The 143669-nt window shown below is 48.0% G+C and overlaps 7 long non-coding RNA genes across 23 annotated transcripts; 3 read left to right on the top strand and 4 right to left on the bottom strand.

The window, feature by feature from the left end:
- Positions 1-23894: 23894 nt before the first annotated feature.
- LOC144289433 (uncharacterized) lies at positions 23895-43641 on the bottom strand. 5 transcript variants are annotated; one of them, XR_013357323.1, is made up of 3 exons: positions 43506-43641; positions 41467-41699; positions 23895-24232 (listed from the first exon to the last, which is right to left on the bottom strand). It is a non-coding gene; the product is annotated as an uncharacterized LOC144289433 (long non-coding RNA). The 5 variants fall into 5 exon arrangements; XR_013357321.1 differs by lacking the exons at positions 41467-41699; positions 43506-43641 and adding exons at positions 25124-25223; positions 27278-27664; XR_013357322.1 differs by lacking the exons at positions 41467-41699; positions 43506-43641 and adding exons at positions 25124-25223; positions 26811-27183.
- A 5400-nt stretch (positions 43642-49041) lies between these two features.
- Positions 49042-73817, top strand: LOC144291153 (uncharacterized). The gene is made up of 3 exons (XR_013358494.1): positions 49042-49182; positions 70037-70184; positions 72005-73817. It is a non-coding gene; the product is annotated as an uncharacterized LOC144291153 (long non-coding RNA).
- A 1861-nt stretch (positions 73818-75678) lies between these two features.
- On the top strand, positions 75679-81545 carry LOC144289435 (uncharacterized). The gene is made up of 2 exons (XR_013357326.1): positions 75679-76041; positions 81095-81545. It is a non-coding gene; the product is annotated as an uncharacterized LOC144289435 (long non-coding RNA).
- A 6616-nt stretch (positions 81546-88161) lies between these two features.
- LOC144289431 (uncharacterized) lies at positions 88162-93966 on the bottom strand. Its single transcript, XR_013357319.1, has 2 exons — positions 93500-93966; positions 88162-90818 (listed from the first exon to the last, which is right to left on the bottom strand). It is a non-coding gene; the product is annotated as an uncharacterized LOC144289431 (long non-coding RNA).
- Positions 93755-97604, top strand: LOC144289430 (uncharacterized). Of its 2 annotated transcripts, XR_013357318.1 has the most exons (3): positions 93755-94186; positions 94301-94549; positions 96786-97604. It is a non-coding gene; the product is annotated as an uncharacterized LOC144289430 (long non-coding RNA). The 2 variants fall into 2 exon arrangements; XR_013357317.1 differs by lacking the exon at positions 96786-97604 and having other exon boundaries at positions 94301-94683.
- A 7729-nt stretch (positions 97605-105333) lies between these two features.
- On the bottom strand, positions 105334-106420 carry LOC144289427 (uncharacterized). 2 transcript variants are annotated; one of them, XR_013357305.1, is made up of 3 exons: positions 106380-106420; positions 106118-106239; positions 105334-105638 (listed from the first exon to the last, which is right to left on the bottom strand). It is a non-coding gene; the product is annotated as an uncharacterized LOC144289427 (long non-coding RNA). The 2 variants fall into 2 exon arrangements; XR_013357304.1 differs by lacking the exon at positions 105334-105638 and adding an exon at positions 105648-105959.
- Positions 106421-106511: 91 nt separating this feature from the next.
- LOC144289428 (uncharacterized) lies at positions 106512-111767 on the bottom strand. Of its 11 annotated transcripts, none has more exons than XR_013357312.1 (5): positions 111472-111766; positions 109991-110531; positions 107815-109489; positions 106686-107385; positions 106512-106571 (listed from the first exon to the last, which is right to left on the bottom strand). It is a non-coding gene; the product is annotated as an uncharacterized LOC144289428 (long non-coding RNA). The 11 variants fall into 11 exon arrangements; XR_013357310.1 differs by having other exon boundaries at positions 106518-107385; positions 109991-110143; positions 110261-110531; XR_013357314.1 differs by having other exon boundaries at positions 106518-106694; positions 107246-107385; positions 111472-111765.
- Positions 111768-143669: the final 31902 nt, after the last annotated feature.

The raw sequence follows: 143669 nt of genomic DNA on the forward strand, positions 1-143669 counted from the left end.
ATCACATTACCTAGGGGCAGGTAAAGGTGGCTCGGACAATTATACAGGAAAGCTTCCAACATAAAGAGCATAACTGGCAACTTGGATTACATTAAAATAGAGACTTTCTGTCCATCAGAAGGCCACATCAGGACACAGAAAATGCAAGCCACAGAGTGAGAGAGGATATCCATAATATGCACATCTGTCAAATGACCCACATTCAAAATAGAAAAAGTTCCTATAAAGCAATAACAGACACACCACTCAATGCAAAAAATAGGCAAGACTTGGACAGAATTTCAAATGCAGGATAGCTCAATGGCCAGTAAACACATGAAAAGGTGCTTGACTTCATTAATTATCAGAGAAATACAAGTTAAAACCTTAATGAGTTGCTACCACACACTTTTCCTAATGATTATAATGAAAATGACAGAAATACACCATGCATCAAAAATTCTGACACATTCTTATACTCTTGAGGGGTGTAGATTGGCACAACCACTTTGGAATGTAGATTTGCAACTTTAATAGGGTTAAACACATGGCCACCCTATGACCAAGCAATTCCATCCCTAGGTTTATTCCTGATTAAAAGACAATCCACATGTTGACCAAAGGAAGTATACAAGAATGTCCACAGCAGAATTATTCATAAGCACCAAAAAGAGACTACTAAATGTTTAGTAATGTTAGAATAGGTGGATGTAAAATAGGAAAGATTAAGACAAGCAGTAAACCACAGGAAGACTGCATCCTGCATTCATCTCTCACTACCTCCCAGCATCCGAATTTATTGATGGGGTAGGCTAGCCAAAGAGTTGGAGTAGCTGATAAACTTGACTGATATACTAGCTAATGGAGAGGGGCAAGAGTTATTAAAATCAAGAGTGACTAGAGCAACTTCTGCTTTTCAAGCTATGTGGCACAATCCAAAATGGTGAGGAAGTACATCTTTTTTTCTGTGCCCTGAAAAATTTATTAAAGAATGAGGGTCTGGAATAGGTAGCCCCTGTTTAGCATAGCACATAATGGGTCTCTGAATATGCAAATGTAGGTCTGTACTGAGAAGAGAGGGAAACCAAATTCACCTACCTAATTTAGGGAAATGAAGTTGGGGGAGGCTGAGGGAAAGGGTCCCAGAAAAGAAAGATGTGGTCATCTTTATGAGGACGAGAGAGTGTAGGCAACATTGTGGGGGCCCTCCAAGGGGAGGCCAAAAGCGTCTTGAGGACAGAGGATGTCTCCTGTTTACTTTTGCATTATTTGCTGGGAGATGCTGTGACATCTCTCCCTTCAATCTTCTTAAATCTTCAGCCAATTTTGTAACACATCCATCTGCCTGGTGTACAGAAAAGAGAATGTGTCATACATCAGAAGCAATAGAAAGCAGAACAGAGACAGCCCATATGGGGGAGAGAGACAATCCAAAAATGGAACCATTTCGGCTGCAACAGAAGTCAGAGTTAAGAGTGAAGTGGGAAAGTATACACCACCTCCTCCAGAACACTCAGAGAGTCTGGGAGGGAACCATGCTACCTAAACTATTTCAGGAAACAGGAGTCAAGGGAATTTGCCCAACCTCATTCTGTAACACTTGACAAAACACACACCTGCAACTCATGTTTACTTATTTTTAAAAATACAAAAATCCTGAATAACCTCTTAGCAGAATGAATCTAGTAGGCTAGGAAGAGAATTATACACCAAAACAATGCAAGAATACAGGAATGCAAGGCTGGTTCAATATTAGTAGATCTAATGGTATTATTTACTACATTAATAGGCTGAAAGAGAGAAGTTTGGGTTCTGGATACTAACAAGGAATTTAACAATGTTCAATATCTATTCTTGATTTTTTAAAAAAGCTTTCAATAAACAAAGTATAAAAGGAAATTTTCTTTTCTTTAATAGTGTGTTTATCAGAAACCAAATAGCAAATATCAGATTTCATGATGAAAGACAAAGAGTGTTGTATTGGGGAAGTTCTTCAGGTAAGACTTATCTTGCTCTTCAGAGCACAGCCACATTCAGTTTCTTTAGTATACACTTTCACTCCTTCCTTATTTCTCTTCAAAACTTTCTGATGCACTTGGTCACATCTGCATTTCCAGAGCCCAGAGCAATTTCTGACACACAGGAAATGTTGAAAAAAATAATGAGCAAATGAAAAACAGAAATCAAAGATGACCACTATTAATAGTATTTTTCAACATTATCCTGGGGATTATGAGACATGGCAATAAAATAGAAAAAAGACATGAGGTATAAATATTGGAAAGAAAAAGATAAAGCTACAAGTCTTTGCATCTGTTATAAAAATTTTCTCAAAAAAATGCTAAGAAAAAAACTCAGAAAGATATTCAGAGGATGTGATGTAAAACTACTATATGATGAGAAATGGTCCATGATAGTGGAGTAAAAAGACCCTCAACTCACCTCTTTCAATGGACACACCAAATCAGCAGCCACATATAATATAATTGCACCTGAAAAGATAACTAAAAACTGACTGAACAGCTCCCTCCACAACAGGAAATAAAAGGACCACATTGAGATGGCTAGGAGACATAGAGACACAGTCTTACCAAAAACTCCACCTTGGTACAGCAACCACAGATAAGAAGGAATCCCATAGATCTAGAGCTTCTTCCTAAGGAGTGAGGGGTTTGAACCCCACATGGAGCATACCAACCCTTGGGACTTACACCACAGAAATGAAACTCCAAAAATGTCTGGCTTCAAAAGACAATAGGGCATGTATCCAAGGGCTGTGGGGAGCAACGGGGGCCTGAGATATTCTTTTCAAGGGGTTTGTATATGAACTCTCTTGTCCTAGAACCCAGTATAAAAGTATCAATTTGAGAGGTTACTGGATTATATGTGAGAGGGATTCTTATGTTAATATTAAAGTGTCTGCTAGAGGTGCAGGAGCCAGTAGGGACTTTCTTCAGGGATGGAGGCACTGGTGAGCTCCGTTTTTGCACTTTCCATCTACCTTGCTAACACAAGTGGATACATATGGACACAGCCTCACTAAGCCATGGGCATGTCCTTCCACCTGCACTCTTCCCCTGATGTCCTGAAGCTGTGGACATGCCCTACCCTCAACACTCTTTTGCATATTGGCTAAAACTAGTGGGTGAGAGTAGTCTACACAGGGAATGTCTTTTGATCACTTGGCTCTGGTGTCCAAGGGGGCTTACATTTCTGGGCTCCATAGGGCTGTAATAGTCAGACAGTCATGGGCAGACTACCACACCATATGCACTACATAAATAGAAGACTGAAACACACCTCAGTCTGCCTGTGATAAAGGCCTTTTCCTGGTCCTGGAGTTTCAACATGAAAGACAGGCTTCAGCTTTGCCAAATGTCTAGAGACTACAGAGGCTCTCTGGGGGATGCATGCAGAGAGACACCATCTTTGTTTCCTCTCTTGGCCTCATCAAAACTCATTGCTGTGTCCCATAAAAGGGTTTATACACTTGCCTGAATCCTTAATTCTTGCAACTGTCCCCTAGGGGAAATGTCCAGATCTCCTGATCTGGAGGTTGGCAGGATCTACAGTTGTGGCCTCACAGGAATATATATATATATATATATATATATATATATATATATATATATATATATATATAATATATATATATATAGTCCTACAATTGTAGATTGTACAGTTTGAAGAATATATATATATATATATATATATATATATATATATATATATAAAGCTGCTGTTGGAGAACCTGGCTTGCAGTCAGCCTTAAACCAGGTGTTGAATGAGATCATTCCTTTGGGAATAGACATGTCTTGGCATACCCTCAACAAGAATAAATCAGGCTACTTAGATAATCACAAAGGTTCAAGAGACAACTAAGAGCTGAGGCAAGGTTGAACAATAAGGTTCATCTCCTACACAAGGCCATTTCTTCAAGATTGGGAAAAATAGCTCTTTCACATAATACATGGAAAAAACAGAGTATCAGGCATAATGAGGAAACAGAGCAATATGTTACAAATGAAAGAACAAAATAAAACCTCAGAAAAAGACCTTAATGAATCAGAATGTAAGTGATAACTAGTGTACCTGATAAAAAGTTGAAAGTAATGGTCATAAAGATGCTCACCAAACTCTGGAGAAGAATGGATCAACACAGTAGAATTCCAATAGAGATTAAAAAGATATAAGCAAGTATCAAACAAAAGTCACAGAGCTGAAGAATACAATAACTGAACTTAAAAATACAATAAAGGGGCTCAACAGTAGATAGATGAAATAGAATGAATCAGTAACCTGGGCTACAGGGCAGTGGAACTCACCCAAACAAAACAACAAAAAGAAAAAAAATTAAAAATGAAAATAGCTTAAGAGACCTATTGGATATTAAGCATACTAACACTCACATTATAGGGCTCCCAGAAGGAGAAGATAGAGAAAAGGGGTCAGAAAACTTCCCAAACCTGGAGAAGGAAACAGACATCCAAGACCAAAAAACAGAAAGCTCCAAATAAGATGAACTCAGAAAGACTCACATCAAGATTATAAATCAAATGTCAAAAGTTAAAAACAGCAGGAGAAAAGCAACTTGTGTACAAAGGAAACCCCATAAGGCTATGGGATGATTTTTCAGCAGAAACTTTGCAGACCAGAAGGCATTGGCATGATATATTTAAAGTCCTGAAAGGGAAAACCTTTAGACCCAAAATACCCCATCCAACAAGGCTGTCATTCAGAATTGAAGGGGAGATTGTCTGCTTTCCCTGGGAAGCAAGAGCTAAAGGAATTCATTGCCTTACAAGACATGTTAAAGGGACTTGTTTAAACTAAAAAAAAAAAAGGCACTAATAACATGAAAACATATGAAAGTAAATAAAAATCTCGCTGGCAAAGGCAAATGTATGTGCCACTAAAAGTAGTGGATTAACCATTTATAAAGCTAATATGATAGTTTAAAGACAAAAGCAGTAAAATTAACTATAATTACAACAACTAGTTAAGGGATACACAAGATAAAAAGATGTAATAAATGACATCAAAAATGTAAAATGTACAAGTTTTAGAATGCATTCAAAGTTAAGTTATTATCAACCTAAAATAAACCATTATATATATGTGAACTTCATAGTAACTACAGAGCAAAACCCTGTAGCAGATACACAAAGGATAACAAGAATAGAATCTAGACAAAACACTAAAGAAAATCATCAAACCACAAAGGAAGAAAGCAAGAGAAGAAGAAACAACAGAGAGAAACTATAATAACAGCCAGAAAACAATTAACAAAATGGCATGAAGTACATACCTATCAACAATTAGTCTAATTGCAAATGAACTAAATTTTCCAGTTAAAAGTACAGAGTGGCTGAATGGATTAAGAAACAAGATTCACTTATATATTGCCTGCAGGAGATTCACTTCAGATCTAAGAACACTCAGAGACTGAAAATGAAGGTATGGAAAGAGATAACTCATGCAAATGGAAGTGGAAAGAAAGCCAGGGTAGCAATACTTACATTAGACAAAATATACTTTAAAACAAAGATGATAATGAAAGAAAAGGAAGGCACAACATAATGTAAAAGGGGTCAATTCCAGCAAGAAGATATAACATTCGTAAATATTTGCACACCCATAGGAGCACCTAAATACATAAAGCAAATATGAACAGATCTAAAGGAAGAAGCTGACAGCAATACAATAACGTTGGGGACTTTAATGCCCCACTTAAATCAATAAACAGATCACATAGACAGAAAATCAATAAACATTGCTTTAAATGACACATTAGACTAGATGGACTTAATAGATATGTACAGAACATTCCATCCAGAAAAAGCAGAATACACATTCTTCTCAAGTGCACATGCAACATTCTCCAGGACAGATCATACATGCGGCTAACAAAACAAATCTCAATAAATTAAAAGAAGTTTGAAAATCATATTAAGCACCTTTTCTGACCATATCAGTAAGAAACTAGAAATCAATTACAATAAGAAAACTGGAAAAAGCAAAAATATGTGGAGACTAAACAATATGCTACTAAACAAACAATAGGTCAACAAAGAAATCAAAGGGAAAATTTAAAAAGTTCCTGGAGACAAATGCAAATGCAAATATAAAAGCCCAAAATCTATTGGATGCAGCAAAAGCGGTTCTAAGAGGAAAGCTCATAATGATACAAACCTACTTATCAAGAACAAGAGAGGGCAGCCCGGGTGGCTCAGCGCCTTCAGCCCAGGGCATGATCCTGGAGACCCGGGATCGGGTCCCACGTTGGGCTCCCTGCGTGGAGCCTGCTTCTCCTTCTGCCTATATTTCTGCCTCTCTCTCTCTCTGTGTCTCTCATGAAGAAAGAAAGAAAGAAAGAAAGAAAGAAAGAAAGAAAGAAAGAAAGAAAGAAAGAAGAGCGAAATCTCAAATAAACAACCTAACTTTATACCTGAAGAAACTAGAAAAAGAACAAACAAACCCCAAAGTTAGTAGAAGGAAGGGAATAATCATCATAGTGGAAATGAATGAAAGAAAAACTAAAAAACAATAGAACAGATCAATGAAACTAAGAATTCATTCTTTGAATGGATAAACAAAGTTCACAGACCTTTGGGTTAGACTCACAAAGAAAAAAAGAGAGAAGGCTCAAATAAAATCAGAAATGAAAGAGAAGCTACAACTGTTACACAGAAATACGAAGGACCATAAGAAACAACTATGAACAGTTATATACCAATAAACTGGAAAACCTAAAAGAAATGGATAAATTCCTGAAGACTGAATCGTGGAAAAATAAAATCTGAGTAGACAATTTAGTAGTCAGAAGATCAAATTAGTAATGGAAAACCTGGCAACAAACAAAAAGTCCAAGACGAGATGTTTCACTGGTGAATTCTACCAAACATTCAAAGATTTAACATATGTCTTCCTCAAACTCTCCCAAAGAGTTGAAGAGGATAGAACATTTCCAAACTCATTTTACTAGGCTAGCATTACCCTGATACCCAAACCAGACAAAAAAATACCACAAGAAAGAAAATTACAGACCAATATCCCTGATGAACATAGATGCAAAGTCCTCGACAAAGTATTAGCAAACCAATTTAACAAAAACATTGAAAGGATCATACACCATGATCAAATGGATTTATTCCAGGGAAGCAAGGATGGTTCAACATCCACAAATCTAACAATATGATACACCACATTAACAAAATGAAAAGTAAAAATCATATGATCATCTCAATCAATGCAGAAAAAGTATTTGGCAAAATTCAACATCATTTTACGATTTAAAAAAAAATCCCAACAAAGAGGGTATAGTGGGAATGTACCTCAATATTATAAAGGCCAATATGACAAACCCACAGATAACATCACACTCAACTGTGAGAAGAGGAAAAGCTTTTCCTCTGAGATCAAGAATAAGACAAGGATGCCCACTTTCACTACTATTATTCAAACTAGTACTAGAAGTCCTACCCACAGGAATTAGAGGGAAAAAAAGAAATAAAAGGCATCTAAATTGGAATGGAAGAAGTAAAATTGTCACTATTTTCAGCTGACATGATACTAGATAGAGAAAGCCCTAGAGGCAACCAAGAAACAAAACCCTGTTAAAACTAATCAATGAATTCAAGAGACTTGCAGAATGCAAAATCAATATACAGAAAGCTGTTATGATTCTATGCACTAATAATGAAATATCAAAAAAGATAAATTTTAAAAATCCCTCTTACAGTTGCATCAAAAAGAAAATACTTCAGAATACACTTACCAAAGGGGTAGAAGTCCTGTACACTGAAAACTATGACATTGATGAAATGATTTGAAGAAGACACAAACAATTTGGAAGATATTTCATGCTCAAGGATTAAAAGAATTAATATTGTTAAAATGTCTGTACTACCCAAAGTTATAGATTTACAGATTCAATTAAGTCTCTATCAAAATTCCAATGGTATTTTTCAAAGGACTAGACCAAATAATTCTAAATTGTATATGGACCTACAAAAGACACCAAATAGCCAAAGCACAAAGCTGAAGGTATCACACTCCTTAACTTCAACCTATACTACAAAGCTATGCTAATCAAAAGAGTATGGTATTGGCATAAAAGCAGACACATAGATCAATGGAGCAAAATAGAGAGCCCAGAAATAAACCCACTCATACATGGTCAATTAATTATGACTAAAGAGCCAGGAACAGACAGTGGAACAAGACAGTATCTTTCAATAAATGGTGTTGAGAAAACTGGACAGCCACAGAAAAAGAATAGAACTAGACCACGGTTTGATACCATACACAAAAACTACCTCAAAATGTATTCAAGACTTGAATATAAGACCTGAAACCATAAGACTCCTAGAAGAAAGCACAGGTGGTAAACTCCTTGACATTGGTATTGACATTGAATTTTTGGATCTAACTCCAAAACTAAAGACAATAAAAGCAAAAATAAACAAATGGAACTACATCAAACTAAAAATTCTGTACAACATTTGTTGAAACCATCAACAAAATGAAAAGACAAGTGGGAGAAATATTTGCAAATCATATACCTGGTGAGTGGTTAATAACCAAAATATGTAAGGAACTCAAGAGCAAAAGAACAATCTGATTTTTTTTTAACAATCTGATTTTTAAATGGGCAGAGGATCTAGACAGATATTTTCCCAAAGAAGACATACAGATGGCACATGAAAAGATATTCAGCATGACTAATTTTCAGAGAAATGCAAATCAAAACCACAGTGAAATACCACCTCACACCTGTTAGAATGGCTATCATCAAAAAGACAATAAATAACAAGTGTTGGAGAGAGTTAAGAAAAGGGAACCCTCATGCACTGTTGGTGGGATAGCAAGTTGGTGCAGCCACTGTGGCAAACAGTATGGAGGTTGCTCAAAGTTAAAAATAGGTCTACTAAATAATCCAGCTATTCCACTTCTGGGCATTTATCTCTAGAGAAAAACACTAATCCAAAAATATATACACACCCCTATATTCCTTGAGGCATTACTTATAATAGAGAAAGGCAAAAACTATATGATTTCTTTTATATGTGGAATCTAAAAAAAATGAACAAACAAAACTCATAGATAAAGAGAACAGATTGGTGGTTATCAGAGAGGAAGAGAGTGGAGAGGAGGCAAAAAGAGTAAAGTGGGTCAGTTATATGGTGATGGATGGTAACTAGACTGACTGTGGTTATCACTTTGTAACATATACACATATCAAATTATTGTGTTGTGCACCTGAGACTAATAAAATGTTGCATACCAATTTTTCCTCAATAAAAGAGAGAGAGAGAGATCTTTAGAGTTCTCTGGAATACACTTTGAGAACTGCTACTATAGATTAATGATATTTAACCTTTATCATTTTCCTTTATCATTGACAGGTGTTGATCATTATGAAATGCATATTCTAAGTCTATTAACGTAAACATAATTTTTTTCCTTTACAAATAACAAAGATAAATTTTTCAGATATTTCTGAATCTTCAGGATTAAAAATCAAATTACGACATGACTTTTCTAAGATCCTGTTTAAGTCAGGATGATACTGGTCACAAGGGTCACCCAACTCAGAATCTTTTTTTCTCATTAACTAGACAGGCTGTGTATGGTCTTACCTTTGGTACAGCTACCTTCAGGGCCTCCAATGATACCAAAACATCTTTTCATTATTCTGTCCATCTGTCTGTCTCTATCTGGCTCCATTCTCCGGATAGGAGTTTTACAAGTATCAGGGCAAATGGCCACTGGCAGCACCAGATATACAATCCTGGGAGAAAAAGAGCTTCTCTTTCACCATGTTCACACATTACTTCTAGAGAGAATTGTTGGCAGTCCACATTGGGTCGCATTCCCAATGCTGGATGAGTCGCAGTTTGCCACTTGCAATACAGCTGAGGTCATGTGACTATCCCAGTGAATCTGTGTGTATGGCATTAGGGGGAGGAAGCCGGCCTTAATTGGCAGGTGTCTGAGAACCATATGGAATGGAGGAAGAACTCCCAAGGCAAGAGGTGCCATTACCACCAAGGAAAGAGAGGCAGTAAGCATTCTGGAAAGAACGGGAAACAGAGCTGCAGTAGCCCACTACAATCCATCCCTTGGCTGCTCAGAAGAGAAACATATGCTTCTCATCATGCATAAAATCTTAAACTGTCCCTTGCTTAAATTATGTTTTCCTCCTACTTCATTCCAAAGCACGCTCCTCTCCCTAGCAGGAGACAACCCAAAGTGACATCCAGGTATTGCCTGCTGCTCCAAATCCCAGATCTCATGTTTTATTTTTTTATTTTTTTATTTTTTTTTTAGATCTCATGGTTTAGATAGGACTCATCATCTGACCTTAACCATGAATTGAGCCCTCCCAACACATCCTATCTAGTAGACTTACTAAAACATGCCGAAAACCAAAATATCCAGTAGCTTTTCATTCCTTCTCGCTATCTTTTCAGTGTTGCCAGTTGTATCTTCCTGTTCATGAAGTTACCTCCAGAGGTGTCCATTCACCTTTCAGCCTATCTACTGATAATCCCAATGATTATATTTCCAAGATCTGTAATTGGCTCCCTTTCAGACCACTATGATTCCATCTTTATCCTTCAGAAGATAGTAATTCCATTTTTCAAAGCTCTTCTCTTTGCCCTGCTAACTGCATCCCCTTGAGGGTTTTTTTCTGGTTGTTGAAATGCCTTCCTCTCTGTTATGCTTAAAGCTTCCCTCATGGCCTTGGTGATTCTTGGATGGATGCTTACATTTGAACATAAGATACCTGATTTGCCCCACCAATAGATGTCGTTTCTATTTACTGTGGCATCTGGGGTGCAGGCCTGGGTGACCTGCTGGGTTTCCCAAGGGCTTGTCCCTCATTTCTCTTGCACATACCTATCATCTGAGGTCACAAATGGCCATTCTGCTGCTCTAGCCTGAGGTTAACTTCCAGGGGCCCCCTTCTTGACCTGTGTTAGGAAAAGGAGGAACTCCTGCCAATAGCTCACAAGCTGGTTCTGCAACCAGGCACCTCAAGAATGTCATCAGGCCCCCCCAACTCCTATGTCCATCAACCCTTGGGGTTAGGAGACCCCAGGACCCTTACACCTCAGGTAGCCCACCTTAGGGGTCCTTCACCTATCCAATCCTCTCTGCATTTCTAGGAATTCCCCAAAATCTCTGCTCCAATTATGTCCCAGTCCTGCCATTGTTTTCTAGAGTTGTTCTAGATTCATGATAGAGAGAGAGAGAAAGAGAGACAATGAGAGACACAAAGAGAAAGATATCTTCTGTCATTTTCAGGGATTTGAAGCTGGAAGAGAAGAGGGGAGTGTGTTTTTAATCTGCCATCTGTAGCTTTTCCTCTTTTATCCCCCTATTAAAAATACGTTATAACAGCGGATAATAAAGGATATGTATAGAATAAGATTAAAATAGAAAGAGAAAATCAGGACTGACAAAAGGAAGAGGGGCAGATATTTCAATCCTGAAGGTTACAGAGTTGCCTCCTAGCGGCCAGAGTAAAAAGCGAAACTAGACTGGATTCCTGGAGGGCAAAGAGGGCCTTTCAGCCTCGGTGGTACTCTCTGCACAAGGCCTAAACCCAACCCGGGCTGTTCTTCAATAAACAGTTGGTGAACAAATGCATTTATTCACTTGGTTCTTTATTAAACAGCACAGTCTTTGCTGTCTGGAAAGAAGGCATAAAATTTCATTGGCAATAATATTATTTTTCCTGTCAGTAAATTAAAAGCCATTTCTCATGTGTATCACAGAGCAGAGAGCGCCTTTGAAGCTGTTTTATAGAAAGCATGAAGACAGTCTTCATGTGATCAGTTTTCAAATGCCCTTTAGTAAAGCCTAAGAGCCTCAGCTTCAGACAAAGCCCAAGGGAAGCAATTCCTGACCCCACTGTCCTGTGTCCTGGAGCCCTAGGACTGCCCTCCCTAGTCTTGCCTGGGCAGGAGCGTGGGGGGCTAGGAGCACACTGTCCCGGCCACACCCCTCTGTCCCTGGCTCTGATGAAGGGTGATTCTCTCATGCTGCCCTCTTCATGATCTAAGGTGTTCCATTTCATGGCCAACCTGCCTGACTCCCCAGAAACAGTGCAAATGTTTGGAAGGCCTGTGCGTCTTCCTGCCGCCCAGGTCCCCAGCACAATCTCCTGGTCTTGATAAGTGCTGAGCTGGATCTAGTGGAAAAAAAGCCTCTTCCATCTGCTACTTTGAGCCCTGGCCTGGGAGTCCCAGTCCTGAGCCCTCAATGAGCTCTCGGGCATTCATTCTTTACTCATTTCTCTTTCAGGCACTTGAGAAGATTGGTGCAGGGACGCCTGGGTGGCTCAGTGGTTGGGCGTCCACCTTTGGCTCACGGCGTAATCCCGGGAGATCAATCCCGCATTGGGCTCCTAGCAAGGAGCCTGCTTCTCCCTCTGCCTGTGTCTCTGCTTCTCTCTGTGTATGTCTCTCACGAATGGATAAATAAAATATTGGGAGGAAAAAAAAAAGAAGAAGCTTGGTGCAGCCTCTCCTGGGTGCAGCCGGTGCTGGACGTGGGATACAAAAAGACCAATGACACACCCTCTACCCTCAAGACGCAGGGTCTAACAAAGGGGGTGACTCACATCTAAAGCCCCTTGCCTCTGGAGGAGGGTTGGTTACAAGCCTGTTTTCTGGAACTGTCAGAGAGGTTAGGCTGTAAATACTCCACAGCGCGTCTCATGCACGGAATCATGATGATGGTGGTGGTGGTCATGGTGGGTGGTGGTGGGTCCAGGAGGCACCCAGCTTTTAGCCCTCAAATCTCCATGAAGGCAGTCATTGGACCCTGTTCTCCCATCCCCTCAGCCTCCCCAAACTGTGGAAGAGGGAGTGAATAGGGAAAGAAGATTCCAGCCCCAGCAGGGGGATTCCCGAGAGTTTTGCTTTATTAGCCTGCAGTTAAGTTGTCTCTTTGTCTGAAGATTAAGTAGAAGTTTCCTCCCTTAGTGAGAGGAGGTGGAGAAGAGGAGAAAGATCCTAATTAGCTGATTCCCCCACAGGGCCAAAGGTCCATTTTATAACCTGCCTACAGGAGCCAGGCTGTGGGGCTTTGCCAGAGACAGCCACACACACTGGGAAACCCTTGGGGCAGGCCTGGGGGTGCTTCTCAGCTCAGCCTCTTACTAGTTCTGGACCTGCCTCAGTATCACTTTCCCCATCTGTAAAATGGATATCAACATTCCTGGGTCAGAAGTGCAAAGACATTTGCCCCTCGGAAAGCCCCAGCCTAAGGGGCGGAGGTGCCCCCCCACTAATGAACATGGCTACTCACTGTCCTCCCCCTCATCTCCAGGAGAGGCTGCATGGGGCCACATCGCCCAGACCTGCTGACCTGACCAGCTGCAGAATCAAGGAGCTGATGGAGAAGGCTGGTCGTGTGCTCAGGGAGTTAGCATACCCTCCTCTGGCAAATCCGGGGAGGATCCGGAGCAATTATTTCTCACTACTTGTGTTATCCAAGAAGCTTATGGGAAAAGGCCAATTGAAAAAACAGATTATGGGATGCGTGGGTGGCTCAGTGGTTGAGCATCTGCCGTTGGCTCAGGTCGTGATCCCAGGGTCCTGGGATCGAGTCCTGGGATTGAGCCTGCTTCTCCCTTTGCCTGTGTCTCTGCCTCTCTCTCTGTATCTCTCATGAATAAATAAATACAATCTTTTTTAAAAAGAAAAAAACAGATTATATATATAGTATATATGTATGAACCCCTAGAGAATATATATAAAATATCTATCTATATATGTACCTATATATGTACCTATTTGCATATGAATGTATATATACACATATAAGGTATATATATATATACACACACATACACATCTACACACACATACACACATATATACACACACACATATACACACATGCACATATACACACATATATACACACATAAACATATACACACACATACACATACACACACACACACATTTTACAGTTTTAATTTGAAACATTAGGGGAAAAAAATGCCCAAAGATTTATTTAAAAGCTTGCAAAGCCATGTAAATGGCAACCCTGGAAACGATCCGAACATCCCTCAACCCATGAGTGAGTAAATACAAAGCAGCATATCCACACAGCAGAATATTATTCAGCCATAAAGAGAAATGAGGTGCTGTTGCACGCCGCATGGATGAACCTTGAAAATGGCATGCTTGGTGAGAGAAGGGTCCTGCAAATTGTATGAAATGGGCTCCATGTATAGGAAATGTCCAGAATGGCAAATCCATGGAGATGGAAGTAGATTGGCGGTGGCTGGGTGGCTGGGAGAAAAGGTGTGGGGTGAGGAAGGGCTCAGAGGCATAGGGTTCCTTTTGGGGAGGGTATGTTGGGGCAGAATGTTCTAGAAGTAGAAATTGGCAGTAGTTGCAAAAAGCCACTGAATTGTATGCTTTAAAAGGTGGATTTTATAGTATGTGAGTTCTGTATCAATGAAGGTGTTATAAATATGCCTGTGAGGCAGGAGCCCACTATCGTAGGCTTGTCCTCAAATTGGTAAAAGATTCACGTGGAGCATCTTTTCTCTGTAGGAGCTGACTTTGTCTCTGACAGAAATTTCTCCTCTGTACTATGGAAATAGAGCAGCAAGACTATTTAACTGGTTAAATATCCAGCAGCATATTAATAAATCTGTCACTGTATTTCTCAGTGAAAAAAAAAAGATGCCCTGGAGCAGCCCCACATAGGCTGTCAAGAGTCCTGACTACTTGAGTGTTTATCCATTCAGCTGATATTTCAGACTCCTGCTTGTGTCTCCTCTGGGCAGGATTCCTGCCCCTTGAGTGCCAAGACACAGGGCCCTCAAAAGTGTCTGATCCTGTGTCATCACTTGCTCACACTGACATCTACCAGGTTGTCTCCAGGCCCTGGTCCCTCACCCCACCTCCAGGATCCAGCCTCTCTCCCCATGCCCCTGCTCCTATGGGCTCTGGGATCTCTTCCTGGACTCCCCTCTCTTGCTGTGGGATCATGCTGCCTTTCCAGGAATGCTACAAAGATGGCCATCTCTCCCTGCCTCTGCCAAAGCCTCCTGTGGCTTTACTCATCCCTGTTCCCCTCCTCAGCCCAGGAGACAGTGGCAGGACACAGAGCTCATTCTCAAGGACATGGGAACATCTCAATCTCTTCTCTCTTTCCTGTGGAAAACTGCAACAATAACAAAAGAATGAGTCACAAACGCCTTTCATCCAGATGCTCACCTCTGGCAACAAGATTTTATGTGCCTCCCATCAGGAACGAGTGGCCCTTCTCTCTGCCCTTGAGCTTCATCAGTTGTGTGACCTACTTTGGGCGAGGGGATGCTAGCAAACAGGATGCAAGGAGGAGCAGGAAAGTGCTTGCGCCTCTAGCTGCCCTGAGCCCATCATGAAAATGGGCCAGGCTAGGCTCTTTGAGCTCCAGCCTTCTGGGTCTCTCAGCAAAGGCCCGGATGTGAGGGTGAGGCTGTTGTAGGTGACACAATCCCAGCTGAGCCAGCAAAGACCAGAAGAAACATCCAGGCGAGACACAGAACAATGAGAAATAATAAATTATGCTGACCTAAGCCACTGAATTTAGGGATAGTTCGTTATGCAGCAAAAGCTAACTGATACACTCATCTCTATGTCTTCTCCAGCCTGGGAAAATTGTCCCCTCTAGGGAGACAGAAACTATCACTGGCTCACCCTGCACTCTTTCAAATCTATCTTGAAGTGCTGAGACCCTGGAGGCTTCTGATAGATGGCATGCAAGCCCTTGTAAATTGAAAGCACTGGCTTCTGAAAAGTGAAAACCAAGAGTGTAAACTTGTTCACCTGCCATGATGCCTCATGGTCCAGTTTTAAGAGGGGAAGAGCTACAGGTAAAAGAGGAATTAGGATGAACCAAAAAATAATTGGTAACACATTAGACAATGACATAATCACATATTTATTGAGTGTCTACTAGAGTAGATGCCTTGCTAGGAACTGAGGACACAAAGATGAGCAAAACAGACCCAAACCCAGGTCTCATAGATCTTATAGGCTGGCCTTGGACCCTGATATCAATCAAATCATCACGTGAATGGTAATGCATTCATTCACTCATGTAACAAATATTTGTGTCACATGTGTCAGTAACTCCAGGAGGCATGGAGCACACAGCAGTGAACACGCAGAGATGCGTCTGTCCCTGGAAGTTGAGGGCAAGGAGTGGGGAGCAGGATGGGGGGTTGACAGGGAAACCTGATCCCCTGTGGGGCTGAGAAGGCTCCTCTGAGCAGGGGGGGGGCCTCAAACTCAAAGGGTGAGGCACAGTTAAATGAGCAAGGACATGGGCGGCGGGGGGGAACACATTTAGACAGAGGGTACAGCAAGTGCAAAGGCCCAACTGTGGCCAGGAGAACCTGAGGAAAAGCCAGAGGGTTGGGGGACACAGAATGTGGTGGAGCCCCAGTGGGGAGCTAGGGTGACAGGCCAACCTGAATAATATTTTTAGACCCCAATAGTCTCCAGAGGGGAACTAGTGGTGGTCATTGCCCAGCCTACAGGGCACCGCCTGGTCCAGGTGTTGAAGGCACCCTGTCAGCAGCCTCACCTCCCACCCCTGACCCCGACCCTGCCCCAGGACCTCCTGTCCTACGGCCCTTCCCTTATTGGGAAAATTATCCTAAAAAGGCATTTCCGACTCTCCCCACTCCAGAAGCTTTCTCTAAACTCCACCACCTCCCACAGGGACATGACGCCCCTAGCACAGGGACTGCACATTCACGTGTCTGGCTTGGGGTCCAGCAGTGGTCACAGTGGTGGCTCTGGGATGCCACGTAGAGATGTGGGGCTGGAATGTAGTGGGCTTCGAGAAGCAAGAGCGGTTCTGGGTCAAGGCACTGTTTGCCACTGTGGAGTGGGGGACCAGCCAGTGCCACACACTGGCTTTCGGTGATTGGGGGTGGGGCAGGGACACATGCGCCCACCCAGCTCCCTTGCTAAGGCTGTTAGGAGGCATGACCGCAATGACACGCATACAAGATGTAGCAGGGACTCAGGAAGCACTCAGGAAATGCCTGATGCTCTTTCCGTGATTATTGTCTCAGCGTGGATGGTGACTTGCAGCGCCAGGGGCACACGGGGGGCTCCTGGACATTTGGACGGTGAACAAAGACGCAGATACTACAGGATGTCCCCATCTGTCACAGACACGGACTCCAAGGGCCTGGAGAGACAGTGTCCCCAAGGCATGCTGGAGCTGAGCCAGGCCAGGGCCAGAGGGAGGAGTCCCAGCCCCCCGGGTACCTCTGTGTCAGACCAGGGACATCCAGACCTTGGGGCAGGGGCCACAGTGCGGGGGCCAGGCCCAGCCCCAGGGCAGCAGGCCAAGGTACTGGGTGAAAGCACCATGTTGTGGGGCCTGCACCTCTTCCTCTCCTCATGCAGAGCAGTGGCCTCACTGGCAAGGCCTTGGGGAGACCAGCAGAAGAGCGCAGGCTGCCCGCCCCCGGCACAGGCTGGAGCCCCACATCAGATGGCCACTTCCTGGGAGCCTGGACTCAGACACAGGCAGCAAAAGGCTTTCAGAACTGGGGAGCTTCACAGGGACTGGATCTTACTTAGTCATGTATTGGCCAAATAGTTACTAAGCTCCCACCACGTGACAAGCACTTTGTCCTAATTACCTAAGGTCAAGGTACTGATCTCCCCTGGTAGACACAGGAAGGCACCCCCAGGCCCTTCCTTGAAGGATGTGTGGCCCCAGCTTCTGGGGACTGTCAGCAAGTGCCCTTGGTATCACCCCTGGCTGCAGATGCCACCCCACAGGCCTGCCCTCCTCAGGCCGGGTCCTGCCACTGACTTTCATGGCCGCGTCCAGGCCTGGCTTCCTCCGGACTCCGGACAGCTCCAGGTCCCAAGGGGTCACCCCAGCTGTCCTTCACCGCCACCCACTCCTGCTTCTGCCCTTCCTGCAGCGTGCTGCATGTTCCACGGGGCACCCGCCCACAGGGCTGACAATTGGTGGGCGAGTCCAACAAAACATCAAGTGAAAGACACCTTCCCGCTCTGGGTGCTGTGGAGGACAGCAGCAGGGCTGGGGCCCAACCACCATGTGAAAGGCAGGTGGTGGGGGAGGGGGGTGCAGAGGAGCCCCCTGGAGAAGCTGTGTAAGCTGAGCCCCCAGAGGCTTGTGGGACAGGTAGCCCTACTCTGACAGCAGGGAGGGGCATTGGAAGAGCATCTGGGGAGAGGGAGCTGCAGAGGCTAGGGCCCTAAGCTGCAAGAGCTGGAGGGCTGTGAAAGGGCAGAGCCTCTGTATTCAGGAACAAAGTGGCCTGGGTGCCCGGATGGCACCTGAAGGGGTATCTAGAGGCTTACCTGGAGGCTTCCCTGGAGGGTTATCTGGAGGGTACCCGGAAGGTAACTGAAGGGGTACCTGACAGGTTATCGGGAAGGGTACCTGGAAGGTACCTGGAGGGGTGTCTGGAGGATATCTGGAGGGTGCCTGGAGGTTTATCAGGAAAGTTACCTGGAGGGGGTGAGGGCTCCCGGAGCCCCTTCGGCAACCGCCCCTCCCACAGGAGGAGCCCAGAAGGGCCGGTTGGGGCCGGGCCACCACCCCGCAGGGGCGCGCTGACGGCCGAGGGCACGGGTGGACTCGGGGGCGCCCAGGCCCGCAGCTGCAGCAGCCTCCGCGGCTTCGGGCATTTGCATCCCAAGCGAGGCGCAGCCGCTCTCCAGGGCGCGCAATCTGCCGGCCCTGGGGCTGCCAGGCGGGGACAATTAATTAAAGATCCCGGGGAGCCACGGCCCTCATTAAATCCCTTGAGGGGGCGGGGCTCAGGTGAGCACTCCTCCTCCAGCCTTGCTGCACTTTCTCCGGAGCCAAGCATTCTCCGTCTATTATCCTCATCGATCCTGGCCAGGCTCCCAGAGGAGGGCCTCCTCTCCCTTTTGCAAGTGCAAGAGCCGAGAGAGACTCTCCTTAGGTTAGTCACTTGCCAGGGTCTCCTGTCTCCCAAGCCACAGAGCAGAGAGCCACAGGGCAGGGCCAAGTCCTCCTTGCTGCCACAGTGGGACCCCTGCAGCTCTCTCTGGGTCTCCTGGGACAAGAACAGGGCCAGTGGGATGAGGCCAGGGGGGACTCACTGGCCAAAGTTAGGCAGGACCAGGCAGGTTCTGGAAGCACCATTGACCCTATGTGTCCAAGATGCTATGGGCTGGGATTACCGACGTGGAATTTGTGCTTTTCTCAGGGAGGAACAGAATCCTCTGAGCACGCCTGGAACGGACTCTGAGTCGGGCGATGCCAAGGGCCCAGAGACAGGGTCCCTCTCTCCCAGCTGTGCAGAGGTGCCCTACAAGACCTCCTGTCCTGTGTGCTCTTCCTGCAAGTGACTGCTTGGGTTTTTTGCAGCCGTGTTTGTTGACCAACACACACGGCAAAAGTCATGGCGCCTCCAAGGCAAAATCACCAACGATGCTGTAACTTCTCCTGCCTGTGTCCCTTGGAGCCCTGAGTCCCCAGATGGGCGGTAAGGTTCCTTGAGGCCACCATGCTGAGAGGAAGCCCAACCAGCCCAGATGCAAAGACACACGGAGAGGCTCTCAGAGGACATGGACAGACACAGCCAGTCCCCAGAGGCTCCCGCCTCTCCGTCTGACAGTAGCCATGGCAAAAGGTCAAGCTAGAACTGCCCAGCGGGAGCAATTCCCATGAGAGCCTAAGTCACTAATTTTGGGGGTGTTTTGTCATCCAGCAGTAGTAACCAGAACACCACCATGGAGAGAGGGGGACAAACAGACAAGGAAAGTGTGATTCCAGAGCATAACAGGAGCAGGGGCACCCACAGCCAAGGGGTGGCCAAGAGAGAGGAAGGTCCAGGGAGGCCCCACAGGGTTTCTGCCAGGGGCTCTCAGGCAAAGACACAGGCCGTACAAAGGCCCAGAGGCAGGAATGGACTGACTTTCTGTATTTCCACCAAGTAGCTAGTGTCCCAGAAGTGAATTCGGCACAGAGATTCGGGTGTAGGTCTGTGGTGCATGGCAATGAGGAGACCGGAAGAGTCTTGAGTTCCGAGTGAGGTCATGCCCACATTTTAGAAAGAACATTCTGACCGATGTGTGAAGGATGGAGAGGAAGAAGCTGAAGGTGTTAGGGCAATCTTTCTCCAAGGAAGGTCCTCACTAACTCCCGGCACTATGTTGGCATGACCTTGTGTGGGGTGATGGAGGAAGCCAAAGCCATGTGTGCAAGCAAAGCCATGGCAGGTGGGGCTCCCGCATGGCCAGCCCCAGACTCCTGCCTCCCTTGCGGCAACCTGACATCTCTAGCTGTTATGGGGAGAACCGCAGAGGCTAGGGGCTGAAAGCAAGGCATGGGCTGGGACCCAGGTCCAGAAAGGCCCTCTGAGAGTCCCCTCATGTCTGCAGGGCTGCCCACAACAACCTGCGAGGCAGGTCTCCCCACCTCCTGGTGCTCTGAGGAGGGACAGAGCACTGAAGGGAGCCCCTGGCCCCTGAGAGGCACAGGGAGGGATGGTGGCTGGGGACTGCCAGCAAGATGGCCATGCATGGCCACTGTGATATCTCTATCCTTTGTCACTCTTACCACAGGTGGCTCAGATGGGGGCCCCCCACATGGTCCAGGCCTGGGGATTCATTTAGGGATACTGACCTAAGCCGGACCAATAAGAATCCACCCTGGGACTTTGGTAAGAACTACTGGCAACTAGGAATGCTCTCTGCTGGGGTGGCCGACCCAGGGAAATGGACATGAGTTGATGATGGCCGTTTTCCCATGCTTTGGGGAACTGATATGGACTGACATTCATGTCCCCCTCCAGATTTGTATGGTGAAATCCTCAGCCCCAAGGTGATATGTCCAGTGGGCTTTGGGAAGTCACTATGATGAGGGTGGAGCCCTCATGATGGGATGAGTGCCCTTCTAAAAAGAGACTCAGAACCTGCTTCTCCCTGTACTGACCATCTGCAGTCAGGAAGCAGGCTTTCAACAGAAACCACCTCTGCCAGAACCCTGCTCTCGGACTTCCCAGCCTCCAGAACTGTGAGAAATAAACATTTGTTGTTTAAGCGCCCCTGTCTACAGTATTTTTCTTATATCACTCAACCTAAAAAATATTTTCCTGAACAACACAGAGGAAAGCAGGGAAATAGTCAAGAAAGACAGAGTTGGTGACATCATCGGAGCACCTGGATCCAGCCATGCCTGAAGTCTATTTGGACTTATCAGTTTTGTGAACTAATAAATTCCTTTCCTTGCTTAAGCCACTCTGTGTGAGTTTCTATTACTTGCAAACAAAAAGGAGAAAAGCGCGATTACACCTGTAATGAGACGGAAAATCTTTTCATCCCCAGAATTCCTCTTGGGGATGGCACTGTCTTTATTTGGAAGAAATATTTTTAAAAGCATTGATGCTTGAAGGCAAGAATCCAAGGGACCTAATTGTAGGGAAAATGCTTTATGGGGGAAAAGGGAGAGATGTGACGTCACCGAGGGAGAGCATACCTTGGTGGGGACCCCCACAGGGCCTAGCCCCACCTCACCCATCTCGGGAGCAAATGCTAGTCTGAACACACAGTAGACCATGCCCTAAGGTGGAGGGGACTCCGTGGTGCACCTCAATGGCAAGGCTGAGCATTGGGGGTATGAGGGGGAGGGGCATTCTTTGCCAAGCCTCCCATGCCACAGAAGCCAGACCCTGAGTGGGGCGTTTGTCAAACGCCCTTGCAGCTTGAGCTCTGGGTGTGATTTGTGTTGCAGTCCTCAGCCACACTCATTGAGATTGAGAACACAGAAGAGAGGCAGAAGCCCTGCCAGCTTTGCTGCAGCCAAAAATGCAGTGTCACTGTGCGTCCCCAGTGAACACGGAGTCTCTCCTGCGTCCCATGTCTACACAGGTGCGTGTGGGTATGGAGAGGCGGCACATGGGGCTTCCAATGCGGCTGTGGTCCAGGGGTGGCGGTCTCCAGAGATGGCAATCTGCCCACTCCCTCCAGGCCACGGCAGCAGTAACAGGGCTTCCGGGGGGCGGTTCTGCCTGAGTACAAGGGTCGTTAGGGGAGGTCCGGAGGGGAGCCACTCCTCCTGCCCCACCAGCAGCATTACAGTCACTTCACCCACCCACCCCAACCCCGTAGGAAATCCCTTCTGCTTGGACGCTGAAGAGTTGCAACCCTACCAGGTGAGAAGTGAGATGCCAGGGTGGGTTGGGAGGGGTTGGCCTTCAGCTGGAGCATTGGAAATGAAAGATTTGGGGAGGCTGGCTGTCCTTCAGCATCCCATCCCCCGAGTACCTGCTTCCCCCCAAAAGACTCAGGCAGCCCCGGCCACCAAACAACTCTCCCCAAGGACCAGGACAACAGTGTGGGCATCTTAGAAGGGAGGTCCAAGGAGCCACATCCTGGCAGCAGGAGCCTCCAGGACCCCCCCCACACACACACACACTCAGAGCCTCCGAAGAAGCTATTTCCTGTCCGCCTGGAGGAGGCAGGAAGCCGCCAGCCGTCCTGCAATCCTGCCAGCCCTTCTCTGCCATCCACTTCCCCAAAGCCTGCACAGGGTGAGGCTCAGCGACCACTCTGGCTCGGGGGGGGGGGGGGGGGGGGGGGGGGGGGGGGGGGGGGGGGGGGGGGCAGGAGGTAGCAGAGAGCTTGTTGGCGCTCCATCTGCACTTCAGGGTAGAGTCACTGGGGAGAGGTACGGCCCCAGCTCTGCAGAGAGCTGCGAGATGGACCAGGCCACCAGCTGCCCTGCAGGACCAAACCTTTAATAAAACCCACGAGCAGGTGGTTTGAATATATATTGGCACTTACTATGCTCTGGGTTCAGGGTTAAGCATTTTACATACATAATGCCCTTAATATAGGCAACAGTCCTCGGAGCTAGATTTTTTTTATGTCCATTTGCAAGACAAGGTAACTGAGGCATAAGGAAGTAGAATAACAGGCAGTAGGGGTCTGGAGGGTCAGGATTTGAGCCCAGTGAGGGAGGGGTCCTGCAGCAAGAGACCCACCCTTGATGGGTGTGGGCCAGAGACACACATTAGGAGCCAGGACTGGACTGTCAGGAAGTAAGGGATGGAGGTTTGAGTCAAGTTTAACCAGATGGCTGCTCAACCCTGCAGACAGGATGGGGGGGGGGGTGTCATGGGGGACACAGGCAGCCAATATCTGATCACACAAACTTGATTAGCTAAGTCTTTCAATAAACTCCCCTAGGGTGGGAATGGGAGGGCACATGGGGATTTCTCCCCTTCCCATATCTAGAAAAATATGTGGAACATGCGGAAACTGCCCCCTCCAACATCCCCACACATGCACAGGTAAGGGCAGGTACATGCATGTGTGCACATAAGTATATGCACATGCATACACACATGCACACCTCCGATTCCTAAGCAAAACCTTTTTTCCCCAAGATAAATACTACAACACCAGAATAGGCGTGGTAATAATCCGGTAGTGAAACTGTAAACTGGTGTAGCCTTTTCGGAAGGTAACTTGGCAATACGCAGCAATGGCCTTGCAGTAGTCATAACTTTTGAACCTGTGATTTCATTCCTAGAGTCTGTCGTAAGGAAATCACCTGAAGGGTGAGAGTCTATGCCCAAAGATGTTCATGACAGCATCACCGGTAGCAGCGGGAAGCTGGAAACTATCCCAATCTCCTGCTCAGTGATGATCTTGAAACTAGCTGATGGCACCTCTATGTGATGGAATGTTGTGCTGTCATTAAAAAGAGGAGCAGAAAGAGTTTTTAGCCATGAGAAAAAATGTTGGGAAAAAAATCAGACTCCAATTTGAGGTCATAGGTAAGATGTTCTCAACCCCAGGGGAAGGTGTACCCAGAACAAAGGCCAGGAGGAAACAAAATCATTCATACAAACTGACTCACCGTCTGGAGGGACTTGTTTATTTACTTCTGCTTTTTTGTTTCTCTTTGGTGATTTCCAGGTTTTGTAAAGTGACCAGTCATTGTAAAAAATAAAAGGAGGAAGAGCTCTTGCCATCTGGAGCCCCTGAGTTTCTCCTTCTTCCAGCCCTTAGGGGAGCTGAGATGGCAGCGGGCTCACCTCCAGGAGCATCCGAGGTCATGGTCTCAGCATGCCACTTCCAGGCAGCTCCGCAGAATGACAAGACAAACATACTGGGACAAACAGGGATGAGGCAAGCTTCTAACTTGGATGGCAAAATTCAATTGCATACATATAGGATGGGGAAGATTCAGGCTGAAAACAAAAAGTCACATAAAAATAGTTTAGGGACTTTCAGCAGCCGCAAGCTGACCATGAAAATCAACACTGAGACAGAGTTACTTTGGCATCTGAGGTCACATCACAAGAAGCATACTGACCAGAAAGAGGGAGGAGTTGATTATAGGCAGACCACATCTAGGATTTAGATTACAACTACTCGCCACCCCTGCTGGGCATTCTATCAGCCCATTCCTTCCTCATTCTGGGGACCAAGGCCAGGCTTACCGGGAGTCTGGAGGTTCTTTCCTCTCTATCAAGGAAGTAGAGGAGTAAAAAGAGGCTAGTAGAAGAGCTGGCCAGAAGCCAGAAAACTTTTCCCCACCACATCAACTGCATAATTGGACTAATTCTGTAGCGTTTGTGTTTCTGGGCCTTTGTTTCCCTTTGTCTGCGTGGCTCCTGATTGGAACATTTGCTGTAGCTTTCTGCACTCCTAAACCCAATCCCCTTTGATGATGTACATGAATGTGTTTCTGATGGATGTTTTCCAGAGCCCTTTGTTGCCTCAATTAAGGGATAATGAACAAGAATTGTTTCTATTTGTAAAACAGCCCAGCCATTTCCCACTTCCCAATTGGTGGGACAATGTGTCTTAATTGAGCACAAAGACTTGTCACTTTATCTACTGTCAAGATCCCCAGAGAGGCAGTGATGGAGGAGCAGGGAGGGGACGGGAAGCCCAGGGAGCCCAGAAGGTGCAGTGGGCAGTGTCCATGTGGCCAGGGCTGTACTACCTCAGCTGTGACACCAGCAGGCATCTAGGGACCGGGCCTAGAGGAGGAGGGGTGGGCTGCCCTGGCTTGGGTACCAGAGCTGTAGCCTTGCAGGCTGGTCGGGGCCCTCTCCCCTGCTATTGTACCTGACCTTTGTCACTGAGAGCATGGTCTATGGAAGCAGGTTGCCCAGGTTTGGTGCCGGCTCCACATTCACTAGCCATGTATCTCCAGGCAAGGACACAACTCACCTAAAGACCAGAATCAGTACAATTATGACAGTGGGTGGCCGGAACAAGCTAACACACAGAAAGCGCTTAAAACAGCAGTGCAAGGTGAGCCCCAGAAAAATGAGGATAAATGCAAGCAATGATGCTTTTTCTGAAAACAGTACCCTGCTTTCCTCTAGGACCCCTTCCCACCCCTGGGTTTAGGAAAACAGAGTGCTGCTGGCTTGCTGAGGGCCCTGGGGGTAGGCTGGTGACCCGAGCAGCAGCCAGACAGTCCAGGAAGAGCACTGGTAGGAGCCCGAGCTCCACTAGAGCCTCACGAGTGGCCTGTGGCTGAGCAGGAAGCAGTGGCAGGTTGTCAGAAGTGCCAGCCCATCAGAAGGGCAGGGGGCCAGGCACCGGCCTGTTGGCTGTGGGAGGGTGGGCAGGTGCATGAGGGCATCCTGGAGAGCACCGGGATAGAGGAACACACAAGAGCTCAAGACAGGGGCTTTTCTCCGGGCGTGGAAGAACTTTGGCACTTTAGCAGCTGACGGGCCATCCTGGTGCCCAGTCTTGTGCCCCCATGGGACCCACATCACCCCTAAGTCCCGCCTGCTCCAGGGAAGTCAGTTTCCCAAAGTCGAGCTCCAGCCCGGGTGCACTCTCCCAGCCCATCAGTGAAGCTCAGTGCTTTCCAGGATCCAGGGCACCGACCCCCTCCAGCTCTGGAAAGACTAACGTGCATCCCCAACCAGCTCCCAGTGCTTCAAAAGACCCAATCGTCTGTGGAGAATAAGACTATAGTAGGTCTTGTTGCATTAGGTAGAAATTCCCTCAACCCGAGGGGTCTCACTGGGAGTGGGGGGCTCACACTGGTCAGCTGTGTGTACTGATGACTGGCTCCGTGGCTCCAGGGTTAATACAAAAGCTGTCAGTAAAAGGTGCATACTGCCCACCAGGCACCGAGCTGAGCTTTTTCGGTATGCCACCTCACTGAACTCTTGCCACGGGCCTGCGAGGCGGTCATTATTACTATCATTCTCATTTTAAAAATAGGACCACCGCAGCTCAGAGGAACCCCGGGGGTCACCGGAAATTTGTAGAGACAGGATCCAAACCCGGTCTGTCCAACTTCACCACCGGTGGGCTGTACCACGGTGCGGTCCTATCACTGCCCAGTCTCCGCTCCTGTGGCCTAAATCCTCCTTACTTGACAGGCCACCAGGGATTGGGGTTGGCCACCGGCCTTGTGAGGTTATGGGATCCACCTCTGTGCCTCATCCACCTCTATCCCCTATCCAGAGAGAGACGAAGTCTGACCCATCACTCTACGCTGAGCCCAGGCTCAGAGCAGCAGGGGCCGGCAACCCGGGAAAGATGCCTGGAGCCCTCGGAGAGCCCAAGCTCCAGTGGCCCCGAGGGCTGAGAACTTCAGGAGATGAGAAAGTTGCTGGGAGTGAGCAACTCCCAGGGAGTTTCTCACCACCCAAGGGGACAGCCACTGCCCGGCTCCAGCCAGCTCCAGCTGGGTGGGCAGGTGGGCATAGCATGGCCAAACCACCCCCTTTCCAAGAGAATTCCAAAATCCAGGTTTCTAATCCAGGTTTCTAATCTAATTCTAAAGACCTCGATTTTCTCAAATGTTGGCATCTACTCTGAAATCAACGGAAACACGGGGTTGAATGGCCTTAACCAAGACAGCCGGCTGCTGCCTCAGGCCCCGACTGGCCATGAGCTGGGGTGGACAGGAGAACAGGTGGCCCCTCCATGCTGCAGTCCTGGGCACACAGGGAGCGCCCAGCACAGGCCGCATTCCCAGGACGGAACGTAAACAAGAGCTTTAACAAATGAGTCAATGATGCCTTAGTAGAATGCCTGGGAACAGATGAGGGGTGAGAGAGCCCAGGGAGCTAACAATTTAAAGCAGGCGGGCCTCGCTGAGGAGGGGACATTGGAACACAGGAGCCATGTGGGTTTGGGGAAGAACCTGAGGGGCACACAGGTCATGTAATTGTAAGGCCAGTGGGTGTCATTCTGAGTGAGGTGGGCCCCATAGGGATGTTCTGAGTAGGGCAGAGGGCTACTTTGCTTACTCTGTAGTGGCCCTGGCTGCTTTGCTCACAACAGCTGGGGGAGGGTTGGGGGGCTCTAACAGTCATCCAGAGGGAAGAGGAGGTTTGGCCATGAACTCCAAGGTTCTGGCCTCAGCAACTGGAACATGGCACTGTAGTCCACTGTGACCAGAGAGGTAGGAGAAAGAACAGCTTTTGGAGGGAAAAGGAGAGCCCGCCTGCGCGTGCGGTGTGGATCTGGAGTCTACGGGAGCCCTGGGAGCTACTTAGCACCAGCGGGGGGGGGGAGCTCTTCACCCCCTCCCTACACCTAATTGGATTAACTGTCCACATATCTTGCCTGGGGTGGGGTCTGCCCAGGACCCACAGGCTCCTATCACTGGTGTGACAGGTGCGGAAGGCGCCGGGTTGCCATGGCGACGGAGACAGAGCGCTCGAGAGGGCCCTGCAGTCCGTGGCGCCCCTCCTCCACCAGGGCCGGTCAGGCAGGGGCACAGCCAGGTGATGAGCCAGCCCCGGGGCCCCCGAACACAGCAGCTGCTGCAGACTTCACAAAGTCAGTTGTGCTATTGACTCCCCAGTGGGTCTCTTTTTCAGCAGGGGTAGTGGCAATTTGGGGCTTCTGGGCCCTTGCTCACCGAGTGACCCAAGGACCAACTGAATGGCACCTCGGAAGGAAACTCACTTGACTCCTCTGGCCAGCTCTCCTGGAAAGGTGGAGGCCGACTCATTAGGACCGTTACTCTCCCTACGGTCTCTCTTAAAGCTTAAAGGAAAGTGGGGGTCCCTCTTGCCACAACCCCACCAGTTCCTCCGTCCTCCTCCCTACTCTCCCCTCCCTGCCTGGCAACCCCAGCCCCTCCTGATAGCCTGTTCAGACAATGCGGTCACTGTCCCTTTATGTTGGGGGACAATGGTCTCCCCACCTTTACAGACCCTTTCAATGCCTGTAAAAGGTGGTGTTGGAACATTCCCAGCCAAGGACTGAAAAAAAAGAAAACTGACTTCCCAGAAGAAAGCAGCCCCCCCCGCCCCCCGCCCAGCTGTCTCCCTCCAGCATCCACAGCTCATCTATCTTGCTGTCCCCTATCCTTTGTCTGTCCTCCCTCCCTGCCTCACCCTCTCCCCCTCCTCCTCTGCCTCCACTTCCTACAAAGCAGGGCGGGCCCCACAGCTGGCAGCCTAGGTCAGGGGGAGCCCGAATGTCCCTGTGCTCCTCAGAGCATACAGCCACACAGTCTGTCACCAATTTGAGGAGCCACTGGCTGAAAGAAGAGAAAGGCAGTGCTCAGACATCTCATCAGGACCTTGTCTCATTCCGTGTCTACAGTATTATGTCCATGAGGGTACATTATTCCCATTTAAGACATGGAAACAACTGAGGCTCCCAAAGATACTGGGCCACCTTTGTGATGGTCAGGGCCACACAGCTAAGGAGTAAGGGAACCAGGTGTGTGTGGCAAGGGGTAGTATCCTGCTGGTCCCATTGTGGGGTTTCCCTCTTCAACTCTTAGACCGTGCAAACCCCTCATCTTCCTCCTGTTTCATCCAAAGGTGTGGCCTCAGTTAGGCATAGAAACCACCAAGCTCTGACTCCAGGCTTAGCCAGGCTATGGCTGGCCATGAGGATGTTGGATACTGTGTCTGAGGCTTGCCTTTTTGCAATCCAATCTCTTCCCTTCCCTGGCCCTGTTCGGTATCACAAGGCACTACATTTCCCAGGCCCCCTTGCCTTCGGTTTCCCAGTGGCTCCATCCAATGGGAGGTACCGATGAAAGATGGAAGGCAGGAACAGAAGAGCCAAAGTGTTTCTCCCCTCTCCGAGGGCCATGGGCAGTATCTCTGGCAATGCCATGTTTCCTCCTTCCCCAGGTTCCACTAAAACTGAACCCCTCTCCATGATCCCAGCTACTGCCAGGAAGCCCCCACCATGGCTCTGGATCCTGCCTGGGGCCCTGGCTTCTAGGCCAGCCATTGTTTGGCTTCTTAGCGATTCTATCATTTCTGTAATGAATTCCCTGTATTAAATTCTCTTTGTAGGGATCCCTGGGTGGCTCAGCAGTTTTGTGCCTGCCTTTGGCCCAGGGCATGATCCTGGGGTCCTGGGATCGAGCTCCCTGTGAGGAGCCTGCTTCTCCCTCTGCCTGTGTCTCTGCCTCTCTCTCTCTCTTTCTGTGTGTGTGTGTGTGTGTGTGTGTGTGTGTGTGTGTGTGTGTCTCATGAATAAATTTTTAAAAATGTTTAAAAAAAGAAAAATTAAAAAAAATTCTCTTTGTTTATAAGACTTAGGGTGACTTCTGGGGGAAAGGGATCTTACTGGTACAGTTCTAGCCATTCCCCACTGTAGAAGAAATAGTGAACCAAGCCTTCTCCATTGGAGGGAGGGGTGTGGAGCAGAAGGCATGTCTCCGACCCACAGTCTCACTGTGAGGTGGCCACAACCCACTCTGGATCTGATATCCTCCTGCTTAAAGGACAATAGCAATAGTCTTGACACATGCTTTTTTGGCTCTTGTCCAGGTAAAGTTGAGGTGAGGAGCTGGCTGGCATAAACACAAGGTGCTCTTGGCTGCCCAAGCTCCAATGCTATCATCTTTGCTGCTGTCAGCCCAGGCTGCCTGGTGAAATCACAAGCAGAGACCACATGCCCTGGGCAGATCCAGGTAGACTCCTGAGCAAGTTCAGCAAGGTTCTGGCCATCCTCGGAGAAAGACAGCAGCTGGCAGAGGAGTGAGCTCTCCAGAGAGAGAGAGCTGTGAGAATATAGCAAAGTTTAGATGGAACCCCAGAGACCTTGCTCATTTTGTCCCCTCAAGATGACAATGGCACCTCCTTGGGGATCTCGCTGCCTGCACAGTGCAGTGAAGGAAGGAACACTGTTAGAGAATCAGAGGAAGCAGGATTGCAAAGAACTCAAAGAGGTCTAGGGTCCAACTTGCTGCCAGCAGGGGACCCCAGCCCTGCAAGCCTATGATGGCACAGCATCTGCAGTGAAGGAGTTCCCTACCTATCAGTTACCCCACCCAACACTGAGTGGCTCTGATGTCTGAGCTTGGAAGAACGTTCCTGAGGCAGATGTACACGTGGGAAACAATGCAAATGGAAATAAAATGCCACTTTATTGTTAGAACTCTGGCAGCCCTGACTAAATGTGGTGCAAAGGGCATTTCTCCCTACCTGCCGCCTAGATACTCACCAGCTGGTTTCCCCAAGGGCTATCTCCATGCAGCTGCCCATCCTTGGTAACTGGCCCACCCTCCTACATGGCCACGATGTCTGAATCAAGGATGAGTGAGTACACTGCCCAAGTCATCCTCATCCAAAGTCTCCCCCCCGATACTCATGCTGGAGCTGGCCCCTTCAGAGATGAGGGATTCCAGCCTCTGCCTTTTGTGTGTCCATTTTCCCAAAGATGCAAACAGCTCACAAGGCTCCCTGCCCCAGCCCCATATGCAAGAACATTTGGGACTGATCTAGTACTACTTGTAACATTTCCAGAACAAAAGCAGTGCTACAGCTCTGGGAAGGGGCTGGGAGAGAGAAAATGAGAGAAAGAAGATAGCTTTGCTGTTTTATTTTCACCAGGAAACCATCATTCGTAGATCCAACCGGAAAAACCCCTTTCCTCATATATGTTACCGTCTTCAGCCCAAAGCAGCAGATAAACAGAAATGATGACCAGAAAGGAACATGACAGAAGGATCTAGAGCAGCTGGACAGCCAGGCTTCAGGAGGCCCAGGAGTCACAGAAGTGTGGCCTCTGAGGCTATAAGAACTGGCCAGGCAGCCTTTAACATGTGTTCCCAAGGAAGCACCCATGCCAGCCGGCTCTCACGTGTTTATCAGTCTGAAAAACAGAAACCACTCTAGGTCTTTTGCAAAAAGGCATTTAATACAGGAGGTTGGTTATGTAGCTGATGGAGCACTGCCAAGCCAGACAAACCAGAGGTGAACCCAGTGGAAGCTGCTGCCACTCCTAAGAGTAGAGAGGTGACAAGAGAAGAGGCTGGTGCTGGTTTGAGATCTGGGGCTGCCCAGGGAGCTAGAACCCCAGCAATAACAGCAGACAAGAGCCTCCACCTGGGGGCCACCACAGCAAGAGGGCAACCGGCCTTCTTCCTCTTTACCAATCTACTTGTGTCTCCCGCTGGTTGAAGCTACCTGGAAATCAGAGAGCAAGAAAACCTGGGAATGCATCCCTCCCATGCAGAGCAGAGTGGGTGACCAACGCCAGCCTAGCATGTGACACTCTCAAATCCTGGGGAGAAGGGAGGTATGACTAGCTTGGCTTGAATCATCCACCCTATGGATAGAGGAGCATGATGCTAATGGAGAGACCCACCATGGCTGACTTCATGGCAGTGGGGAGGGGGGTGTGCTTCCCCAAAGGGAAATCAAGAACTTTTACCAAAATAAGGAAAAGCAACACAAAGTGGGCAAAAAGCACAGGCATCCCCTAAACCCACGAGGAAGTTAACTGTGAAGCACCCTCTCGGGTAAAAAGCTTTGCCTGTGTACACTCCTTTCTCAAAGAAGCAAGGAGCTTCCTAAGGCCCCTTCTCCCCTTAGCACCCACCTGCCTGTTTAAAGCTCTTTGGTGCCTTCTCGAGGTGACATTGTGTGGCAGCTTTCAGAAAGACAAAGAACTGTCTGGTTTAAATGCCAACCTGGCCACTGGGCAAGAAACTTCACACCCCCGGGCTTTGCTTTCCCTCCTGAACTGAGCATAAAGATATGTTTGCCCTTCCTTCCAAAGAGTTCAGTGTGGAAAAGGGGAGAAAGAGTAACTTCACAGCACAGACACCCGACAAGCGTGACCTCAGCCAGGTGCTCAAGGTCAACACCCACAGTGATACATCGGGTTGACAGCATGCACCCGTGATCTGATGTGATGAGAAGGACTCTTTACCTCTGGAGTCTCCCTCCCCAAACCTATAACCCCAGTATTGTCAGACAAATCTCAGTTGAGGGGGGATTCATTCTACAATATACCTGACCAGCACTTCCCAAAACTGTCAAGGTCATCAACAACAGGGGAAGTGAGAGGCTGTCAGAGCCAAGAGAAGCCTAAGGAGACGTGATTGACACATGTAATGCGGTGTCATGAATGGGGTCCTGGGGCAAAAACAAAAGGACACCAGGTAAAAACTAAGGAAATCCGAATCCACTGTGGACGTTCATTAATAACATGTGAACACTGGTTCCTCTGCTGCGACAGACGAACCACATGGGTTCGATCAGGAAGAGACCTGGGAGACTGGTGAGGGTATGCGGAGTTCTCCATATTACCTTTGTAAACTTTGGGTCAATCCAGAGCTGTTCTCAATTAATGGGTTCTTCCGCCTATGACATTCCTACATCCACAGTGGGGGTCACAAGCTGGATGAGGGGGAGCCACCATAACCCCACCCTACAATCCAGAACTGGTATGTACTCCAACTCCTCCTTGCAAGTAGGAGCCCTTGAAGCCTAACAGATGCTGGCCAGGCTGGGCCCTGGCTTCACCTTCTGCCGGCCCCAATCTCCTACTCCTCTCTCCATTCGTCAACAGCCCCAGAAGACCTCAAGACATCTTTATTCTGGGCCCTGGAGCGGCTTGCTTCCCTGCCCACGGTCAGGATGGCTGTGGCATGCGAGTTCTGGTTTCCATCCTCTACTCCAGCTCTACCTCATTTGAAGAATCACCCTACAGGTCCCTGACCTGTGCCCCAAGGTCCTCCCCGTGAGGCCATTCCCCCACATCCAACATCGAAGCCAGGCCTGAAGATAACTAGCGTGGTCCTGCTCAACTCCCAGTTACAGGCTTCAGATGCCCTCCCTTCCCACATCTCCCAGGCATCTGGGGTAGGTACAAATGGCACCCCCTTTCTTATGGATAAGGAAACAGGCACAGGGACGCCTGGGTGGCTCAGCGGTTGAGTGTCTGCCTTCAGCTCAGGACATGATCTCAGGATCCAGGATCGATTCCCATATCGGGCTCTCCTGAGGGAGCCTACTTCTCCCTCTGCCTGTGTCTCTGCCTTGCTCTCTGTGTCTCTCAGGAATAAAGAAATCTTTTTTAAAAATAGGAAACAGAGGCACAGAGAGGCTGGTAGGTGGCAGAGACAAGATTTGAACTCAAACACTCTGCCTTGAGCTCTCAACTTTAACACCCATACTGTACAACCAAAAGTATAAATTCAAAGGGTCCGGAACATTCCAAGGTAGCATGAGTCAATTGCCATCATGGGGTGTGGGGGGAAGAAGGTGGTGACAGAGAAGGCACTGCCCACCCCTAACTCAGCACACAGCAGGCACGACCAGCCGGTGCGGGAGGCGTGTTCTGACCGCATCTATCACCTCCCCCAGGGCCAGGAGTGATGGGCTGATGGGAGGTGACAGCCAGTCACAACGCCATTACCTCATTTGAGGTACATCTAAGTGAAACATGAAACTGCGAGCGAGCATAAATTCTAGGCATAGAGCAACTACGCACAGGAATTTTGCAAGCATTACATGTTCTCTTTCCCCGTTGTGATCCGTATGGTTTATCTTCCGAATAACAGGGCTCATGACTGAAGAACAAGTCTCACTGGTTGTCGCTCTGAGAGAGGAAAAAAATCCTGATCCTTACACGGCAGATATCCGGCTTTCAGACCTGTACGGCGGCTCTGAGCAGGGCTCTCTGGAGCTGTCCCTGTCTTCCCTGGGATTAACTGCTGCTTTCCTCCTCTTTTGTCCTTCACACGTCCACACCGAGACCTGATTTTAATCCCAGTCTTACTTGGGTTTCTTTTTTATAAAATTATTTTATTTCTTTTTTCAATCTTTTTTTTTTTTCATCATGACAAGTGCACTTTGTAGACTCCTTCACCTATTTCCCTCTTCCCCCCACCAACCTCCCCTCTGGTAACCATCAGTTTGTTCTCTGTAGTTAGGAATTTGTTTCTTGGTTTGCCTCTCTTTTATTCCCCTTGGCTCATTTGTTTTGTTTCTTAAATTCCACATATGAGTGAAGCCATATGCTCTTTGTCTTTCTCTGGCTAACTTCTTTCACTTAGCATAATAGACTCTAGCTCCATCCACATCATTGCAGATGTCCATCTTTTTGATGGCTGAGTAATATTCCATTATATATATCACCTCTTCTTTATCCATTCATCCATCAATGGCCATCTGGGCTCTCTCCATAATTTGGCTATCATTGATAATGCTGTTACAAACATTGCAATGCATACTTTTGAATTCCTGTTTTTGTATTTTGGGGAAAATACCCAATAGTGCCATTACTGGATTATAGGATGGTTGTATTTCTAACTTTTTGAGGAACCTCCACTGTTTTCCACAGTGGTTGCACCAGCTTGCATTCCCATCAACAGTGCGTGAGGGTTCGTTCCTTTCTCTCCGCATTCTTGCCAACACCTGCTGTTTCATTCTTACTTGGATTTCTGATGTCTCTTTTCCAAAGTTCACCTGCCATATTCTAAATATTCTTGCTTTGTCCCCATGTCTTTTCCATTAGATCGAAGAAAAAATGATAATAGAAATGAAAATCCCCCTGTCCTGGCCTTCCCTGGTTTATGCAGCAAACTTTTAGCAAGTACCTATTATATTCCAGGCACCATTCTAGGTATGGAGCATGCAACAGTGAAAAAGAAAAAGTCTCTATCCTCAGGTGTTGGTATGTATTCATTTAGTGGCTCTTAGATGCAAGAAGCAAAACCCAAAAACGCAAAGGCTTAGACAATAAGGCTATTAATTTCCTGTTTTCCTCCAAACCAAGAATTCTAGTGATAGGCAAGGGTCCAGGACCACTTAATTTGGTGGACCAGCGATGGAAAGGACCCAGGTTATTTCCATCTCTCCACTCTTCCATCATCATTCGGTTGGCTTTGCTCCTCAAACAAGCTCTCCTCATAGCCACAAAATGGCTGTCACAGTTCCAGACATCATACTCAGATACAAAACTGTTCAGAAGAAAAGGGAGTTTCTTCCTTCTGATTCCTTTTAAGAACAGTAAAACATCCATGCGTGATTAAAAACTCCCTCAACCTGGGGATCCCTGGGTGGCTCAGCAGTTTGGCACCTGCCTTTGGCCCGGGATGCGATCCTGGAGTCCTGGGATCGAGTCCCGTGTTGGACTCCCGGCATGAAGCCTGCTTCTCCCTCTGCCTGTGTCTCTGCCTCTCTCTCTTCTCTCTATGTCTATCACAAATAAATAAATAAATAAATATTTTTAAAAAACCCTCCCTCAACCTGATACAGGGCATCAATGGAAAACCTCCAGCTAACCTCATACATATTGGTGAAAGACTGAATGCTTTCTCCTAAGATCAAGAAAAAGTAAGGATGTCTACCTTCAATGCTTCTATTCATAATTGTCCAGGAGGTCCTAGACAATGTAATAAAGTAAGAAACAGAAATTAAAGGCATACAGATTGAAAAAATACAGGTGATATAATTATTGATATAGAACATCCTGAAGAATCTAAAAGGGATTGGATAGAATTAATGAGTGATCTTGACATCAGTATAGGACACAAGGCCAATACACCAAATATCAATTATACTGCTTGAAAAGAAATGAACAATTTGAATTTGATATTAAGAAGAACCATTTAGGGCAGCCCGGGTGGCTCAGCAGTTTAGCGCTGCCTTCAGCCCAGGGCTTGATCCTGGAGACCCAGGATCAAGTCCCACATCGGGCTCCCTGCATGGAGCCTGCTTCTCCCTCTGCCTGTGCCTTTGCCTCTTTCTCTGTGTGTGTGTGTGTCTCTAGTAAATAAATAAATAAAATCTTTAAAAAAAAAAAAAAAGAACCATTTACAGGACCCCTGGATGACTCAGTAAGTTTAAGCAACTGCCTTCAGCTCAGGTCATGATCCCAGGGTCCTGGGATGGAGCCCCACATCAGGCTCCCTGCTCAGTGGGGAGCGTGCTTTCCTTCTGCCTCTGCTACTCCCCCTGCTAGTGCTCTCTCTCTTTGACAAGTAAATTTAAAAAAAAAAATCTGAAAAGAATTACCATTTACAATAACATCAAAAATTATGAAATACTTAAATCTTATAAAATATGTTCAAATTTGCCTACTGAAAACTAAAAACACTGATGAAAGAAGTCAAAGACTGGAAAAAAAATGGAAAGATAGGCCATATTCCTAGATTGGAAGATTCAGTGTCGTTCAAATGTCAATTCTCCCTCAACTGATCTATACATACAATGCAGTTCCAATCAAATTCCCAGAGGGGTTTGTGTAGAAATCAGCAATACGATTCTACGCTTGATACGAGAAGACAAAGAAACTAGAATAATTGAAACAATTTTTTAAAGAGAAACAAAGTTGGTGGATGCGCATTACTTGATTTCAGGAATTATTATAAAGGTACCATCATCGAGAAGTGAGGTATTAGAGAAAGGACTGACATATAGATTAATGAATCAGAACAGAGTCTAGAAATAGACCCATAAGCTTATGTTCGATTGATTTTTGACAAAGTTTTCAAGTCCATCCAATGGAGGAAGGGTAGTCTTTTTAACAGATGGGGCTGAAACAATTATATATCACATGCAAGAATAAGGAAGAGGGGAGGAGGAGGAGGGTAGGTGAGGAGGAGGAGAGAGGAGAGGGAAGGAAGGGGGGTTGGGGGAGGAGGGTAAACAGAAGAGGAGGAGGAAGAGGAAGAAGAGGAAAAAGAAGGGAGGCAGGGGAAAGAAAAAGAATTGCGACAACCTCAATCCGTATCTTGAACCATATGAAAAAATAACACAGTGGAACAGACCTTAACGATAATCTAAAACAATAAAACTTCTAAAATAAAACATAAGAAGAATCTTTGTGACCTAAGTTGAGCAAAGAGTCCTTAGATTCAATACCAAAATCACAATTCATTTCACAAAAAATAAAACTGATGGACTGGATTTGAGGAAAATAAGAACTTCTACTCCTTAAAAAACACTGTTAAGAGAGGCAAGGACTCAAAGAATATATGTGCAAATTATGTGTCTGATAAAGAGCCCATGCTCAGAATATATAAGGAATTCTCAAAACTCAATAAAAGGAAAAAATAATCCAATGTACAATGCACACAAGATTTGAACAGACACTTCAATGAAAAAGATATACAGATGGTAAATAACACCTAAAAAGATGCTCAGGACCATTTGTCATTAAGGAAATGTAAGTTAAAATATATGCGTTACAACCACAATGAGGTAACACTACACATCTATTTCTAGTTAAAAAACAAAAAACAGGAAAAACCACCTCACAACCACAAGTGCCTGTGAGGATGTGGAGGAGCTAAACTCCCATACATCACTGGAGGCGTACAAAATAGGACACCACTTTAGAAGAGGGGTTGGCAGCTTCTCGTAAAGCTCGACATACGTCTACCATATGCCCCAGCAATCCCACTCCTAGGTATCGGCCTAAGTTAGCAGAACCGTGTCCACACAAACTCTAGAGGAATGTTTCTGGAAGCTTTATTCCTAATGACCAAAACCTGGAGACAATCCAAATATCCCTCAACCGGGAAATAAATAAACCAACTCTGGTACATCTGTGCGATGATGCACTATTCTGCCATAAATGGAAGGTACTTATAATGACATGATGAATCTCAAACTCCAGTCAAAGAAACCAGATTCACAATGCTGCATACTGTGTGATTCCATTTACTCAGCTTTCAGAGAAGGCAAAAAGCTAGGGGAACAGGACAAGGGGGTGGCTGCAGAGGCCTCGGGGAAGTCTGGGGGGACACACCACCTTACCGCTCCATCGTAGCAGCAGTTCCACGGCTCTACACGTTTGTCACAACTCACTGAACTGTCCACTAAAAAGGGTGAGTTTTACTTTGTGTACCTTATACCTTAATAAAAAATAGAAAGGAAAAATAAGAATGATCTGACCTTTCGCAAAAACAAATAACCTCACACCTCTGGCTGGACTTGGGCCTCCTGTGGTTTCAAAAGCAATCAGTGGCAAGAGGGATGGAGTCGAGGTGATTGCCTTAGATCCATCAGCAGCTGAGGGACTGGGGGCACCCAGAGGGTGGGCAATGGCGGCCACGCTGGGTCTTGTCAGGGAGCAGGGAGGTGGGAGACACCGATGTTGGGTAGGCTGCTACCAGGGCGGAAACAGACCCCAAATGGACAGGTAAGTGGAACTGCTCAGGGTGGGTGCACACCACACAAGGAAAGAGAGGGGGACCAGCCAGGGGCAAGGGAGACCAGGGGACCTCTCTGCGCAGGTGACCTTGGAGCCCAGACCCAAATGAGAGGCACAAGTCCTTGGACATGAAGAGCAGAAGATGAGTGCCCTGGGCAGAGGGAAGAACCTGGCAAAGGCCGGGAGTCAAGAGCAAGGCTTGTCTCCAATGGAGGAAGCGAGTGGGCAAAGGGGCAAGTGCCTGAGACGTATGGAGGAGCAAGCAGCTGGCGAGGGCAGGCACCTGGCTTGTGCACCAAGTGCCACAAAATCTACCCAAAGCCTTTGAGCAGTGAGATGACATGGTCCCAGTTCTATTTTAAGAGGATTGCAGCTGCTGGGAAATGAAATGGAATCCCAAAAACTGCAACTGGGGACTGCATTCTCCCGGTGGGAGATAGTGTGAAGAGAAAGACACCAGAGGTGGCATGGCTGAGTCATGGTCTGGGAGCCTGGCTGGGTGTGGGAGAGGGTGGGGGGCAAGGAGGCATCGGGGGTGACCTGAGGACTCCGGTCCGGGAACCTGGTGGGATTGCTCAGATGAGGTGTGGCCAGGGCTGCACACCAGGTCTGTTCAGGGATCCTGGAGACATCCGCCTGGGTGTCTCAGGTAGTTTGCTCACCTGTGAGACAGTGAACGTGGCACTCTAACTCATGGGCAAATGGTGAAAACAATCTCTAGAAAATGTGGCTGTGCAAGTGAGCAGCACCACCAACCTCCCTTCACACCCCCCTGCTTCATGCCCACAGCTCTGAGAGCCTCACGGGAATAGCCTGCATGACCACCCTGCAAGGTCATTGCTGTGTTTTGTAGATGCTGAAACTGAGGCTCAGAGAGGTTGTGTCATGTGGCCAAGGTCACCCAGTGGGTAAGCTGTGGCGCCTGCCCCAGAATGAAACTCATCTCTGGCCACCTGAAAAGTTGCACCCTTCCCACCTTGCCTCCCAAATGCAAAGGGCTCTTTCTTTCAGTCTGTAGGAGTTATGTGGGAGACACAGGCTCCCCAGCACCTCTCCAAATGGTCAGCCAGACAGCCTGCTCCCACTCCGGCCTGGAGGTCCAATCTGAGGGAGGAGGCCGCCAGCCTCGCCCTCCAACCAGGAGCAGCAGGAACTTCTCTGCAGCTGGACACAGTATTTCCAGGCGGCAGAATTAATAGGGCAATTCCCCATGCAGAACTTAGCTGGCTCCTGTGCTAAATTAGCATAGATAAATATTTTTGAGAGAGGTGGAAAAATAATGCATTTTGCAATAAAGCCAGAGCACAGCCCTCTACAGCCGTTCTGTGAATCTGTATGAAATGAATTTGCACCTGGAGTAATTGAAGGCGCCATGGTCCTCTGGGGCTGGGAGCAGGCCCAGCCAAGCGGATAAATTCCCTCCACTTGGGACCCCTGAGGGTCTGCCTTCAGCTCAGGGCATGATCCCAGGCCTGGGGATCGAGTCCCACACAGGGCTCCCCACGGAGCTTCTCCTTCTGCTTGTGTCTCTGCCTCTCTCTCTCTCTCTCTCCCATGAATAAATAAATAAAATCTTAAAAAAAAAAATTCCCTCCACTCGGCAGAGCTAAAGGTTTTCAAGAGGCTGATCCCCATGGTGGGCTGGGGGTGTAGGTAGGAGTAGGGGAATGCACCAGGTCCCAGAGGACTAAGGACCAGGGTTTGGAGGAGGGATAAAGGACAAAGAGAAAGATTGCTCCAAGGCCTAAGAGGGTCACCTCCCATATGACACCTGCCCCGCCTTGGGGGACCCCACCTCTCCTCTCTCTCTAGACGAACACGAAGCTCCCGTGTGGCACAGTGTGGGTGAGCCATGCCCCAACAAGCTGCCGGAAGGGTCTAGCACCCGTACCCTACTCTCAGCTCTATAGACACTGTGAAGCTCTTGGAATTCCTCAGTGAGTGGCCCAGGAACCCCATTTAAGGTCTGAGCCTTCCCAGTAACCCCACATCTTCGAAAGTCTGGTGAGATTTGCTTCCTAAATCACTCTCCCACCTGCCCGCTCCTCTCCACCCCTATTGCCTCCCATCTTTCAGCCTCACCATCCCTCATACGGATGGATTGTCGTGAAGGTCCCCTCACCCAGCAGCAGCCCCCAAGGTGGGGGCTCGGGGGACGGAGCTGGCCTTCAGTAGTGCATATCAGTAATGCACACCAGTGGTGCACACCAGTAGTGCACACCACTGGAGCTATACCAGTTGTTTAAAATACAGAAACACTTCAGAGCTGGTTAGCAAATGACTCCTGCCTATACCCCCTAATCACCAGCTGCCCCTAAAGCCCGGGACCCCAGGAGGCCCCTGGAGGTTATGTCTGGCACCAAAAGGCCCTGCTCCAGCATGTGGCCTGATCCACTGGGAGGGACCCTGCTGCACCAGTTATAAATACTTCTGATATCTCCCCTGGCGGGGAGCTCATCTCTGCCTAATCTCCATCAACCACCCAGGGTCCCAGGTAGATACGCCAGCTAAGGTAGAAGAGAGGGGTTACCATCATGTGCCAAGACAGCCGGCTGCTCCCATGTCCCCACCCTCCCTCCTTTCCCAACACTAGCTGAGGGGAAAACTTCCCTAAACCTGGCCGCGCGCTGCCCGCTTCACTCTGCTCCCTGCACTCAAGGCTCTCACCACCTGACCCCAGTGACCTCTCCTGACACTCCCCTAAGATTGCTGGACCACAAGCTGAACTGTCAGGATTCAGGTCCTGCCTGGGAGACATGTAAGGGGAGCTGGCCAAACACTCCAAGGAGAGGAGCTGGACCAAGGTGAGGCACCGAGAGCCCCAGAGCAGTGCCCCTGCTCCGTGCCAGCATCGCACCCTGGGACTGCCTCTGCAAAGGGGGCATGGCTGGAGCCCCGCTGCGGAGGCCCAGGACTGCACCTGGCGTCTGATTCCAGCGCCCGGGGGCTGGGAGGGCGGCCAGCCAAGCGTCCACCTGCCTCTGCCTGAACACGTTGGGCCAGACCTGCCCAGCAGGGCCTGGGAAGTGGGTGCCCTGGTCAGGCTGCCTGGCCCCACACTCACCCATCCTTCCTCCAAGTGTGAGGCTCTTCTCACGTCTAAGACCTCAGGCCATGTTTGCATCCAAAGTCTTTGTAAACACTTTTTCACTAGAGTCAACTTGTTTCCATGTCACTGGCTCTCAAAAGGAGAGGAAATGTATCCAAATTCTTCAAGATGCTTTTTTCCAGCTACACACTCCAGGCCACTTCCATGTGATCCGGCAAAGTACTCCACAGGAGAAATGTCAGAAACCCCTGGGCAGAGAAGTGGGAAAAGGATGATAGCCAGTGTGAAAGCTATAAGCACCCTGAGATTCTGATAGCACCCCACCACCACCACCGGATTAGGGCAGGGGCAGGGGAGTGGGGCTCCTTTTCCCTCTGCCTCTGTGTGTCACCAACCATTCAACAGAGCACCTGTGCAGGTGCTCACCTCGGGGGACTCTAGGCTCACACAGGGCTCCAGGGTGCCATCAGCTGTGCCAGGACAGAGGGTTGGCACATGGCCCAAGACTCCGCCACCTTAAGAAAGAAGCCCAGGAGGCTCTGCAGGAGGCTATGGATGTAGCCCAGCCTCGGGGCATCCTGACTGCCCAGTATATCTCCCCCTGTTTACTGACTTTGTTTTATAAACACCCTCATAGTACCAGGCGTGGTTCTAAACACTATACATATATTAACCCTTTTAATTTTCCTAACAAGGCTATTTCTAAAGTAGGTGATATTATTTTCCCCCATTTAACGGATTGGGAAGCTGAGACACCACGGTAAGGATAAGTGGCTTCGCACAGCCACATAGCTCCTAAGTGGCAGAGCCAGCATTCCCACGCAGGCTGTCTGACTCCAACAGAGCCCCCATTGCCCACGCTCCCATGAGCCCCCGGGAGAGGCACTAGAGCAGCTGGGTGCAGAGGGCAGGTTTTGATGGCTCCCAGGGCAGCACAGGACTGCAAAACTGCCCTTCCCTCATGTCAAAGATAAGCAACCATGAATGAATCAGACCCAGGCTCCCAATGTATAGGTGCTTCCTGCAAATTAGCCAAACACTAAGGAAAAACCTGTGTCACAGCCAGGACATAGATCATTAATGCACATTTATACAAGTCATGACAATTTCTTCAAACACAGACTTAAAAAGCCTTCTCTGCAGAAGCTGGTCACAGAGATCACCAAAAATAGCAACCAGCACCAGCAGTAGCTTTCAGTAATTGCCGCTGACAACCTGGGGTTTAGTTTTCTTCCTGCGCTGACCTGGGTGTCCACTGTGGTCTCTTGGGGAACCAGAGCCTTGAGTTGAAGTTCAAGATGTGGAAGGGCATTACTACTGGACCCTGTACACCTCCCCGGGCCCCACTGCACCTGTTTCCTGTGACCTGGCCCTGGTATCTCAAGGCCATCCCAAAACGGTCCGTCCCAAAACCTGATGGGCACCACAGCTCTGCCAGATGCAAAGTCTCACCGAGCCTCGGTTTTACCATCTGTACAAAGGGCACTGCACCTTCCTTTGCAGTTGCTGTGAAGTGGGAGGCGATGTATGAACTGCCTGTGGCACAAAGCAGGAATGTGAAAGTGGTACCTTCTCTCATTATCCCAAATTGTGGACTGAAAGGGGTGCTGTGTACCAGGGGCTCCAGGGAGGGGATTGGGCTAGGCGAGGTAGGAGATTATGAGATTAGAGCGTGATTGATGGTGAGGGCAGACAGTGCCCCCCCCCCCCCACGGCTGCTGACCAGGCATGGCTCAAGGGCTCCCCTGACCTCTGTGCCCCAGACTGGAGAGGAAGTTATCCCGAACAGAGGAAGGCCACCTATAACTGGCTGCTGCCAGGAACCCCAGCAGGGGCACATCCTTGCAGAGTGGATGCAGGCAGGGTCTGAGGAGTGACTAAGGACTACATCCAGCCAGTCCACCGGCGTGGGGGCAGGCCCAGAGGAAGGAGGCTGGCAGGAGGCTGCCCAGGTAGGCTGGAGACTAAGCATGAAACACAGGTAGCCAGAACCCACCCTGCATTCAGAATCACAGCATCAGGCGTCCCTCCCCCACCCCTCCACCCAGGCACACCTGGTAGACCTAAGACCCTGAGGAGGCATGGGGGCTGAAACCCCCGTGAGCCAGCAGCACTCTAGACCAGTTCCTGCGCCTCCTTCCAGGTCCTGAGAGCCCCTGGAGGGCCAAGTCCCTCCTCACTCCCAGCTGGGTTTCCTAGGAAACAGGCCAAGTGCATCCTGCCACAGGCAGCCCCTCCCCCACACACCTCCTTCTGCGGTGACTGGGAGCGGGGAGCACAGCTCACTCCTCCAGAAGTGGGGGCACCAGGCCTGGTGAGCTCCGCCCAGACCCCCAGGTGCTGCCACTGCTAGATGAGTACCCCAGGGAGTGAGGAGCCCAGGAGCCTAAAGGCACCCAACTTACTCCGAGGCGCAGCCACTCAGCCAGCCTCAGTGAAGCAGCAGAATGCAGTTAATTCAGGGTCTCAAAATCCCCACAATAGAAGGGCTTTTTAAAATGTGGCTAAAAAGTGTTATCTAGCAACAGGGAAAGTGATGAAAACCAACAGCCAAGGCTCTTGGAGCCCTTCCTGAGCCAGGCTGCGGGCTAATTCGTCCCATGTGGCTACACTTGCACCCACCCCACGGGCAAGGACCTGTGCTCAGAGAGGGGAAGGAGTTTCCCAAGCCCTGAAACTGGCAGGTGACAAAGCTGGAATTTCAAGTCGCTGCTTTAGTCTTTCTGGAAGACACTACCTTCCATAAGCAGTGGAAACGGGGACAACATTCATCTTTTCCTCTGTTCCTCTTTCTCTCTACCTCCACCGCATCCCACCTCCTTTTTATTTTTGAGTATTTTCCAATGTTCTGTAACTAGGAGGTCAATTTTTTTTAACAGAATCAAGAACGAATAAGCCTGGCTGCTTTCCTGAGAGGAGCCCGCATCAGCACCCCTCCTTTAGCATTTGGAAACAGAGATCGAAAGCATCCACCACTCAGCCAAACGCAGATCACAGCTTCCTAGTCATTCGTCAGCTCTTGGCAGAAGCAAATGACACACAGGATTTTTGAGTTACATTGACCTGACTATTTCAATGAAAGTGTGGCTCTGAGTTCCCCAGCCTGGACCTAAAACTGCCCCCCTCCCCCCGCCCCACCTCATTGATGTGACCCTCTAGAAGTGTGAGGAAGGAAACATCCTTCAACCAGCAGGGCCACTGCCAGTGCTTTTTTGCCTTTTTGGCTTGTGCTCTAGGACTAGGCTACAGCTTGAAAGAAACCTTTCCAGATCCCCCCCAAACCTTTCCTGAGCCCCTACTATGCAGCAGGATTCCCACCAGGTGTGAGGGACTCTGAGACAGTAACAGGCTACCTCCCTCCTTACAGAGCTCAAAGCCTAGAGGAGAAAATGGAGAAGTGCACAAGTAAACACCATGCAGCATGTAAATGCTTGGGCAGCAAGGGCTGGGAAGTCATTGAGGGCTTCTTGGAGGAGACAAAACCTCAGCTGCTTCCCCAAAGAGCAGTAGCTGGCCAGATTCCTGGCCCCAGCTTCATCACACCCCACCCCACCCCACCCTCCGCTGCCCCTTCGCCCTCACCATACCTACACAGGCTGTGGGTCCCCAAAACTCAGGACTTCTGCCCACACTGTCCCTTTTGCCTGGAACAGTCCTGCATCCCCACTGTCCCTGAAGACCAGCTCTTACACTTAGTTCTCAATCACAGCAGTATTTCCTCTGGAGATCTTCCCTCACCACAGGCCACACCAGGGCCCCCAGTGGACACTCTCCCAGCACCTTCCTTCTTCCTAGAACTTTCCAGAGTGTCAATCCTATGATTGTATGACCACCCAGTTTATGTCTCTCTCCTCAATACCAGACCGTAAGTGTGGGGAAAGCAGGGACAGGTCTCTGGGGCTCCTGGATGGGCTCCCAGGGCCTACTGCAGAGAGGTAGCACAGAGTAGGTACTCAGAAAACATTTGCTGAAGGTTGGAAGAAGGAAGGTAGAAAGGAAAGAAGGCAGGAAGGGTGAGGAGGAGGGGAGAGAATGCAGCTCCGGGGCAAGAACAGGGGGGAGAGGCCTGCATGTTTGGGGAACAGAGGCCAGACTGGGGCATGTGGTGGCTAGTAGAGTCAGTCCACAAGGGCCCCACTTTGCTGGGCTAGCTGGAAGTCCTAGGTAGACTTGGGACCAGTGAGCGACACCTTAGCTCTTTGAATGGCCTCAAGGGCTCTGGGCATCCAGGAACAACAGCCCCCACCTGTCTGCCCTTCTTCCTCTAGTTACATCACTTCCCCACCTCAAGGAAAATTATCTCCACTGCCTGCAGCCCTGGAGAAGTTGTGAAGGCACACGCGTGCACACACACATATGCAAATGTACTCTCATGTACGCACGCATACACGCCAGCTCCTGGTGGAGGTGTGCCACAGGTAGACCACTACCTCCTGGAAAATGACTGGTCCCAGCAGAGCAAGCTGGGGGTAGAGGACCCATCAGGTCGCTCAGAGCCCTCTCTGGGATTGACCTATAAATGCTGAGGCAGAGAAGTTTTCTTTCTGCTAAACTGGAAGGAAGTAAATCTGTAACAGCCAACAGCCACATCTCTCCCTCCCTCATTAGAGAGCCGCAGAAGGAAGCTGACAGCTAGAGGGAGATAAAGCTAGACACATAGAAGGGGAGCTGATGCTATCACCTGAGCCCTGGATCCGGCTGTGCCTGAAGGACTTTCCCTGGCCTTCCCAGGCTTTGCCACTCACAACCAAAAGAGGCTTCACTAACACAGGCATTGCTGCCTGGAGAAGAGATGTCATGAGAGACAGATCCCACGATGTGGAGCAGGCTGGGTCTCAAGGTAAGGAGGCAGTGCAACCCCCCAGCTCCTGACTCGTCATGCATCAAACTACGGGCAGTGCGGTCATGGGCTGCGTCTTGGGACCCAGACTGCATGCTTCCATGGCCAAATGGGGGGCGGGGGGTGCTGGAGGAGAAAATGCAGAGTGTTGGCCACTCCTGCCACCTTCAGTTCTGCACACTGGGAGAAGCAGGCTGATCCACTTGACGTCCAGAAGGAAGAGGCTGCAGCTTTGTTCAGAGACACCCTTTCTGAGAGCCGAGAGGAGCTCGAAACCTTTTTGATACCCCTGGAAGGAGGGTGCTATTATAGTCTCCATTTAACAGATGAGGAAACAGTCTCACACAGGGGCAGGTGTCAGAGCCACTGGGAGCCTTGGCAGTGTCAAGGTTTGGAGGGGCTCACAGAGCAGATGCGGTCCAATGCTGGCTCCAGAGGGCAGGTCCAGCCAAGGGGGTCAGAGACCACAGCAGGCAGGGAAGCCGACCCCTGGCCAGAGCCGGGGATGGGAGGGGCGAGGGGATAATGTGGCTAGCTGGGTTCAGATCTGAAGGCGACCGCTCCATGCCCCAGCCCCCAGGGAGGGGACTTTGGAATCTCACCTTCAGGGAAAGAAGGACTGGGCCCTGGGCACACAGGTGGCAGCTCCAGGCTTTGCTGAACAGGTGGGGAGGCATGGCCCACTCTAGGCTGCTCCTTGAATGTTAACTAGCATTGGTCCCTCCTCCCGCGGCTGGCTGCGCAGCTAGGGTGGGGACATCGTGGGGTGGGGCTGTTCAGGACACTAGGCAGGCTCTGGCTGCTTTTGCAGCTGCTATGACCCGCATTACCCCCTCAGTGCCCTGCCCCATCTCTGTCATTGCAGCTGCCACTGCCTCTGTCACCCGTGGGGAGGGGGCCAGGGGGTGAGGGGGAAGCAGGGGGAGAAATAACAAACAGATCCAGTTTCCCCAAATCAACCTGTCACCACAAAGGGAGGAAAATTAAGAGGCCTGGCCAAAGCTGACCTTCTGTTTACATTTTCCTTGGAAACGAAGAAATAATTGCTGTTGCTGCAAGGAGCCGTCTTCAGATGGCCCCCCTCTCTCCCTCCCCTCCTCCTTCCCCCTGTCCTATTCAAGAGCAGCCAGGGATGACACTGGAATCTTGAATCAAACTAAGTGGTTACTATGGTGTCAGCCTGAAATTATGAATCTCCAAGCCGGCCAGCGCAGAGGCGCAGAGCCAGGGTACACAATTAAAGCAGAGAGACGGAGGAAAGAGAAGGCACATTGTATTTCAATAGCAGCAAAATTGCACTTCCGAGCACGAGAATTAAAAAAAAAAAAAAAAAAGATGTGCTTAGAAATGTAGTTAGAAGCACGATCGAGGCCAGGAACGATCCCAGTTTTGCCACCCTCATCACCCCTCCTCCCCCCACACCGTCCCCTTCTGCCCCTCCAGCCCCTGAGAGCTGCATGCAGCAGGCCTGCCACACACCCCTGTCCCGGTCCACAGTGACACAGTGTAGGGAGCTGGGCTTCCAAGCTCACGCACCGGACCTGGCATACATCTCATGGGCACCACCCTCCACATCTCTTTCTCTCGGCCCCACAGGGAACCATTTACAAATGCCGTCGGCCCTACCTTTAGACTTCTGGGGTGAGACCCTCACTCACACCACTACAGCTCACCTTGGCCAGAGCCCCCCTTCTGGATGGCGGTGCCGCAAAGAAAAAGCCAGACCCCTCGGGTGGCTTCCCTTGCTTGCTCAGGTCTGACCTCAATCCTCTCTGACTCGTCTCCCCCTATTTCCCCCTGGGCCTTCACAGCAGCCACCGTGGGCTTCTGGCTGTTTCTTGAATTTGACAGGCACGGTCTTGCCTCAGGGCCTTTGTATTGGCTGTTGCCTCTGCTAGGAGAGCATCCCCAGATCTCTGTGATGGCAGAGACCTGTCTGCTTTGCTAGCTGCTGTAATCTTCATGCCTGGAACAGCGTGGGTATGTGGGGTGCTCAGTGAATGCGGGGTGCTCAGGAGCCGGTTCCCGTCTTCTGGGCCCCATTTTTTGCACCTTTATCATGAGGGTCTGGACCACATCAGAAGGACAAACTAGGGCAAATGAGCACATGAGCAAATTCCAGGCTGGAAGTCTGTTTTGTTCAGTCTACACTGTATTGGCATGCAAGGCATTTATAACCTTGAATTCATTAACAACATATAAGAATTGGGAGATCGGGATTTCCACCATAGAAGCTATCTTCTTTTAAAGGTTTGGTAGGAAAAAAAAAATAAAGGTCGGGTAAGCTTTCCCATCAAACTGTCTGGATCTGATGCCTCCTATTAATTTATCTCCTCTTCCTCCCCTCTCTGCCCCCTCCTCCTCCTTCTTGTTTGCATTAGGCTACAATTTAACTTTTTTTTTTTTAATATATAAACCTGTTCTTTTTTTTTTCTCCTTTCCTCTTCTTCAATCAATTTTGGTAATCAGTCAAAGTTGCTGTTTGTAGACCACAACTGGTTGAGTAAGGCAGAAAACTTATATACTACAGGGTTTAGACAGTTTCCTGAATTTCTGAGAGGGTGAGAAACACAGACAAGAGTGAGAAAAGGAATGCCCACCCCCTCCAAGAGACTGTCCTAGCAGAAATCCCACTGCCTCCACCACCTGCCACCGGGTACCACCCCTGCCACAGCGGCTCCAGGGAAGCCCAGTGCCTTTGCCGCAAGAGCTGGTGTCTGCTCCAGCAGCCCTCCCACCCCCCACCCCGACTCCACCCCACCCACTCCACCTCGGGCTCCTCCCTTTCACTTCTGGACCTGCTTTGGTGCATCTGCTTGACTGAGTCCAGGTCACATGATCCAGCTGCAAGGGCACATCGGAAATACAGTTTCTGGAATGGAGAGAGGCAGGTCAGAGGGAATTGGGATGGAGGTCGGGTGAGTCAGGTTGTCACATCTGTGACATGGTGTATATATGTTTTTTTCCATAAAAATTCTTCATTTTACTTTAGATTGTCAAATGAATTGGCATAAAATTTGCATTTTCCTATAATTTCACATATCTGTGTAGCTGTCACACTCCTTCTTCATTTTTATGGTTACTGATGTGTTTTCTTGATCAGGCTTGCTGGATTTGTCTAGTTTCTCGATTTTTTCAAAGAATTATTTTTCGTTTTTATAGCTCAAGTCTACTGTTGTTTTATTCTATTTCATTAATTTCTGCCCCTGTTCTTCATTAATTTCTTCTGCCTGCTTTCTTTAGATTTATTTTGATGTTCATTTCCTAGCTTATTGAGATAAACACTTAGTTTCCTTGTCTTTTCAATCTTTTTTCTAATGACTACATTTAAGCTATTTATTTTCCTCTAAGTACACAGGTCTTGGGCACTATCCTGTGGGTTTTTATATGTAGTGTCTTTATTACTGTTCATTTCTAAATAGTTGGTAATTCAGTTTTGATTTATTGTTTAATTCATGTTACTTAGATATGTTATTAAGTTTCCAAATTAATAGTTTTGGGATGCTAGCCTCTTGTTCAGTTCATTTTACCTGAACTGTGGTTGGACAAAGTGGCTGGCATGATCTATTTTTTTTAATTGGTTTTAAAAAGCAAATGCAATATGAAAATATGTTCTGTCTGTAAAAGAGTCAGTCAGTATAGATGTTTATAGAATCAAACATTAATTCAGCACCCCTTTATAATCATTGTCATTCTCTCCAACTTCTTTTTCCTCCTTGAGCTAATCTCTGTGGATAGTTTCGGCGGCGGGAGGGGGGGCATTTTTCAGTCCTGTTTTTACATTTACATATGTATTCTTATACTCATCCCTAGAGTTTAAAAAATTACTTCTACTTTAAAGTGTGTCTTGGAGAATTCTCAACTAACAGTTACTTCTAGGCATTTTTGTTTCCAAATAAATGTACTTTTGTGTTCAAATAAGTATTTGCTTTAATTTGACAAGAGCCCACAAATTTTGATATCATGCTCTCACTGTTGCTCATTTCTAAGCAACCTTTCTTGTCCTTTTGATTTACCTTTTGATTCAAGAGTTATATATGAAAGGAAGTGGTTTTTTTAATAAAGATTTTATTTATTTGAGAGAGAGAATGAGCAGAGAGAGAGCAAAAGCCAGGGGAAGGGTAGGCAGAGACAAAGAGAGAAGCAGACTCCCTACTGAGCAAGGATCCCTGACATGGGGCTCCATCCCAGGACCCTGAGATGATGCCCCGAGCCAAAGCCAGACGCTTAACTGACTGAAGCACCAGGAGCCCCGAAAGGAAATTTTAAAATTTTTCCATTGTAAATGTAGGTTTGAGAAGAAGGAGGAAGTTGTAAAACGTTCTATTTATTCTGAAGAGAAGTAGGCAAGGATAGTTTCAAAACAGAAAAATGTAGACCCATATCACACATTAAAAATTCTCCAAAAGCCTAAATGAAATATTAATAGATGACAGCCACAACATAATCAAAAGATGAACAGGTCGTGATCAGTCCAGGAGTTGGATAGCTCAAACAGCAGAAATGTAATATTATCTACTATACGAAAAGAGGAAAACAGAAACCCATGTGTCCAGTTACATGGATACCCCCAAAGAAGCATTTGATAAAATTTGACATTCGTTTCTGACTTGTAAAACCATCGGTAAGCTAGGTACAAAAGGGCAATTCCCTGATTTAATGAAGACTGTGTATTAGAAACTTTGAGCAAACCTGATACCTCAAGTGGATCTTGAGAAGCATTCCTGTCAAGGTCCAGAACAAAACAAGGATGCCCCCTTCAGCCCGACTCTTCAACCACCCCCCCCCACCCCCGAGAGATCTCAGGGAGCGCAGCACAAGATGGTATACCCAGGCTCAACCCCCTAGGGCCTGGGCTAGCCCTAGAGGCTTATGGAGCCAGCAGAACTAATGTACTGGAATTCCCAAGGCTGTGTCCTAAGGCACTCTGCAATAAGAACAGGAAAAAGTGGCCTCTGGAAGGAAAAAAAAATTAAACTGTCATTATCTGGCAAATGATATGGTTGCTCACCTGGAAAAACTATCAAAATGGATAAAAGAGTAAAGCAAGTGGTCAGACTCAATAGCCGTGACCAATTAGAAAATATTCAGGGAAAAACCGTATCCTAGTCACAGAAGACACAAAAATCAGAAAATCATTAGTAATAAATATAACACAATCCATACAAAAGAAATGCTCAGTTTTCCTTAACATAAAGGAAAACTTGAGTAGAAAAACATACTAGGTTCTTGGGCACAAAGAGACAAATTCTCCCCCCAAAGGAGTCTATAAATTCAGTGCAAACAAGATACCCAGCACAGATTGCTGGCTCCCTGCCCACACCCAACACTGGTGACGCCACAGAAGAGGGAGGGAGGGTGACAGATCTGAGAAGCTAGCGGCGGAAAACTGTGAGACAGAAGGCGTTTGAGTGCTCGTGTGGGGCGGGGGGAGTGTGTGTGAGTGTGGAGTGTGAGAATGTGTGTGATTCCATGTGTGCATGGGAGAGTGTGCGTGAATGATTGTGTGAGAGTCTATGTGTGTAGGACTGCATGTGTGACAATCTGCGTGTGTGTATGATCCTGTGTGTGACAGTCTGTGTGTGTGGTGTGTGTGAGTCTGTGTGTGTGATTGTGACTGTGTGTGTGAGAGTCTGTGCATGTGTGTGAGTGTGTGTGGTGTGTGTGGCTGTGGCTGTGTCGTGACAGTCTGTTTGTATGAGTGTGTGGAGTATGAGAGTTTGTGTGAGTCCATGTGTGCATGGGAGAGTCTGTACGTGAATGATTGTGTGAGAGTCTATGTGTGCGTATGACTCTGTATGTGTGACAATCTGTGTGTGTGAATGTGTGTGTGACAGTCTGTGGGTATGGTGTGTGCAAGTCTGTGTGTGTGATTGTGACAGTCTGAGAGTCTGTGCATGTGTGTGAGTGTGTGGTGTATGTGAGTCTGTGTGTGTGTGACTGTGTGTGACAATCTGTGTGTGTGAGTGTGGAGTGTGAGTGTGTGTGAGTCCATGTGTTCATGGAGAGTCTTTGTGTGTAAATGATTGTGTGAGAGTCTATGTGTGTGCATGACTGTGTGTGTGACCATTTCTGTGTGTGAATGACTGTGTGTGTGTGTGTGTGTGTGTGTGTGTGCAAGAGTGTGTGCATGTAGGGAGGGGGAAGGACGACTTTCCAGAGTGGAAAACACAGGCATCGTGGCCATGGATGAGGACAGGAGACGCGTTTGTCCGGTGCTCTTCCCTCTCCTGAGTCTCAGGGGGCCTTGAACACTCAGCACCTCTCCAAGGAGGGAGAGACCAGACTCACTCACTTCCCAGAGGCAGCGCCAAGGCCGCCCTCCCTGGTGGGGGGCAGTGGGGTGCCGATGACCGCAGAGGCCCCAGGCCCTGGCAGCCCCTCCCTGCCCTCCCCACCTCAGGACACGGTCATAAGTTAAGTTTAAATGGTTGAACCACCCAGGAAGTCCGGCCTTAAAATGTCGATTTACTCTTAGGTCTCGAGGTTCTGTGGGCTCGCCCGGCTGCCTGGGCAGCCTTCACCCGGTCCTCATGCCGCCGCACACAGAGGTGGCTGGGGCAGAAGACTGACCGGACGCCCAGAGGGACGGACTGACACGCCAGCGGTCAACGCCACCCTGACGGCTGGCAGGTCAGCCGGGCGGCTGGTACGTACCTGCAGGTGCCTTTCCTGGTGGCTTGGCTTCTCCCTCCAGGACGGCGAGGGCAGAGGGCGGTGGGGGCACAGAATCCCGAAAGACTCTGGGGACGCTTGAAGATTCTCGAGACCTGGTCCAGACTGCCATTCCTGCCATCTCCTCCGAACCAAGAGAAGTAACTCGAGCCTCTCCCCTTGGTGTGAGGAACAGTAGGCAGGCACGGCGGAAAGGGGTCCCGGTTTGTCTTTGCTTATCTCCCCAAGTCTTCGGGCTCCCAGGACGCTGCCTTTTTCCCCTCTGGAGTTCACATTTCCCTGCAGAAGTAGAAGCTACTTTGATAATGTGCAAGGAATAAGAACACTCCCGAGTAAGGCTCGAAATGTGTCGGGGGTAAGCACTAAAAGATGAAAATGGAGTACCCAACTCTCTCACATCAGCCGTAGAAGATAAGATCTGTCTCTTGAAATATGGCAAAATTTGTAAAACTAAAGAAAGTATGATAAATAGGAAACAAAAAAGAATTCGGGAGAAATAGATCCTGGGAGAACAGGGATTAAACTAAGTCTAAGTGGGGTAACTGCACCAAACAGAAGGCAGGAAATCTTAGAGGATTTTTTAAAAAAGAAATCTAGTAATATGATTCTGGCAGAGCCACGCTTAAAGGGTTGAAAATAAAAGGAACAGGGGAAGAAAGAAACAGGCAAATAAGGAAGAAATAGAGCCAGCACAGCGGCTTTAGCCTCAGAAGGGAAAAACAACAAGACTCAAGACCAAAACCTCGTAAGGGACAGAGAGACATTTTATTTTGTTAAAAAGGACAATGGATGGAGAGTATACAATAATAACGGTGAGCATGTGTTCACCTGAAATACAGCCTCAAAACATGTAACATAACAACTGAAAGAACTATGGAGAATACAGATTACACCAAAACTGTGGTTGACGATTTTAACACATCTCCCCACAGAGCAAACAGACTGGCCAAACAACAAACAGAAGCAGAGATATTCCAACAAAGGGAAAATGTGTTATTTTTGAGGGCATATGGAACAGTCACAAAATCAACCACGTAGCAAAGTACGAATGAAGCCGCTCTGAATTAAAAAAGGAATCGGTATCATATGAATCCATTCTCTAACCATAACATGATAAAATGAAATCAGGGACAAAGGGAGAACTTTTTAAAATTCCCCATGGACCCGAAAAGGAAAGAAAACTGCAAATAAATAAAATACAGAACAGCAACAACAACAAAAAGAAAAGAATTACAGACATAAGAAAAATATTCCAAGTAAATGAATATTATGAACAACTGCATGTCTAACATATTTGAGGACCTGGACAGAACAGATAAATGTCCGGCAAGAAATAAAATGCCAAAATTGGAGCAAGAAGACATAGAAGGCTTGAAGAGATCAATAACCATTAAAGGAGCCCAAATAGTCTCAAATACGCACTTTTCTAAAAAAAAACTTCACGGCCAGACTCATTTTACAAGTGAGTTCATCCAAACTTTCAAGGAACAGATCTTAATAAAAGGCAAGTTGTTCCAAAAACGAAGGGAAGAGAGAAAGCTGCCCTGATCATTTTATAAAGAATGCTATTGGCTCTGAAACCGGAGAGACAGGACCAAGAAAGAAAATCTCAGAGCAGTGCCACTTACGAACATAGTGGCAGAGATTCTAAATCTGACATCTGCTAATCAAACCCAATGGTGTATTTCCAAATGCAATCCGTCTTATGATTCCATTTATATAAAATTTTAAAGCAGACAAAACTCATCACTAGCATCTGAAATCAGAATGTGGTCACCCATGCCGGCTAAGGACCAGGAGGGGACGGATGCTCATTGCTCTGTTTCTACTCCCAGGATTGTGCTCACTTATTCAGGTCTCTCGTCTGTATGCAGGTTACACTTCAAAGAATAACCCCCTTTTATTTTTTATTTGTTTAAAGATTTATTTATTTATTTTAGAAAGAGAGAGAGCACGCAGGAGGGGAGGGGCAGAGGGAGAGAGAGAGAATCTGGTGCAGACTTCCCACTGAGCACAGAGCCCACCACAGGGCTTGATCTCATGACCCTGAGATCACAACCTGAGCCGAAATCAAGAGCTGGACGCTTAAGCAAGTGAGCCACCCAGGCACCCCTGAACTACTCTTTTTTAAAAAGTAACATGTCTAGTAGGATTTATACAAGGAATGGAAGGATGGGTTAAAATTAGATTATCTAGAGGCACCTGGTGGCTCAGTGGATTAAGCGTCTGCCCTTGGCTCAGATCATGATCCCAACATCCTGGGACCAAGCCTCAGGCATGTCCGGTTCCCTGCTCAGCCAGGAGGCTGCTTCTTTCTCCCTCTGCACCTCACCCTGCTTGTGCATTCTCTCACTCATGCTCTCTCTCTATCTCAAACAAATAGATAAAATCTTTTAAAAATAAAAAATAATTCTTAAAGACTTTCTCTGTCCTTCCTCCCCACTGTCTTTCTAAAATAAATAAATCTTTTTTTAAAAAAATAATGAAATAAAATAAAATTGGAATATTTATCAACAACAGCCACATTTATGACCTAAGGGAGAAATCACACCATTATCCCAGTAGACACAGAAATGGTACCTATTAATGTTCGATACCTATTTCTGCATGATAAGAACTCCACAAGAAGTATGGTCATACACAGGAACTTCTTCATCCTGGTAAAAGCTGTACATCCAGGCCCCCAGGCCCCCAACGTTTGGACACAAACATGGTAGATATATTGTCTTTAAAATGACAAATCAGTTGTGGATACCTGTCGGAGCACTTTGTGCAACTTCGCCCAAGCACTACTAGAGGCAGTAGTGGGGGAAATGAGCAAAATAATTGTTATATGTGACTAAATAAAACTGAATCTCCACCTTTGGCTATATACTAAAGGGAACTTCATATTCGAAGTATATATTGATTGTTTACTAAGGTGAGCCTGAACACGAATGATAAGGCTGTCAAGCTAATAGAAAAAGCAGTGCACGAGAATTTATTTGTGACCTAAGGATGAAGGAAGAGACTTCTTAAACAAGACATAAAAGCATAAATTATACAGCAGAAAACAGATGCATCCGACTATATCAAAACGAAGCATTTTTGTTCCGTAAGGACACTTAGGCAAAGATATGGCCAAGTGATAGTTGGAGGAATATCTAAAACCCAAGAATATGCAAGGAACTCCTGCAAGCTAACAACAAGATAATCAACCACACAGCAAAAGGATAAGGGATATGATGAGGCAGCTCCTAGCAGGGGAAACCCAAATAGTTCTTAAGTGCACGGAGAGACGCTTAACTTCACTCGTAATCAGAAAATGCACATTCTAACAAGTACCCCATCACAGAGGCAAAAATTAGGAAGTCAGAAAATATCCTGCATTGGCAAAGATACAGGAATCAGGAAGACTCATGCATTGGGTGGGAATAAAAACGGGTGCAGCCGTCCTGAAGAGCAATCAGACAGCGTTTACTGAAAATTAAGTGATATAGTCAGTAAAGCCATACTCGGTTACAAGCCCTGGAGAAACGGGAGCAGATACGCAGAGGAAGATATGCACCAGGTGGTTCACCGAGCATCGCTCATGGAGTCACAGGGCTGGAGGCATCCTTGAGACCCAGCACAGGAGACTGTTTAAGAAAACTGTGCTAGGGATGCCTGGGTGGCTCAGCAGTTGAGTGTCTGCCTTCAGCCCAGGGCCTGATCCCGGGGTCCTGAGATCGAGTACCGCATCGGGCTCCCTGCATGGAGCCTGCTTCTCCCTCTGCCTGTGTCTCTGCCTCTGTGTGTGTGTGTGTCTCTCATGAATAAATGAATAAAATCTTTTAAAAAAAAAGAAAGAAGAAAGAAAGAAAGAAAGAAAGAAAGAAAGAAAGAAAGAAAGAAAGAGAAAGAAAGAAAGAAAGAAAGAAAGAAAGAAAGAAAGAAAGAAAGAAAGAAAGAAAGAAAAGGAAACTGCTAGGGATGCCTGGGTGGCTCAGTCAGTAAGCATCTGCCCTCAGCTCAGCTTATGATCCAAGTTCTGGGATAGAGGCCTTGTTTTGGGCTCCCTGCTTATCAGAGAGCCTGCTTCTCAGACTGCCTGCCCCCACCCCATCTCCCCTCAACTCTTCCTCCTGCCCCACTCCGCTCCTGCTTGCGCTCTCTCTCTCAAATAAATAAATAAAACCTTTTTTTTTTTTTAAGAAAACTGTGCTATGCTGCCAAAGAAATACTATGCAGCTGCTAGAAGCAACAAATTTGATATAGACAGCCAGCCACATTGCCATATTTTAAAACATCATGATTGGAAAAAAAAATGTGTAGTATTTTGACACAAAACAATACTGAATATTCTATAACAATTAATAACTATCCAAAGACACTTAGCAAACAAATTAGTAGGCTCCTACATAGGAGATGAGATCAGGGGAGAAAGGGAAAATAATTAATATAAAATTCAAAGAAGACATTGCAGGGCACCAGGGTGGCTCAGAGGCTGAGCGTCTGCCTTTGACTCAGGTCGTGCGTGATCCCAGGTCCCGGAATCAAGTCCCACATCGAGCTCCCCACAGGGAGCCTGCTTTTCCCTCTGCCTGTGTCTCTGCCTCTCTGTATCTCTAATGAATAATTAAATAAAATCTTTAAAAAAAAAAAAAAGACATTGCATGGAGGAATGCTAGTAGATGGTGAGATAAGGGGTTAATAATCAACTCACTGTCTTACCCCTGCCTAGTGTCCAATAACTAAGTACAGTCATTAATAAATTAATTCAATGTAACAGCAATCAAAAACCCAACAGAATTTTTCTGAAGAACTTACAAGCTGGCCCCCACCCTCATGTGGAAGGCACAGAATGGCCCCCAAATTAACAGCACTACTAATAACAGCAGCAATGAAACAGTATAGGAATTTCAGAAACAGTTTGCTGAATAAATGGGAATCTTGAACACCATAAATTGGCATTCTACTTCACAGCACACACGACAAGAAATATCAGATAGATCAAAATTCTGGACATAAAGAATCTATAAAATTGTGAGGAAAAACTGTGGTACACGTTGTCGGAACTTGGGATGGGAAAAGCCTTCCTAAGCAAAACCAAAGACTGAGAAGCTCTTTCGAGAACATACGACGATGTGGGAAAAGACACCATAAACAGATTTCAAACACAAATGTCAGCCTGGGAGAGAACACTTACAACATTTATTACAGGAAAAGCACTAATATCCACAAGAGATAAAGAGCTCCTAACGTAATAAGCAAAACACAAACAGCCCAGAAGAAACAATGGTGAAGAATATAAACAGGAAATTCGCACACAGAGAAAAACAAACACTTCATAAACATATGAAAAGAAACTCAGTCTCACTAATCAGAAAACTACAAATTAAATCAAAAAATTAGATTCTGGGTCTTGCCCACTGGATTGGTAAAAATTATAAGAATTGATTGGATCTCGTTTTGGAAGAGCTAGGATAAAATGAGCACTTCCATTTGCTCTGGGGAGTATTGATTATATTTTGTTTGAAAATTTTTTTATAAAAAAGAAAGAAAGAAAATTTCTTTATCTTTTTTTTTTGCAATTGTTCACATGTATTACATTTGCAATTAACTTTTAAGCCACAAAATGATGGATATTTATATTCTTCAATTTGCAAAGATAATGCATGCTCATTTTAGAAAACTTACATCATTTGGAAGGATACTCTGCAAGCAAAAGTCACCACTCAGAGCAATCAGTCAATCACCACCATTTTCTGAGTGCGCCCTCCTGCCTTCTCCCTATAGGGACACCCACAAATGGATGTATAGAGGACACGTGTGCATGTGTGTACAGTGTGTTCACACGCCCACATGAGAGCATTCCATGTCTTCCCACCGTTGGGGTCTCTGGGCAGCTGGACCGCCTTCCCCAGCCTGGGGTCTGGGCTCAGTGCCGAAGCTCCAGGATGCGGTGACCCCCAGCCTCTGGGGCAGAGGAGCCCGGGCCCAAAGGCAGCGGGGAGAATCAGCTACCAAGGGGCTCAGAACCTGAGCCGACGGGCGGCACAAAGAGGAGGACGGAAGTGAGTGCCAGAGCCCTGTCATGGGCAGGTGCACACGAGTGAGAAGCCAGCAGTGAAAACACTGGTCAGACTAGTGGAGGGACTGGGCCCTCTCAGGGAGACAAGCCCCAACCAGGGGCAGGTAGGGCAGGAGGCCGGAGCCAAGACAGCTGACCCGAAGGCTCCTCTTAACCGTGCTCCACCCCTTAGTAGCTGGAGTCAAAGTTGAAACAGATTGGTTGTGTTTAAGCTCCGCAAAATGGCTTATACAAGAAGGAGAGAAGAGGAAGGAGGAGAGGGGGAGGAGGAGAAAAGAGAGAGGCATACTTTACAGGCGTACACAACTCCAAATGTCAGGGGTAGCCTCCTTTCGGGCGTGCCTGAATCTCGGGCTCCGGGACACTATCCCGTGCCTTCCTCTCCTGTCTCCACGCCTTCCTCCGTCTCTTGGGCTCTCTCTCCCGCAGGGTGGGCATCACTCTCCATAGGGTGGCCTCCCCCAGTTCCGGACTCACCCAGGAAGACAGCGATCTTTTTCCCCAACCGTTAAAACCAGTCTCAAGATTAAACCTCGGGGGCAGGCAAGGGGGTCACCTGGCTGAGGATGACGAGCTCCGAAGGGTCAGGGCTGGGTCAGCTCGAGCAGAATTGCACCGGGAGGGGAGAGGTGGTTCCCTACAGGGAAGTCACAGCACAGCCCCAGAGGACAAGAGTGGGTGCCAAGTGGCCCGAACCGCAGACGTCACCGCCGTGACCTTTGAGTTAGGCAGATCCTGACCCCACACTAGGCAGTTAAGTCCCCTGAACTGAACAAACCTCTTCATTTTCTGATACGGTTTCGACAGCTCTAGAACAGGGATTGAAATCTCCATTTTGTGTTTTTAAATTAAACAAAATATGGAAAGTCCCAAGCGCAGGCCCAGCACATAGTAGGTCCTGGGTCTTGTGTATTGTCCCGCCCCCCCCGCCCCCGCCCCCCACTGCTCTCCCAACACCTCCTCTTCCTCTGACCTGTTTCCCCTGCACTCAGAGTCCTAGGGGAGGGCAGCTCTTCCCAGTGGCCTCGCCTCAGGGGAATAAAACTCCGTGATCAAGGGACATGCTCAGAAAATGGAAATATCTGGCCAAGCCTTCAGAGATTTAATTAAAATTAATATTATGCCTTATCGAAGCAGAAAGCTCAACGCTGCACATGTAGGAGAATCTATTTAACCAATTAGCTGAGTCAAACATGACCGTCCAGCCTTCAACAAGTCCCTCTGCACTCCCCCTTGGCCTAGAGTTGCTGCTGATGCCACGTGCATTAGACAAACGGCCCAACTAAACGGGTGATCAATAATGGGACAAGGAGAAGTTTCAGGAAGGGCTTGGAAGGAGAGCGCGGGCTTGCCCTGCCCATCTTAGATCACCTTGGTACAAAGGCTCCGTGAGTGTGGCTGGAAGATCAGAGACTGCTTCTCCCACGCAGCTGCTGTGTGACCTCAGACAGGTTAATTCACCTCTCTGGGCTGGAAGTGTCACTTCACATAGCTATAATGAAAATTGGACATAAAAGGGATACAGTGGACAAGCAAATTGATTTCCCATGGACTGAATCTAGCTAGATTTTCATATTTGCAGTTTCCACTTGAATTTACTCATAATGTTTTGAAAATATTCACATTTCCCACTAATCAAAATGGCAAAAATCCTGAAGTGTAGCAATACACTCTATTTGCAATGTTGCAGTGAAACGGACACTCTCATACATTGCCGATGTTAGTGTAAATTCATAGAATCCAAACGAAAGGAAATTGGGCAAAAATTGAAAAGTTACAAAACTAAAACCTTTAATCTTTGATATAATGGTTCCACTTTAAGGAATTTATCCTAGAGATGATATACTTGCCAATGAACAAAATAAGACATGCAGTGACTGTCACTGCTACATTTTTTGTAATACTGCAAGACTGTAGACAGCCAATGCCTTCATCAACAGGGGATGGGTTCAGGTTGCCAGATAAAATGCATCATGCTCCTTTAAATTTGAATTTCAGATAAACAATAAATGCCTTTTTAGTATAAGTACACAGACAGTATGTCCCATAATATCATTTACTAAATATGGCAATGCCAGATAGGTCAAATCAGTATTTTTAAACCTCAGCACTATTAACACTTAGAGCAAGATAATTGTTTTATCAGCGTGTCATTGATGTACAATATCATACTAGTTTCAGGTGTACAACATAGTGATCCAACGTTTATATACATTACAAAGTGAATCACCGGTATAAATCTAGCTACTATCTGCCACCATACAAAGTCACTGCGATATTATTAACCATATTCTCTATGCTGCACATTACCTTCTGCGACTTGTTTCTTTTATAATGGAAGTATTTACCTTTAATCCTCTTCCCCCATTTTGCCCATCCCCCACCCATTTCCCCCATGGTACCCACGAGAGTGTTCTCTGCATCTATGATTCTGTTCTTGCTTGATTTTGTTTGTTCATCTGTTTTGGTTTTTTTAGATTCCACACATAAGGGAAATAATACAGTATTTGTCCTTCTCTGTCTGGCTTATCTCACTTAACATGATGCCCTCTAGGTCCATCCATGTTGTTTGAAATAGCAAAATCTCATTCTTTCTTACGGTTGAGTAACATTCCATTGTGTGTGTGTGTGTGTGTGTGTGTGTATTCAAGTGCATTATAAAAACACTACATTTTTACTATTCCTCTACCACTGTGTTTTATGCCTTTTACATAATATTTTACATCTTATTATTTTGTGTTTCCCTTGACTAATTATTGTAGGTCTAAATGCTTTTAGAACTTTTGTCTTTTAACCTTCATACTAGCTCTATAAGTGGTTGACTCCCTTTACTATATGTTTACCTCTGCTAATGAGATATTTTTTCATTGATAATTTTCTTATTTCTAGTTATGACTTTTTCTTTTCCTTTTAAAGAAGCCCCTTTAACGTTTCTTAGAAGGCCATTTTGGTGGTGATAAACTCCTTTAGCTTCTGCTTGTCTTAAAGATAAAACTCTTTATCTCTCCTTCAATACTAAGTGATAACTTTTCCAGGTAGGGTATTCTTGTTTGCAGGGTTTCTTTTTCCCTTCAGCACTTTGACTATATCATGCCACTCTCTTTTGACCTGTAAAGTTTCTGCTGAAAAATCACCTAAAGCTCTTATAACATTCCCTTGTATGTAACTAGTTGTTTTTGTCTTGTTGCTTTTCAGGTTGTTTTTTATAATAATGTGTCTTAGTGTGAGTCTCTTTGGGTACATCTTATTTGGGACTCTCTGTGCTTCCTGAACTTGGATGTCTATTTTCTTCATCAAGTGAGGGAAGTTTTCAGGCATTAATTCTTCAAAAAGGTTTTCTGCTCCTTTCTCTCCTTTTCTCCTTCTGGAACCCCTATAATGAATGCAAATATGTGTATACTTGATGATGTCCCAGAGGTTCCTTAAACTATCTTCATTTTTAAATTTTTTTTTCCTTTTTGTAATTCCAATTATGTGATTTCCCCTATACTGTTCTCCGGATCACTGATCCATTCTTCTGCATCATCTAATCTGCTGGTTATTTCCTCTAGTGTATTTTTTCAGTTATTGAGTTCTTTAGCTCTGTTTTATATATATATATATATATTTTTTTTTTCTATTTCTTTGTTGAAATTTTCATTGTGTTCATCCATTCTTCTGAGTCTGGTGGGTATCCTTATGACCATCACTTTAAACTCTTTTTCAGGTCCATTGTTTGTCTCCATTTCATTTAATACATTTTCTGAGGTTTTGTCTTGTTCTTTCATTTGGAATTTATTTTTCTGTCTCCTCATTTTGCCTAACTCTCTGTGTTTGTTCCTATAGATTAGGTAGATCAGTTACATCTTCCAGTCTTGAAGGGGTGGCTTTATGTAGAAGAGGTCCTTTGGACCCCAGTAGTGGAACTCCCTTGGTCACCTGAGTCAGGCACCCCAGAGGTGTCCCCTGTGTGGGATGCATGAACTCTCCTGTTGTGGGTGGGCCACAGTCGGTGTGGACTTATAGTGAGTGGGGCAGTCCCAGGCCCATCTGTTTGAGAAGCCCAGCCAACACTGCTGCAGGCACTATAGTGTATGGGGCTGGCTCCCCAGGGTGGAACCATTTGAAGCCACCTACAGGGTGTGGTTGCATGGGGGCTACTTGGGCTGCACCAGTCCACACAAGAATACCATGATGAGGCAAGTGGTGATAGTATGGTAGATGGAGAGTGTCAGAAATGGAGCCAGGCCAGCTAGGTGGGAGATTGAAAAAACTACTGCCTGCCAGTTCTTGCACCCCTGGTGAACATTCCAAAAGATCTCTGCCCCTCATGCACACACCCTAAAATCAGTCAGTGAATTTCCTTTCCATATAATCCAGGTGCTTTTTGAACGGCTGCCTCTGTGCTGGGTCTTGGAGCAAGTAAGAGTGTGAGATCCCTTAAGAGTGAAGTCTCCCTTTCCTACTGCCCTTCAGCTCTCCCAGACATAAGTGCCACTGGTTTTCCCAGCCAGACATTATGGGGGCTCATCTTTTCAGTGTAGATTCCCTGGACTGGAGTGCCTAATGTGGGGCTTTGACCCCTTGTTCTTCAGGGAGAGCTTTTACAGTTGTGATATCCCTCCTGAGTAGATTGTGTCCCTGCCCCTCCTACCTACCTCCATGTGATTTTTTCTTTATATCCTTAATTGTGAAAAATCTCTTCTACTAGTCTTCAGTTTATTCTCAGATATAGTTTTTCCATATATAGTTGAAGTTTTGGTGTGTCTGTAAGACATGAGCTCAGGATCATCTTACTCTACCATTTTGATCCTGCCAACCATACCTAGACATGGTAATTTTCTGTTGTGTATATGGGGCTGTCCTGTGAATTATAGAATGTTTAGCAGCATCCCTGACTTCTAACCTCTAGATGACAATAACACTTGCACACAAACACACAATGCACACCTATGCATATGCATACACACATGTATACCCATACACATGCACACATGTACCCATATACACAAACACATAGACATATGCACACATGCAAATAGACATATATACACATATACATGTGCACATGCACACAAATATACACATGCATACATGTACACATGTGTGGACATACACACACATGTTCTGTCAGTGACGATTAAAACTGTTTCCAGACATTGTCAGGGCAAACTCACCCCTAGGTAACAGCCACCAGGTTACATTAAATGGCATATCCATCCACACAGAAGAATACTATACAGCTGTTGGAGGGAAAGAAAAGTAGCAGCTTTCCAGGTATCAACAGGACAAGGTCTCCTGGCTATTCCTCAGTGAAATAAGCACAGAGCAGCACACGTACACCATCTTTTATGTAATAAAAGAGGAATGGAGCTTATATTTATATCTGCTCATTCATGCTAACAACACTCTGAAAGGAGACGTAGAAACCAATGACCAAGGTTGCCCTGGGCTGGGGAGGTGGAGAGGCAGACACTGGGCACACGGGCCAGAGAGGGAGGGGACCATCCCCTGTGAACAGATGTGCAAGTCAACAAATTAAGAGTAAAATTGATTTTGTTGTTAAGGTTAAGAAAATGGAAGATTTCACATTAAACATTCAGACTTCTCCGTTTTTTTGAAAAATCCAAGTCTGAAACACTGAGATGGCAGTCTTGCCTGGAATCAGCTGAGAAACAGCACCCCTGTGGATAGGGCACCCTGCCCACCTTACCAGCCTCTGCCTGGCCCTACAATAGCTAATTTAAGGAGCCATAGAAAGAGAATGAGCTCCTAAGCACCAACCTAACCAGGAGTCACAATCTCACTCATCTCTGTCCCTCCCTAGGGGCCTTCACCCTCTGCCCTCATTCATTCTGCTGAAGGTTCTGGCCCCAGCCCAGAGACTTCTTCTCCACCCAGGAACTCAATAGCCAAGTGGACACCCCATCATCTAGCACTCTGGCCTCCATCTCAGCCACCAGACCCTTGCCACACCCTTAGGGTCAGCACCACTAAACCCGGGGTCTGAATCCCAGTTCTTTCAGAGTGCTTTCTTCATGGCTTTGCCATACCCGTTCCTCCAACCTTTCCAGAAATGCCCCACCAACAGGGAGCTGTGAACCAAGGAGCCTGAAGGCTCGGGTTCTGGAACTAGGCTTGCAACCCACCTCTGCCCCTGACTGGCTGTGACCTTTCTGTGCCTCAGTTTCCTTATCTGCAAAATGGCCCTGATAATGACTTCACTTCATTCGCTCAACAAATATTCACTAAGTGCCTATGGTGCCCCAGCCCCAGGTCGAGGAACGGCATAAAGCCATATAAAAAGAGACCAAAACCTCTGCCCTCATGGAGGGAGGTTAATAAAACATAACAATTAAAATGCATAGAGTGACAATGTGATTGCTAAACACACCCAGCAAGGCCTCACTGGGTCACCCGGTAGAGACACCAGGCCAGTTTTAGATCCAGACAGGCTGTGACCTACATGCAGCAAAAAGAAGAGGCACTGAAAGAACCAGATCCCTAGGGCCTTACCCTGTACAAAACCCTGACACCAAAACCAGGGGCCTGACGGCCTCAGTGTGAAATGTGGGACACTCCTCTCTGAAGAGCCACATCTTCACCTCAGCTGAGTGCTTTTACATTCTGCAACACTGTTCTGATGGGGCCCCACACACCAGGGGGACCGGGAGACAATACAAACTTCCAGGGAAGGAGTTCTCTTGGTAGCAATCGCAGCCTCATCCTCCTGTGTTTTAGGACCATGGGCCATCTCTTGTAGGGCACGGTTCAACCCTGTACCTGTGTGGCCTCTGCGGATGCATGTCATGGTGGAGCCAGTCCTCTCTGCTGGGGCGGTGCAGGAGAGGGCTAGCGGTTTATACAGGATGCTCAGCAAAGGCTTCACTGCAAGGGTAACATTTGAGTCCAAGCCTACATAGCAGAAGAAGCAAGTTATACAGATGTCTGGAGGAAGAAAGTCCCAGGCAGATGCAAAGGCCCTGAGGTTGACAGGAGACTGGCACATCTGTGGAAAAGAAAGAAGCCACAGTGGCTGGGGTGGGGTCAGGAGGGAGAGATGGGGAGAACATGCCGAGCAATAACTGGAGCCCAAGCCTGCTGGGTTTTGGGGCCAGTGTCAGGACCAGCTTTTTACTCCAAGTGAGGTGAGATTCTTGAGGATTTGGAGCAGAGGAAGGATGTATAGGGCACAGATGGAGGGGAGAAGACACCCCTCAGGAGACTGCTGTGACAATCCAGGCAAGATGCAATGTCACCTGGTCCTAACTAGAGGTCCAGAAGTGGTCCAATTCCCCCAGGATATTGAAGGAGGAGGCGATAGGCTCCAGGTGTGGGAATGTGAGAGAAGGACAGGGACCAGGAAGGACACCCAGCGTCCGGCCCAAGCCTCTGTGGACGAGGAAAGCTGCAGAGGGAACAGTGGGGGAGAGGCTGGAGCTGGGTCTGGTGCCTGTTGATTCTGAGGCTCCCAACAGACCCCTGGAGTGGAGCTGTGTGATGGGCAGAAGGCAGGGCCACTAAGAAGAGAGAGTGCATGTGGGCTCAGCTCACAGCAGGGCCAGCACACGGCCAGCACTCAGCAGACGTGAGCTCCGTCTGCCACTGACTCCACCCTCTTACCTGCTAGTTCTGTCTTCACTGTCCTCTTTCCCTGCTTACATTCTAGAATTGATGACATCAACCCCTCTCTTGCTGCTGCCCCAAATCAAGCCATTGTACCCCCTCTCTGGCAGAGTCTAGTCACACTTGACTCATCTGTCTGCCTGTGTTCCCTGTGCCTGTGTACAGGCTGCCGGAGACCATCGGAAACATCCAACACCCACAGATGGGGGCCACCATGGATGCCCTGGGAAATGATGGGCTCTCCCTCGCCACCCATACCCGTACGCCCAAGGGGTGCTGGCCCCCTTGACATGTCTGCTCTATCGCTCCCCTCCATCCCCACTGCCTCGCCTGTGGTAGGCTGGGTAATGATCCCAAAGATGTCCATGTCTCAATCTCCAGAACCTGGGAATGTGACCTGACACTGCAGGTGTAATTAAGTTAAGGATCTGAAGGTGGGAGTGTGTTCACCCAGGTGCACTCAGCGTCATCACGTCTTTATAACAGTGAGGCACAGAGGTCAGGGTCAGAGAAGGTTATGAAATTACAGAAGTGGAGGCTGGAGCTTTCAAAATGAAGGAAGAGGCCACACACCAAGACATGCAAGTAGCCTCTGGGAGCTGGAAAAGGCAAAGAAACAGATTCCTCCCTAGAAAGAATGCTGACACCTTGATTTCGGCTCAGTGAGACCCATTTCAAACCCCTGACTTCCAGAACTGTGAGATAATAAATCTGCATTGTTTCAATCCACTGAGTTTGTGATGATTTACTTCAGCAATGATAAGGAACTAACATATCCTGCCTTAGGTCAGACCCAGCTTCTACCTCACCAGCCTGGTCCAAGCTGCTATGGTACACTGCTGCCGGAGAATCTTTCAAAAGCCCAAACTAGGGGCATCTGGGTGGCACAGTCCATTAAGCATCTGGCTCTTGGTTTCGACTCAGGTAGTGATCTAAGGGTCATGAAATCAAGCCCCACATCGGGCTCCAGGCTCAGTGGGGAGTCCATTTAAAACTCTCTCTCCGGGATCCCTGGGTGGCGCAGCGGTTTGGCGCCTGCCTTTGGCCCAGGGCGCGATCCTGGAGACCCGGGATCGAATCCCACGTCAGGCTCCCTGCATGGAGCCCGCTTCTCCCTCTGCCTGTGTCTCTGCCTCTCTCTCTCTCTCTCTCTCTCTCTGTGACTATCATGAATAAATAAATAAAATCTTTAAAAAAATAAATAAAAAAAAAATAAAACTCTCTCTCCCTCTGTCCCTCCCCTCCCTTCTCTCTCTCTAATAAATGAATAAATCTTAAAAAAAAAAAAAAAACCCAGACTGATCCTATCAACACTCTGCTTTTGATCAATGGCTCCCATCCGCTTCAAGCTTCAGTTCTGCAGTATGGCATTTAGGACTTTATGACCTGGCACCTGCCATCCTCTCATTCCATTGCTTGTCACCAGCCATGGATTAAGGAGGAGGCTTGTGATGGCAAAAGGCACAATGCCATGTCACATAGCCTTAAATGAAAAGAAACTCTATTGGCTTATGTGCCAGAAAAGCCTTTGGACTTCAGGCACAGCTAGATCAAGGAATACTGCCAGGAATCCATCTCTTATCACTTTTAGGCTACACTTTTCTGTGTTGGCTTCATTTTCAGGTAGGCTCTCCCTTTGTGGTGGCAAACGCAGCCCCTAACAGCTTCAAATTTGCATTTCACCAGCTTAGCTACCCCCATGGAAGGAGTCTTTGTCACCACAGCGCCAGCAAAGATCTCAGATCTGGCATGCATTGACTGTAATTGGCTTTCCTTGAGCCGTTGGCCACCTCCCAACCAAACACTATAGCTAGGGAGACGCGGGTCTCTGGTTAGGACTGAGTCGCGTGCCCATATGTGGACCTTGGGGGCCGAGTCAGTCCCTCCAGAACCCTATAGACTGAGAATGAGAGAAAAGCAGACTTCAAAAGGAAAGCTGAAATAGATGGAAGAGAAATAGGCGCTGAGTGGGCAGGGATGATGAGGAATGACACATTGTCACCCTTCCTGACCAATACACCGCATGGCCTCCTTCCTCCTACCAATCTCTCTGCTGCAAATGTCCTTCCCCACAGCATGTCTCCTCCACGAAGCCCCCCTGACCTCAGACCTGGTGAGCCACCTCTTTGGGGTCCTCACAGCCCTGGGCTTTTCTCCATCTCTCCAGAACACGTTGACCCTGTGTGGCAGTGGCTAACTCCCCCTGGTCTGTCTGCCACCCTAGTGGCAAATCTGACAGTTACTAACACTGAGCACTGACCATGTGACAGGTACTACCCAGAGTGCTTCACGGGTTTTTAGTTTATTTAACCCATCACCATCCCTAAGAGGGATCCCTAGTTCAGGGCTGAAGACTAAGTCACAGTTCAAGGGAACCCAGGCTACCAGGGTAGACCTAAGTTCTCCACCTTGATGCTGCAGCCCTCTCTATAGACCACAGAGGAGCAGAAAGTGGGTTTGGCTCACCTCTGGGTCCCCGGCATGAGCTCTGAATGCCGCTCTCCCGTTGCAGAACACTTAAGACCACAAGGGTCTGGGGGCTCTGACTCTTTGAGCCATTGAGCAGAGTTTATAATATTCCCTCAGCTCAATTTCCTCATCTGCAAATTGGGATAACAGCAGTACCTACCTTGTAGGGTCGAAGCAATGACGAAAGGAGATAATGCATTAGCACTTAGCACAAAGCCTGGCATGTAGCAGAGCCTTCAAAATGTTAGCCTGGTGATGTCGAAGACAGTGTTACAAGCAATTTGATCCTCTGATATACTGGGGGAAAGGCGGGCTCCTCTTCCTTCCCCCCATATCATACACAGGCAGCGAAAGTGGTAGTCAAGGGGGCTCGAGCCTTTTCTAGTTCTGTTTAAAACCCTTGCCGCATTCTCCGGGAGCTGAGGTTTTGATACCTGGCTCTTCTCAGAAGACAGTGCCCCAAGAGCAGAAGCTGGGCCAGGCTGTGGTTGCCATGGAAACCATTGAATGTAAATTTCATTTTCCGCCTTGCCCAGCTAAAACTATCGATCCCATCCCGCAAGAGGGAGAGAAATTGGGAGCGGGTTCCTTCCCAAAGTGAAAACGGAAGGGAGTGTGAACAGGTGGAGAGAAACCTAGCTGGAGAAAAGACGGAGGCGGGGTTGGGCTGCGCTCGCCTGCAGCAGGGCAGCAGGGGCAGTGGAGGCTCCCTCTGCCCCCACTAACCCTTGCGTGTTGGTCTGGCATGAGACCCCAGCTCCCAAGACAGGCTCTAGACTACGGCTGTGTGATCTGGGGCAAATGGATGAACCTCTCTGAGCCTATTTCTTCATGTAAAAAGAAAAAAAAAAGTGGCTAAAAACTGCAACCCAGTAGACTTGCCTTGGGGACACCATCACCCCTGCATCCATCAGCGTCTTCTGACACGCTCTCTTCCTTTCTAGCCTGAAATCCCTCCCGTTGTTGTCACCAGTGACTTCGGCACCCCCAGGAGAAGAGTGTTTTCCCCAGAAGTTCTTATGGGAAAAAAGTCTGAGTTTGTCCCCAGAGGAAGGGAAGAAGACTCTAAGGAGAAGGGCCCGCCCGGGACAGGTAAGTGTTTGATGGAGCAATCGGGTGAAAATCTAGAACCAAGCGTGCTGCAGGGGAGAGGAACCATAGAAGGGTCAGGGTGGGGACACACTGCCCAGCCCGGACGACCCGGTGTGCACCCACAGCTGGTGCCCACAGCAGCAGCGCCCTGCCCCGCGGGGGTGCCCGTGCCTGCCTCTCGCGCTTCTCTTCGAGGCTCACTACCCAGGGCCCCCGGGCCGCCAGGGAGGGGGCCACCTTACCTAGTCCTGGGACTGTCGATCCCGCTCCCTGGGGGAGATCCAGGGCAGCCCCCGCCCCCCACCCCGCTCGCCAAGGGTGCCCTGTCACACGCAGTCCTGGCGGCTGCACCCGCAGAAACACTAATTGGGAAGTGAGACAAGCAGAGCGCCTTTAATGAGCTACCTTGTTGTAACTCTAACTGGTTGGCGTTATTTACAGAGATTCTGCTAATGAGGTGCCTGTCAGAGGGGGAGCCCACGATGGGGGCAGGGCGGGGAAGGCGGCCCAGCTGGAGGGAAGAGGGTAGACTCCGAGGAAGAGGGAAGGAAGCTCACCTCGGCTGGGCTCCTGGGCCAGAGCCCCTTTAGCCACGTGATTTCACCCAGCGCCAGCCCCCCAGGAGGCCAGGTGAGGTGCGCAGGGAAAGAACCTACGGAAGCCACACGGGGCGCAGTCCAGGCTGCCCCTCAACCAACGCCCCTCGGGCACCTGCCGCAGGCAGAAGGCAGGTCGGCCCAGGGCCCAGGAATCGAAATGCAGAGGAGCACAGGTCTGTGGGAAAGCACCTTCTGGGAAGGAGGCCGCGCCCACCTGGCACTCACCTGGAGTCCAGATCCGCTCTGGAGGGTGTTCCCCACCTGCCATCTCCCCTTTTCTCCAGAGTTCACACGCCTTGAACTCCTTGATCGCCAAGGCGATCCCCTTGGGCCCGGGGTCTCCCCACCACCCCTCAGGCCAGGTAGCCCTGGGCTGTGAGTCTCCCTCCAGCAAGAGAGGAGTTTGCGCCTCCCCCGCTGCCCTCACAGTCCGTCTACCTTAGACGGGAGCGGCTTTGGCTGCAGTTGAAGGGAGTCGGCGCTGGGACTCAACCTGGATCCTGAAGATCCAGTCTGGGGTTTAGAGTACCTCGCTGTGGCTGAAATAAGGAGAAAAAAGGACTCTGACCATTGGGGTCTTAGTTTTTAAGCCTGTGAAATGGGATTAATAAAATCTGCCTTTCTGGAACATCGTGGGATCCTGAAGGGAGTCATGAAATCGCTTCAAAAACACTAAGGTGCCCAAGCCCAGTGTCATTATCGTTTTTTCTTAGCAGTGGGTATCTGGGTGCTGATGCTGAAACTAAGCTCTCCACCCTGATAGGGACACTTGGCTGGCTTATCGTCTTATCCCACTGGGCCCCGAGATCCCTCTTGCCTTCTCTGTTCTCACTGTCACAGCCCTCTTCTCTCCTACTACCTGTCAAGATTGGCATCTCTTTAATTATAATGTCTGTGTGTGTCTTTAGGAGCCATGTAATTCCTCCTGACAGCCACCTATTTAAAATGAAAGTCAAACACTCAGAATTTTGTTTAAGAGTTGAGTCTTGGGGAGAAAATGCATTAATTGCTAAATGTTGCTAATTTCATTCTGATGTGGTAACAAAAAGAATGAATATATATGTGTGTGTGTGTATATATATATATATTCTCTCTGTATACACACACACACACACACAAGAGGACCAATGAAACCAGTACAAGGGAAAGGATGAGGTCAGAATGTCAGAGCCAGAGGTTCATCTCGGAGCTGGTCAGCCAAACCCCTTCTTCATTTCACAGATGAGGACACTGAGGCCCAGAGACATTAAGTGACTCCGTGAAGGCTGCCCAAGCCTAGGCGGCAGATCCAAGGCCAACTGAAGCCTGCAGGCTCCAGTGTCCTCCGTGCAGCAGCTGGTTGATCCCGGGGAAACAAAAGCCGTGCATTCCTTCTGCGTATCAGCACTCAGGCCATCTGGGGTGTTGCCCGCCCTGCAGGGCTGCTGTGTTTGCAAGTGCTGCCTGCCAGGGGTCCTTGTGCTGCACAAGGGGCCTGCAGAGACTCTCCTCTGAGGCTGGAGATCTGTGCCTCGCTAGCCGGGATAGTGGGCACAGACCCACTGAGCAGCCATCTGCGGAAACTGAGTGGTGAGACACAGGTGCCAAGGGCCTTCGCCGGCAACCAAGACTGCCTTCCACAGGCCAGAGCTTGGGAAAGTGCCCAGTGGGCAAGCAGGGCAGCTTGCATGGGCTCCAGCCCTGGCCCAGCGTACCTCCGCAGCCTCTTGATGAAGAAGGGCTGCGAGGGAATCCATGCGCCAACGTGTGGGCACCACTATAAAGTGGATGGAGCATGATTTCTGAACTCAGAGAGCCATCAGCTCAGATTCCTTCTTTGCTGGGCAAACTCAGTGAGCTGTTTCAACCTCTCTTGTGTTTTAGACCCTGCATCTGGCCAGTGTAACTCACAGTGTTGATCGTGCAGAGTTGGTTTGGGGGACTGCCGAGTGAATGTGTGCCATGTGCCAGCCCAGGGCTTCTCTCTACACCAAAAAGGCAGCAGAGGCTTAGACCAGCAAGCACAAAACAGGGACCCAAGGGCCTTGTTCAGCCACATACAGATCTGCACGAGCAGTTATAAAGATGTAATTTGAAGGCACCCTGGACAGGGTCTGAGCTCCCCCATGTGTCCCACATCCACTGTTCCATGTAAGCTCACAGCCAGCCACTTCATTTTTGTGCATCTCCTGACTTTGCAGCCCTGGAGGGAATCTTTCCTGCTTGCTTAAAAAGATGAAAGTCTTGCCCACATCCTTTCCCACTCCCAGGCAAAACCCCATGTGTTCTCCATCCCAACTCTGATAACACGGCCAGACCACATCCAGGTTCCCATTCACCTGGGAGCACCCAGAGGGCAGGTGCCATGTCATATCCCTACATGAGCAGAGGTCAGCTCTGGATAGATACAATCATTCAACAAATGGGGGTTTGTGTCTAGGCTCTAGGGACATAGTTGTGAACAATTTTGACAAGGGCCAAGTCTTTTCAGAGCTGATATTCTCGTGGGAGAGACAAACAATTAACACTTAAGTCAACAGGATACTTAAGATGAAGAAGGGAAAAGAAGGGAATGTGCTAGACCAGCAGGGGAGTGAGTGAGTAAGAATGAGAATTTCGGTTCAACCACACAGGAGCCTTTCATAGTCTCAAATAGGAAGAACAATGAACAAGATTCAGTGAGGCACTGAATCCTCAAGCTTCATGGTTCAACTGACTCTTTTAACCAGAATCTGGCCCCTTGTGCTCAGCCCCACTGCTACCTCCCTGGACCAAGCCCTCATCTTCTCTTGCCTGCATTACTGCTAACAGCCTCATGGCTGCTATCCCCGGTGCTGCCATTGACCCCTCTATAACCAACTGCCAACACAGTACCCACAAGGATCCTTTTAAAATGTAAATCAGACAAAACATGAGAGACACCTAACTCTGGGAAACGAACAAGGAGTAGTGGAAAGGGAGGTGGGCAGGGGGTTGGGGTGACTGGATGACAGGCACTGAGGGGGGCACTTCGCGGGATGAGCACTGGGTGTTATGCTATATGTTGGCAAATTGACGTCCAATAAAAAAAAATTTTTTTTTATTAAAAAAATAAAGTAAAATGTAAGTCAGAGCACCTTTCCTCTACACAACACCCGATTGGCCCTGGTGCCATTCTGAACAAAAGCCAAGGTCTTCCTATGTCTTACTTAGAAGGCCCCATGTGACCTGGCCCCAGTGGCCTCCTTGCTGTTTCTGGAAATGCCAGGAATGCTTCTGCCTCAGGATCTCTGCATGTGCTGTGCCCATCCTCATCCCTGTGGAGCCCACACAACAGCAAAAGCAGCAGCAATAATCCTAGCTCAAGCAGACAGGGCCAAGCCTGACAGCTCAGGTTCAAATCCACGTCTGCCATGTCCCAGTTGGCAGCCTTGGGGAGGGCGCCTGACCTCTCTGTGCTCAGTCTCCCCATCTGTAAAATCAGTGTACTGCTTCTCCTCATTTCTAAGGATGGTCAGGAGATAAAATGAGCTCTCGCCTGCCTGGCTAGTGCCTGGTTGTAATAAGCAACCAAATGCTAGAAGACATAAGTAAGGGAAGGAAGAAGAGGAATCACCACTGGTTACGGTTATGTCCTGTGTGCTGAGTGCACATTCTGATCTATATAAGAGCCCAGGAAAGAAATGCTATTATTGCTCCCATTTTCCAGATAAGGCAACAGAGGTACAGGGCTGTATCTGGGGTCTTCTCAGTCCTCTGCCTAGAAGGGCGGGGATACACCAGTGCTTCAGAGGAAGAAAGATCATCTAAAAGCAGTTACCCTTTCAATGTATCTACCGCCAAGTTTCTGCCAGACAGGTTAGCTGCAGGACCTCAGACCCTCAAGGCAATCATCTGGTCATTCGTAGAGAGGCCATCAAGGCCTCAGAGACTTGCCTGAGATCACCCAGCTAGGCAGTGGCAGATCTGGCTGGCTCCGGATCCTGTGGTCTTTCTGGAATAGTGTCCCAGCTACAGAGCTGTAAGGTATGCTTGGTTCCCCCTTCCAGGGAGAATACGTCCAGAGGGGAGCACTGAGTCGACAGCCTCCAGGCTCTTTGCCTTCAGAACCCACCAAGGCCATAGGATGACACTACACTCTTCATGAGCCAGAAACTGAGTGTGGCAGTGGTACCAGGACCTGGTCCTTCTGCTCCACACAGGGCACCGCTGGGCTGGCAAGACTTTCCCAGAGCTGAGTACCCACACTTGCCCCTTCTCTCCTCAATTCTTCACAGGCAAAAAAAAAAAAAAAATCCCTTGCAATTCTCATCCCATCATTTTGGCAGCTGCTTTTCGGGGACCCTAGCTGACACCATGCATCATCTTTCACCCCAATTGCAAGGAAGACTTCTCAGGCATGGAATCACGCACGGCACAGCAGATGCAGGCAGCTATGTGGGGCTTCTATGATCCCTGGAGTGGAGGGCTCCCCTGAGGGCTGGAGTCTGGAGCCCTCTCTGGCCATTAGCACAGCAGTCTTGCCCCCTCCCCAGTGGAGAGCCACCAGGCTGAGTCAGACAAAGCTGGTGTCCTTGTACCGGCTCCTTAGGTTGCCTGGGCCTCAGTCTTCCTCATCTGTGAAACAGGCATGCTGATACCTACGCCACCACATTGTCTTGAGAACTGCAGAAAAGCACCTGATTTTAAAAGGTGGTAACCAGGAGGGTGGGACTTTAGGTGCATTTCATTAGAAGCTAGATGGTCAGAGTTGGAAAAAGTCATAGAGCCCTATTCTTTTATTATTCAGGTGGAGAATGGGGGACAGAGATGGTGAAGAATCCTCGGCAGGAAGGGCCCTCGAGGTGCTGGCAGGGGTATACTCGTGTCCCTTGGCCTCACCCCAGAGTCTGAGGGGCTTCCATTCCCACGCGGCGCCGCGGGCACTCCAAAATGTGTGTGTGTTAGAATTAAGTCAAAGGGCGCACCAGGTGTGCCCGGCTCCCTGCCTCTCATCCAGTCCCTGGGCAACTCTGGGGACTTGGCTGGGGAAGAGGGAAATCCAGGTAAGCCTGGATGCTTTCATGAAGACTGTGGACAGCCGGAGGGTTGCTCAGAGGCTGTTTCCAGGAGATGCCAGCCAGAGTCATTGGGAGCAGGAGGCTGAGGCTGTGCCCACCTCCACTGGGAAGGAGGGCTCTGGCCACCTCTCTAGAAGATAGAACAAGCAGAGACATGACGCTAGGAACAGCTCCCGCGACCTCTGGGCCACGAGGACACGGGACCCCGCTTGAGTCAAAGGCGCAGACAACAGACATGAGGTAGGCAGAGCCACTTGGAGCCCCAGGGTGGAGAGTATGAGGTGCAAAACCGATGGAGTGGGAGAGACCGAGAGCCCCCGAGAAATGGGGGCGGGGACGTAAAGGACCGGCAGGGAGACGAGAGGGGAACCGGGTCTGCGGTCTGTGCGGGCCGGGCTGGGGCGGCCCTGCCGAGCCCCCGCCTGCCCGCCGCTCCCCAGCCTTTGTCCTGGGGCTGGAGCGCGTTCCCGCGGGCCGGGAGCGCCCCCTGCCGTCCCCCGAGGGCCCGACGCAGGAGCGCGCTCAAGGCCCGAACCCTGGGCCCCGCCACACCTGCGTGCGCTCGCTGTGCACGGGGAAACGGAGGCCCAGACAGAGGACAGGAGGGGACCTCAGCCAGCCGACGCTGCGCCACTACCGAAAATGGAAGCCTCTGGTGTGGGGCTTCTTGTGCTGATGCTGCCGCCCGCGCAGGGCACAGCCCGTGGCCCTGCCCCCACCACCCACACCCAGCTCTCCTTTGTGGGACTCAGATGGCCACGCGGACAGCAAGCACCACGGTGGGTCAGCCGAGCTGCCAGGGACTGCCACGCCGTGTGGCCCTGGCGAGGGGACACTGCTCCCAGCCACCGAGCCCCTCCCGGAAGAGCTCACACCTAGTTTTGCCCAGTTTTCAGATTTTTCCCCAAAAAAAGCTGGAAAATTTGGATTTTGATGGGAATGTACACAATTCAATAGCTTTTCAAAACAGGGTAAGGAAGAAAAAATGTGTTTGACCGGCAAGCCACCCACTGGCACTCCCCTCCCCGCTAGAGTGTCCTAAAGTGCTCTTTCTCAGATCTGAGCCACCCCTCCGACCAGGTCTTCTGTGGGTGCATCCTTAAGAGTTTTCTTCACTTAAATACGGTTATTGAAAAAGGAAACCCTGTATGTGTATTACAATTAGAAACCCAGTATCCTGCCTGCTGTAACTGCCTGGTAACCTTAGAAGTGAAATAGGACCATTAGAGCTAAAAGTTTGGTCCTGTTCCATTTCATATTACCACATTTGGTGGACAACTTCACCTGCAAACTGCTGATGTGTCACCTCTGACCTCAGGATGGGTGGGAATGGACTCAAAACAGGGCTCTTTCTAGGACCCTAGTGGTGGCCTCCAGGACTCTGGGAACCTAGAGAGGCTACTTTACCTGTTTCACTGTCACTGTCCATTCTCAGAGCCACGAAAATGGAAGCCTGGCGCGGGGGGTGGGGGGTGGGGGGTGGGGGACAGTGCCTGCCCTCAGAAATAAAGTACAGAAGGCAGCAGAGCTAGCCTGAGAGGAAGTGAGGAGACTGCACAGAGACAGTGCTTCACACTTGGATCCAACTAGAACCTTCCTGGTGACTCCGACCATGGAGGCTGATGATTGTATTCCTTCCTTGCTGCTGCTTGTAATGATCAGCTGTGAAGCTCCCATCTCTGGGAAACGCCAGCCAGGGGGTAGCAGGAAGCAGAGGGGAGCAGGGAGCTAGGGCCCATCCTGACAGTGCTGCAGGAGGACAAGTAAATGGCTGGTGTGTGGACCAGGAGGGAGGAGGTAGATTGGGACATTCAGGGGAGACGGGAGGGAAGGTCTAGGGTGCTGTGCCTCGAAGGCAGCTCTCCACAAGTTTCAGGTCCCTAGCCAGCAAAGTGGCTTCTTTATACTTGTCATTCCCCTGCTTCAAACCTTCCAGGAGCGCCCGCACCCTAGGACTAAGCCCAAACTGCCTGCTTAGGAGGCCCCACAGTGAATGTCCACTCTCTGGCCCCCTGACCTTTGTGCTCCCCACCCCCACCCCAACCCCGCTGGTCTGCTCTCATGGAGAACAGGCTACAGATGGATCTTGAGAAGATGAGTAGGAGTTAGCCGTGTGAATCAGACTGGGCGAAGGGAACAGGCTGCACCAAGGCGTGGAGGTGTGAAACAGCATGTCGTGTTCCGGAACTCAGTGATGCCCGAGGATCGGGGTGGAAACCGGGAGGTGGACTGCCGGTGGGTGAGAAGGGAAAAGCGGCCAGTGGCACCCTGGTCAGTACAGCCATAGAATATTAGGCAACCTATGAAAAAATTTAATTAACTCTCCACCAATAGACTTAAAGGGATTTCTATACAGTATTGTTGAATAAGAAAAGCAATTTGAAGATAAGTATGTATAATATGATCCCATTTTTATAAAACAATGGCCAAAATGCTCTGTGAGCACATACATAGAGCTCTATATGTCTGTATAGGATTTTATTAACACAAAAGAAAAATACAGAAGGCTACCTACTGGGTTGTTGACATGGGCTTTCTTCTGGAAAACCTATTGTGGGGGAAGGAGAATCAAGAAAAAAAAAGGATATAAAAAATCCAGACTGCCTTTCAAAAGATGTATGACCATAATTATGATACATGTCCCCATCATCCACCCGTCACCAAAACTGGACATGTGGGGATGGTCTCAGCCCATCCCCGCTTCTCACCCCACATGTCTGCTCCTGTCTGGATGAGAGGGACACCTCCCCAACCACCCCCCACCCAACCCCTTGAAACACACACACTATATTTATTTTTAGGGTCTCCCACCCAGCCCATTCTCCACACAGCCAACCCTTTGATGATGGTCCCAACTGCACTGAGAGTGAAACCTAGCCCCCAGCATGGCTTCCAACCTCCTACTCCGCTGGCTTTGCCACCTCTGCAAACCCAGACCTCACTGCTCCCCCACCCACTGCCAAGTAGCGCATGCTCCCAGCCACTGTATTTCCCTCAACTTAACCTTTACACCAGTCAGCACAAACTTCATTGCTATTTGCTATATCCCAGCCATAGTTCTGAGCACTCAGCATTTATTAAAAGCATTTAATCCTCACAACAACCCTATAAAAGGGTATATTTTTTTGTATTATATTTTGTAGGATGGAAAACTAAAACACAGAAAGGTAAGTAATTTGCCTAAGGTTGCACAACTAGTTAGTGGTGGAAATGGTCCTCGAGCCCAAGCTCTGGAACCACTGCACCCTTTCTTATGCCTTTGAATATGTCATTCCTTCTGTGTGGAACCCTCTTTAGTTTCTGCCCTCACTTGGCTAAAAACTGGTCACCACTAGAGCTCAATTGAGATATTACTTCCCCCAAGAAGCCTTCTCTGACCCCCCAAATCTGGGCTAGACATTCTTTTGACATTCTCCCCCATAACCCAGTCATTCCTCAATCATAGCACATCTCATGCTGTTCTCGGATTGCTGAACATCCTTACCAGCCTAGGAGTTCCTAGGAGTCAGTGGCCACCGTTTACTCCTTTGAGGATAGGTCCCAAGTACCTAGCACAAACAAAGCTCATGTTAGGAACCCAATGTGTGCTGTATTTTAAAAAGTGACTATTAGTACTTCAGATAGGCTAGAATTTGCTTGCTTCGCGTTTGGGGGCGGGGAGGGGGGGCAGGAAGGGAAGGGTTGGGGAAGTCCCTTTCAGCACCAAGGAGAGCTCCTGGCCAGCCTCCCGCTGCTGCTTGGACAAAGGTCCCTGGGTTTGCTTCTTTGTTCTCTGAGGGCTCTGGGCTCTGACCTGGCCAGGACTCTCCAGGCAGAAACATTAGTTCATTTGCCTGAGTGGGGAACACCTCAGGGCAGAAGGGGGAGAGGAAGAATCTGAGGGCTAGAATTAGCCAGCCCCTTGGGCAGAGCTGCATCCCCACCCCAGGGTCCTACCATCAATCACACTGCACCTCACTTTTTAGCCAGCACAAAGTTTAAAAAAGTAGTTAGAGAGCCTGTTGGAAGCAGCGCCAAATCTATGTGTTTTCTGGAAGTATTGAACTAGAAAGAAATGAAAACATCAAAATACTCTTTGTACCAAGCTCGAATTGAGCCCTGCCTCATTCGGTCCATGTCTCGGGCCTGACTAGAATGATGAAGCGATGGAGGGGAGAGTGGGTTGAAAAGGAACAAGGCTCAGCGGGGGACCTCCGACTGCCATTCGCAGACCGCAGGGCGGCAAGCTCAGAAGGAGTCCCTGCTCCGGGGAGAGCAGAGGAACAAGATTGACAGGTGAGGAGATAGAGGGGGAGGGGGCCGCTCCTGGAAGAGGCTGAGACACAAAGCAATGCTGGCAGACTGGGGAGAGCCTGGCAGAGGAGTAGAGAGACAAGCCAGAGCCATCAGTGCTCCAAGAAAGATGTGCAAGAGCTCCCCAGGCAGCCATAGGGCCCCAAGGCAGAAAGGACAGGGTGTGTGTAGCAAGAGATGTGAATAGTGTATTGGCAGGAATCAGAGGACACCACCAGTTAGCAACACAGCCAGACAAAATCTCTGAGGTTTTCGAGTGTCACTTACAGTATGGTTGGAGGATCCCCAGCCTTGGAAAAGAACCTGGTCTTAGATGACCGATAGGCCTTTGTTACTCCGTGTTCAAAAGCACATTTTGGGACCAAATCCTGTAGCTAGAGTTGCTCAGTTGTACATGAGGCTACCACAAGGCTGAGGCCCCCACCACCAGACATCCATTGTGTGTGGGGGGAGGTGTGGGGGATGGGGGGTGGCCGTGATGCCTGTGGCCAAAAGAATGAAGAGAAACCAGGTTCTTATTGTCCGTTCCACAGCCAGGCTTTGTCAGCCCTGGTCCTGTGGAGCTGGAGGCAGCCACTCCTCCAGGGCCAAGGATTTGGGAAATGGGGGTGCCCCAGCTGGTCTCAGCTAAAACCTGCAGAAGTGCTGCATCCAGGAGGAGAGGAAATGAGTCATATCTCAAAAGCCATGGAGAGAGGAGATGCCTGGCTCATTTTGTTTTTACACAGCATTGGCTGAGCAGTTTCTCTGTGTGCCCATTACACACGTCAGCAGCCTGAATGCTCTCGGCAGCCTGAACGCTCTCAACAGCCATCAGAGGTGAGCATGGCTGTTTTATAGCTTTTTTGCCCCAGAGTTCAGAGAGGCAAAGCCAGTTGCCCAAGGCCACCAGCAAATTACCTCGGGAGCTGGGACTCTTACATGAGTGAGCCAGATACAGACAAAGGGAGCAGAGGGCTCTCCACCCACATTCCAGACTCTCCTTTGTCCCCTTCTCCAGCTCCTTGCCTTTGAGGACTGGCTTCCTGCTTGACCGTGAGAGCTGCCACCACTGTGAATCAGGCGCACCTACCTTCTTTCTCCGTGGGACTGGCTTCTGGGTATTTGGCCATACGATCTGCTGGGAAAGGGGAGGATCCAGTCCCTCCTGGTCCGAATGAGCCAGACACCAACATGGAGAAAGTGACAGGCCGGCTCCAGGCATAATCCCCACCTGCAGCATTTCCAGCCCCAAATCCTCTTCTTGCCTCAGTTATCACCTCACTCGGTACCACCCCTCCTGGTCCTGACTGATGACCTGCTCTGGACCCACTTTTCTGCCAAATGCTCTGCCTCTGCTGAGCATTTCAGGGATCCAGCCTCTGGCCCCACACATCATCATCTTAGAAGCAAATGCTTCCTTGGACCCACTCTGTGCTAGATGTTCTTGCAAGACTATTTGTCTCATGTTATGTCTCATGCCTATTTGTTCATTTAATCCTGACCGCTACCCCACATTACAGGTGAGGAAACTGAGGCGGGAAGCAGGCACCATACTTGTGGGTGGCTAGACCCAGGTAGCATGCCCCCAAGCTCTGTGCTCTTAATACCCTGCTGTCTTTCGGTGACAGGTGAGCGTGTGATTCTGGATGTTCAAGGTAGCCATCCACCTGGATGGCTAGGGGCTGTGCACTGGGGTCCCCCTCTCCTGCATGAAGCCTGCTCTTGTGCAACTGGGAGGCAAGGTGCAGGCAGGCTCGGCGGAGGACCGGAGGACCACTCGCTCTGGCACCGGCCCCACCGCGGCAGCAGGCGGGCTTACACAATGAAAGCTAATTCCTCGGTTGTAATGACTGGGAGAACTGCTGGCTTCTGACTCCTCGCATAATTACCATGAGACCTCCGTAGAGTAATTCACCAGATAATTACATGGTAGCGGGTGGGGGGTGGGATTCTTCTCTGGAAGGTAAAAAGGTAGCATTTAATTTCGAGGGGGATGCCTAATCCTATAATTACTCGGTAAAGTCCCCTATTCCCGCCAACTCGATTCCCTAGGGCCAGCCTGACCTGCAGAACCAAATCAAGCAGGAGCTCTTCCCAAGATGGAAATTTGAGGAGGGGGCAGGGGGTGGATGGGGTCTCCCAGAGCTTCTTTACATGTGAATTCTCCTTGGAGCCTCAAAGTACAACAGGAGAAATAGGCAGGGCAGGAAACAGGAAGTATTTTAATATGCTGAAGATGAAACAGCCACACAGGGAGAAATCCGTACCCCCAGGCAAATCAGCCGTTCAGTGTGGCCATCCAGGCTGGGGTCCAAACTCAGGGCATCCCAACCTCTCTGAGACCAACATCTTTATCAGTCTAAGGGGGCTGAGCCACCCTGCATCGTGCATTGTCACCACCAGTAGTGCCTAACAAATACTCCGAAACAGGCTTTAAAAAAGCAACCATTTATTGCTCATGCCTTGGCAGGGAGTTAGTAGCTCGGCTTAAGCTGTGACTCACTCACATGCCTGGTGACACGGCTGTCAGCTGGGGCAACAGGTGACTGGGCCACATGGGTCTCATCCTCCAGCAGGTGAGCCTGGGCTTGGTCACAGGCAGCTGAGCGGTTTCAAGAGCCGCAGTGGAAGTGCACAGGGCCTCTTGAGACCCAGGCTGCGAACTAGAACACAATCATTTCTGCCACATTCTATCAGCCAAAGCAGGTCCCGGGCCAGCCGAGAGTCGGGGGCGGAGGAGCGGACTGCACCCCTTGATGGGAGGGCCTGCATCACATGTAAAGAGAGGGACAGGAGCTTGGGCCCACTTCCGTAGGCACTCCACCACGGCCTGCCTCATAGGGTTATTGCAAGATTTATGAGATGCCACTCATAGGGTTCCTTGCACACGTTCCTTGCACACGTAAGTGTTCAATACAGCGAAGGTCTGCTTATTATTGTGAATAATAATAAAAGGAGGCTAGTGATAGAGATGGGCATGGACTCCTGGCACCTAATATCCAAGCCGTTGGGCTTTCCTTGCACAGAGACAGTGTGCAGTAGAAACACTGTCTGTGCACATTTGCAGACAGGATGCAAGTCCCTGTCCTACCTGCCTCTTGGCACACTCACTCCCCACCCAATGCATGTTGTCTGCAGCACTAGGTGGGGAAGACCCCACTCCATAGAAGCAGTGTGAGGATCAGAGTGACACTGCACGCCAGGACAAAGCTGCCCCCCACCCATCCCCCCTACCTACATCTCAGTCTTTTCTTAAAAAAAAAAAAAAAAAAAAGATTTATTTATTTGAGACAGAGAAAGCATCCATGGCAGCAGTGGGAGGGGCAGAGGGAGAGAGAGAATCCCATGCAGACCCTCTGCTGAGCATGGAGCCGGACTCGGGCTGCTCTCACAACCCCGAGATCATGACCTGAGCTGAAATCAAGAGTTGGATGCTTAACCGAATGAGCCACCCAGGTGCCCCTCTGTCTTTTCAAATCCAAGCCCCACTGCCCAAAGGGTTTTGTATAGCTGTATTTCCTGTTGCTTCCATTACAAGAAAAGTCACTGATTTCCTTTCTTTTTCCAAATATTACACTAAAAAAACCCCAAATATTACACTATTCACAACACAGAAATGCTTTTTTTGAACTAGATATTTCCTCACAGAGATACTGGTGCATTCCCTGCTCTACCAGGCCATGCTGGCCCACCCCCACCCCCCCATCCCCCCGCTGGACCATAACCTCACACCCTGTGGTCCTGACAATTTCTTTCTATAAATTCAGTTGTCATTATACAAGTAATTACACTCTCCTTTTGAACACTGCAGAGAAGGTAAGTCCTGCATGCCCACCACCCCCTATTGCAAGTGCCCTCCCCAGATGTCATCTTTACCTCCCCCAAACCACCACAAACACAGGCATATTTCACATCCTTCCAGACCTCTTCTTAATTAACGTATACATTAGCTTCATCAGTTCCTATGAATTTACATGTAATATATATATGTTCTCACAAAAGTGGGGCATGTAGTTGGAAGTATATATTAATTTGCAACATTCTTTTTTCACCCAAACTCTAAATACCTATCTCTATGGATGATATAGATCTGGTTCATTCTGTTTAAATGTTGTATTCTTTTTTTGCATTAAGAATTTATTTATTTATTCATGAGAGACACAGAAAGGGAGGCAGAGACACAGGCAGAAGGAGAAGCAGGCCCCCTGGGGGGAGTCTGATGTGGGACTTGATCCCGGGACCCCGGGATCACGCCCTGAGCCAAAGGCAGACATTCAACCACTGAGTCACCCAGGCGCCTCTGTTGTATAATATTCTGTAGTATGAATGGACCACACTTTATCCATCCATTCCCTAGTTGATAATAAAATACTTACCACAGCACTCCTCTAAACAAGTGTTTGGAACAGGTTTTACATCATTTAATCCCTCACGTGAACCAACCATGAGGTAGGTACCACTGTTATTTTTGTTTTGCAGCTTTGAAGGAATCATGCCACAGAGAGGGTAGATGACCTAGGTAAGGTCACACAGCACATAAGGACTGGAACCTATGTAGTCTTGCTCCAAAATTCCTGCTCTCAACCACAATGCTATGCTGCTTCTCATGGATTCTGGGTTGTCCTGGGTTTTGTTGGCTTAGGTTTTTTGCCTTTGCAAAAGTAGCCCTGCCATTTTAATTCACTCCAAGCTCTTTTCTTAGAATCAGGAATTTCCCTTTGTTGACCATATCTTTGAACTTGAGGCCAACTTGCCATTGGAAGACCCTGCCTGCAATTTGGCCCCAACCAACGGCTCAGCCTCAAAGTGCCCTTTCCCACATACCTGGGGGCCTTCCATGGATCACCCTAGGGTGTCTTCAGGGATGCTGCAGATAGTCAGAAGCCTCGGCTCTCTGCTCTGACCTGTCCCCAGGGTGGACTGTGGGCCTCTCCTCTCACCTTACCCTGTGCACCTACCAGAATGCAGGGTCATCCCTGAGGCGTGTGGAGGACCAGCTCTTGAGAGTGGACTTCACTGGTGGAGGGCGAGTAGCTCTGGCCCAAATTCGGGGCTCAGCCCGGGGCTCAGCCAGGGCAGCGTTGAGTAACCCTTTCCCAACACTGGCATCCCTGAGACTAGAAACACTGAAGTGACCTTTGGGTCACTAAAGGGCCAAAAGTGTGTACCAAGGCAGGATGGAAGAAGGTAAGGAGGCACATTCTGGAAATTCTAAGTGCCTCAGTACTAGGTACATAAGGCAGGGAGAAAGAGGAGCCTGGGAGGGGTGGAGGGGCAGAGGCTAAATCAGGGAGACCTGAATGCCAGGCCCAATTCTGCAAGCCCCTCGAAATGATGGAGCAAGGAGGTTGGACCGGCAAGAAGCGGGTCGCAGGAAAGGACATGGTCTGAGGTGGAGAGGAGCAGAACTGAGTGGGTGCCGAAGAGTTTGCCAGATGCGAGACAGGGAACAAGGCAAAAGCCCGCAGGTCAGCAGGAGACGAGGCATGGGGTCTGAGAGCCATATGTAGCAAACAGCACAGGCTCCGTCCTGCATTGGCTAGGAGCCGCGGAGGTGTGCGAGCAGGGATAGGAGCTGCGGGCACTGGGCTCAGGAAGATTTCTCCAGGTGAGGAAGAAGTGGAGGCAGATAATAGCTCCACGGAGGGGGCTGGGGCAGAGCTCCACTCCTGGGTGCCACAGGGAAAACAGCCTGATAGAGCTTCTGCAGAGAGAGGCACGTCGCACAGGGTGAGTGTCCTCTGCCCCCATTTCCCCGGCTCTAATCCTCTTGACTTTGCCTTGAGTCCAGTGGTTTGTGGGGCAGAGCCTTCCAGAAACGTGTTGAAATTAGCTCCATGTATGGTGCTCTGCTGCCAGTAGGTAGCAGAGGGGCCCCTGCAGGCCCAGCCCCTCCTCAAGAGTCACCCCATCACTCCCAGATGGTTCTGTGGCCATCGCAGAGGGCATCACCCTTTTCTCACCCCCTATCAAACAGGGGGGTGTGGCCCTAGCACACGGCAGGTGCTTCACAATTACTTCCGAAGTGCCATTCCCTTACACAGGCTGCAGGCAGAGTTCTGGAGTGTCTTGGCTTAGCCCCAGCCAGGACGGAAAAGAATGACCAGGTCCCCTGGAAAGAAAGGTTAGCATTCTGTTAGCCAACATCACATGGCCATTGCAATGTTAGCTGCCTTCATGAAGACAAAGACGGGTCTCTCTTGATTGAGACATTTGCTGGGTGTCTTGGGGCAGGCTGGTCCTGAGATAAGGGCCAAGTTTAAGTCATATATTTAGGAGGTGGATCTAGGTAGCACCAGTAGGGAAATGGGGCTGAGACGAGGAAGGGAAAGAGACCGATGCTGTGCAGCCTCAAACAAGTCACCTAAGCTCTCTGATCTTTGTTTCTCAGTAGAACTAGGTACAGTAATATCTCTCTGAGAGGACCTGGGGGAGGTTAAAGGGAAGTGCCTGGCATAAACAAGTAGGTCATTATGTTGCAGTGCTGGAAGCCCTCTAAGCATCGAGGACTAGCCAAGCCCCACAGCAAAGGATATGACTACACCCCAGGTATGCAGCGCTGCATGGGATATGCACGGTTGCTGACCACTGCCAGGCCTGGGGCTCTTTCAGCTTTGCCCAGTGGGTTCTGCCCTCCGGGCTCCATGCAGGTCCAAGGACATGAGCTTCCTTGGGGACCCCGGGACTCCTTGGAACCCCCAGTGGATAGTAGGGGAGGGAAGGGGAAGGCTTTTCATCCTGAGCTCTGCTGGTCTTTTCAGACTCCACGTGGGTAGAGGTCAGTCCACACCACTTCCAACCAGGAGTGCTCCAAGGTTGAGTGGGCACAGCCATGAGGTCATCTGGGCAGGGGGCCTGGAATCCTGGGGTCCATCTAATACCCGAGTCAGTGAGAGAATGCCTCACCAGTCGCTCTGCGACCTTGGCAACGTCCTTAGCCCTTCTGTACCTCCTTCTCAACATCTGTTAAATGGGGCTGCCAACTGTACCTACCTTCAGAGGGGAACTGAGCTCCTCCATGTAAAGAGTCCAGGCCCACAGTAAGTGTCCAGAAAATGCTGGCTGATAGTGCTAGGTGCTGGAGGAATGGTCAGGGTCCCAGGTGCCAGGACCACTGAGGGGCGGGAGCCTCAAGGCAGGTGGGGACAGACAATGTGCCTGTGGCTGACTTCATCAGGAGCACTAGGGAGTGCATGACACCCCAGGGGCACAGCCAAGAAGGGGCTGCCAGGTGAGCTGAGGAAGGAGGAGGGGGGTGTTCTGGGCCCCAAGCAGGCCTAGGCTCCAAGATATGTATGTGACCCACACGTGGTCAGCAGTGTCCTATGGCTGGCATGTCTAATCCCTGACACAGAAGATTTCATTGGTCCTCACAAGGCTCTGTCAGGTGGACAGAATCAGCCCATGTCTCAGATAAAGAAACCGAGGCACAGGCAGGTCAGATGCTCACTGGCTAGCAGAGCCATGATCCTTCCCAGAGAGCCTGCCTGAGGGTCTGTGCTCCTCTCACACACTGCTTTGGAAAAGGGGGAGGGGCACTCTCCAGAAGTTGTTCCCTCCCCTGCCTCCACCCAGGATCCCACATCTCCTCCTTAGTCCTTGCCCCAGGCTCCACCTCTTCCCTAACCACCACCCCCCAGGCTCCATTTCCTGCCTGGTCCCCTCCCCCAGGGTCCCTTTCCTCCCTTGTCACCCTCAAAGCACCATCCTGCCCCCAGGCTCCATCTGCCCCCCCCCATCTCCCGCCAGAGTGCCCCTTGTTCTCTGCATCTTTCCCTGAATGCACTCCCTCTGCAGCCAACTCTTCCTTGACTAAGCTGGGTCTCTGAGTTCAAGCATTGGCCCCGGGGGTGGGGGGGTGGTCCCTGACCCAGAGAGATGAAGAGAGACCTCAGGAGTGTTATCGGCCTTACCTCCCCTTTGTCCCAGGACCTGCTGGGCCTGGGCCCTATTTAGCCTGCTCTGCTTCCAACCCGGGCTCTCCACCCCTGCCTGCCTGCTGCAGAAGGGGGTGGGCAGGAAAGCTACTTCCTTCCAGGCCCACGGCTCCACATCAAACCCGTCCTCATTAAGAAGCACTGCGTGTGCCAGGGTGACATCTTTATTCGTGCGCCCGGAGACTTCAAAGCCTTCAGGAGATCTCCTCGGTGGATTAGACATGAAAAATGTCGGAGATGAGATGGAGCAAAGAAGCAGGCAGCCGCTCCAGGCGTTAATTAGGCAGGGGGTGGGGGCCCACAGGACAGGACATGTACCCGGGGCTCCTCAGCCTCCAGCCCAGGGTAGGGGGTGCCAAGGGCTGGCGTGTCTAGGGCAGGGAAGTCCAGCCTACTGCAGGCTCTCTAAGGCTTCGACCCCAGCTGCCTGTGGGCCAGGCCTTTCCCCATGGGACAATTCACTCTACAGTGACCGTGACCAAGCAGCTCCCCCACTGGCCCACAGATGTGGGCTTTCCCTTGCCCAGGGAAGGTCCTTGAGGCTGTGGGTGGCAGGTGAAGAAGAAGGAGGCACAGGCAGTCTAGGGAGGCAGGAAGGAGCAGTCCCAAACCCTGTGCTAAGTTCTCCAGGAGAGACAGGTCCAGGAGGCCATGCAAGCTAGGATGCCAGGCAGAGGGGACAGCACATGAAAGCTGTTCTCTCACTGGAGGGCCACCAGCGGGATCCAAACTGAGATGGACCAGGACAAGGAAGCCACGGGTGGTCTTCGGGATGGGGCAGTGTGGTCACTGTTGGGGTCTTGAGGATGCTTTGAGGGCCCGGCTGGAGCTGGTGCTGGGGCAGAGGTCTGAGGCCTGGAGAGCCATCAGGATATGGGGTGGTCCTGGTAAAAGACATGGACCTGAAGTGAGGAGCAGCCACAGGCATACAGAGGGGGCAGCGGGGAGGGAACCATCAGGTGAGGGGGTCCCGACTGATGTCCAGACTCCTGGAACCAGGCAGAAGCTGGGCTGTCCCCCAACTGAGGCCAGGAAGAAAGGACAGGTATGGAGAGGATGCTGAGCCTGGTCTGGGGCCTGCTGGCTTGGAGGTGCTCCAGGATACCTGGTGAGATGGTCAGAGGTGGGGGAGTTTTGGAACCAGGGCTCAAGGGAGGCACGAGAAAGGGTGGGTGGCCCATCATCCACACACACAAGATTAAGGGCTGTGGGGGCAGGGCAGACTCTCTAAATGTCCTGTCTCCAAGGAGATTGTCTGAGGCCTCCACGGGTGCTGGGAAAGAGGTGAGCAGCCAAGCCTGGGGACGCAGAGGGCACGGTCTAACCAAGCCGAGGAACAAAGTGAGGGGCCCCAAAAAGGACCATCATCAGACCGAGGTGCCAGGGGGGACCTGAGCCCTGGCAAAGCAAGGGCACCATCTGTTTTAAAGGCCGAGGTGCAGACATGCCCCCCGTCCCCACCATGGTCCTTGCGCAGTGTCCGGGAAAGGGAGATGCTAAGACCCTGGGTGCTTCCCAAAACATTTCCTAGGGGGATGGGGAGAGGAAGCCTGACAGCTCAGGGGGCAACCGAGAAACGAGAAACGAATGCCTTTGAGCTTTCCTGGGCCTGCTAGATGGGGAGCGGGGTGGGGTGGGGGATAAATGTTTCATACATTAGCTTTCTCTCCCCCCTAGGGTAGGAAGGGGGAAATGGAGCTACTGATTGGCCCATTTGGGTGTCAGCTTTGATTTGGTGCATGTCACTTGGGTGACTAATTGGAAAAAAACGCAGTCTCTGATCAAGAGGTGGCCTCAGAGTCTCCTGGCAGGTGATGAGGAATCTGTGGGGATCTCGGTGGGGATGGTGGTGCTGCTACTGGCTGAGGGGCAGCCACTCCAGGACAGGCCGACAGAATGTGTGGCTGTGCTCACGCCCCACATAAAACTCTCCCCTGCTCCCCCCACACCCCTGAAGGGCAGGGCATTGAAGGCAAGTGACTCTGCTTTTCCTGCTGGGGGGCAGGCAAAGGGCAACTGTCTCCAATCCTGGGGTACCCTGCACTGCTGCCGCCGGGTGAAGCCCCACACTGCGGCTACCACCCTCTGAGCCGCCTGCGAGCAGGGCCCATGCCAGGGCATCTGTGCTTCTGCTGGCATCTGTTCCCGCCTTCTGTCCAGGTTAAGTCCCCTCTCAGGTGAGCTGATGGAGCAGGGCTCTAGATGAACCAGATGGCCAATGCGAGTGCTGTAGCTCCCAGGGGCTCATGTGACCCAGGCAGAGGCATTCAGAGGCCGAGAATATTCGACTAAGATTTTGCCACACTTTTGGGAAAGAGGAGTCTCTTCCTTTTCACTAGGGGGTCACTAAGCTAGTAGGAGGCGGACAAGGAAATCATCAGTGCTTGAAGCAGGTTGGGTTCTCCAGGAAGTCAACTCTCAGGCAGATTTCAGTGGACAGGATGTTCATTAAAGAGGGTCCTGAGGATCAGGTCTTCAGAAGGCTGGTGAAGACGGAAGGGTGAGCAGAGGGAGAAGTGACAGCCTCAGCCACCCCCTGGGGATCCCTGGAGCTCAAGTGGCCCCTTCAGGATTGTCCTGAGTTGGGCTGAGTTGGCCGAGCCTTTTCTTCTCCCCATCATCAGCCATTGGGTCTGGGCCACCCAGGCAAAGTATGTGACCTCAGGCAAGACAGTTCTTGGCCGGCAGAGCAGGAGTTGAGAACGGTCAGCTCGACGGCCCTTCCAGCAGCCGAAGGGCGATGCGTCCTTCATCAGCAGGGCTTCTGTGCATACGGGGTCCACCAGGCAGCCACCTCTGTTACCCCTGGGGAAGGAATGAATGAAATCCAGGCCAAAGCCGAGGTAAGAAATGGAACCATGTTGAGACTCAAAGACCTTGTTTGAACTCCTAGCTTCTGCACTGCTTGGTGCATCTGAACTTTTTGCTTAAGCCAGTTTGAATTGGGTTTCTGTCCCTTGTCAATGAGAGAGGAGGACACTAAACCAAGCTTAGTCTAACTAGTCATTTTAGGGCTTAGCTAGAAAGGACGTGTGATGACAAGGACTGGGGAGCAGGGAGCCATCCCGGCGTCAGGAAGGAGCACACTGGAGCTTAGGTCAGAAGCAGCACAAGTGACGGCCAGGGCATCTGAAGCAGGCCAGGGTGGGGGCGGGAGAGGGTAGGCACACCAAGAAGGGAAGCAGGATGCACAGAGCTGGAGGGATGCCCGCAGGTACCCACCACACCCTCCAACCCTGCCTCCCAGGGTCCAGGGGTGCAGCACTGAGTGATGCAGACACTGGCTGAGGAGAGACCCCCGTTCCCAGGGCTGCAGTAGTTGCTTCAGGGGGTGGGAGGGTCACCCTAACAGGACCAGCCAGGGTCCAGGTACATCGGACCCAAGAGTTCTGTGGGAGCTGAGATCTCTGGCCAAGACCCACTGTCCACTTCTCCCTCCATCCCACTTCCTTTGTGTGGTCACCACCCAACCCCACCCACCTCCTCTGCGTGTCCTCCACTTCAACCCAATTAAAAGCAGGCTTCACCCTGTTGAACCTCCAGGCTTGTGCCCTCTGGGTCAGACCTTTTGGGCCAGGAGAACCTCCTGGGGGACAGGGCTTGGTCCCCAGCCATGTCTGATTGCTCTGTCACCCACATCTTCTCAACAGGCTCAGCACACCTGCATGTGCCTTTGTTTAGGAGTGTCAGGGAGAGGTGTGGGCTCAGAGAGGGGCGAGAGGGGAGGGGAAGTTCCATGGCAGGGATACATAAAGGAAAACAAAGTTCCTGGGTGGTGCAGTCAGTTAAGCATCTGCTTTTGGCTCAGGTCATGATCTTGGGGTCCTGAGATCAAGCCCCACATTCCATTCCCCGCTCAGTGGGGAGCCTGCTTCCCCCCTCCCTCTGCCCTTCCCCCAGCTCATTCTCTCTCTCTCTCTTTCAAATAAATAAAATCTTAAAAAAGAAAGAAAACAAAGTTCAGCTCAAACCAATGATCAAATCCTCAAGGCTTTGTGTAGGATGCCGAGCAATGTGGCTCAGAATTAAGGGAGAGAGCAAAGAGATGGGGAGGTGGGAAGGTGGATGGGTGGCTGCTTTAGCTGTTCCTCAACACCAGGCTGTCTGTGTGCCAGGCTTGCCACCGTGTTACTTTGAATGCCCACCCAGCAACCCTCATGGTGGGTTCTGTTCATTCCCTTTTAGGAACTGGCTTGTCTGAGGACCACTCAGCGACTTCATGGCTGTTTCCTTCACAGCAGGGAGTTGTGGGGCGGGGCAGTATTTGGAGTGAAGTTATAACAAGAGACAGAGAAATAAATCTGTGAGAATGATTAAGTGATTCCCAGAACGAGTCTCCAAAATTACAGATTATCCCAGCTGGAAAGATTCTGGAGTCACAGACTCAACATCCCATTTCACAGAAGGGTAACTGAGCTTCTAAGTCGGCCCCACGTCCTCAAATAAATGACAGGACCAAGCTTAAAACCCCAGTCTCTAGCCTACTAGCCAGAGGCTCTAGACAGCCCCTGCTTGAGCTTCTGCTCCTCCTTCCGGAGACTCCGCCATCCCTCCCGGGGTCGGTGAAGGGGGAGAGGTCTGCAGAAGGCCCTTCTGACTGAGCTCTGATCTGCCTTTCTTCTGTTCAACCCCATCGTCTTTTGTAATTAGAAAATCAATTACTTTTTCTGAAAGAAACATGCCTGGTTCTAGCGAGGTGGATAAGAGGTTGGGAGTTGTCCTAGGCCTGGCAGGTGGAGAACCAGTGCCCTATCAGCCAGGCCAGGTGGCTGGGCCCACAGGTGTGTGTGGGGGGGTTGGGGTGGGGGAGTTGCAGAGAGGGGTGCACCAGCAGGGCAGCCACCTGGCTACTGCAATCCAGCAGCCAAGAAAGCAGAATCCAAGCACCTTTGGAAGAGGACCCCTTGGATTCGCACCCCACAGGGCGAACGGGCCTAAAAGGGACCCTCCTCGTGCCGCCGCCCTTTATGTGTGGGAACTGACAGTGTCCATCCAGCTGTGCCTGTCTGCTTAGAGTATGCAAGGCCAGGGCTCCCAGCGAGGTCCCCCACCTCTCTCCATCACTCACCCTACCCCAGCCATCAGCCTGTGCCCCCTCCCACCACAGGGCCTTTGCCCGGCCACTGTCTGCACAGAGACATCATTACCCCCAGGGCCTACTCCTGGGATCTCTGCTCATCAGGTCATGAGCAACCACTCCACCACACCCCACCTGGATTCCCTTTTCCCCCCTCTGCTGTGGTTTCTTCTAGAGCATATACAACCTTTTTTTTTTTTAATGCATTTATTTATTCACGAGAGGCACAGAGAGAGGGGCAGAAACACAGGCAGAGGGAGAAGCAGGCTCCATGCAGGGAGCCCGATGCAGGACTCGATCCCAGGACCCCGGGATCACGCCCTGAGCCGAAGGCAGAAGCTCAACCCCTGAGCCACCCAGGCGTCCCCACATACAACCTCTAACATACTACAAAACTCCTATCTCCTACCTCCACGACTGGGATGCAGACTCAGCCCTGATAACAGACTCGGGATAAAAAATCTTGATGCAGATCTGGCACCCTGGCTGTGGGAAGGCCACAGTCAGCCCTGGAGAGGGGCTAGCCTTGTCAGTGTTTGCCTGGAGCTTACTTCCCTGTGCCATGCCCAGCTCATTGAAAGTCGCCGGCACATGGGGCTATGAAGCAAAACACAGAACGCAGTGCTCCTCAGAGAGCATTGTGATGAAGACGGTTGGAACCCAGGATAGATCCCCCAGAGGAGGGAATCTTGGAGGTCAAAAGGCAGGCAGCAAGAGCCAGCCCCAGTCCCTGCGTTGGGAGTCTACTCCATGCCACCTGCAGAGATCTGATTGTGTCTGGATTAAGGAAACCGTCCTCAACATAGTTGGTATCCTTGCCTGCTGGCAGGCACACCATCTCCCCAGAGGCTCCCCAGGCTCCCTCCCACCTGTGCTGGTCTACAGAGAAGGTCCCTTCACTGATGAACACCACCTGGTGGAAATACCTGGGAGGTTACACCTGCCACTTGGTCACACCCCCATGACAGTAGGCAGCCAGGCCTGTGGTCACCTGGTCCAGGGAAGTTCAAAAGTCCGGCACCCTCCCCTCAAGACAGTACAACTCCAACGAGATTTATTCTTCAGAACTCTCCCCTGGTCCAACCCCAGTGGAGTGGTAAGTTCATTAGAAAGGAAATAGAAGTTTTCAATCGTATTAGTTAGAAGATGGTCATTATCACTTATAATAATATATACACACATGCAATAAGCTGTCATTTTCCCCTATTAGATTGGTGAATACAAAAAGGTTTGCTAATACACTGATGGGAATGCAGGCAAAGAGACACACCACCCTCCATGCAGGAGGCCTTGGCATACCTGTCCACATTACAGACACACCTGCCTGTACCCAGCATTCGCTTCTGAGAAGTTCGCCTGTGGGGATACAAGGACTTGAACTCGGAGATGTATGTACATAGACGGCAGGCAGCAGAGGACAGAGAAACAATCTCAGCGCCCATCCAAAGGGGTTGGCCAGGTGAGTTGCAACATACCTATAAAAGAGAGCCCTCCACAGCCACTTCGAAAAGAAGGAAGCAGATCTCTATGTGTGAATATGGAATAATCAGGCATGAAGACTCTGAAAATTAAAAGGCATGAGGTAAAACACCCTGTAGGACGTGCTACTGCTGGTGTGTGTGGGGGGAGATATAGGTTTGTGTGTCTGTGCAAAATATCTCCAGAAAGATGCTCATGAAATCAGGTTCCTGATCTCAGAGATGAGTCGCCATCTCTGAGATCAGGAACCAGCTGTCAAAGGTGGAAGACAGCACTGTATTTTGACTCTCACTTATATGACCTTTCCAAGAAAAAAAGTTTTAACAGTGTAGAATAGTAACAGATGTTTGAGACCCTGGGGAGGAGAGCACAGTGCCAGGAAGCCGCAAGGAGGGTCCTGAGCCTGACTTGGCAGGACAACCGGCAGTGGTACCCGAGCTGCCCAGAGGAGCCTGGGAAGAAGGAGGGGCAGGAGCTGCTCCTACCAGCAGAAACTGAGTATACTTAGGGGTGGGCATATTAGGGGATCAGCCCTCAAGAGGGTTCCCACCAGAGGTAAGCATATTCAGGTGCTAAGGGATGATCTGGAAAGATCCACAGGTGGGGTGGAGAGGGGATCCCAGGGATAGGACTCTACCTCAAGGACCTCAGGTCATAGCCCCTTCCACACACATGTACCTTCTACTTAAAACACCTCACGGGCTGCCCATGGTCACTCTCAGAATAAAGATGAAAGCCCTTCCCAAGGTCTACAGGGCTCTGTGTGGTCGGCCTGGCCTCTCGTGTGGCCACAACCCTATCCTGCCCCCACCCCCCTGTGCATATGCCCCAGGGTCACCTGCCTGGAACCCACCAAGCCCCTTCCACCACAGGCTCTCCTGGGAGGCTTTTCCTCACCTTCTCCACTGGCACCACCCCACCAGGTTAACTCCTGTTCATCCTTCATGGAAGCTCAGGCATCACCACTTCAGGAAGTGGCCTCCCTTGCAAGCACACACACTCACCTCTGAGACGCTTGCTGGTGCTTCTAATAGTCATTTGTGCAAGCCTTGAAGCCATGTCTGTCTCCCCACACATGACCATTCACTCCAGAAAGACAGAGAGCACCTACTTTTTTTCTATTCTTTTCTATTCTATTCTATTCTATTCTATTCTATTCTATTCTATTCTATTCTATTCTAATTTTATTCTATTCTATCTGTTCTATTCTGTTCAACTCTTTTCTATCTTGTTCTATCCTATCCTATCCCATCCCATCCTACTCTATCCTATCCTATCTTATTCTGTTCTATTCTTTTCTATTCTAACACACTCAAGCACACATACAGGCCATAGAGTGCAGCTCACTGAATTTCTACACACCCATGTAAACATGACTACACTCCAGCAATTTCTCATGTCACCCCCCTCAAGGGTGACCACCATTCTGACTTCCACCAACTTAGATTCACGCTGCCAGCTTTTAAGCTTTCTACATATTTAGTCATAGAGCAGGTGCTCTGTGTGAGGTAGGATCCGTTTTGTCAAGGGTGGCTGTGGGCCGTCCGTTCCCAGTGCCATGTAAGAACCCACTGTACCGGTATACCAAAGCCAATGGGCTTGGGAGCTGCTTCTGGTCTGGGGTCATGATGGATAACACTGCTATGCATGTTCTCATACAAGCCTTTTGATACACATGTGTAGACATTCTGTTGCTGTAGACTCAGGCATGCAATTGCCAGGTAGTGAGATAAAGGTGTGCTCGCTTTAGTAAGCAGCGGAAGGCCACACGGTTTCCAGTGTGGGTGCCCCAGGTCACACTCCTGCCTGCACAGGGGTGGGGACGGCAGGAGGCTCCACGTCCTCGGCCGCACTGTCCTCTTGGGGGCTGTCCTCTTCACCTAGCCATTCTGACGAGTGGTCATGGGCCTTCAGTGGATCACATCAGTTTTTACTCACTCTTTATCTCCATGCCTGACACCATGGGTAGACATTTAATAAGTATTTGTCAAAGAGAGGAGAGGGGAAGGAGACAGAATGGGAGAGAGGGAAGGCAGGAGAGAGGGAGGGAAGGAAAGGAGGGGCTGTCTCTTAAATTGGTTTGCTTCTGCCTCTGAACCACGAAGCCAGCAGGCTCCATGGATCTGGCAAGAATGCCCTCAGCCCTGGGGACAACTCCTCAGGCAGAGATCAGAAGTCTAGAACAACATAGGCACTTTGATCTCTCTCTTGCTAAGATGGAAACATTCCTGGAGGATGGGCAGGAGGTGGACACTTCTGGACCAGCACAGCCTCCCCAGGAAGGAGCGAAGTCAGGAAGATGAAGAGAAATGGTCCAGGTGGCACCTCTCAGGCTGGGAACAGAAAGCAGAGAGAATCAAAGGCGTCTCCAGAACAACCCTGGCCGGGGAGGCGGGGACAGAGGCCGGGGAGCCTCTTGAGGAGGCCGCAGGTCCGGGCCTCCCCTCCCCTCTGTTCCCCAGGCACACAGCGGAATTGGACAGAGGGAAGGCAGAAGGGAAGGGTGCAGTTCAGGCCTCGGCGTCGAGGGAGAGAGGGAGCGCAGGTCAGGCCAGGGAAGGGCCGCGCGGGCCTAGGCGTCCTGCGTGCATGTGTGTGTGCCCCAACGCGGGTGCATGTGCCTGCGTGTGTTTAATTTAAACTTCAACAAAAGAAAGCAAAGATGGCCTTAGTAATATCCATGAAAGGAACATACTGAACACCGTGCAGAGGCTCGGGGTGAAACAGCACTAACAAGCTCAGGACTCCCTTCCAAAGCCCTGGCCGTGCGCCGGGCCGTGTGCTCACTGCTTACTACGTGCTGATGAGCTTCCTCACAGCTCTGCTCAGTGGACACTATTCCACCCCACCTCTGAGATGAGAAAACAGAGGCACACCCAGGGGAGCCACACAAGCAGCACAGAGTGGCCCCCATCCAGGGCTTGAGCCGCTGCCGTCCAGCTCCAGAGTCTACACTCCTGGAGAATCACGAGAAGATGCAATTAATCGTGATTTTCCCTTTTACTCACACTTTTATATGCCAAATAGCTACAAAATACATGTCTTACTTGTGAGAAATAAAAGGACATAGAGAAATTCGATTGTGCTGGGGCATTTTAACTAACACTCTTTTATGAAATATTAAGGAACAAAAAATGAGCAAGGAGGATCTGAGCTCTGTAATTAAGAGGATGAATTAATACATAAACATCTATCATTATGCCCAACAGGGAACATGCCACTGGGGTGAGTTCCATGGAACAGCTGTGAAAGCTGATCCTTGGGTTAAGTGTCTGCCTTCGGCTCAGGTCATGATCTCAGGGTCCTGGGAGTCAGGCTGCCTGCTCAGCGGGGAGCCTGCTTCTCCCTCTCCCTCTGCCCACCCGCCTTGCTTGTGCTTTCTTGCTTTCACGCTCTGTCTCAAGTAAATGAGTAAAATCTTAAAGTAAAAAAAGAAAAGCTGATCGTTTGGTCAGTCACGGTGCCAGTGTCAAAAAAAAAAAAATGTTTGAACAGATATTTTAGAGATGACAGCCTGGACCACAATAAAATAAAACTGGCAATAAATTCTTTCTAAATAAAGAAAGAAAATTGGAGATTTAAAACTCTTCTCCTAAATAACATGTAGGTCAAGGAGGAAATCAAGCACACAACAGACTACCTGGAAAACAATGAACACAGAGCCCCACATATCAAAACCTCTGGGACAGTCCTCGCCAGCCTCAGAGGCTCCTCCACGACTTTAAATGCTTTTATTGTCAAAAACCCACTCGCACATACAAAGAGAACATGAACAGATGAGGCTTTCAACCTCAGATTTTTAAGAAAAGAACAAACCCAAAGGAAAATGGGAGAAAGGAAATAATAAAGATAAAAGCAAATAAATAAATTAGGGAACATAAAAGCATGAACACAATAAATAAATAACAGACCTGGTTCTTTTGAAAAGAAACTAATAAAACAGGGGGGGAAAACCTCCTATAAATTGAATCAAGGAAAACTCTGTAAATGTGAAGGTCTTCCCACTTCAAATTCAGTGCTCTTTAATTTTTTAAAGACAGGCAGGCTATTAAAAAGAGAAAACAAAAAAAGAAAGAAACAATCTCTGCTAAAGACCATAGGGAGGGGAAGCTAGACATAGCACAGATGCTCCTCTATGGTAGAACCTGTGGGATTGGGGTCACAAAGTTCCCCAGCCTCAATCCAGGAGCATCCTCATCTCAGGACACAGGGGTGAGGGCTCCATGGGGGACTGTCCTTCCAGAGGTCCTGAGTGCGTAGAATGAGTGAGGCCCAGTGGCCCTGTGCCCATTTCACAGATGTGAATCATCAGTTCAGACAAAGCTAAGTGACGTCAAAGCCCCCCTCCCCAGCTCTGGCCACCTCTGGGCCCCCTAGAAGAGCCTCCCACCGCATCCTCTATTACTCTCTTATTAATTTTCTTTTCTGATTCATTTCTCTCTTTTTAAGATTGTATTTATTTATGCATGAGAGACACACACAGAGAGAGAGAGAGGCAGAGACACAGGCAGAGGGAGAAGCAGGCTCCCTGTGGGGAGTCTGATGTGGGGACTCGATCCCAGGACCCCAGGATCACGCCCTGAGCCAAAGGCAGACACTCAACCACTGAGCCACCCAGTGTCCCTTCTGATATATTTCCTTCCTGGGTTCTTATTTCTAAGCGAGGAAGCAGAGGTCCTAACAGGTCCAAGCGGACCCCCGACAACGGTAATCACCAGCAAACCAGTTCCAGGTCCATGGTCTCCTGGAGCCACGGAGGCAGCTCTCCACGGGGCAGCAACACTCGCCCCCACCTCTCCCCCCACACACACATCTCAGCTCTCCTCACAAGGAAACTAAATTGTTTGTTTTATCACTGCTTTGATATGAAGATTAGGTGGTTTCAGGATTCGCATGGCCAGACTGGTGGCTTCAAGTGACTAAGTGGAGAGTTTATTTTAATGGCCAAATTCATTTTAAAATGATCCCACAACCATTATCAACCGACAGGCCCATTAATTTAACATTTTTACTTAATGGAGTCCATTTTGGCAGGAGGGTAGGAGGTGAATGAGATGCTGGTGTAACTTATGAGAATGTAACTCAAACTGGTTCAAGCAAAACAAAACCAAACACAAAACCAGACTGACTCCCTGGGCTCGGGCCGGGCTGGATCCAGAGGCTGGGGCGAGGCTGTCACAGGTCCCTCCAGCTCCTCAGCGTGCAGCCAGCCGGGCACCCCTGGACTTCCAGCAGAGGCCTGGTGACACTGCAGATGTCACCCGTGCTCATGCCACAGGTGGACTTCCTTCTCCAAAGAAAAATGAGGGAGCTGGTGCCACCCTACCGTGGGGCGTCTGCAAACCTGGAGGTTCATGAAGGTGTCCTGTTTCTCCAAAGCCGTTTTGAAAGACGCAGGCTGAAGGGTTTGGGTGTTACAGTGTCTGTGCCTTACGTTCAGAGAGTTCAGCAGAGATAAAGGGCATTCAGCGGGGAGGATGGAGGAGCAACCAGCCCCGGCTACAGCAGCCACTGCAGGCATTCAGATTGCTTTCAGCCACTCCTTCAGTATTTCCATTTTAAATGTTTTCATAAGAAAGGTGGCAGAGGAGTTGCCAGTTAAATTGGGTCTGGTTTTTTTAAGATTCTATTTATTTATTCGACAGAGCAGGAGCAGGGCGCGTGGCAGGCGGAGGGGGCGGGAGCCGCAGCTGTGGGGCTCCATCTCAGCAGCCGGGATCATGACCCAAGACGCTTGACGGGCTGCGCCACTCAGGCGCCCCTAAATTCTTTTCAAACAAGGGTTAGTGCAGATGTTGCTGGCGACCGTGGAGTTCCTGCGCGGGAGGGAGCCTGAGGGCCGCTCTCCAGGCGCAGTGAGCAAGCGGCCGGCCGGGAAGGAGCCTCTGGCACAATCCCACCCCAGGGTCCCGGCGGAGGAGGCCCCGTGCCTGGGCCTGGGCTTCTCCCGGAGCAGGGAGCTCTTGGCCCCGGGGCTGTGCTGCGGACAGAGACAAGGTGCCACAGCTGCCCCGCAGCCCGGCTCAGGCCCTGCCTCTCCCACCCTCCGCGCTCAGCCAGACAAGAGGGCCTTCTTCCCTGGGTGTCTGCCTCCAGCCCAGGGGGCCGGAAGCGGTAGAGTCCCGACAATGAGACCAGCCTTTTCTGTCACAGCAAAAAGTGGGTGTGGAGGAGACTTCTATTGTCCAGGGAGGGCCAGATGGGGAGGCGGGAGTGATGGGCTTCCAGCTGATCCATAAACACTCAGATTTCATCAAGGCTTCTTTTGATAAGCAGGACAATGCCTCTGGAGGAAGCGGCATGCAGACTTTGGAGTCTGATAACGCTGGGCACCACTCCAGCTGGGCCAGGTCTCTGGTGGGTGACCTCGGACATTTATTAAACTTCCTTGTTGCCTCGATTTGCTCATCCATGAAATGGGGATAGTACCTCCCACCCGGGTTGTGATGGTTCAGGAATTCTCCAAGAGGCCACAATCTAAGGACTGCATTCCAGACCACAGCTCAACTAATCACTCTGCTGTTGGAAGTGGAGGCTGAATGACAGCTTCCCAGCCCAGCCCCCAGCCCCGATCCTACCACACAATCCCACACTCCCTCAGAGACTGCTGGAACACATGGTGTGTTTGTTAAGCTCTTCAGGATTCCTGGGTGCATCCATCCAGACGACCTTGGGGGAGAGAGCTCAAGACGGTGTCACATGGACCCCCCGCCCGGGGGTCCCGGGCTTCCAATCCCCAGGTTCCAGCCTCACTGAGAACATAACCCAGACCAACAGCATCTCCGATGCATCCACAACTCAGGAAGCCCCAGGTAGTGCCGACAAGTGTAAGCTCAGACTCCCCTGTCTCAGGAAGGTCCATGCATACGTGCAAACACACACACACACACACACACACACACACACACGGGAAACAAACACAAGAGTAAAAAGAACTTTCAGAAACACGCTAACTCCTCCTATCCATTAAGCATTTACCATCTGCGGAGCTCCTTCACGTCCATCGTCCATCGCTTGCCTGAGTCTATCACCCTGGCCATCTGCCCACTTGACGGCTGAGAAGTGGGTCTTCACTTTGGCTCCCCATCGTCACCAGCAGTCGCAGGTATTTCCACCGCCCCCCTGCCTTTCTATCAGGAGGCATTTAAGAAACACCCTCCCCTGTCCCAGCTCCGGGACACATGTGATCATAAACCCTCTAGTGGTTTTTATCCAGCTGCTCTGTGTGTATCTCCCCGCTGAGCAGCCCTGGGCAAGGCCTGTGTCCCTGCCTGCAGGCCTGGAGGCTCCAGAAAGGGTGGAGTGGCCCAGGGGCTGCTGGAATCCAGCTGCAGGGATCGGCAAATTAGGGCCTACAAGCCAAATGCCACCTGCCACCTATTTCTGTACAGCCCTCAAGCTAGGAATGGTTTTTACATTTATAAGTAGTTGGGCAAAGACATTTTTAAGGGGGATGCCTGAGTGGCTCAGTCAGTTGAAGGTCCGTCCGGCTCTCAGTTCCAGGTCAGGGTGCCATCCCAGGGTCCCGGGATGGAGCCCCACCAGGCTCCATGCTTGGTGTGAAGTTGGCCTGCCCCTCTCTGCCTCTCTGCTCCTCCTACCTCGATCTCTCTCTCTCTCTCTCTTTCTCTCTCTCAAATAAATAAATAAAAGCTTTAAAACAATTTTTTAAGGATAGTTCTCTTGTGGCACAGGCCAATTTTATGAAATCTAAATTTTGGTGCCCATAAATAGTTTTATTGGAGCATAGCCGTACTGGCTTGTCTATGCACTGCCCGTGGTGCGCTCACACGCCCGCGGCACAGCCGGACAGCAGCAGCAGTGACCAGGTGGCCTGCAAAGCCGACATTATTTACTACTTGTCCCGGGGCAGAGCCGCTCTGCCGACCCCTGCATTGTAACCTCCCCCCACCCCCGTGTCACCCAGAGGCCCCAGTGTCTTTTTCCACCAGCTCAGTGCTGGGTTTGGCTAAATGTGTGTGAGCAGATGTGAACGTGAGCAGAAGCCCTAACCATGCGTGCCTGGCTGGCTTTGCTCTTTGCTCGGGAATATCGTGCCTTGGGAAGCCGCCCCTCTGAGGACCGGGAGCGGCAGAAAGCAGGTGACGCCCTGGCTTCTGTGGGCCAGCCCCCTGGTGACGCCGGAAGCAGGGGTGAAAAATCAGTGTTTCTGTCAGAGGCCACTGAGTTTTGGGTGGTTTGTTAAATAGCATTTCTGTGGCCATAGCGACTGAGACTGTGTAACAAGAATGAATCATAAAAATAACTAGTTTAACACTGGTTACTTTGTGTTTGTTTTTAAGATTTTATTTATTTATTTGACAGAGAGAGAGCACACAAGCAGCTCACAAGCAGAGGCAGAGGGAGAAGCAGGCTCCCCGCTGAGCAGGGGGCCCGATGTGATCCCAGGACCCCGGGGTCACACCCTGAGCTGATGGCAGATGCTCAATGGCTGAGCCACCCAGGTGCCCCTTCCTGCTACCATCCTCTGCTTCTTCTCCGACCCCCCCCCCCCCCCCAGGACTTACCACCTTCTGACAGGATTTATTTTCTTATTGATTTCATTTCTTTCCTCTCTTCCCCAGGGCAGAGGTGAAGGCAAGGATACTTGTTTTTGTGGAGGCCGAGAAAAATTAAGGCCATCCCACCTAAAGTTTAGCATTAGCACAAGTACAGCCATCTTAGGTCCCTGTGAATAAGAGCTGAACTTTAAGGGGAAAAACTGCAGAATGTCCTCAATGTCCTCGGCAGGTAATCCCATATCAGAAAGACAACAGAGCCCACGCCCGTGGTAGAAAGTCCCATCTTAGAATTCCTCCACCCCTTCTGGAAATCCCCTAGACCAGCCTATAAAAAACCCAGCTGTAACCCACCTCGGGGTCCAAGTCCCCGCTCCACTGTGTCAGGTGTACTTGGACCCAAGCTCGAGCTTGCTAATAAACCCTCGTGCACTTGCATCAGTGTCAGCTCCTTGGTGGTTTCTCGGATTCGCAATCTTGGGCACAACAGTTTTGTTCACTGCTGACCCACTCCCGTGATCCTGTGTCTCCTCTCCTTGGGCCCCTCAATCCTTTCCCAGCACATTCAGGGAACTCAGCCCTACCTGGTCTGTCCTACCCTCACCCTGCGACCTCTCAGACCTCCTCTTCCTCTCACTCACCCTGTTTCTGCCACCCCAGACTCTTCATGATTCCTTAAACAAACCAGGCACACTCTGCTCCAGGGCCTTTGCACTGGCTGTTGCCACTACCCAGAATACCTGTCCCCCAGACAGATGTGTGGCTGCTTTACCACATTCTCTGTGAGGCCTTCTCTGAGTGCCTTCATTTAAACTGTAAGTGAGTAGGTACTCAATAAAAATTCATTGGATAAATCCAAGGGAGGGAAGGAAGGAGCAGGACCCAGGGATACTGAAAAGCTTTAGTCTACTATGAAGACAATAAACACTCCGCGATGGAATTGAGGAAAAGTTATGCCCAAGGCACCCCACCCTTCCGGTCTAATGATTTACATTCCCAGGCAGTCTTATCTCCCCACCACAAACCTCCTGAGTCCTTCCCCCCAACCCCCACCCGCCAGCTCAGCTGTCTGGGGGCTTGGTTGCTCCAGAGCCAAATATAGGAAGTTTTGTGGTTTTGCATGTGGGGCAAGTGGCAGGGTGACAGATCGCATACTGTGCTTGGGCCCATGGTAGGACTCTGCTGGCAGGGACAGCGGGCCCAGGCCTGCCCCGGACCTGGCCCTACGTGGGAGGATTTGTGAGCCAGAGGCAGAGAAGGGTGTTCTCAAGCTGGCAGCGTTGCACGAGGTGGCCAGTGAGCCAGGCCTTCCACACAACCAGTGACATGTGGTCCTGAGCGCCCTGGAGCACCCCTGTGAGGAGAGTGAGTGGTGGGGGGAGCAAGGACTCTGACCTACACTGGAGGCCTCCACTGTCTCATCTATAAGATGGACATGACGCAGAGGCTGGAGGACTCTGTGGGAGCAAGGCCTCGCCAACACGCAGCTCCGGGTGCCCTTATGCACCAGCTCACCATCCCCCGCAGCAGCATCAGTGCCCTCTGCAGATGGAGAAATGGAGGCCTTGCCCCTGGCCTCAGGGCAAGGATGCAGCAGACCTGGATCCCATTTCACCCTCCTGTCTTCTGCACCCTACTCCAGACAGCCTCGCCTCCGTGAGTCAGCACGCAGAACAGAACTGCTAATGACAGGCTGTCAGAGAGCCCACCCGGAGATAGGTGAGGGCGGGAGGAGGAGTGTGGCCCCAATAAAACCTAGAGGGCCTCTGCACTTGCGGAGGACTGGTCCTGGGGCAGTGCCCGGCTCAGCCAGCAGCCCCAGGCTTCTAATTACTCGAGAACACAAAGCAGGCACGCCCCCCCCCCAGTCGTCTGAGAGTCTAGTGGGGTGAGCTACAGAGGCACCCTGAGTCCAGTTGGGGGGATTGGCTAACTGCCAGCAAACCCATGGCCCTTTCCTCCTGGGCCTGGAGAATCAGCTATGTTCCCACCTCCTTTGCTCTGGGTACAGCTAGTGAACACGTGTGAGTGGAGCCAATGCCCATCCCACCCAGCTCGGGCCCAGGAGGCCTCCTGTGTGACCACACACACACTTTCTACCCATGTCTGCCCATCCGATGTTGACACCCAGGGTGGCTGGAGAGCCATGCATTGAGGTGGCTGAGCCTCCATCAGCCTCGATCCCTGAATCACTGTACGGAGTCGACACAGATCACCCCATCACAATCACCCACTCAACTCAATGTGAGTGAAAACATGCTTCTGCCATGCTCAGCCACGGAGAAGTGTTTTTACCTGGCACAGCAAACTAGGATCACTGTGACGTACCTATATTCCTCATCTTCCCCGTGGGGATAATATGTGTGTTCAAAAGTCGCTGAGTGGGGCACCTGGGTGGCTCAGCGGTTGAGCGTCTGCCTTCAGCTCAGGGTGTGACCCCAGGGTCCCAGGATCGAATCCCACATCGGTCTCCCTGCGAGGAGCCTGCTTCTCCCTCTGCCTGTGTCTCTGCCTCTCCCTCTGTGCCTCTCATAAGTAAATAAGTACAATCTTAAAAAAAAAAAAAAAAAAGTCGTTGAGTGGGTTAAATTCAATGTGATAACGTGCCAGCCAGCAGGGAATACTCGTGAAACGTTTGATGAAATGTTTGATGAATGTCTGAACGAGTCAGACGGTTTGGGACGGTTTGGCTGCTGCACGAGTCGGGACGGCTTTGGTCTGTGATGGCAGGATGCTGGGTGAACAGTTGCTTAAACCATACGGACGTTGATTGTTTACTCAGCGAGGCCTCTGGAAGTGGCAGTTCTGGAGCTCCGGCAGCTGCCGGGTCAGGCCCTTCCACCCTCCCGCCGCCTGAGTCCCAAGGCCGGCCTGTTCCAACCAAGGAAGCAAGAGGCAGGGGCAAAGTGCTTTCTCCTTGAGAGGCTCTAGCTTTTCCTCCAGGAAGCAAACCTTTTCCCAGAGCCCCCAGGACCAGGACGTGTGCCATTTCCTCCCGTTGACCCGGAGGGGGTCTGTTGCCGTCTTACCTGCCAGGGAGCGGGGAGCTGGAGGGGCTACCGGTGGCCACCGAAGTACCCGGAGATGGAAGGATGTGGCACGCGGGTGAGCACCCAGACGTCACACACATGGTATCAGGAAACTTGGCAGACTGAGGAGGAAGGGTGGCAGCTCTGGGGAAAGGAAGCCCCAGGAAAGATGGGGCGGCTGGGGGGCCCCTGTGCACAGGCCCAGGCAACCCAGAGGCCCGGAGAGGCCCGGCCCTGCACACCCAGAGCGCCACTCCACTACCCTTGGGCGTTTGTCCGAATTCTTTCTTTTTTGCCTGTGTCTCTGCCTCTCCCTCTGTGCCTCTCATAAGTAAATAAGTACAATCTTAAAAAAAAAAAAAAAAGTCGTTGAGTGGGTTAAATTCAATGTGATATTCTTTCCGATGCCCCCTGGACCTGGTCTGAGCCTCAGGACATCCAGCTGTCTCGGCCACTGAAGAATGCGCGGGAAGACCAGGATGAGCTGCAGCTGGGACTCAGGACCTCCAGCCTCAGGGCTCCGCCTCTCTCTGCTGCTCCCTCCTGCTTTCCTGCGAGTTGCTCCCACCTGGAAAGCCTTTTCCGGTGGTGGTGAGGGGAGGGGGATGTGCAAAGGTGACTTCCAGCAGCTCCAAGTTCCATTCCTGGGCTTGGAGAGCCCAGTGGCGGGACTTGTGCTCCCCAGGGACTTCAGCAGACATCCTGAGGTTCGCTCTGGGTGGCCCATGGGGTCACACAAGCAGCTCTGGGGCGTGGGAGTCCTCAGGGCACATCGGAATAACAGTTGTCTGGTCACTGGAGCCAGTGGCCCAACAGGTGCTGGGATGTCAGAGAGGTGGACAGAGGCCGGCCGTGGTGAAGGCCGGGCTGCTGCTGGTGGGCAATTGCCCAGACCCAGGGCAGAGGCGGAGGCCGCAGGCTGGGCCCCGTGGACTGGCCCTCCCCTGCTCCATGCGCCCGACCCCCCAGGAAGCCCTCCTGCAGCAATGACCACGGCTGGCCCTCCCGGGCTGCCTGCGGAGCCAGACCCCTGGCTCCTCCTGCCTTCGTGCGACCACTGACGCTAACCGTTATTTGCACTGGGGGGTCCTGCTCCAGCCTGGCCTCCCCTCAGAGCTCCAGACTTACCTGCCTTCCTCCTCACACCTGCACTCCCGTATCCAGGACAAATGTCGGGCCATGTGGGGCGCACAGCAGTCCCCCCCCACCCCCGTCAACTCCTTCGACTGTCCCCATTTCGGTGAACAGCAGCCCCATCCTCACGGCTGCTGAGGCCAAAAGCCAGAGACATCTCCTTTCCTCCCTGCCTCACACCCACATCTAACTCTAAGGGGATCTTGGCACAGCTCTAAAACTCAGTCCAGAATTTTTACCTCTGCTGTTGCCACCCTGGCCCGAGACACTGCCGGGTCCTGCGGGGATGGTTGGAACCGCCCCTCTCTGCCCTCCACGCAAGCCACAGCCAGGGCAAACCTCTGCATCCAATAACATCTCTGCTCAACCCCCTCAGGGTCTCCTCCCCTCATGCCTGAATCCAGAGCACTTTCAGTGGCTGGCAGGGCGCTCTCCTCTGAACCTCCACCATAACCTCATCCCCCACCACTTTCCCCAGTCACTCCACTTCACCACACTGGCTTCTACGTTTTTTCTCAAATATGCCAAGAACATGGCTGCCGCAGGACCTTTGCACCTCCTACCTGATGGCTCTCCCACCAGCAGCTGTCATCTGTGCATGGCTGGCTCTCTTTCTGGCACTCAGCTCTCTTCTCAAATGTTGATCCTCACCCTAAGTCTACTGTCTTCCTTCCCTGACCACCAGAGAGCACGTAGTACTTGCTTCTACCTTGTAGTGATTTCAAGGAAGGGACAGAAAGGAGGAAATTGGGAGATAGAGAGTCACCCAAAATTGTACACAACCAGAGCTTGGAGCTACACTATGAAAGGGATCAGGGTGCAGCCACTGGCAAACAGCAGGAAGGAGCCAGCGACAAGTGCCCTGACCTCTGTCCTGTTTCACTCCCAGCTCCCCTTGCTGCCCCACTGTGCAAACCCAGGTGGAGAGAGCCTGAGTGCGTAGTCTAAATGTGACCAAAGGCAGAGGAGGGTACCCAGAAGGGAAATGGAGAAGATGCTACTGAGCTTTCATCTGGCTCCACCACTTTCTGGCTGTTGAGTCTGGGCAAGTTTCCTAACTCTGTGCCTCAGTTGAGCCTGGAGCCCCATGTGGGGTCCGATCTCAATGCTAAGATCCTCACCTGAGCCAAAACCTAGGGTCAGCTGCTTAACCACCTGAGCCACCCAGGCGCCCCGGTAGCATTTCTTATTCTGGAAGAGGCCAAACCAACATTAAAGAGGCCTCAGCATATTGGGCTTAGTGGTTCAACATCGCAGTGGGCGCCCCTGCTGGGCCTAGGTGGCACATCCTCTTCCCCTTGAGGACACCTGTGTTTGGCAACCTGTGCCTGGGAAGGGAGAAGCTGCAGAGCTTTCTTTTCCGAGCAGCAGGAAGGCAAACGGCCTCGTTCCTGGTCCTGGTGTTGACTGGGTCACCGCCACCCTGGGGCCTCAGGTTCCGTATCTGTGCAAAGGAGGGCCGAGGGCTGGTCATGTGCATACCTGTGGCCCTGTCCTCCTCCCGGAGCGATCACCTCCACAGTCATTCCCAGGGTGCCCATGGCTGGTCTCCGAGGCAATGGGCATCAGAACCACAGGGAGAGTGTGTGAGGGACCACCCTGGATCAACACCCCTTTGTGGAAATGCTGGGAGATGTCATTCCTGCCTCCACCACACCCCCACCCCCACCCCCAGCACAGCAGAGCCACTCCCAGCCATCCTGGCCACGTGCCCTGCGCACCCCCCAGCATGGGGGCTGCTGCCAGGGGCCCAGGATCAGAGTCAGATGCCTCTCCCATCAGCACCCCTCTCCCTGGAGCTTTGTGAGGCTCCCACTACGTCCTGGGGGAGAGGCCAGGTGCTGTTTGCAGATGAGGAAATCGAGGCTCAAACAACGATGACTTCGGCCAAGTTTCCTCAGCTTCTCGACCATCTCCCAAAGCCAAGTCACTGGGCCTTCCCCTTCCCCTGGGAGCCAGTGAGACCAGGAGCAAGTAGGAGAGGAGGAACTCAGAGGGAGGATTGCAGACCCAGGGATCCTGGAGGTGAAGCAGCGCCAGGTGAGGAAATGGCAGAGGAAGGCCTAGGAAAATCCTGGCGTGCAAACCACCGTGTCCTTCCCAAGCCCACGCAAACGTTGCTAATTGATTACAACATCCTTTCCTGTTGGGCCAGCCTCAGAACCCTTCTCAACACAGCACTCCAGGCAGCCTCCGCCTGTTGGTTGAAGTGGGAGCTCAGGATGAAACCACATGATTCTTTAAAAAAAAAAAAAATGTATTTATTTACTCATGAGAAACACAAAGAGAGACAGAAACACAGGCAGAGGAAGAAGCAGGCTCCCTGCAGTGACCCCGATGTGGGACTTGATTGCAGGACCCCAGGATCACAACCTGAGCCGAGGGCAGACCCTCAACTGCTGAGCCACCCAGGTGCCCCAAACCCCATGATTCTCAGATCAGCATCTGAAGGATGGTGAAAAGAGAGGGGAAACACAGGGGTCTCAGGACCAGAGCAGACAATGCTCTGGGGACCAGGGACGTGGGCAGAGGCAGGCAGTAGTGTGCTGGGAGATGCACTGCCCAGCTCCCTCTCCAGGAAGGATTCGCTGGCCAGCTGGGTGCAGGGGTGGCTAGCAGGCACCCTCCAGCTGTCCCTGCCTCGGGGTCTCCCTCAGCTGCCGAGCCAGCTGGTGTGAGGTGACTCCCTTCTCAGGGCAGCCCACATCCAACAACCTGGGACTAGAAAGGCCCAGTCACCTTGCCCGGACACAGGACAGCTCCAGGGGCGGTATCCGTTCAGAAGAGCTCACAGGGTGACCAAGGCTTTGCAGGGTCTGCAAGGCAGTTTGACTTCTCCCTTTTCCTTCTACAAATGTCGATCCCTAACATGCACTGAAACGGTCTCGGCACCTGCTTCCCAAGAGCCCAAGCTGGAGGAGCTGGGGGGGCGGAAGCCCAGGGACTGAGGTTACAGCCCAGTGGTTTTCCACCCAGCCTCAGGCAAAGTGCCTTGTAAATGCCATGTACCCTCTCCGGATGCGGGTCTGCAGGTGTTGTCAACGTGCCCGGATCTTCCTTTTGCCTTGAACAGCCAGCAGGGCGTGGACACATGTTACCTTCCTTCTCTGGCCTCAGAGACCCGATTGCCCACCGAGCTGTTCGGTCAACAAACCCATGTCCGATGCACCGTGCCGGGCTCCTGGGGTTTCAGGCAAGGCCCCTGCCCTCACAGGGCTTACACTCCAGGAAAGTAAGGAAACATAATAAAGAGCCAGGATCATTCCGGTCTCAGAAAGTGCTAGAAAGAAAACAGATCAGGGCAAGGACTCGATAATGATTGTAGAGATGAGCCCCACTTGACAGGGTGGCCAGGAAAGGCCTTTCTGATGTGTGGCCTTTGAGCTGACACCTGACTGCAACCAGAGCGATGTGGACATCAGGGGAAACTGAGGCTGACAACCGTCATTTCCTCAGCCTATAACTCCTGGGGCCCTGGGGCATCTTACCTGCACTCTCAGGCAGTGTGTGTGGGGGTGGGTGGGCATTAGTCAAGCAAACAGATTATCATAAGTCAGAAGAGTGTTGCTGTAATGGGGGGTGGGGGGGCTCAATAAGAGGCCTGGAGGCCAGTGGGAGCCCAAGGGAGGAGGCATCTCCCCAACTCCAGGGTGATGCAGGGGGTGGTCAGGAAGGTCTTCCTGGAGATGAGGTAGTGTGCTCTAGAGAACAGAAGAAAGGACATGTGCAAGAACCTAGAGATGACACCTGTAGTAGCAAAATCCTCGGGTTCTTGTACTCCACGGGGATTAACTCTTTTGTGTCACCCAAAATTCCTGTGTTGGAGCCCTAACCCTTGATGTGACTGTATTTGGACATGGGGCCTACAAGGAGGTAATTGAGGGCTAAAAGGGGTCCCGGGGTGGGGCCCTGATGCCATAGGAGTGGTGTCCTTATAAGAAGAGACACCAGAGAGCTCATACTCTCTCTCCCTGAATCCACGCACACACCAAGAGAAGGCCCCATGAGCACACAGCAAGATGACAGCCATTTGCAAGACAGGAAGAGAATCCCACCAGAAACCCAGCCTGCCAACACCCCGATCTGGGACTCCCAGCCTCAGACGTCTGTGGCGGTTGCCCATGCCACCCCTCACGTCACCCCCCACACCACCACCCAGGGGGGCAACTACTTGCATCCTCACTTTACAGATGGAGAAAGGAAGGCCCCAAGTAACTTGCCTGTGGTTCCCCAGCTGTGAGTGCAGTCAGGCCTCCAGTCAGGCCTGGAGCCCATGCTGTCGCCCTCCGCCTCCATGCTATAGGTCTACACGGCCCTGAAAGTGCATACCTGCACAAGTTTATAGGTGCCTACTTGCTCCTTTCTTTCCTTCTAATCCTGGCCCTGGCTCTGGCTTGTTTCTGAGAGCCATGGGGGACCATGGGAGGAGTGCCAGGGCCACATTTGAGTTCTAGAACACTACTCAGGTGGCTGGAAGGCAGGGGATGGATTCTTTGGGAAGGAACTCAGGCTTCCCAGGTTGTCTAAGCAACCCTGGAACCAGAACCCAGGGGCCTCTCCTCTCTGTGGGATCTGTGACTGCCCCTCCCAAGTGAGGGCCATAGAGACCCAGCCCTGAGGTGTCTGCAACAAGGAAGGTGGATTGCGCATCTCCCACAGCTTTGAGATTCTCAGCTCCTACCTTACCCCTGCTGCCTCCTTGCATGGGTCCCTGCCTCACCCCAGCCCCAGTCCAGCTCTGAAGTGACAGCCAGCCTTAAAAGCTCCCGAACTAGATAAATATCTCTGCCTGGATATTCAGTTAGGAAACAGCTGAGCATCAGAAGTCAGATCTCAAGGGAGCCCCTGCCCTCCCCAGTCCCCTCCTAGCCAGCTTAGAAAGGGGTGTGAAATGACTCTGCTGTTCATGGATGGATGAATGGAAAAATGAAACATGGTCTGTCCAGACAATGGAATCTTATTCAACCCGAAAAAAGAAGTTTGACATGGGTTACAACATGGAAACACCTTGAGGACATCATGCTAAGTAACATAAGCCAGTCACAAAAGGACGACTACTGTATGATTCCACCTACATGAGGTATCTAGAATCATCGAATTCATAGAGGCAGAAAGTAGGATGGTGAGTGCAGAGGATGGGGAGTTAGAATTCAGCCGGCACAGTTTCCATTTGGGGAGATGAAAAAGTTCTAGAGATGATGGTGGGGATGGCTGAGCAACAGTGTGAGTGTGCTTAATGCCACTGAACTGCACACTTACAAATGATGAAGAAGGTAAATTTCATGTTATATGTATTTTACCACAATAGCAAACAAAACACAACAAAGACTTCGGGCAGGGGAGGGAGGGGGATGAGCTTTGGGAGGGGAGGAGTCAGGAGCGCAGCGCTACTCTAGGCCTCTTCCCTCACTGGGAAATGGGAGCAGCTCCTCTGATCCTCACAGATTGCCTGCTGCTTTACTGCTGGCTATGTCTAATCCCCACCATACCCCGTGAAGCAGGAACTGAGAGGTACAGATGAGGAAACTGGGTTTGGAGAGGTGAGATGATGCCCAGTTTACACAGCAGGTGTGTGAAGAAGTGGAGAGTCAATCCAGAACCTAAGAGATGTGCTCGAAAGTGGCATGACAAGCACAGTGTACCTTACACCTCTAGGTGGTGGACAGGGAGTAATTAGCACAACATGGGACCTTGTGTTAGAACTGATGGCTGGGATTCCCCCTCTCTGGGAGGGCCCTCAGCTTCTCCATCTGTGTTTCTTCTCTGCCTCTCTGGCCATAGTTGATTGGTCCAGGTGCAGAAACCAACCACCTAGTAGACCAATCAGGGTCCTTGACACTGTAGCTGGAGTTAGTCATTCAATCATTTCTAATGACAGGAGTCATGAGCAGCAGGAGACGTTGGGACATGTATGAGGAGACATTGAAGATAATGTTCAGAGAGAAGCAAAGACCAAAAAAACAAAAAATGCCTCAAAATTTGTATTATTGGGGTTAGATTGTGGAAAAATTGAAACTCCAAATAACAATAGCTTAAAAGAGAAAACTTATTTCTCTGTCAGGTACATTGTCCCAGGCTGTGATGACACCAGGATCCTGGCACCTTTTCCCTGATACTCCACTCTCCTCATGTGGCTTCCACCTCCTGGTGCAAAGTCCAGCCATTACATTCACATTCTGACCACCTGGAAGGAGTGTGAGGAGTTTTACTGACCCACTCCCCAGTGAACTTGCTGAAAATGATAAAACAGAACAAAATACTCTAAAGGCTCTGGAAATGGTCATAATGGCAAACAGCAAATAAACATTTATGTAAGGAAATCTATGTAAATTTGGTAAGAAAGGAGAGTACATGGTATCCTTCTACCAACCCACTTCAGTGAGGCAGACTCCACTCCAGACTCCTATAGCTAATAACACAGTGCTTTCTGCTCCCCAGCTCCCATTCAGAGGGCTTTCTTGTCAGAAGAAGCTGAACTTCAACAGTTTTCATCCTGTTCCCAGCTACCTAATGCTGAGACTTAGTTCCAACTGACTATGGTCAAAAGGTGGGGGTTCCTCTCTTCCATCCAACCCCTAAAAAGTAAACAAACAAATAGTAGTAACTAGCCCTGGAATATGGAGGTGAGCAATACAGTGTATTATCTAAAATGTCCAATTTCCAGCAAAATAAAATATACATATATGTATATATACATATGTCATGCAAAGAAATAAGAAAGTATGACCCATACACCAGTAAAAAAAAAAAAAAAAAAAAAAATGCAAATTGCCTGTGAGAGTGACCAGATGTTAGATTCAATAGAAAAAGACTAGGGCAGCCCCGGTGGCTCAGCGGTTTAGCGCTGCCTTCAGCCCAGGGCCTGATCCTGGAGACCTGGGATCGAGTCCCATGTCGGGCTCCCTGCATGGGGCCTGCTTCTCCCTCTGCCTGTGTCTCTGCCTCTCTCTGTCTCTCTCTCTCTCTCTCAATCTGTGTGTGTGTGTCTCTCATGAATAAATAAATTAAATATTTTTTTAAAAAAGATTTCAAAGTAGCCATTTTAACTGTCTTCATAGGACTAAAGGGGAGCATAATTAAAGAAGTAAAAGAAAGTATGCTGACATGCTGCATCAAACAGATAATATCAATAAAGAGATAGAAATTATTTTAAAAGACCAAATGGAGGTTATAGAGAAGAAAATTAGAGTAACTGAAAGTGAAAACTAACTAAAAGAACTCAACAGTAGATGGGAACTGGCAGAGAAAGAATTAACAAACTTGAAGATACATCAATAGAGATTATGCAAGAACAGAGACAAAAAAGAATGAAGAAAAATGAATAGTATCAAAGAAATGTAACACACCATCAACTGCATCAATACAGACATAATGGCATTACCAGAATACAAGGAGAGAGAGAAAAGGGCAGAAAAAAATAATTGAAGAAATAATCGCAGAAACTTCCCAAATTCACTGAAAACCATAACCTGCACATCCAGAAGCTCAATGAACTATAAATAGGATAATTGCAGAAAGATTCAAAAGCATACATCATATTAAAAATGCTGAAAGTCAAAGGCAAGAAATCTTTTTTAAAAAGATTTTATTTATTCATGAGAGACACACAGAGGCAGAGACACAGGCAGAGGGAGAAGCAGGCTCCCTGCAGGGAGCCCGATGTGGGACTTGATCCCAGGACCCCAGAATCATGACCTGAGCCAAAGACAGGCACTCAACCATTGAGCCACCTAGGTGCCCCAAAGACAAGAAATCCTGAAAACATCAAGAGAAAGATGACTCTGTCACTTAACTTACAAAGGAACTTCAATAAAATTAAAAGCTGACTTCTGAACAGAAACATTGGAGGCAGAAGCAGGGAATAACATATCCAAAGTGCTTGAAGAAAAAACTGCCCACCAAGAAACTTCTCCAGCCAAGCTATCTTTCTAAAATTCAGGTTAAATAAAGACTTTTCAAAATGAACAAAAAGCAAGAGAATTTTTTGTTATTAGACCTGATTTACAAGAAATACTAAAGAAAGTTCTATAGGGTAAAACAAATAACCTTAGATGATAATTCTCATACACACAGAACATTAGTAAAGCTAATTATGTAATTATAAAAATAGCATTCATTTTCTCACAACTGATTTTAAAAGCAATTATATAAAATAGTATGTATATAATATAATATTGGGTCTATGACACAGATAAATGTAATAATATTATATGTGATATATGCATCAATAACAGCAGCCGTAACCCTGAGCCTGACCCTAATCCTAACTCTAACTTTAAATTACTTTAAATGCAGATGGGTTAAATTCTCCAATCAAGAGACACAGAGTCACAGAATGAATTAAAGACAGGATCCAACAATACACTGCCAATAAGAGATTCACTTTAAGGACACACAGAAGCTGAAAGTGAATGAATGGAAAAAGATATCCCATGCAAAAGGACAAAAGAAAGCAGGTGGCTATAATAGACTTTCAGCCGAAACTGATCTCAATAGACAAAGAAGGCCACTGTATACTGCTAAATGGGTCACTTCATCAAGAGGATATAACAACTGTAAGCCTACATGCACTCAACATTGAACCATCTAAAAATATAAAACAAATATTAACAGAGCTGAAGAGGAAAATAGACAGCAATAATACAGTAGGGGATTTCAATACCCCACTTTTATCCACCCCATTTCATCAATGGATAGATCATCCAGACAGAACATCAGTAAGGAAATAGCAGACTTGAGTAACACTACAGACCAAATGGGCTTAACAGACACATACAGAATGTTCCATTCAACAGCAGCAGAATACAGATTCTTCTCAAACACACATTGAACAGTCTCCAGGAAAGATCATACTGTGGCCCTCAAAACAAGCCTTAACAAATTTTAAAAGATTGAAATCATATCAAATATTTTTTCTGAACACAATGCCATGAAACTAGAAATCAGTATCAGGAAGACACTTTAGAAAATTCACAAGTATTGGAAATTATACAACACACTCTTCCACAGCCAATGGGTCAAAGATGAAATCAAAAGGGAAATTAGAAAGTATTTTAAGACTAATGAAAATGGAAACATAATTCATCAAAACTTATGGAATGAAGCAAAAGCAGCTCTAATAGGGATTTTCACAGTAATAAATGCCTACATTAAGAAAAAAGAAAGATCTCAAATAAACAACATTTACACCTCCAGGAACTAAAAAAAAGAAGAACAAACTAAGTTCAAGTTCAGCAGAGGAAGGAAACAGTAAAAATTAGATCAGAATAAAATGAAATAGAAACTAGAAAGACAATAAGAAAGAGCAATAAAACTAAGAGCTATTTTTTTAAGATAAAACTGACAAACCTTTGGACTAACCAAGAAAAAAGGGAGGTACGTGGGTGGCTCAGTTGGTTAAGCATCTGCCTTCAGCTCAGGTCATGATCCCAGAGTCCCAGGATTGAGCCCTGCATTGAGCTCCCTGCTCAGTGGAGAGCCTGCTTTTCCCTCTCCCTCTGCCACTCCCCCCACTTGTGCACTCTCTCTCTCTCTCACTCTCTCTGTCAAATAAATAAGTAAAATCTTTTTTTTTAAAGAAACAAACAAAGAGAGCCCAAACATATAAAACTACTAATGAAAGAGGATACATTACAACTGATACCACAAGAATACAAAGGATTATAACAGACTACTATCAACAATTATGCACCAACAAACTGAATAACCTAGAAGAAATGGATAAATCCCTAGAAACACACAACCCACAAAGACTGAATTATGAAGAAATAGAAAATATGAACAGACCAATAACACATAAGGAGCGTGGAGTAGTAATCAGAAACCTACCAAGAAAGAAAAGCCCAGGTCCAGATGGCTTCGTGGGAGAATTCTACCAAACATTTAAACAAGAATTCATGCCAAGCCAATCCTTTGCACATCCTTACAAGTCCAGCATTACCTTTATACCAAAGTTAGACAAGGACACTACAAGGAAAGAAAATTATAAACTGATAACCCAGAAGAACACAGATGCAAAAATACCCAACAAAAGACTCCCAAATTTAATTCAACAACACATAAAAGATCATACACCAAGATCAAGTGGGATTTATCCCTGGGATACAAGAATGTTCTAACACACACAAGTCAATAAACATGATAAATCACATTAACAAAATGAAGGATAAAACCATGTGATCATCTCAACAGATGCCCTCTAAAAAAATCACTTAACAAAATTCAACATCCTTTCATGTTATAAGTTCAACAAATTAGGTATGGGAAGAATATACATCAATATAATTAATAAAGACCATATATGACAAACCCACAGTTAACCTCATACTCAACTGTGTAAAGCTGAAAGCTTTTCCTTTAAGATTAGAAACAAGAAAAGAGTGCCCACACTCACCACTTCCATTCAACATAGCGCTGGAAGTCCCAGCCAGAGAAATTAGGCAAAAAAAAAAAAAAAGAAAGAAAGAAAGAAAGAAAGAAAGAAAGAAAGAAAGAAAGAAAGAAAAGACATCTAAATCAGAAAGAAGAAATTAATTGTCTCTGTTTGAAGATGAAATGAACTTATTTAAAGAAAACTCCCAAGACTCCACCAAAATGCTGCTAGAACTAATAAATGAATTCAGTAAATTTGCAGGATACAAAGTCAATATATAAAAAATCAGTTGCATTTCTATATACTAACAACAAACTATCAAAAAAAAAAAAGTCAAGAAAATAATCTTATTGGGATTCCTGGGTGGCTCAGTGGTTGATCATCTGCCTTCGGTCTCAGGTTGTAATCCCGGGGTCCTAGGATCGAGTCCTGATCAGGCTCCCCAGAGGGAACCTGCTTCGACCTCTGCCTGTGTCCCTGCCTCTCTCTCTGTGTCTCTCATGAATAAATAAATAAAATCTTTAAAAAAAAAAAAGAAAGAAAACAATCTTATTTACAATAGCATCAAAAAAATAAAACACTTAGGATAAATTTAACCAAGAAAGAGAAAGATATTTTCATTGAAAGTATATGATATTGATGGAAGAAATTTAAAAAGACAGCCAAAAAATAAATAAAATACAAAAGGAAGTGGAACAAGGTTTACTATTGTTTAAATATCTGTATTACTCAAAATAATCTACAAATGCAAGCAATCCTTATTAAAATGCCAACTGTATTTTCACAGAACTAGAAAAAACAACCTTAAAATTTGTACAGAACCACAAGAGACTCCAAATTGCCAAAACAATGTTGAGAAAGAATAATAAAACTGAAGGCAATATATTTCCTGATTTCAAACTATTTCACAAAGCTGTAGTCATCAAAACAGTATAGTACTGGGATAAAACAGACACATAGTCCAATGGAATAGAAAGGAAAACCCAGAAATAAACCCTAGTATATACAGTCAATTAATCTTTGATAAGAGTGCCAAGAATACACACTGGGGAAAAGGTAGTCTCTTCAATAAATGGGGTTGGGAAAACTGAATATTCCACATGCAAAAAATGAAACTGGACTCATCTCACACCATACACAAAAATTAATTTAGAATATATGCATTCTTGAATGTAAGACCTAAAACTGTAAAGTTCTCAGAAGAACACAGGAGGAAAGCTACTTGAATTGATCTTGGTCACTTTTTTTTTTCAGATATGGTATCAATTGCACAGGCAACAAAAGCCTGTAGGACTATATCAAGCTGAAAAGCTTCTGCTCAACAAAGGAAATCATTAGCAAGATGAAAAGACAACCTATCAGAGGGGAGAAAATGTTCACAATCCATGCATTTTTTAAGGGGTCAGTACTCAAAACGTATAAGGAACACACACAACTCAATATTAAAAATACTAAATAATCAGATTAGTAAATGGGCAAAGGACCTGAAGGGACATTTTTCTAAGGAAGGCATATAAAGAGCTAACAGATACATAAAAAGGTGCTCAACATCATTAATCATCAGGGAGATACAAATCAAAACCACAATGAGATATCACCTGTTAGGGTGGCTATTTTCAAAAACACAAGGGATAACATGTGTTGTAGAGCGTGTGGTGAAAAGGGAACTCTTATACACTGTTGGTAGGAATGTAAATTGGTGTTGTCATTATGGAAAACATTATGGAAGTTCCTCGAAAACTTAAAAATAGAACCACCATATGATCCAGCAATCTTGCTTCTGGGTATATATCCAAAGGAAATGAAATCATTATCTCAAAGTGTCTACCCTTTCATGTTGATTACAGCACTCACTATTCACAATAGCCAAGATATGGAAATGTGGAAACGTGAGTGACCATTGACAGATGGAAGGATAAAGAAAATTTGATGTAGACACACATTACACACACACATACACACACAGAGAGAGAGAGAGGAATATTATTCAGCTATAAAGAAGGAAATCCTGCTATCTGCTACAACATGGATGAACCTGGAGAACACTATGTTAAATGAAATAAGACAGACTTAGAAAAAAAATGGTTCTGTATGATCTCATCTATATCTGGAATCTAAAAAAGTAGAACCCATAGAACCAGAGGGTAAAACAGTGACTGCCAAGGACAGGAGGATAGGAGAAATGTGGGGAGACATTGGTCAAAGGGTACAAACTTGCAGTTATAAGATGAATAAGTTTAGGGTGACTATAGTTAATAATGCTATATTGAATACTGGAAATCTGCTAAGAAAGTAGATTTTAAGTGTTCTTACCACACACACATACAAATGGTAACTGTAAGGTAACTTGATTACAGTAATTATTACACAAAATATGTATATTAAATCACCACATTGTACACTTTTAAAAATCACATTGAGGGGATCCCTGGATGGCTCAGCGGTTTAGTGCCTGCCTTCGGCCCAGGGCATAGTCCTGGAGTCCCAGGATGGAGTCCCACATGGACTCCCCGCATGGAGCCTGCTTCTCCCTCTGCCTGTGTCTCTGCCTCTCTCTCTCTCTCTCTCTCTCTCTCATGAATAAGTAAAGAAAATCTTTAAAAAAAATAAAAATCACATTGTACAACCTAAATACATGTAATTTTTATTTGTCATATCTCAATAAGCTCAGGGGAAAAGGAGGAAAAAATACAAAATATTAAGTGTTCTGTCAAAAATAAAAAAATAAATGTTCTATCAAACTATTAGAGAAATTGAAAGTATAATTAAAAACCTTTCACAAAATACATTTAAGACCTAGGTGGCTTTGCCAACAATTTCTACTGGAAATTTAAATCCAGATAAGAGGAAAAAAAGGAAAACTTCACAACTTGTTTTATGAGGCCAGAGTATAATCAATACCAAAACCCAAAAAGACATCATGAGTATGAAAATATCACTTAGAAAAATAAATGGAAAAATCCTAAATCAAATATTAGCCAATCAAATCCAGTGACATATCAATCACAGCAACTCAGATTTATTACAAAATTTGTAGTTTGGTTTAATATCTAGAAGTCACCACATTAACAAAATAGAGTAGAAAAAGCATATGATTTTCTCCAAAGATGAAGAAAATTGATTGCATTTAACATACATTCATTAATTTTTAAATCTTATCAAGGTAGGAATAGAATGAAACTTTCTTAATCTGAAAAGGGAAATATATAGAAACCTATGCCAAGTGTCATATTTAATGATGAAATATTGAACGCTTTGCCCTTTGAGATCAAGAACCTGTCAAAGGGATTCACTATCATCACTTCCATTAGGCATTTTATCAGAGATTCTAACCAGTGCATCAAGGCAAGGAAAAGATAAGGAATAGAAAAGAACTAAAACTGGAATTGAATTAATACAAGGTTAATATATAAAAATCTATTGAATTTCTATAGATAGTAACAAACAGAAAATATTTTTAAAAGAAACCACTATGCTAGTATCAATAAATATCAAATACAAATAAAATTAAAGAAAACCTACGTAAATGAAGGTATGTATCACTTTCATAGATTGCAAAACTCAATATTGTAAAAATGTAAATTACTTCTAATTGCTGTATAGCTTCAATGCAGTCCTAATCAAAATCCCATCAATGAACAAGCTCATTCCAATATTTATGTGGAAGAGCAAAAGCCAGGAATAACCAAGACAATCCTGAAAAAAAAAAGAGCATAGTAGGAGAACTTGTTCTACCAGTTATCAGGACCTGTTATAAAGCTACATTGCTTAAGACAACACAGTTCTGTACAAGGTTATGTAATCAAACAGACCAACAGAGAAGAGACTCCAGAAATATAAAAATCGGATGCTCAATTTATTATTTTAAAATAGTAATAGGTCAGGATGGGGTGCGGGGAATTATTTTTAATAAATATAAATAAAATCATTGGTTATCCATGGTTTTCCATGAGGAAAATATTAAACTGATCGTGCCTCCCATGATAAGAAAATCCGGTCCAGGTGGAATTGTAGATCTAAATATGAAAGGTAAAACAATAAAGCTTCTAGAATCATATAAAGAGAATTTGTAATCCCAGGGTCAAAGAAATCTTTTTTCAACAAGATACAAGAAAATCTGTTAAAGAGAAACACTGACATGTTGGAATGTGTGGAATACACATGAAATATATGTTATATATGTGAATATCTATTTTATGTATAATTTATGAATGTTATTTATATTAGGTATAAAATACATAGGTGTAATACATACTGGAATATATTAAATTAAAATTAAGAAATTCTAGATATCAAAGACACCCTTAAAAAAGTTCAAAGGGAAGTTACAGAATGGGAGTAGATATTAGTGACATATAATAGACAGAGGCCCACATTCAGAATATGAAAAGCACTCCCTCATTCTTATTGAATAAAAAAAAGACAGAAAACTCAAAAGAAAAGGGACAAGGGCAAGGGACTGAACAGCTGTTTCACCAAAGAGAATATCCAAAAGATCTATAAACACACGAAGAGATGCTCAGCTCATTGGTAATTACGGAGATGCAAATTCATACCACAATGATATAGATACCTTAATATATCCATGAGAATAGGTTAGAATTTAAAGTTCTGGCAAAAGGTGTTGACATGATGGGGAATAACAGTAATTCTCACATTCTGCTGGCAACAGTGTAAATGGACAGAATTGTTTTGGAATCCAGTTTAGCAATATCTACTAAAGTTGTAGACAAGCATACTGTGTGACCCAGAAATTCCACTCCAAATTTGTTCTCAAGCAGAAGTGCATGCACAACATGTACAAAGAGTTCTCAGCAGCACGTGCAAAGTGTTCAAGACAGGTAGGAAAATGTCCATAACTGCATTATTCATAATAGCTCCAAACGGGAAATGAGCCACATGTCCATAAACAAGAAAATGGAGATGTTAGCTATAGGACATTTACGAAGAAATACCACACAACAAGGAAAATGAACGAGCAGCTACACACCAGCATGGACGAATGTCACGAACAATGCTAAATGGAACATGCCAAACAAAAAAGGAGACAAACTGCGGGATTCCATTCCTATTTTTTTAAAAAACAGCAATCATGACTTAGGGCTCTTTGCTTAATACAATCATAAAACTATTTTAAAAGAGAGAGAGAGGAAGTAATTACCAAAAGTCAGGATAGTGGTCATTTGGGGGGAGGATGAAGAAAGTAAGGATTAAGAAGGGCACAAAGGGATTTCTGGATACTTCTAGCATTCAATTTTCTGCCCTGATTGGTGGCTCTCTGGGTACTTGCCTTGTGGTAACTCACTCCAGATGTACATTTCTTTTTGGTACAATTTTCTGTATGTGTTCACAATTCACATGAAAAAATTATTTTAACTGCTTCTGTTTCTTTGGCGCTGATATATTTATACTCACGAGGACTCTTTTAACTCTTACACTCTTTAAAGTACTATGCTAGCAGGTGGCTGTTATTACCTTTACAGATAAGGGAAACTGACTCTGAGGCAGGGCATGGGGGAGAGGGCTGGGGCCATGCTCAGTGACAGAGCAGCAACAGAATATTTATTCAGTCCACATCTGATCTTTTGCTTTACACAATTAATTTGTTTGGGGGGAGAAGGGAGGTGCAAATCACGTTTTCATAAATTGATTTCATTTCATTAAAATGCACTGGAAAGCCTGCCACTTCAGGAAACCCCAGAGTGTATTCATTTATTAATTGATTCAGCAAATATTTATCAAGTGACTATCTTATTCACAGAACTGTAAACCCCCCTGAAACCTAAAAGGCTTGCCTTTTAAATTTTTTTTTTTTTTTATGATAGTCACACAGAGAGAGAGAGAGAGGCAGAGAGACATAGGCAGAGGGAGAAGCAGGCTCCATGCACCGGGAGCCCGATGTGGGATTCGATCCCGGGTCTCCAGGATCGCGTCCTGGGCCAAAGGCAGGCGCTAAACCGCTGCGCCACCCAGGGTTCCCAAAGGCTTGCCTTTTAATTTTCTTAATAGTGTATTTTGATGTATAGAATTTCTTCATTTTAATTTAATATATTCCAATGTGTATCCCACATATATGTATTTTTTACACATGTAAAATGTTTTCCACATGTATTTAATGCCTTCCAGTATATCAGTGTTTTCTTTTTAGGTTAGGTTTACTTTAATATGATTTAAATTTTTTCATAAAAATATTTTTTTCACAGGTACCTGGGTGGCTCAGTTGAGCATCTAACGCTCATTTTCGGCTCACGTCATGATCTCAGCATCGTGAGACTGAGCCCTGAGTCAGGCTCCATGCTCAGCAGGGAGTCTGCTTGAGATTCTCTCCATCTCCCTCTGCCCCTGACCCCTCTCACACACTCTCTCTCTAAAATAAAATCTTGAAAAAAACTTTTTCATAAAGTAAACACTCCCTTAATTTATTGTTTATAGAAGTCTATATTTTCAGATATTGATACATTTTAACTTTTTATTGTTTATTTTTCCTTATTCCAACAGTAGTGCATGTTCTGCAAAACTATAGAGCATTTGGAAAATGGAGAGAGAAAAAAAAAAAAAAGAAAGGAAAACCACCTGTATCCCACCCACCCAGGGATAACTATTGTGAACATTTTGGTCTACATCTCTCTGATAGTTCTTTTCTATGCATGTATTACTTTTCTAACCAAAATGGAATCACTCTAAGTTTCTTTTTAACTTTAATTTTTAATTGATTTTTTTAAACATCTAATTGAAATCTATCCAGGAAAACAGAGGGAAGTATCTCAAATATACGAGCCACTCTACTACTGATTCACATAGGAGGACTACAGATGTCAGGTACAGGTTAAGGATGCATCATGTGCACATGCTGGGGTGACTGGGTATCCCCTTCCTGGGACAGTGTCTCAGGAGCAGCCTAATTGTGCACCCACCCAGATGACCTCCATCATCACTGTCAGCTGAGTGCAGCACCTGGTCTGTGCAGACTTAAGCCCCAACTACTGGAGAAACCCAAGGAACTACATATGGTTACAAGATAACTTCCAGTAAGAATATACAGACAGCTTTCCCCAGATCACCTTTGAGATTTCACTAAAATTCTCCTCCAGCCTTTGGGTAACATGGTTCTCTGTTGACCCAAGTCTCACTACCAGAATTTCAGCACATTCTGCCTATAATCCTATGGATATACTTTATTTTATGAAAGCCTACACTACCAACCCAGGTTGTTGGCAGGACCTCCATACTTTTCAAAGAACAGAAAATTTGGTAAGTTGCACCTATCAGACAGACATGATGTCTGGCCAGAACACTGCTATCAGGAGTAGTCCTGTCCTCGTCCTCTCAGGAGGCAAGGCACTGGTGGGGGAAAACAAAACTAGGGCATGAGGGAGAGAAGGGATGACAGATGACTCCCCAAGACAGGGGGGGAGTCTAGTGATCATTGATCAATATCAATGATCCAGAACCAAGCCAGCACCATTAGAGGGTAAGCTTGAGCTATCTGGACTCAAGAGGAGCCAGGAGAAAGCCAGGTTTCAAGAACTTGATCTAACATCTGGAATCCGGGAATTACAACTTGGCAAGAGAGATGACCATCACAGAGATCTTCATAACCCTTTTCAGGAGAAATAGAACATGTTAAATAAATGAACAAGTGACACAATAACCTAGCAATGAGGTGATCATGTCCCCAGTGGGTTGTATATCAATACCTCCTTTGCAGGGGCACCTTGGTGACTCAGTTAATTAAGTGTCTGCTTTTGGTTCAGGTCATGATCCTAGGATGGAGCCCCACATGGGGCTCCCTGCTCAGCAGGGAGTCTATTTCTCCCTTTTCCTCTGCCCCTCTCCTTGCTTGTGCTCTCTCTCTTGTTCTCTCTCAAATAAATAAAATCTTCAAAAAAAATTTTAAACACTTCCTTTACTATAAGCTCTTTTATCTTTTCATAGAGCACCAAAAGCAACCTAGGCAAAGTTGGTTTTTATGGAACACAATTCTTATAGCAAAGACAAAGTCACTGATTTGGTCAGATGCCAAATGAATTACAAGCAGGGATTAAAATCATCTTAGCCAGTGAACAATTTACTTCATTAGCAATTTGTTTACAGTTTATAAAACCCTTTTAAAGAAAGCATCTCAGGGTGCCTGGGTGGCTCAGTTGGTTAAGCGTCTGCCTTCAGCTCAGGTCCTAATCCCAGGCTCCTGGGATTGAGCCCCATATCTGGCTCCCTGCTCAGCAGGGAGTCTGCTTCTTCCTTTTCCCCTCCCCCTGCTCATTCTCTCTCTCTCTCCCTCCCTCCCTCTCTCTCTCTCTCTCCTTCTCTCTCTTTCTCCCTCTCTTGAGTAAATAAAATCTTTTTTAAAAAAATTTTTTAAAAAGCATCTCAAAAAAAAATAAAAAAATAAAAATAAAAAGCATCTCAAAAAATGTACTGGAAACAGTCAGAGGGACCCAACTAAAGTCCTACTTTTAGACTGGTAATTAGACCCTGTTTGATGACTCTTCTATTATTTTTGGATATCAGCATCTGAACCTTTTTTAGTGTTAGGAGAAATTTCACCAGAGAAAGCATGGGCATCTCTTCAAGACCCTGGGCTTGGACATGTCCAACTTTGGGAGACCCTATTTTTAAAGGGTGAATGCTTTTGGTAATAAGATAGTTACATTGTATCAGCAACAAGTACACATGCATTTAAATATGTGGAAATGTGGAAAGTTAGGTGCAGGCTGATATTGGATAGTCAAAGAATAGGGTAATGAAGGAAACCTGTTCATTGGCTTGTTTTGCTCCTTAGCAAATGAATCACCCTCAGCTATGGACTGAATGCTTGCATCCCTCACAAATTCATATATCAAAGCCCTAACCCCCAATGTGATGCTGTTTGGAAGTGGGGTCTTCAGAGGTAAATAGGTCATGAAAGTAGAGCCCCACAAGTAGAATTGGTGCCCTTACAAGAAGAGACACAACAGAGATGATCTCTCTGTCCACCATGTGTACACACAGCAAGAAGGTGGCCATCTGCAAGCCAGGAAGAGAGTCCTCACCAGGAACCGAGTCTGCCAACATCTTGATCTCAAACTTCCCAGCCTTCAGTACTATGAGAAAATAAATTTCTGCTGTTTAAGCCACCCAGTCTGTGGTATGTCTGTTATAGCAACCTGGACTGATGAAGACACCCTTCTGGGAGTGACAAATCACTGCCTTATGAGTTTTAGCAGAGGCAGAGCCCACCCACTACTTAGAAGCAGTTTAAGAACCCAGAATCCTGCTTTCCAGCCTCACTCAGGGTTAGCAAGTACACCTGACCCAGCATTGGCCAGACCAAGCTGTACAGATAGGGACTGGAGTAATTGTCCCAGTTCCTGCAGCAGGATTTTGGGAATGGAGTCAAAGATTTAGCCATGTAAACAATCCCGTGATCTTTTTATACTTCTGTGAAAAACCCAGGATCCTTATAACAAGCTCTTTTTCTAAGTAAATCAGTTGGAGTTGGTTCCTGAGCTTTCCAACTAAGAAGCCAGATTGCTAGACTATGAAAATAGTAACATGCTATTCAGTAACGGGAATGACACTGTCTTCTAAGATGCTTCATTTAACCTCAATGAATAACCAAGAATTTCTTCATGAAATCTGTACTTTCTAAAGACCTAGGTGTGAATTTGTCTTCTCACCTATACAAAATATGATATATAAATTAGATGATAAATTTGATTTAAAAATACAAACAAGACCTTTGAAAACAGCCCTGTTAAGTTGGTGTTCTCTCCCCCTCAAACAAAAATCTCTCAGAAATAGCAAGAAAATTAAACTTTACCTTGATTAGAACTAGGATTTAGCTAAAGCAGGAAATAAAAAAATGTGTAAATATGTGAAGTTTATGGAGGCACCTGGGTGGCTCAGTCGGTTGAGCATCTGACTCTTGATTTCAGCTCACATCATTATCTCAAGGTCATGGGATTGAGCTCTGAGTCAGGTTCCACACTCAACATGGAGTCTGCTTGTCCCTCATCCTCTGCTCCTCCTCCTGCTCACTCTCACCCTCATCTCTCTCTCTCTCTCTCTCTCTCTCAAATAAATAAATAAATACAATCTTCAAAAAATAAGTGAAGTATTTTAAAAAGCAATAAAATTTGAGCAGGAATATAGGAGAAAACAGTGTTAGAGAAAGTGTCCATGGCTGCAAGTACCAGAAAGAGTTGATAAGGTATATGTACCCAAGTAAGAACCAAAATCCTTTATCATAAAACCAAAATCCTTGGGATGCCTGGATGGTTCGGCAGTTGAGCATCTGCCTTCAGCATTAGGGCATGATCCCAGGGTCCTGAGATTGAGTCCTACGTTGGACTCCCTGCAGGGATCCTACTTCTCCCTCTGCTTGTGTCTCTGCCTCTGTGTGTGTGTGTGTGTCTCTCATGAATAAGTAAATATGTCTTTTTAAAAATCATTTCTGATAAAAAAAATGTATTACCTTCTCTGTACTCAGTTTGAATCTAAAAATCAGTGGGCTGATCTCCACAAGCAATCCCAGACAAAAGGAGAAGATATTTGCAGCAAACCACCAGGCCATGTGGCCAGGTTAAAAAGAGAGACTTTGCTCTGTGATCAGACTTACAGGTGACTGCACCATCAGGTGGGAAGAAGTGGATGCTGAAAGATGCACACACATTAGCTACAGCCAGCCTGGGGCACAACCCTGCCTCTCCTCCCTTGAACCTGCAATAAAGAGCTCATCCATGAAAATTTTCCTTATGCAGAGATGAGTAATGAAAAATAATTAACAGATGTTTATAAAGATATCAGAACAAATGAAAAACAAGAAATCTCACATAAAAATTAATAGTAGATAAATATCACTCACCAGAAAACATCGCTTCTGAACAGAATTCAAATACTGAATTTTGCATCATAAAGTATAAAGACTTAACGAAGTCACTGCCAATATAAAACAAGACTACAAAGTAGATACAAGAGCTCAACAAAGACAAAACTAGAGAAAGAAGGCAAAGCATGATGAGCCGGCAGAAACTGGAAAAGATCAGAAGCAGCACAAAAGACTTTAGATGGAGTCCATCTACCATTGATCTGAACCCTACTCCACACAAATTCTCGAATGTCCACTAATACCATGGTGCCACACGTGCCCACAGACCTTACATATAATGTTTCCTTCCCTGTGAATCGCTTCTATATACATGTACTCTGGCTACCAAACTAATCTACTTCCACAGGATTTGTCTTCTATTTGAGTTCTTTTATGCTGAAAAACCACGAGGGGTTTTTCACCCTCATTATTTCTCCATGGCTTCTCATTATTTTCACTTCTGTAGTGATGTTTAAATTGTTATGCAATCTTTGAACATGCTAGGTATGTGAGTAGAAAAATGAGAATGCACAAAACTCTTCTCTTCAATCTCATGGTCTTCCCTGGCTTTCTCATGAGCTGGAGCTTTCTTCTGAACAACTGCCACTTCCTTTACACGTGTCTCCTGGTTTGCTTTGTGTTTCTCTAACTGATCTCTACAATGGCAGACCTCCCAAATGGAAAACAAGGTTCATCCTGGTCACTCTGTAGCTTTACTCCATGGGATGGTTCTTCATCATAAATGTCCTGTGTTGGGTCTCAAAGAGTTACCTGTACACTCATGTTCACAGCGGCGTTATTCACAATAGCCAAAAGGTAAAACAACACAAGAGTCCATCAAAGGACAAGTGGATAAGCAAAGTGTGGTCTATATACAGACAATGGAATGTTACGTAACCTTTAAAAGGAAGGAAATTCTCACACATGCTGCACCATGGATGAACCTAAAGGACACTGTGCTCAGTGAAATAAGTCAGCCACAAAAGGACAAATCCTGTATGATTCCACTTATATAAGATATCTAGAGTGGTCAAATTCATGAGGACAGAAAGAATGGTGGTTGCCAGGGGCTGGGGAAGGGGAAGGGCAGTTAGTATTTAATCAGGATGGAGTTTCAATTGGGAAGATGAGAAAGTTCTGGAGGGGATGGTGGTGATGGTTCCCCAGCAGTGCGCATGTACTTGACACTACTGAACCATACACTTAAAAATGGTTAAAATAGTAAGGTTTATGTTACATGTATTTTACCATAAATAATTTTTTTAATTTTTTAAATGCCCCAGTGGAAGCTGACTTCTCTCTTGCAAGCAAGTTTCCCAAATCTGAACAGTTACCTTGAAAAAAAACTTTTTTTGACCCTTCATGATTATCCCTTTGACCTATCTAGAACATCTCCCTCAATCTGACGACAACCTCTCGAGGAAGGCTGTCCTCAATCAAACAGTGGCAGTGGCTGGATCCAACCTGGGTTCCAGAGTCCCCACAACTCCTGCACTGTGCTGCCACTCCCACAATGTACATTCAAATAAGCTCTCACATGCTCAGAAATTTCTGGAAGCTCTGTCTAGGAACAGTGGGCAGGTTTTCCCTGAGCCTTAATGTCTCTTCTTTGGCACGAGGGGGTACCAAAGACTTGCCCGCCACATTCCCTAAGCACTTTTCCCCTATAAACTAACATCTCTCTTTTTCTCCAGACAAAAGGATGAGCAGGAATGCTCATGTGGATGTTTCTAACTTTTGCTATTATAATTGCCTCTACAGGGAGCACACTTGTAGCTGCATCTTTACTCACTTAATTATTACTTTGGAATAAATTACTAGAACTGGAATTCTTGGTTTAAAAGATATGCACATTTTAAAGGTTTTTGATACATATTGCCAAATTGCCCTCTCAGAAATGTTCTACAAAAGTGCACTCAAAGCAGCAGGGTATGCAAGTCCCAGTTTCCCTACACACACCCCAAAACAGGGTCTTATCTTTTAGTTTTCCTCATCTCTTGCCAATTGCTCTGTTTTTTTTTTAAATATCTTATTGTGTTTGCATTTGCATTTCTATGATCACTGGTAATGTTGAGCACTTGTCATATATTTATTAGCCACTTGTGGTTTCGTCTTTTGTCCTCGTCCTTTGTCCGTTTTCCCATTGAGGTGCCCATCTTCTCCTTAATGATTTATAAAAGCTCTAAGTGTACCTGCTTTCCTGAAGCAGGTCCCAGCTGCGCTCGGCACCCTCTCTGGTTGCTATGCAGATGTACCAGTGGTGCGACCAGTCTCCATGGCCACAGATGCCCAGGTCTCAGCAAGAAGCTGAGTGGGGAGAGCGTTGCCATAGTGATGCTACCCAAGCGGTGCCTGGCTCCCCTCCCACTCGCTGAGCGGCTTTTCCTGGCCAAGGGGCCACCAGCCCAAGTAAAGGCTTTGCAGGCTGCAGGGAAGGAGGCATAGGGAGATTCACACCCTCAGAGAGCCAGGGACAAGTTTCCTGTCTGAACTGTAATGCCCAGCCATGTGCCTGGCAGGGCTGGCCACAGAGGGCTGGCCACTCAGACTCCAGGAGTCAGAAGTTTAGACTGTTTCATCCCTAAATATGGATATGTGTGATAAGATTCAAAGAATAAGCTGCTTATTACAGAACTTAAAATCGTGTCCTGTGGCCAGACCAGGCAATCAATAATGCACTAAATGAGTATTTTATTTAAAATATTGGAATTATCTTGTTATGAGCACAATTGTGGCACATTATTTGTGTGAAGTGTGTTTAAAGTACTAATTTGTTAAAGTGGCCATTTAAAATATAGACTAATTTTTTAAACCATTGAGGCAGATCCTAAGAGAAAATAAAAATAAAAACAAAAAACTGAAAAGTGCCTCTCTCAACCTCTCAAAATGGGCCTGCCCTCCCACTTTATGAGCTGAATCATGCCCCCCCTACATAATTCATCTGTTGAAATCTTAACCTCTAGTACCCCAGAACGTGATTATACTTAGAGATAGGACCTTTAAAGAGGTAATTAAGTTGAAATGAGGTCATTAGCGCTGGTGCTATCCAATGTGACCAGTTTCCTTATAAAAGAGGAAATTTGGACACAGATGTGCTCAGAGGAAAGACCACATGGAGTTACAGGGAGAAAGATGACCATCTACAAGCCTAAAGGAAAGGCCTCAAATGAATCGACCCTTGACACTTTGATCTCGAACTTCTGGCCTCTAGAACAGTGAGACAATACACTTCTGTTGTTTAAGCCACCCAGCCTACAGTATTTTGTTATGGCGGCCAGAGGAAGCTAATGCGCCCCCAAATCATCCATTTCACTTTATCTGCTCCACAGGGAGCTCATGTTATGATCAAACCCGTTTACAGATGCAGATAGGAGTTCCAGGAGGTCAGGGGTTATGTGGAGAGAGGGCCTGGAGTCAGGATTCGAACCTGGGTCAGCTCTTCTTTGGCAATTGTGTTCTCCCCACTGCACACACTTTCTGAAAAAGACTCTGGCTCTTTTCCTAGGAAGTGGGAAGCCTGCACCATCCCCTTGCTTATAGTTGAGGAAAATGAGACAGAAGTCAATACCCTCTGTGAGGTCAATATTGCTCCACCTCTTTAGAGCAGCTGGAAGGAAAGACTTCCCTCTCCGCAAACACTCCCAGCTCTGGGCAGTCCCTTGCAGGCTTAGATGAGGGTTATTTGTACCTTTTGCATTCATGTATTCATTCATTCCATTTCCTGACACATATTTATTGAACACCTACTATGTCTCCAGCTCTGGGCTAGAGAGACAGCAGTGAATAAGAAGGGCAAATCTCTGCCCTCACAGAGCTTACACTCTAGGGGAGACAGGATATACCCATGTAACCTAGTAAAAGAAGATCATTTTAGGGAGTTGTAATGCTAGAATAACACAAGTGACAGGACAGAGAGGGGCTGTGGCAGGGGGTGACTTGAGATAGGGTGGTTGGAGAAGGTGACATTTAAGCTGGGACCCTAATGATCTGGAGCAGCCAGCCACATGAAAGGTTGGAGGAGGCACAGTCAGGTGAAAGAGACAGCAAGTGACATCCCCAAAGCTAAAGTAAGTGTGGGAGGTCAGAGTAAGGAGGACAGTTTGTCTGTGACATGTTGACAGCGTAGGGGATAATAGGAGACAAGAGCGGAGCCATCTCAGGTCCTAGGAGTAGTGAGAACCTCGTCTTACTCCATGCTCAGGAGAACCTCAGGAAGAATCCAGCCCCCAGGCCCTTCCCTTGCCAGTACTGTCCACCTCTGGGTTGCCCCCTGGGAGGTAGCAAGAGATATGAGGAAGAACTTGAATTTTGGAGATGGAACTAAACTGGAATCTCAGCTTTGAATCAACAAGTTATGGGACCTTGAGAACATTGGTTTGTAGGGGACACAGTTCTATGTAGCCCAGATCCCCAGTTCTGGACCAAGGCACTCATTCTCCCAGAGGCTGGAAGTGTTGGAGGTGGATGACTGGTGGCCAGGTCCCTGGGAATTGTCCTTGCATGGTGGCAGCTGCTTTGCCCAAGATTATGCCCCTCCCAGAAAGGAGGGGGAGCTGGCAGTGGGCATCCCACATCCAGGAACTAGTTGATGAGGGGTCCAAAGTCCTGGCCCCTAATTAGGAGAGAAGGACCACTCTGCAGGGCCATCCAAGATGGCCCTGGCTGAGACCATATGGCAGCCACATCACTGCCCAACAGTTTATTCTGACCAGCCCTGCTTGCCTCACTCCCTATGGTGTTGATCCCACATTCACTCCTTATAAACCTCTCACATCTCCCAGTTCATTGCCCAGGAAGCCTGACCTGAGACACACTTGATCTCTGAGATGTAGTTCTTCAGATGTACAGTGGCCACAGGGAATCATAAAGATGAAGAGGTGAGATATGCAAAGCTTCTTTGTATGATAAGAACATGTCTTTAATAAGTGTTGTTTTCCCCCTTTTCTGACCTTTACACATATTTCTATTTCCCATGGGGCTCAAGCCAAAGCCTTGGCACTCATCACACTTATCAGAAGATGAGGCAGAAACTGTTTTGTTGTCCCCCAATATCCATTCTCACCTCTCTCTCTCATGGAAATAGAACTCTAGACTTTTAGCTGGATACTGGGTTTCCCAGAATAAATATTACATTTCCCAGCACTTCCTACAGCCACCAGTGGTCATGTACCTAAATGCTAGCCACTGAAGCATAAGCAGAAATGATGTGTCCAACTTTGAGTTGTATTCTTAAAATGAAGGGTCATACTTTCCTCTTCCCCCTGGCTAGAAAGCAGATGTGATGGCTGGAGCTAGAGCAGCCACTTTGGATCACAGAATAGCAAAGCAACCATAAAGTTGTCATATGTATCCTGAGCTGAATGCTCATTGGCTGAGCTCATCATGGCTTACTGCAGTGAGTCTCTTACCTCAAAGAACCTCACTATTTGCATATGTAAAAAGAGAATGAAATTCTAAGTAAAACCATATGTGATGAATTTTACCCAGGAAGGAAAAAAAATCCCTTAAACTGTAGGGTCTAGGACTGTTAGAAATTCTTAATTCTAAATTAACTCCTTAATTAACTCATGTTTCTATTTGCTTTGGAGGTATGGCCTTGTTTTCCCTGGAGTGTTAGAGACCTAGTAGGACTGAGGAAAAGCCCAACAGATAAAGAAACAGATCCATCCCTCTCTTTTTTTTTTTTAATTTTTTATTTCTTTATGATAGTCACAGAGAGAGAGAGAGAGAGAGAGAGAGAGAGACAGGCAGAGACATAGGCAGAGGGAGAAGCAAGCTCCATGCACCGGGAGCCCGACGTGGGACTCGATCCCAGGACTCCAGGATCGCGCCCTGGGCCAAAGGCAGGCACCAAACCGCTGCGCCACCCAGGGATCCCTGATCCATCCCTCTCAAAGGGAGCATTGAATTTATATAAATTAAGTGTGAGCCTGGCAGGACTCCAGCAAGGCAGGTCAGAGACCCCAAGGCAGTCACCATGGTTGTTACTCTGTGATGGTTTCAAATGCCCTCAGGACTGCAGTCTCCATGGGAAGGAGGTCTAGAGGGGAGGAGCAAGATGGCGAAAGAGTAGGGTCCCCAAATCACCTGTCTCCACCAAACTACCTAGAAAACCTTCACATCATCCTGAAAATCTACGAATTCGGCCTGAGATTTAAAGAGAGACCAGCTGGAATGCTACAGTGAGAAGAGTTCGCGCTTCTATCAAGGTAGGAAGACGGGGGAAAAAGAAGTAAAGAAACAAAGGCCTCCAAGGGGGAAGGGCCCCACGAGGAGCTGGGCTGAGGCCGGGGCGAGTGTCCCCAGGACAGGAGAGCCCCGTCCCGGAGGAGCAGGAGCTGCACCGACCTTCCCGGGCGGAAAGGGGCTCGCGGGGAGTTGGAGCAGGACCCAGGAGGGCGGGGATGCCCTCGGGCTCCCCGGGACAGTAACAGCAACTGCGCGCCCAGGAGAGTGCGCCGAGCTCCCTAAGGGCTGCAGCGCGTTCGGCGGGACCCGGAGCAGCTCGGGGGGCTCGGGGGCGGCTCCGCGGAGGGGGCTGCGGGGCGGGAGCGCGAATCCACCAGCGCAGGCCCTGGAGCACAGGGCGCCGGGACACAGCCCAGGATCCGGCCTCCTCCGGGACAGGCAGAGGCCGGGAGGGCCCAGGACAGCGAGGACGCTCCTGCCCCGAGCTGAGCAGATCAGCGGCCCCGCCCGGAGCCTCCAGGCCCTGCAGACGGAGTTGAATCCAGGTTTCCAGAGCTGCCCCGCCACTGGGGCTGTTCCTCCTGCGGCCTCACGGGGCAAACAACCCCCACTGAGCCCTGCACCAGGCAGGGGCACAGCAGCTCCCCCAACTGCTAACACCTGAAAATCAGCACAACAGGCCCCTCCCCCAGACCACCAGCTAGACGGACAACTTCCAGGAGAAGCCAAGGGACTTAAAGAACACAGAATCAGAAGATACTCCCCTGTGGTTCTTTTTTGTTTGTTTGTTTGTTTGTATTTTTTTTGTTTTTTGTTTTGTTTTGTTTTTTTGTTTTGTTTTGTTTCCTTCCCCCACCCCCCCTTTTTTTTCTCCTTTCTTTTTCTTTCTCTTTTTCTTCTTTTTTTTGTTCTTTCGTTTTTTTTTTCTCTTTTTTTTCTCTTTCTCTTTTCTTTCCTTCTTTCTCTCCTCTCTTTTTCTCTTTTTCCCAATACAACTTGCTTTTGGCCACTCTGCACTGAGCAAAATGACTAGAAGGAAAACCTCACCTCAAAAGAAAGAATCAGAAACAGTCCTCTCTCCCACAGAGTTACAAAATCTGGATTACAATTCAATGTCAGAAAGCCAATTCAGAAGCACTATTATACAGCTACTGGGAAGGAGGTCTAGTCCAGTGCAGATGCCACAGGAGTTGTGTAGCCTCTGGGCACTGAAGAGGAGGAAGGACTTTCCTGGAGAGCAGAATATCTTGGTCAGTGGTATAAAAATGAGCATGAGAATGGCAGGGTGAGATAGGATGGATGCTGGCCTGAGTAGAGTAAAGGGTCTTTGGGAAATTTGGGAAGAGGACAAATCCAAAGCTTTGAGAGGACAATCAGTGAACACATGAAGTTAGCCTGAATTAGATGTAAGTATCAGTGAATCTAAGGACTGGCTTGCTTCTGACCTGGACAGAAGCCTATCCAGCCCAGCCCCCTGCCAGCTGCCCCTCTGCCCCCACCCAGGCTTTGGGATTCAATGGACCTTTCACAAGAACTCTATGCACCCTAGGGTATGATACAAGGTAAGTCACGTTCAAAATTTTCACAAAAAAATATTTTGGCATAAGAACTGAACAATTAGAGCAGAAACCCAGCATGAATACCAGTCATGCATATATCAGAATCTCCAGGGAAACCAAGGTAAAGGATATCCTGGGTAATTGCAAGAAACTCTGACTTTTGGGACTTCTACATATGGAAAGAGAGTAGAAGTACTTTCCCCTGTTCCTTCCACTAAGGACGGCTCAAAGTCATAGACATTATATATAAACTCTAAAAATGGAGAGAAGAAATCAGAACCACTGGAAACCTCAGTGTCCAAAGAATGGCATAATGGTGATTTCTCTGAGTCTTTCTTACTCCTCATATATCCCAGCCTGGATGCTCAGGAAGCTGGTAAACTAGAAAATGGGGTCAGAAAAAATCCCCAAGAAAAGCCTGATCCTTCCAGTCCAGCAACCAGATAACAGGTAACCCAGAAAACTCATAGACAATAGCTGAACTGCACCACTAAATAACACAGAAAAAAAAAATGAGGTCTCATTTCCATTCTGACCAGTAGAGGCTATATTTCCACCCTCACCTAGTTGTAATGAGGTGAGCCTGTCCTCGCTGGGGTGGCATCAGAAGGTAACTGGGAAGTGGGACTTTCACCACAGCCCAGCAAGCACAAGGGTTGGTGGAGTTCATGACAGGGTGATAACAAGGTGTTATCACTGCATTAGCAGAGGAAAGCCAAGCCCTGTCAGCTATAATAAGAACCCTCTCCTTCCCCTAGTATCAAAGGAAGCCTAGTGGGGCACCTGGACTTCCACCCTCACCTGACAGCAGTGAGGCAAGATCCCACCATCCCCACCAGGACAGCATTAGAGGAAATGTTTTCAATAAAGCTCAGAATCTCATAGCATATATCCCCAAAAGTAAGGTTTCAATTGCAAGTTACTTTTCATACCAAGATCCAAGAAAATGTCTACCTGAGTGAGAAAAGAACAACAAAAGAAACCAATCAGAGGATATGGATGCTAGAATGCTCTGACAAAGATTTTAAAGCAGCCATATGAAAATACTTTAACAATGAACACAATTGGAACAAATGAGAAACTAGAAAGTCTCAGCAAAGGAATAAAAGCTGTAAAGAAGACATTTCATAACTAGGTGATGGGCACTAAGGAGAGCACTTCATGTAATGAGCACTGTTATATGCAACTGATGAATCACTAAACTGTACCTCTGAAACGATTTTTTTAAAAGTTGTAAAGAAGAACCAAATGGAAATTTTAGAACTGAAAAATAGAACAATCATATTTAAAATTCAATGAATGTCCTCAACAGGACAGGGAACAGAAGAAAGAATGAGTGAACTTATGATAAAGCAAAAGAAATTCCTCAATCTGAACAACAGAGAAAAAATAGACTTAAAAAATGAACAGAAACTCAATTACCTAAGAAAGGGACTATAACAGAAAATCTAGCATTTGTATGATCAGAATCCCAGGAGGAAAAAGAAATCAAAGCAGGACTAAAAAAGCTGTCAAAGAAACAATGGTTTAAAAATTCCCAAATTTGGCAAAAGACATAAACCTACAGATTCAGGAAGCTGAGAAAACCCCAAACAGGATAAACTAAGACATAGCATCTTAAAACTTCTGAGCAAAGAAAAAAGACAAAGAAAAAAAAAGTCTTGAAAGCAGTGAAAGAGAAATGACATATATAAGGGGAAAACAATTTGAATGTCAGCAGATTTCTCATCAGAAACCATGGAGACAAGCAGAAAATGGCACAACATTTTTCAAGTGCTGAAAGAAATGTCAACCTGGAATCTTATATCCAGTGAAAATATCCTTCAGGAATGAAAAAGAAATCAAGACACTCTCAGGAGAAAGAAAACTAAGCGAATTTGTCATCCTCAGACCTATCCTAAAGAAATGATTAAAGGAAGTTCTCTAAACAAAAAGGAAAAAATGATAAAAGAAGGATTCTTGGAACATCAGTTGGGAAAAAAGAACATAGTAAGTAAAAATATTTAAAAAACCAATAGATTTTATATCCTCTTTAGTTTTCTAAATTTTGTTTGGCAATTGAAGCAAAAATCATTACATTATCTGATATGATTCTTAATATATGCTGAGAAAAAATGTAAGACAATTATATTAGAAATTGGAAGATTAAAGGGACATAATGGGATTTAAGTCTCTATACTTCACTCCAGCTGATAAAATGGCAACATCAGTGAACTGATGTTATGTATGCATCATATAATATGCTAAAAGTATGCTTTAAAAGTCTATCAAATTAGATACACAGAAAAGCATTATATACAGGTCAAAATGGAAAATTCCATTAGTTAACTTAAAGTTTTTTTATTTTTATTTTTTTTTTAACTTTTTTTTTTAATATTTTTTATTTATTTATGACAGTCACACAGAGAGAGAGAGAAAGAGAGGCAGAGACATAGGCAGAGGGAGAAGCAGGCTCCATGCACCAGGAGCCCGACGTGGGATTCGATCCCGGGTCTCCAGGATCGCGCCCTGGGCCAAAGGCAGGCGCTAAACCGCTGCGCCACCCAGGGATCCCAGTTAACTTAAAGTTTTAAGTAACCCACAGGAAGGCAGAAAAAAGAGAAAACAGAGAAACTAAAAATAGGGACAAACAAAAGACAAAAAATAATGAGAGACAAACTCTAACATATAAATAATATTAAATAAAAATGGTCTAATATGCCAGTTAGAAGGCAGAGATTGGCATAAGGGATGAAACAATAGCAGCAACAACTATAACTGCATGCTGCCTACAAGAAATTCACTTCTAATGTAATGATGTAGGTTGAAAGTAAAAAGGTGGCAAAAGATAGTGACAATACCAAATGCCGAAGAGGGTATAAAACAGTAAGAACTCACCGGTTGCTAACAGGAATGTGAAACATTATGACCACTCTGGAAAACAGTTTGGCAGTTTCCCATAGAACTAACTGTACATTTACTGTACAACCCAGCAATAATACTCTCATTTATCCCAGAGAAAAGATATCTTACATCCAGAAAAATAGCAGTTATATGTAATTGTCCATGGGAGCTTTATTTATAATTGCCGAAAATGGGAAAGAACCCAAACATCCTACCACAGGTGAATGTTTAAGCAAAACTGTGCCATACCCATACCAGCAATAAAAAGGGACAAACCATTAATACCTGCAACAACTTGGGTAGATTGCAAAGGCATTATGCCAGGTGGGAAAAGCCAATCTCAAAAGCTCATACACTATGTAATGCCTTTTATATAAAATTTGTGAGATGACAAAACTGTAGGAATGGGGATCAAATCAGTGGTTGCCAGGGATAGAAATGGTGGAGGGAGGGGTAGTTATAACCATAAGCATCAATATGAGAGGGGATCTAGGGGATCCCTGGGTGGCTCAGCGGTTTAGCGCCTGCCTTTGGCCCAGGGCGTGATCCTGGAGACCCAGGATCGAGTCCCACGTCAGGCTCCTGGCATGGAGCTTGCTTCTCCCTCCTCCTGTGTCTCTGCCTCTCTCTCTCTCTTTCTCTCTCTGTATATATATAAATAAATAAATAAATAAATAAATAAATAAATAAATAAATAAACAAACAAATAAATAAATAAATCTTTAAAAAAAAAAAAAAAAGAGAGGAGATCTTTGTGGCCAGAGTTGGTTCTGTATCTCGATCACGGTGACAGTTACACAAATCTACATATGATAAGGGACATGGAACTAGATACACACATCATAGCAATGTCAATTTCTGGGTTTAGTGTTATACTATAGTCAGAGAGATGTTGCTTTGGGGAAGCTGGGTGAAGGGAACAAGGGATCTCCTTATATTAGAAGATCCCTTAACTTTACATTTATTTTGAAATAAAAAGTTAGGAAAAAGATTAGGATGCAAAATTACTTTCTTTACTTTGACTGTACCCAGATGTATTCATAAATATAATCAGGAGAGCCCAAAGATTTTTATTTAAGGTTAAAAAATGTTAACCCTGAGGATGCTGTTTTCATTGTTTATTATTTTGTCAATCTGTAATAAAACACCATCAAATTAGAAAAAAATGGTTCCATTTGGTGCAAATGTATATGAAAGCATGTGTGTATTCACTTATTCATTCTATAAATACTGAGTACCTCTCCCCGCAAAAGACTTTGTCATCTTCAGTAATTTTCAGCAATTTCTGAGTCAGAGATCCAACAGCAACCCCCTAATTCTTAGAAAGCTCTCAGCACACAAGAGATCCCTAACCCTCCAGCCCTTCCAAAGATTCTGTATGCCCCCCACTCCCCATATTAAATCCTTTTCTGCTTGAGAGGAAAAGGAGTACTTTGCCCAAATAATCCTGACATAAGGTGTATGCACACAGCCTGCATCAGGGTGGGAAGCACTGGAAAGCACAAGTCTGTTGGTGCCACTCTCTTGGCACAGGACCATGAAGGCGCTTGCTTGCCCTGCATCCTTCGTCCAGGAGCTCAGGGACATCCTTCCCTGTCCAGCATCATATCCTGCCCCTCCAGAGCTGTTCCAGATTCTTTCCTCTCCCTGCCTTGCTTCTGCTTCTCCTTCTGCTCAGAATGTTGTTCCCTGTGCCCTTTCCAAGGTGAACCTATCTGTCTCTGATCGGATTCCAAAGAAGCAATTAAGTACATGAGGTGTATTAAGTGCTCCCAGGGAAGCACCATGAGGGTTTGATTACCAGGCAGAGGTGGGCTGCCTGTGACAGACCTGAACACATCCTGGAAGCTGCTTCTATCTACGTCCCACTTAGGACATTGCTAACTGTGAATAAAAGACAAGGTCACTGGGAGATGCCACCTCAATCTGAATGGCCCGCTAACCTTCTGTGTTCCCCCTAAGACTGTGAGCCCTTTGAAGATGGGGGCTTAGTCAGATTTCTCTGTACCACCAGAAACCAGCATTGAAGCAGGCAAAACAAGTAGGGGCCGGAGACATTTTCCCTTAAATGCATGAGTGAATGCTATCTCCAGGCTTTCACTATTTTCAGAGGAGCAAGATAAGGAGGCTTCTGTGGGCAGTTCCCACTTCCAAAGCCAGAAATTTGGCAGGTTCTCTACAAAGCCCGAGTGGATCCATGAAGTAGCCTGAGATCCCCCCCACACACACACACAGTGACGCTACAGCAATAGCTGTAGGCAGAGAAGCTGTGGAGGGAGGCCCTGTATTGCCCTGCCACAGTCCTTTCTTTCTGGAGTATTCCGTGGGCCCTTCCATGCTCCAGGTGCTAGGGACACAGCAGCAAACAAAATAGATAGTCCCCTTGTGGCCATGGGAGGATGCTGAGCTGCTCCCTCTGCCTCAGTGTCCTCAGCTGTAAAGAAGAGATTATAATTTCTCCTTGGTTGCTCCAAGGCTAACAGTCAAAATGCATCAAGTGCTTGAACAGTGCTTGGCATATAGAAGTGCTAAATAAAACTGCCTTGAGTTTTATTAATATTATTCATTAATACTTTTATTTTTATTTTATCAATAACTTATCCACTAGGGTCATCTTAGAGAGCGAGAAGGAGCAGAGGTGAGCGTCCACCAGCCTGCTGCAGGAGCCACTCACCTAGCCCCAGGATGGGTCTGTCGTCACCAGAACATGCTCAGTGCCAGGCCTCAGGCGGCGGAGCCCAAACCCACCAGATGGTGCGCCCAGCATCCACGCCAATCTTGTCCTCACACCTCATCCAGCAGAGGCCCACATGAGGGCCCTGGGGAGGGGGCCGGTGTGTGGGAGCAGCGAGTGTGCCAGCCCCAGGAGGAAGATGGGGGTGGAGGAAACAACCCAGAGCACTCTACAGTGATAAGGGACGAGCTAGTGGAGGCAGCCCTTTGGTGGGTTTGAGGTGCGCCAGGAACAAGGCTCTGCTCTGAGCTGAGTCTAGAGACCCTCCCCCTCTAAGCATAGCTCTTCCTTCACAGAGACACACCGTCTTTGTCTTTGAGACCACTGGCTGACTGGAGTCCCTCTGTTGCTAGGTGATGGGAACTATGGGGAGGGGCAGAGGGGAGCACACAGGGTCTGGTGGGCCCCATAGTGGGGGGCCCCAGATATCCAGACACTGGTGGAATGCACAAACCACCTACACATAGCCCCACAGGCCCTTGGGGACACACCCACCCCACGGCAGACAGGCTCAGATGATCGCAGACACACCCCCACAGATGCGCCCAGCAGCCCCCCTGCAGAATCACACCTACAACCATCAAACCGAACCAAAACAATCACATGCTCATACACAAATACACACCCCCCGCACAGATCCAGACAGATCCAGAGCTCACCGCGACAGACAGGTCTGAATCACATGAACACACGGGTACAGCTGCCCACCTTTGGACAGGTGTGAGCTGAGGGGAGGGAAGGGACCTCACCCTGTCACCCTGGCCAGGGCTGGACACACAAAAGGGACTACCCCCAGGGGAAGGAAAACTGGCACCCCCAGGAAAACCCGGTCCAGCACTGCCCTCACTGCCACACCCCCCAGGTATACTCCTTACCCGTCCCAGCCCACCCTGGGTCTCAGAGGCCATCCCCCCTGCAGGGGTCACCTTCAGCCCAAATCCAGGGCCTCGACTAGGGATTGCCAGCCAGCTCCTCACTACACCCCATCTGTGCAGTTATGTGTCTTACAGGAATCTTCACTTGGGGACACAGCTGTAAGGAAAGCAGTATGTCCTGCCCTGTGGCAGCCACAACTTAGTGGGAAATGAACAATCATGCTTATAACCAGAAGCTTTGACCTAGTTTGAGGGAACAGTGCCCTGAGGGGCTGACCTCTGAGCTGGGGTGCCCATGGCAGAGGTGGGGAAGTTCCAGGATTATGCAAAGATCCTGCAGACAAAGAGGATATAGGGGTGAAGATGAGCTAATGATGGGAGAGTGACAAGGCCAGGTTGAAACTGGGATCAGCAGGTGAGCCTCCTGCCTGCTCAGGATTTCGCTTTATTCTAAATGCAGTGGGAGCCATGGAAGAGTCCAAGCAGGCCAGTGATGTGAGCTCTGGGCGAAAGTCTAGAGGGGACACTGGGGCGGGGCAGAGGCTGCAGTAGGAATGGAGGGGGTCAGGTCTGGTGGCTCCATGGCTGGTGGGGGATCACGTGCCTGGGCATAGGTAGGGGGACAGGGGAGGAGAGCACGCACAGGGGCTCCAGGGTTCCAGCTCAGGCAGCAGGGGGTAGGGAGGGGGGGCAACCCAATCCCTGACTCCTCCCTGCCCGGCCTGCCACGCCTCTCCCCACCAGGACCACCACCTCTGTGTTTCCAACAAATCCAGACTCTTCCTCCATTCCTTCAGCACAAGCCCTGTGCCCTGCCTCATAAGCACAGGGACCGGGGCCTTGCCCTTACGGGCCTCCGATAGGCAACTTGAACCCCTGACCTGTATTCTAGTCAGTGCTTTGTCCCAAGGGAGGCTGGCGGCTGCAGGGCCAGGCTGGGAGGGGTGAGGGCCTGAC

The sequence above is a fragment of the Canis aureus genome, chromosome 19, assembly GCF_053574225.1.
Source record: "Canis aureus isolate CA01 chromosome 19, VMU_Caureus_v.1.0, whole genome shotgun sequence".
NCBI lineage: Eukaryota > Metazoa > Chordata > Mammalia > Carnivora > Canidae > Canis > Canis aureus.